Source organism: Rhinolophus sinicus, chromosome 12, assembly GCF_057876585.1.
Source record: "Rhinolophus sinicus isolate RSI-liver-muscle chromosome 12, RSI-T2T, whole genome shotgun sequence".
NCBI lineage: Eukaryota > Metazoa > Chordata > Mammalia > Chiroptera > Rhinolophidae > Rhinolophus > Rhinolophus sinicus.
In genome coordinates, this window is record NC_142512.1 from 50,308,485 (window position 1) to 50,452,663 (window position 144,179).

The window sequence follows — 144,179 nt, forward strand, 5'->3', positions numbered from 1 at the left end:
GTGGAGGTGCTTGATAGGTCTGTTACCTGGATTGTGGTGGTAGCTTCACAGGTGTGTGCACATGTCTGAATCCATCCAACGTACACGTTAAATACGTGTTAGTTTTTGTATGTCAATCATACCTCATTGTTGAAGAAGACCAAACAGACTGCGGGCCTGATTTGGCCCCCAGACTTCAGTTTGCCAGCGAGTGGTGTAGAGTCTGAACTTGCCATTCACAGAGCAGCGTGCAAAGAAGCCACTGAGGACCTTTTAACTTGCACAGCGGAATCCGGCATCTGTGAGCACTGGGTCCCCTGGCGGAGCACCGGGCATGGATGTGTTAGGGACGCACCTGCCACTCAGGAGGAAAACCTTACCGTCTTTCAAGGTTTGCCCAACCCCTGGTGCAGAGAACATCTGATTTTCAGAATGATGTAAATCCCAGCCTCGCCTGCCAGTAAATTCATGTACATCATGTTACCATCAGGTTTCTATTAAACATTTACATTAAGTACTGGATTGGAAGATTAAATTGTTTGCATACATTGCAGCCACAGAAGGAAGGGCCCCACCACTCTCCCTGCCAATGAGTCGCACAACATTAGACAGCGACCTACCCAAAAGCTGGGGGAGACGCTCATGTTCGGTCCTCGGTGAAGCTGGGCAGCCTTGGTCCACTCTGCCTCTGTCCTTCACTCCTGGGCAAGCTGTGAGTTCACTGCCGCACCCCCCAGAAGAGGCTCAATTGATGACGGCAAGGAGAGCAGTTCGCTGCAAGCTGAATACTCAGAATGAGTCTCTTTTTCCTAACACTGGTATTTTCCTACCCACAAAATCATTCACATTTTTGTTAGTTTGATTCAAATCAGCCCAGTGATAATGCTGGCTGTGGTGGGGTTGGGAGCTGCATTTGGTTGTGGAGCTTAAATATTCTGCAAGAGATGGAGCTGGGGAGAGACCCGAAGGGAGTTCTGAGTTGGGTTCCTAAGGAACGCTGTTGTCTGCTGACGGCAGTTCAGACCCAGAGAGACTGGACGTAAGAGGAACTCAGGTTTGCAGCCTCTCCCAGGCCAGTTCTCCCTGCCACAAACAAGGAGTTGCCCACGACACTCTAACAAGCAAATGGTCTGCAGAACAAATGTTTTTGTGGGGGGTGGAATCATGGATGCCAAACGCAATTGCTGGAGAAGAGTGATGTTGTTAAAGCGTATGATTCATTAAGTCTCGTCTGAGTGTCAGATGTTCAGCATTCGATGCCATTGCCTCCAATTTAAATCATTTTTAAAGAAGTGCCGGAAAAGGTGCTGAAAGGCACCTCACTCTGTTCCCTCGCTTGAAAAACACTGTCTGCTATGCGCTGTGGTGAAACTTTGCATTTTGGCTAGACACCCTGTGTGGGGCTATGCTGGAGCTTGGACTCCTTTTTTTTTTTTTTTTTTAAAGTTTGTACAATCACCCAAAGGCAGGAAGAGAATGTGGTATTTCCACAAGCCGGAGAGTCCCTCCTGATGGCACCAGTGAAATGAAGAGAGCATGCAAGTGGGAAGCCGTCCGCGGCAATGGGAAAGCCCGTCACAACCCAAGCTGCCGGTCTCCGGTCTCCGTGAAGCAAGTGATCGCCTCCTCCGAAGACCTGAGGGCGTGTACTGGTCTGTCAGGAATCCTCGTCTTCCAGAATTCTTTTCAGGGCCCCTGGAAGGTCTGGAGCTGCTGGTCATGGTTTATAATCACGAATTAGGAGCAAGGCGAATGTTCTTATCACACCTGGGTTCCTGTCAGTATCCGGTGACCTCATGGAGGCTCTATACATGTGGGTGCCTTTGTTCCCCTCCCCCACCCGTCTCTGAAGGGTGTCACTGTCACTCCCTCCTCCCACAAAATGGGACAATTCCTGTCACATGGACTAACCTTGAGAAGATGCCGCTAAGTGAAATACGCCAGTCACAAAAAGACAAATACAATGGATGCCACTCCCTGGAGGTTGCTAGAGAAGTCAGTCCTAGAGACCAAAAGTAGAATGGTGGTTGAGAGAGGCTGGGGGAGGCAATAGGAGTTAGTGTTTAACGGGGACAGAGTCTGTTTTGCAAGATGGAAAGAGTTCTGGAGTGGATGGGGGGCATGGTTGCACAACAGTGTGAGTGTACTTAATGCCATTGAACTGTACACTTAAAAATGGTTAAGATGGTAAATTTTATGTGTATTTGACACAATTTAAAAGGATGATGCAGGTCAGAAAGTGGTTAGGAAAGTCCCAGCTGCAACTCTTGAGTTCTTCCCCAAGTAAGTGTGAATTAGCGCCCATGAATGAAGCGTGGCTTTCGGGGGTTGCTACCTGAGATCTGGGCCTCCATAGTCACAAGCATTTTTGGACAGGGGTGTTATAAATGTTATCGGAAGCACAATCCTCACAGATAGCTTTCCTGTTCCTCAGGCTGTTGCCGACCCAGGCCTTTAGCAGTAGGCTACACGATGTTTAAGATGTAGCCGAAAAGATGGTTATGTTTGCTGCGATTCACAGAGGACACAGCCAGTAGTTGACTGGGCTGGCGTTTGGCTAGGGAGCAAGCAGACTCAGGCAGATAAAAACCACCCAGGCCATTTGAAATATAAGTGCACCAAGAAATAGTAATGATGCATAATTTGTTTAGCAAGGTATAGATTTCCAAATAGTTTCACAAATGTGAACCACACAGTTTTCACCACGAACCCATGACTAATCGCCACCATTGAGGGTTTGTGATGTGTCAGTTGTCATCTTTATCTCGTGCATTATTTTAGCTTCAGCCTTAGATTAAAAGGTTTAGAGGGGCCAAGATCCTTTGGGCTGGTAAGTGGAGGAGACATGATTCTAAAACAGAATTGTTTGTTTGTAGTAGTAGTAGCGTTCTTTTAGTCCCAAATTCTATACTTTGCCTTTTCCCCTAATATCATCAAAAAGGAAAGGAAAGAGGCATAGAATCCTAGGAGTCTCTAGGTGATGGGTGGATTTTAGGCCTTCAAATAAATTGGAAAAGCATCTCATTGATTCCCATCTCTCCAAGGCTTTGGGAAGTATCCTTTTGGCAAGAAATCACAGCCAAAATCAAGGCCCTCAAATTAAGCACTCATGGTATAAAATCCTAAGACTTTCTTCTTAGTCCCAGTTTATCATTTTTTTGAGCAGAAATAAGTAACAATAAAAAACACACACACAATATAAAACCTAGCACCAATTTTCTCACCATCGGATGGCCAATCACCGTGGTGGCTAATTCTTTAGGTCAACTATTGTGTCATCATCTGAAAATGCAAACTTGATGTACCCCCGACTCCTCTCTTGCTTATCCTGAATGCACACGTCCACCCAAACTTATCTTTCCTACAAAGTGACTGCAGACAGATCTCCCCAAATCACAGACTCACTAAACTGGAAGGAGCCTAAAAACAGACCCCTGCAGGTCTGTTCTTAATCCTTTCCAGACAAATGAGATACGATTTCAAAAGATCCTCAGGAAACGAAAGTCCCCTTCTCTCTACTCTGGTGACCAGTTTTCAAGCTTTCCTCCTATGATCACAAAAACCTTCATTATCATTACTCTCAAGTTCATCCTACTGCAATTTCACCTTCTTAAAAAAAAAAAATGTGTCCAACTCTGCAAAAAGCTCTCAAACATAAAAGTGAATTTGTAAACAAATAGATTGAATTGTCGTGGGTAACTTACAAAATAATACCATAGTCTACAAAGGAACATAGCGTAGAGTTTTTTAATGATGACTCATCCTAATGTATTTAAAACATGATTTGATATAGGAATATTTGCGATACAGAAAACTCCGCAGACACACAATTATGGAGTAAGGTTAAAGACCTTCCTGCACATAGGAATGTATTTAGACAATGCTTTCTTGGTGTCAGTTTCATCTATCACATGCTCTCATAAGCAGATAACATTTCCTAGTTACATCCACCGTGGCTGGACTTTGCTGGTCTGTATGTCGGCATTTGCCTCTGTCTATGAATGAGTCCGTTTCAGGTGCAGCTATGTGTCTGTGCAGGGGTAGCAAGATAAGCTTAGCAATTGTGTGATTTGTTTCTGCTTAGGCAGTAAGTTACTAATCTCCTGATTGGAACCAGATTTGTATGAATTAGGAGTTGAAATTGGAACAGTCACTGCTGTGTGCAGGATGTAAAGTGAATAAAATGAATGGGGTATTAACCTTCAACCACTGAATATTAATCAGCTTTTCATAAGAAAGAAAACACAGAGCTTGCCACACTAAATATTTTCAACGCTTATTGACAGGATATGATTTCTTTTCTCCGTTGGTCCTGTTACTTCCAGTCAGGGACCTGAACACCAGACAATAGTCAACTTGACCCAGACTAATGTATGATTTGAAAAAACCCCAGGTAGCAGGGGTGCGTCGGACTCTGTGAATGTGTAGGACCCGATGAAATGATACGCCGTTATCAAAAGCAAGGCTGTCTTCCAGTCACTCTTGCAAACATGGGCCAAACTAAGCCCAAAGGGAATTCACAGAAAGAACGTGGACAGGAAACTTGGATGACCACAAAATGAACATGTAAAAGGGATACATTTCCCGTTGCCCTGGACAGGACGTGCGATTGGGGAATGATGCTGTTTGGATATTTGGATGAGACCTGTATCTACCTCAAAGATGGTTTAAAAAAGTAAAAGGATAGTGTAGTAATGGAATCTGGGTGAAAACAAAACTTGTAATAGTTCTTTTTTTCCTATGCTTTATTGCAAGTGGTTTTGTTCGAGAATGCAAAGTCTTATATTTATGTCTATGATAACATAGCATATTTATATCAATTCCTGCATTTATCCATATCTATCTAGATTTACAGTGTAGATGTAGCCATAGTTGTACATGGACAAATAGAATTATACCAGGGGTGCCAAAAAAATGTATGCACATGACTTGTAGTCATCTTTTTGTTATAGGTATATATTATTACAACTTTAATACAGTTTTTGCCTTTCTTAAAATGTGTATACATTTTTTGGCACCCTCTGTATGTATCTGTATATGTTATATCACCAAAGAAGGCAATGGATTCTTATTTCCTGAAGGTATTTTGAAACAGCATATATTGTACTTAAACATTCTATATCTATATCAATAAAACTACATAGCACTACAAAGAGTTTACTTCATGGGGCTAGGCTCAAGTGGCAATTGGGCCCAATTTGAAAAACTAAGGAGGGTTGAGAAGGGGAAGGGACGGAGTTCTTCCATACCCAGCTCATGCAAGTCTCCTCAAATATTTTCTCTAATTCTCTAATATTTTTTTCATTGATGTTTCAAAGCTATACTTCAAATGAGGGCAGCGTGTGTTTCTATGATACCGTATTATTTATGGATCAGTAGGTACCTCTCAACCTCAGACTTAGCAGAACAGTGTTAAGTAAATGATTTTCCTCCTTGGCGATCTCTCTTCTTTTGTTTTCTTCAGTAAGTGACCCTTTCTCTGTGACCATCTAGCTTAGATCTTCACTGCCCTCATATGTTCTCAGCCAAAAATTACTAACCCTTCATCCCTAACACCAAAGTAATCGCCCATGTAATATGCCACTTAGCATTTTTTTTTTTTAATCACCTTACTCCCTTTGGCTGGCAGCAGTACTGGAAATCCACCCCTTACCTGAATTCCATAAAGGTGCTGATGACTGATAATAGCTTAACATGGTGCCCTGTAGAACAGTTAACGTGAGACAGAATTCTAAAGGCGCTTCTTCCCCACCCCCATGGCTCCCAGCCCTCGGTTATTCAGTCAAACACTAATCGAGGTACTGGTGTGAAGGGACTCTGCAGAGAAAACTAGGGTTACTGGTCAGCTAACCTTAAAGAAGGGCGAATAGCCCAGATTATCCAGGTGAGTAAAATGTAATCACACGAACCCTTAAAAGAGGAGGAAGGCAGACCAGTCAGAAGGGATGCAGCAGAACTAAGCATGAGAAAGGAGGCCGAAGGGGAGGTCAGAACTGGAATTTTGACTTCACCTGCTGCTCCTGGCTTTGGAGAAGGTGGAAGGGAGCCACGAGCCAAGGAATGCTGCAAACGCCCTACCGACAACCAGCAAGGAAAGAGTCCTCCGTCCTACTCCAAATGCCAGGAACTGAGTGGGACCACTGCATGAACTTAAATGGGATTCTTCCCCCGAGCCTCCGCTAAGCAGTGCAGCGCTGCCAACACCTTGATTTTAGCCTAGTGAGTGAGACCCGTGTTGGACTTTTGACCTCCAGAAACCATGAGGTATTCATTTGTGTTGCTTTAAACCACTAAGGTTATGGTAACTTGTTATGGCAGCAACAGAAAACGAATGCAGGCCACCACTGGAGTCCTGAGAGAAAATTGTATTCATCCCCATGAATAAATCTCAAGTGAGCTCCAGAATAGCCTGGGGGGGGGGGGGGATCAGCACTGGGGGGAGAAAAAGATGGCTGCAGATAGGGCATCCCCGAATCTCATGTCTCGTCTCCCTGTATTTACAGTTGCCTTCAAGAAATCCCCGCTCTTCACCCCAGTCTCCTGGCTAGAGTGTGGTGAACTCTTTTATAATGAAATGAGGGCAAGAAGAGGAACTATGCAAGGGTGACCTAGAGGTGACAGATATCATTGACCCCCTCAGTGGTTTTCCTACACATTTGGTCCCAGCATCTTAGCCAGTCCAGTTCCCCCGCAAGATCTCTGACCCTCGAAGAAATAAAATGGCGTTGCTAAGATCAGACCTCCGGCCAGCAGTATATCAGACACTTGAGTTCTTATGCTACATGTCCCATGTTATTTCCCTGAATCCCTACTTATGATGAAAACTGGCTGAAATGAAGAGAACATGCTTAATAAATAGGCCACAAGAAAGTATGTGGATGTGGTGTTACTGTATTTCCCCGAAAAGAAGCCCTAGCATGATTTTTCAGGAGGACATCCCCTGAACATAAGCCCTAATGTGTCTTTTGGGGCAAAACTTAGTATAAGACCCGGTCTTATTTTCGGGGAAACACGGTAGTCCACGGAGAAGGAATATAGGCATTTACCTGGTTCACCTGTAGCGAGCCCCAGCGACGTCATCAAAAGGCAGTGCTGGTCGTCTGACTCACTGATAACTTCTCAGACCAAAACAATGACGAAATAAAACTAAAAACAAATAAAAACAAAGGTACTCAGGTATTTGCAACAAAGAAGGTTTAGGTTCAGATGACCTAAACTGGTGCTTCCATAATTCTCTGTTGTACTTTTCCAAAGAGTTCATGACCACTTCTCAACATCAGATAGCCCTGGTACTAACAAGCCTGAGTGTGCCTTCGCAGATAACATCGATTTGTAATCCTGGAAGGAAATAGGATGAGTCAGCATGCGTGTTGAGAATGGAATCCAGAAGCTCAGGGTGCAAATGCCCAGATATTGAAGGAAGCCTTATTTGGGGGATGTGAGAGTCCCCACCCATCTGCATTCCCTTGGCAATGCCAGCACCCTCCCTTAGGTCTCCTGGGTTTCTCCCTTTCTGTCGTTCTCATCCAACAGCCAAAATCTCAAAACTCCCAAAATCCAGAGGCAAATAACTATTGCAGTCGGCTAGGTTTCAGAACCAGGCCACAGATCCATGTCTGTTCCAAGTCACCTCATCAGAACATCTAGAGCCGGAGGAAGATTCTGGCACTTTCTTCTGGAGGAGCTTATGAACATCCTGGCTGAGAGCTACCCAGCACACAAAGGGAAACCTGAAAAGCGGTGGAATGGTTTACACAATGTCTTGGATGAGATCATAAAGAAATGGAATGCCCCTCCCTCCACAGTTTGGAATGAGATCGATAAAGAAGCAAATGATCTGGAAAGCACGCTTCAAATTCAATGGGTGTGAAATGTCCACCTTAAGCATTTCTGTGACTATGGAAGTTTTAGCCTAAGAATTGCAGCTCAGTCTAACAGCCCTTAAATCTCCTGAGCTTAAGATAAATCCTTCAACTGATAAAAAAAAAAAAAAAAAAAAAAAAAAAAAAAAAACACAAAGGTATAGCCTCACTGGAGATCCATAGGGAAGAGAGAATGAACTTGGATAAAGATGGAGTGACATCAGACACATCTCCGACTTGCTTCCCCCTACACTGTCCAATTCTAAAATCATCACTCTTTATAAGTTAGAAAGAGCTGCTAATGGAGGAGGAGGCAGAGAAAGAAGGGTGTCTTGATACTTATCTAGTTATTTTTGGCCACAGGAGGCCACACAAGGCTCCTGGGATGCCACCATGTAATAGCCTCCGGTCTTCTCTACATTCTCACTTGATATTCTTTGGAAGCCAAGAGTAAGAACAAAGGCCCGAGCATTGACCTTGGCAGGCCCAGACCTCTGGCCTTCAGCTCTCCACAGCACACCACACAAGATCAATCTCCAACACTTAGCCATCCTTCTTTCCGTCTCAAAGACACACAGGCACATGAGTTGACGTGACTAGAGGTACAAGTGTAGCCTGTTGTCCCCTACACTACCTCCTTTCTGAGTCACTTTCAGAGCAACATTTTTCAGTGGCTCTACAAGACTGTAGAAAGCTGCCAGCATTTAATAAAAATATGTATTTCCTCAAACTGGGAAGTTTTCCTAGAAGTCCAGAAAGATTGTGGAGTAGTCATGTTCTGTCCTTGGAAGCACCAGGGCTTAGAAAGGAAAGAAGGGGGTGAAGGTCAGGACACCTCTCCTTCTGCTGTGCAGTCCTCTTTCAGAAGGCGAGATCTAGGATGATTAAAATACTGTTTTTGCAGCTGTCACACAAATGCTATTTAAAATTCCCATTCTGTATCCCAGGATTTAATGCAAATTGTCCACATAACAGAGGGTCAAAATGATAATTTAGGTGCAATTAGCCAGATGTGTTGGAATGAAATTTCTCCCACCCCACCCCCAAATTATCTGAATAATTTACACATACATAATCACCTTAGTCCAGTGGGAAAATAGTATGCCCTTGTTTATTTCACCCAAATACCTAGACTTTCCAGCAGTGTTCCATCAAAAGAAGTGCAAAGTCCAGGGAAGCAAATAAGATAACTCTGTGAGGCCAAGCTGTCGCTCTTTTAAATGCAGACAGAATTAATTTGTTTTCATTAACTCCTTATCAAGTTACCTGACTTTGATTCCCAGCCCCAAATGTATTTTAAAAGGGGGGTGGTGATGGTGGTAGATTTTCAGGAAATAGCAAGTTCTTTTTCTACTGAGATAAAAATCATTTGGCAAGCCAGGGTGAAATATTTCTACTTTGCAGTAGAGAGAGAAAGAAAAAAAAAATTTTTTTAGAAGATGCTAATGAACCACAAAAGAAAAAGAAGGAAGTATATATTTTTTTAAAATGAGACCTCACTTTTGAAAACAGCTCAGTTTGCAGCCAATTTTTGAAGACATGTCAGTTATTCCTTCGGGAGCTGTGTCAGAGCTAAACCAGGCTTTAGGATGACGGGAATAAAGAAGTGAGCAATTCAGGTGACTTTCGTGACAGGGCCCAGCTTCACCAGAACTGACCTTTCAGATGCTTCCTTTCGTCTCTAAAAACGATGGAGCTGTAAGAGCCAGTGCTGTCAGGCAAAGGGAGGGCCCTTGGGACCTGGGTGGCAGACTGCTTTGTGGGGTAACTGTGTGAAGGTGAATGGTGTCAGGAAAGTAGTCCGTTCTTACAGCTGTGCACTTGAAGGCGGGGGGATGTCCTGTAGGCCAGTGAAAGAGAATGGAACCCACAGGTGGCGCTCAAAGTTGACGTGTCCTCTTCATTGGGAGGATTCAGAACCCTTTGGCCCCCAAGGTACCCGTGCTCACTCCACTCTCCAGGATTCCAATGCTACTATGACAAGAGACAGTCAACAGGCAGGAGTGCAAAAGAAGTGAGAGAAAGGGAAGCTCAGAGCGAGGGTGACCCCCCCCCCGCCAAGCAGGGAACCAGAGTCACACCAGGAACAGCCAGGCCACCTTGGCTCTGCTCTGAGATGAAGACATCAGGTGTTGAGGTGATCTATAGAACTGCCCAAGAAGCAGCCCGGAGGTTGTCAGTGAAAGAGGTCCTCAGACCAGCTCCTACTCCAGTGACAGAAATGTCCTCATCAGTCGGGACTGAGGTGGGAGGCAGAAAGAAAGGAGCAAGAATCACGGCGTCTGACTGTGGAACCCTACTGTTTGCACTCCTCCAAATCCAGAGGGGCTTTCTTCCGCCTTTTCTCAGCAGGAGTGAGACATCTGGGGGCCCCACACACTGCAAACATGACTCTGCTCCTTATCCCACTCTGTCTGTCTGTCTGTCTGTCTGTCTATTTGCCTATGAAAAGTCATGATCGTCAGGCTGTTGTCCGGCATGGGTTTCCCCCTTTCATGCACGTGGCACTGTCAGCACTCCTTACCTCCTTCAAGTCAGATATGCCATGAGATTTGCTTTGGTCAATGGAATGTGACCATAGGAGAAATAAGACACTTTCAGGAGGAAGACAGGTTTTCAGAGCCAGTGCACAACCGCCCGTGCTGTGTCTTCCCCGTGCCACCGAATCCAGGCTATTCCACTGCTGGCCTGCTTCCCTGAGTGAAGACAAAATGAGGCAGAACCACCCCAGCCCCAGCCACAGCCCCCGCTCGCTGACCCACGGTGAATGTGTAGTACAAATAAATAATATGCCTCTGTTATTTTCAGCCACTGCGATTTGCAGATTGTTTGTTCTTGAAGATACAAAAATAGAACAACGAAGTCTAAAAGATTTCTGATCACTTCCTAAATGACTCCTTTGATAATCTGGCATTGCCATGAAACAACCAAATTCTTCCACAAATTTCTCTCTTTTTGCTTATGGCATTACAGTGGTGTGTTAAGCATGGACCTTGTCTGCCTATTGGGAAATCTAACCCTCCTCGCCGTAGAAACTCAGCCCTGGGGTAAAGTGCTTTTAAATATTGTCCTAAGTCCCCTCCGCTGTCATTTGTCAGCCATGTGTCCTTGGAAAATTGACTCAAACTCTCCAAATCTCAGTTTTCTTAGTTATAAAATTATTTCAATGTATTGTGCCATGGCGGCAGGGGCAGAGGGAGTATACAACTTGCAGGGACTCCCCCCATGCTTCTCCTGCAGCAGAAATGTCACTTGACCCTCCCAAAGAAGGGCTCTCCTTCCATACAGTGGGGCTGACAATGCCTGCCTACCCACCAGGGGTCAGGATTAAATAAATCAGCCTTCAGCTCTTTGCAGGTATGTACAGTCAATACATAGTAGTTGGTATAACCGTTGGCATCACCGTGTTAATAAATTGCATAGGACCTGATATGCAGTCAACAAATCTTAGCTGTTCCCCTTGCCTTTGGTGGCAGGCCCCTCGGTGTTCAGGACTGGGGACATCCATATAGTCTTATCAATAGTTAATTGGCAGGGTGGCCAGCAACCTACTAAGAAGAGAAAAGGCCTTCAAAAAAAGAGTCTCTACTTTACATCCGTTTATGGCAAGACATGTCTGGATCCTTAAGATGCCAGGTTTTTTTCATTCTGCAAACACATGGCTTCTATTAGTTGACTGATACTGACACATCCGAGGCTTCCAAAGTACTCGGGGCCTCTGATGAGTGAAAGGTTTGCATGCCCAACAAGGGAAAGACAGGCTCTGCAGGCATGAAAAGGCGGCCAGGGGTGGGGCAGCAGAGGTGTTGAGTTTAGGTAGGAGACCAAATCTGGCTCTGTTTTTAATGACCATCCTGTCCACACCTGAAAATAAACTAGCCACACCTGGTGAGATTTCTCATGCTCCGGAGCTCGGATGCGATGTCAGTGTGCATGCAGAGCCCCCATTAATCAGAGTGAGTGTTGTGGGTGCGTGCTGAACAGACCGGAGAATGGGGAATCATTTGCACAGTGTGCACACACCACACCGTCTCTGCTGAGCTTTCTAATCCAACGCAAAGCCAAGCCCCAGTGTTCTCCTTTTATTTTGTGTTCTAAGGACATTGTTGTTTGGTTGGCTTCTCAGAAACAGGCCTGAATTCTAATTAGTTTGCAGTTAGAGGCCGCATAATGGTAACTCAATCCTCGCCTAAACTTTATCATCTGTTTCCCATCTTCAGAGCTGCACGGTCACTTTTGTGGTGCTCAACAGTATGCGAGAGACCTCATTGGTGTTTTCTGTCTCGTAGCAACAAGTGCTATTTGAAAGGGGGGAAAAGGCGGGGGCATCGCTGACCTGAGAAGTTTGGGACAATTCTTTGCTCTAAATTTCATCCCCAAGGGGATAAGTCCACGGAAATAAGGCTTTGTGTTCTTGATTCCAGAAGAGACATACTGAGTTGGGCTGTCCTGGTATCTCTCAAAAAGTTTGCGGTTTCAGACTGTGCAGCAAGGGTGAGCAGATAAAAGTGTCATGAAGCATAATGACACTTTTGCCCAATTCTTGGAAGCTGACGACGTGTTTTCATATATACCAAATCATTGGATTCTTTCAACAGCCCTGCGAGTCAGGTGAACAGTTACTATTAGCCCATTTTACAGGGGAGGAAAGTAAGACTGAAGGTCAGCCCCCCTTGATTTGCATCACAGCTTTACCTGATGAACTCTTAAACCCTGGGCTAGTTTCTCCATCTCTCTGTGTCTGTGTGTCTTCACCTGTAAAATGCGGGGAAACAAGTCATTCTTCATGGGTTGCTGTTAGGTTTAATGAGCTAATACATGTATAAGTCTAAAAGTGCTTGAAGATCATTTGTGGCGAAGGAAGTGTTTAATATATGTCAGCCACTGTGATTACGAGGAAAGGTATAAAGTGGAAAATTTGGGACCCAAGAGCCTCTCCCACTGAGAATATCCGTGGGAAGAAGATTTGGGCTGAGATGAAATACACATCACCATAGCACAGAGCGAATAACAGCAAAATGCCCTTGTTCATATAGCTGTTCAATTCCCATCCCAGCTACACGCCACACTCTGTCCTGGAATGTCCTCAGAAGGATAGAGGACACAAGTTCCTCATGGTCACCAGGAAGATTCTGGCCAATCCTGACAGCTGACCGTCATATATTCCCCTCTTGTTTTCCAAAAGCACATGCAAAATGTAAGGGGGTGGGGGGAGATAAAATTTGATTCCCCCCCAATCCACTGAATAATGGCTGAAATAAACTTTTCTTATGTGCCAGACACCACGTTGCACATATTTTTCTCATAAATAGGGTGACCAGTTCTCAGGACTAACAAATTACCTGAAACCTGGGTGTTCAGTGCTAAAGCTGGGAGAGGCCCAGGCAAACGAGGACAGCCAGTCACACTACACGCAGTAGGTACTTTATCCATCCCGTTTTGCAAAAGAAAGAGCCGAAGGCCAAGGAGTCCCACGTTCACACAGACAGCCTGGCTAACTGAGGTTTTTAAACCTTTGCTTTTAAACTATTACATAGACACTAGCTAAAAAGAGCCTCTTCCTATGGGGCAAAGTTGCAGCGTATCAGCAAATGAGTGAAATTAGCTGTTGGGCTCCTTATTAGACAGGGCTTACCGTTCTCCTAGACTGTGTTTCTCTGTTGTTGATGCTGTTTTCTTTCTGTTCTACTGTTGTGATACTTCCAAATGATTTGGGTCATAATCTAAAATGTTAATTCACAGACATTGAGGAAGGGATTTCCTTATTTTGATGTATACTGAAAACTTTTAGAAAACGTACATCCTGGAGAGAATTCAGCTGCACGTCCATTAAGGTTAAGAACAAGACAAGATAAGCACTATCACTACAACCGTTGAACATTATTTTAGAAGTCATGTTTAAGGTTATAAGACAGGAAAAATGTGACACACAGAGTTTGAAAGAAAATTGTTATTTTTATCTTTTTTTAATTAAAGTATAGTTGACATGCAGCGTTATATTAGTTGCAGGTGTATAACATAGCGATTCAACATGTATATTCTTTACAATTGCATCACAGTAAGACTAGTATATCTAGTATTACAATAATGTTGACTGTTTTCCCTCTGCTGTACATTATATCCCTATGACTTATTATATATATATATATATATATATATATATATATGTATGTATATGTGTGTGTGTGTGTATATATATATATATATATATATATATATATATAATAAAATATAATATATATATATAAAACTGGAAGGTTGTACCTCTTCACCTTTTTCAACCATTCCCCCACCCCCCTCCCCTCTGGCAACCATCAGTTTGTTCTCTGTGTCTGTGAGTCTGGTTCTGCTTTGTTTTATTTGTTCGTTTACTTTTTTTTTAGATTCCACATGTACGTGTAATCACACAGTATTTGTCTTTCTCCACCTGACTTTTTTCAGTTAACCTAGTACCTTCTAGGTCCATCCATGTTGTTGCAAATGGCAAGATTTCATTCTTTTTTATGGCTGAGTAATACTTCATTTTACGCACACACACACACACACACACACACACACACACACACACAGAGAACAACTTCATTATCCCCTCATCCATGGACACCTAGGTTGTTTCCATATCTTGGAGATTGTAAATAACACTGCAGTGGATATAGCGGTGCATATGTCTTTTCGAATTCGTGTTTTGGATTTCCCCAGATAAAGACCCAGAAGCGGAATTTCTGGTTCATGTGGTAGTTGTATCTTTTTATTTTTTTTTAAGGAACCTCCATACTATTTTCCATAGTGGCTGCACCCATTTACGTTCCCACCAACAGTGCACAAGGGTTCCCTTTTCTCCACATCTTGACCGACACTTGTTGTTTGTTGACTTTTTAATAGTAGCCCTTCTGACAGGTGTAAGGTGCTATCTTATTGTTGTTTGGATTTGGATTTATTTCCCTCATGGTTAGTGATGTTAAGCATCTTTTCATATGTCTGTTGGCCATGTGTATGTCTTTGGAGAAATATCTGTTCAGGTACTCTGCCCGTTTTTTAATTAGCTTGTTTATCTTTTTTTTTTTATGTTGAATTGTATGAAGTCTTTATATATTTTGGATATTAATCCCTTATTGGATATATCATTTGCAAACATCTTCTCCCATTCAGTAGGTTGTCTTTTCATTTTGTTGATGGTTTCTTCACTGTGCAAAACCTTTTTAGTTTGATATAACCCCAATTGTTTATTTTTTCTTTTGTTGCTCTTGCCCAGGGAGACATATCAAAAAAAAAAAAAAAAAAAAAAAAAAAAAAAAAATTGCTGAGAGCAATATCAAAGACTTTACTGCTTACGTTTTCTTCTAGAAGTTTTATGGTTTCAGGTCTTTCATTTAAATATTTAATCTATTTTGAGTTTAGTTTTATATATGGTGTAAAGAAGTGGTCCAGTGTTATTTTTTGCATGTTTCTGTCCAGTTTTTCCAATACCACTTATTGAAGAGACTGTCTTTTCCCCACTGTATATTTCTGCCTCCTTTGTCATAGATTAGTTGACCACATAAGTGTGGGTTAATTTCTGGGCTCTATTCTCTTCCATTGATCTGTGTGTCTGTTTTTGTGCCAGTACCATGCTATTTTGATTATGATAGCCTTGTAGTATAATTTGATGTCAGGTATTGTGATATCTCCAACTTTGTTCTTCTTTCTCAAGATTGCTTTGGCTATTTGGGGCCTTTTCTGGTTCCATATCAATTGTGGGATTATTTGTTCTAGTTCTGTGGTTAATTCACAGACTTTTCGTTTTGAACCAGTGTCATCCTAACTCCGAGAGAGTCAAGACTAGATTCTCTAAGAGACGAATTCTGTTATATTGTTTTTCTATTTCCCCCTCAAAAGAGATCTTAGCCAGCGATGGCTTTCTGTGAATTACAGTTTCAAAGACCACCAGTGACTCTCAAAAGGCATTATTTTACCTCCGATTTATGTACTTCCCAAAAGTATTTCAAGCCCACATGTCACCCACTCTACTGCATCTGTAAAACAGAGTCACACAGTGGGATCCATGGGTTGTGTGAACCATCCTCTCAAGTTATCATGAGGCCCAGAAAGAAAGGTTCCACCTGGACAAGGATTCTTCCCATTTCCCAAATAATGAATGGATTTACTTAATCAAGGGCTTATTACATCTCAAAAGAGACCAGTGATCATAGCTGCAAGATGAACATTGCATAAATTTTAGGGCTACTTGGGGACACCCTAAAATGCCAAAGCAAAATTGGCTTTCTTGATTTGCTAGGAGAATAGGGCCAATTGGGAGTTTAGGCCAATTGTTTTTCATGAGTCATTTTGTCTGTGGATATGCCTCACAAATTAAAACACACATAATAAAATAAATTTTTTTGTCTCTAGGCGTGAGATGATTCAAGTTTCAAATTTGATCATTTGAAAATCACAAAAGTGTTGGATGAGAGCCAGGCTGTTTTGGGGATTTCATTTTCCTTTTTAAAATTCTAGGAGTTGCTGAGCTTATAAAGAATCCCTGATTCAAATAAAAACTGAGAGTATTTGGAGAGAGTCATTCTCTTTGATATCAGATGTATTTTAGTCTATAATTTTCCACTCTGGCTTATGTGGATGTCTAGGCTTGATTCCATCAACTCATTTAATCTCTGATTTCATTTTTAAAACATGTTTTCTGTTTATTTTCATCCAAACTGAGTGCAATCTGTGCTTTCTAGCTCTTCTAACAATCCCAACTTTCTAAATTTCATATCACAGTGCCTGTGTGGCATGGTAAATCTGTGCTTGTCTTGACAGGTTGGAAACTACATATTCACAGTGAAAAAATTAAGTTCCTACTCCCAAAGACAACCATTTACCAAACTATAATTTAAAAACTGATCATCACGTTAGTTTACTAGCGTTTACTAGGAGGGAAGAGAAGTTATGACAAATAAGCACAGAACTACAAGTTTAAAAATTAATGGGGAAAGTTTCCCCCAAAACATTAAATTTTCATGTACAAGCTAGTTGCTGAATTAGAGAAAAGGTTAGCATTCAATACAGGCTCATTGGAAAACAACCAAAAAAAAAAGACCAACCAAAACAAGACACTTAAACCAGATTCACTTAGTGTTACTTCCTTCTGTTTCTGAAAGCTGAGAAGACTGATTCAGCTTCAGCGAAAGCCTGACAAACAACTATTGGACCACAGAGACCAACATTTTAATATCACATACGCACCAATCCAATAAGCAGATGACGACACTGAGGACTAGCTTGTGTTACTACTCACGGTCCTTGTTTATAATAATTTGGTCATGAATTTATAAAGTTAGATTCCACTTCATTGTATACATCATTGCACCAAAAAGACTTCCAACTTCCAATAAATAAATAAAAATAAATTATTTTTATGGTCACAAACATTTGCTTCCCAAAACATTTGCAAGATGCTGTTTATCAATTTCTCAATATATATTTAGGATTTGTCCTTTCTGAGTTGTCCTTAACACAGAAAATCAGGCCTGAAAGAAGTATTAATTTTCTACCCCCACCATACACACACACACACACACACACACACACACACAGCAATAAGTACAGTCTACCACATACCATGAATCAGACTCACTTAAGTTCACTGTTCATAGGGAATAAAGTCTTAAGAAACAACCCGAAAGGCTCAGATAAAGGCAATACATTTGGTTACTCATTTGTTTTTATTTCCAGCTCCTCATCAGCTATATAACTTGGGTCTTTTAAAAAAGAATTTATTTGTAAATAGGAGTAATGAGTTGGCAGTTGGATTCAGGTCTGGCCATTTTACCTGAGCAATGAAAAATAAATGACATGGAAGCCTTCAAAACTTTGTAACACCCCCTTTGGCAATCCTCTTGCTTCCTCCTGACGTTTTCTAATTACAGAGTAATGCTGGAAGTATTCTTCATTTGTAGATTAATTAGTTGATGCCTAAGCAGTTCTTTGAACATAAATGGCTACATGTAAATCTAAGTATAATTATTCATCCTCAAGCTAATGGTCCTTTAACTAGTGTTTTCTTCTTGTTTAATGGTCCATAAAGAAGAGGGCAATTTGGGGAAGGGGCTTCTACCATTGCTATAAGAGAGGTTTAGGACTGTAGATCTAATTAGAAAGAAAAAACAATGTTCAGTGTTCAAATAAAGGTTCTAAGATTGAAACTAAACTGGGAATTGACTCTCTCCTCTCCTGGTAACTGGGGGCCACGGGGGATATGAAAATGAAGCATACCTTTTGGCATCATTTGCATATTTCCAGAGTCAGCAGTCATTGTTTAAATGAGGCTAATCTTTTATGGCAAAATCAAAGACCTACCTGAAGTGCCACTTATAGAGCAGAAAAGATGTTCACTCTGGGGTGTGTTTGAACATGTCATGAAGGTTCTTCTGCCCTCTTAGTAAAATTGGATACCAAGTTTTTTAAATAGGAAATTATGTCCAGGTTGAAAGTCATTAGATGAAGCTAAGTGTTTTGCAAAACACCTGTATTAGAGCTTCTTACATGGTTTTCTAATTAGTTTTCTGTGTTTTCATTCTCCTACTAGATCATACACCCACAGCCAGGTACGTTGTCTTTTTCATTATTCCGTTTTCTGCCTTATCCAGCCAACTGTCAAGATTCATTAAGTGAGTAAATCAATGAAGAAATAATAACTAGAAATATACACACATAACTAAGATGAGCAAATACATTTCTGGGTATAAGAATTATTTCTATGAACTTAAAAAAAAAGCCTATGTCAAAGAAATCATGACCGGTTCTGTTACCAGAAGTCCCAGCTCTGAGGCTGGGTCAACATAAACATCACAAAGAGATGGTCCAGATAACATTCTCAGGTAACCTGACAAGCAGCTTTATTGGTCTATCTACTCGATATTTGCATCGAATGGCTTCTTTAAGTCACAGTTTCATCAGTTATGAAATGGGGCAGTTGTGACAATGAAATGGAATGGCCATAAATCTAACAGAAAGTAATTATTCAGCGTCAGCTATATTAACATCAGTTAATTTTTCTTTTAACAGGAACTTCGATTCAAGGAAGAAGAAAAATAAAACTTGCTGGAAAGATGTGTAACCTTCCCCTCCATGGACCAGAATTTACTTTGCTGACAGATAATTCAGGTAGCACAATAACAATTTTGGATATTTCATGACAGTAAGAAGCACACCCCACACCTAAGCTTTGGGGCAATGCTGTAAAATTAAAAATTCAAAAAAGTTTTTGTTTTTTTTTAAATAAAAGCAAAAGCAGTTATGAAGATATACAAGTCATGCTAGCTTTTTCTCAAAAGAAGAAAAAAATTTAAATACAAAGAATTTAACATAGTGAAAATAAACTATAGTTGAAGGGAATATAATAATTATGCTATTTGAAATTTGACTGAAACAAAGAGTCATTTAAATAATAAGTGGGAGATAAGTATCTGAGAGTATTTGGAAGTCTACCCTGTTTTTCAGAAGGATGTTTTTCATGTTCCCTTCAGAACCTCTGGAAGAATTTCTAAATCCAATTTCCTGAAAAATTTCCACATCACATCAGACAACACGGAAGCCTCAGACATGCCTTACCCAGGAGGCTGGCAGCAACATGCATTTGACCAGATCATGAAACGTGTCTCAAGAAGGTCTGTTGGAAAGGTTCTTGCAAAGGATGGGCACACGGAATCTCTGCTGGCATTGAACCCACAGGTAAGACATGATACGCAACACACCTTCTCCCTGCGCTCTTGTGACAAGGGTTCTGCCTGGCTTAGCTGCCAGCTCATCTTATATCTTGGCCAACTTTTACAGTGTATGAAAGATCTTGGTCTCTGCATCTGAAGCCATGTAAGAGAGTAGAAGACAATAGATCTAAATCTGAGTAAAATATCAGTTTTTAGAAGGCCTGAATCTGTTTAGAAACAAGGCAAGAGAAAAACAGACAGAAAAAAAAAAAAAAAAAGGGAAGCCTCCACTTAATATTATATTTGCTCAATCAGAAGACAGGTGTCACCTAACATTTTTCCTTGGCACCTTTTCTGAAGACGAATGCTTTCTGTATTTGCTTGACACTAACGAATGCTTTCTGTATTTGCTTGACACTACGAGGGTTAAGGGGGGGGGGGGGGGGAATCCAAAAACAGAACAAAATCTTTATCACTGATGATTTCTTTTATTCTCAAGTTTCTTTCCTGTATTTAGAAAACCAGGAAAATAAAAACAATACACAACAAGCACACAAACCTAAACAAGAGATGCTAGATTCTGTGACATTTACCACATTGCAGCTCCACTGGTGAAACAAGATAAAACACATGAGCGCCCATTTGCAGAAGTTATGGGCATTATGACATGTAAGGAAATTTCCTTTTAACATAGGAAGCCAAGTGAAATAGGGTGAAAACCTACGCAGATCATGCACCAATAATTAAAATACAAATGTATTTCATGAAGACTCCCCCAGACAGCTGCCCCCACTGTCCTCCTCCCCCTTTTATTGGAATCTCTGAAACTACTTTGCTTGGGGGAGAACGTAGATTTTAGTAGAGTGGGAAAAATGCCAAACATCCATGGCAACTTACAGTTTTTCCACTTTCTTTACATGTTCAATTGAGACCTTCATAAAATTATAAATGAAAGGACATATTATGAGCACTTTCTTTGAAGGAAAAAAAAAAGGGGGTCTTGCCTGGAAGTAAAATTTTTGGAGTTTATATCCTTCGCTTAGAACACTTGGGAGCTTTCTCTGCCAACAACAAGACCCCTAAAAGAGCTTGCCTTTACCTTCAGAATTCAAAAAGGGGGAACCATCAATCGTTTCCCTGATTGTGGGGGAGACAGTGAGCGCCAGGTTGGTCCCTCAGGGGCTGAGGTCAGCGGGTCCTGGCGCCTTCTTTCCACCTCCCTCCCACCCCGCCTTCTCCCCTCCCCCCACCAGAGACTCGCTCCTGTTTACATTGGGGAGACTTGCAACTTCTGTTTCTCAACGTCTAAAAGAAGGTTAAAAGCTTATTAAAAGGCTCTTAAGATTTTTTTGGACACCAAATGCCTCTTAACAGAACAATATTTTGATGAGTTCAGTGTAAATGAATCAGAAACCTGTGTATTAAATTTCCCTTGACATACACATCAGTTTAAAAAATGAATGGAAAAAGTGCCTGGGGCTCAAAGTGTTTGGGGTTTTCACAAACCCAAAATGCTTGAACACGAAGAGTGGAAATCCATTTGCATCAGCCAGGTTTGCTAATTCCCATCCCACCCTCCCCACTTGCCCCAGAACCCTAGTGATAATGGAGGGAGAAGCATATCTGGACATGACCTGTGACTGGCTGGCTGGGGACATGTCGCATTCCTGGTCATCATGCTTGGGTCACAGCAGAAGCCAAAGGCTGGCTGACACTGTGGAGATACCCAACCGCTATTCACGGAGGCTGACCCTAAAAGCTGTCTTTTTTCTAAGATGTAGGAAACTAAATAAACAATCACAGAAGACCATAAATCACTGACAAAGACATTTAGATCTAAAACAGCCCGAGAAGGCAGAATGTGCCACAATTTGTCCTTCAAAGATTAACTCAGTCCTGAGTCCTATTACTGTAGATCCCATAACTTCTGAGGCTCAATGGCAAAGGGTCAAAACTTGAGAGCCGGTAGAGTTGTGTTGTGTGTGTATATGTGTTTTAATGCTGATTCTGGGCCCAAGGAAACACCCCCAGGGACAGAAATAACCCAAAGTTTTGCAACCACACTTGATCCCTAAAATGATCGTTCTTCTGATTTTTGAAATTAGTTTTCCATTTCTGTGTGTTCCAGTTTGTGAATGGAGGACCACACTAGGTGAGCACCTGACAGGAAGACTGAGCCAAGTGAAGAAGATTTGGATGCTGTCCTCGTGTGTCCCGTAAGTGACCTGACCATTTTGGGACGTGTGTCACAGATAGTATAGTGTGAGCCATTGCTGATTCTTTGGTGAAACACGCTATGTGTCCTGTGTGTGAGTCACAAGCCCAATCATCAGGTGGCCTGTCTTAGGCATCTTTGTCCCCAGGACTAATCTCAGTGCCCAGCAAGGAGGGACCATGGATGTGGGCTCCTGCCCGACTAATCCCCACGTTAGCACTCGCGCTGCTAAAGCAAAAGCTTTCCATGAACCAGAGGAGCGGCCTCCACATAAGAGCTGCTACTATGATTTTCCAAATTCACGCCCACCATCCCCTGCAGGAGGCCTTGCAGCTCCCATGTTTCAGAGCACACCTGCCATGACCTCTAGCTCAGGAAGAGTGGAGATGCAAGACAGCGTTCTTTGGGTGGATTTGTGCCTTGCTCGTCTTTTGTCAAAGAAGCACTCCCTCTGAAGCTTGGCAGGGCCTTGCGGGTGGGAAAGGGATCTTCAGAGAAACACACCTTTTAAAGACAGCATTCAACCTTATGCCACTCAAAGCATATACTGGATATATGTTTGTTGAGTGACTGAGTGAGTGAGCAAACAAGAGCTCTTTCCACAGTGAAGTCGCGCAGAAAAAGGAAAAGTTACAAGACATAAAACAGGCATAAAACAAACTCCCTCCACCTCACATAGCTGTCCCCTCGCCACAGACAAAAGGTCCGTCCTCTCCACATAAAATTTTATTAGGGTTCCATAGGAAAGAGAAGCCATATAGCAGTGAAACGCCCCACAGAGAGCACAGGAAAGATTCCTTTGTCTTTTCTGTACCTTTCTAGTAGACACCAGTTTTTGAAAGCTCCACCGCTTTTTCACAGAAAATAGAAAAAAGAGTAATGCAACAATAGTAACAGCTTTATGGGAACTGGCAGACACAAAAAGGCTCAAAAAAATATGGAGGTGCAAGGACGCCTGATAACAAGTCATATTTCCTCTCAGTGAGATGTGGGAACTGGAGAAATGTTACCAACAGGGAATGGGACAGACGTCAGAAAGGACCAGTTCCAGCACATTCTCTGACACTCCTTTCCCAGGCAAAGTTCAAGGACGAGGACTTGGGGAACTAGATAGGTATCCCTGCCCCCGTGTGATGCCCTTTCGTCCTAAGTGTTGAAAGCACCTCAGTTCCCCCTGGCTGGGCCTCTCTTGGTCCAGGTGAGAACTCAGGGTGAGGATGCTCGGCTGCCCTCTAAGGTTTGCCCAGGTCGGTGAAGGAGCTAGAAAGAGAAGCAGTCACTGGTGTCACCAACTGTCCCTTGATCGTGTGCAAGTTTGGGGGCCCATAGTTTACCCCGGAAAAAGCTCTGATGCTTGTTCTGATGTTTTCTCCCAAGCCCTACATCATCCTGTGTTCAGGGGATACAAACTCATTGTAGTGCTAGTTAAGACCCACCCTCCCACTAGGGGAACTTCTATGCAGGTGAAAAGCCAGCAGAATAAAAGTTAGGCTTCAAGGCATACAAGAAGACCCACTGCTCAGCCCTCCTCTGGACTAATTGTAGCTGAGGGATTCTGACTGTACTTGACTTTGCTCGTTGGCTCAGAGGAAGAGGCACAGAAATGAGGTCTAGAAGTTCAGTTGGTGTCTGGCATCTTTTGGGACTTGGGCCTAACTCCCCCCCCCATCTTCCTCCCCTCCTGCCGTGGGGGACCTGATGTGAGAATGCACAGATTTGCTTCCCTTTCCCTTTGAAATGGACTCTGTGCCTACAGGGCTAAAGAAAACAGCCCTTTTGGAATCTGATTTGCCTCCTGCCCCCACCCCAGGGCTGTTAATCTCCGACTCCGCTGCCACAGCTTTGCTGCAGTTCAGAGTCGGTGTGGTGTCGTGGGGGCGAATGGCAGGGGTTCTTTCTTCTTTGGGTTTGATACATCCTTCCTTCCGCCGTTCCTTGCAATCAAGCGCTAGGAGAAGGAGGGAAGCAGGCGGGAGGGAGAGCAGGAGGCTTCCGGAAATCTCTTTCCTCCGTTGCCGTCACAGGTTGCCCCATAATGACCCTGGAGACAAGCACCTGCCCCCAGTGAAGGAATTGGTTACTGTCCCGGAGCCCTCCCAGGCATGCCCCCTGTTCACTTCCTCTTCTTCCTGCCCCCGGCCTCTACCCCTCCAGCCTCCTGTGGCTTCACAGCCAAGTTCCCCATCTCAGGAAGAATGAGAGGGAGCCCAGTACGAGTGAGCTTTCAACACTTCACTCCACGCTGCCTGGCCCCTAATCACACAGGCTCCGGCAGTTGCCTTCTGGGTATCGCTTGGGAATCTAGAAGCATCAGGGTGGTTTCGAAGATAGTATGTAGCATATTCTTTCTTGTGCCGAGGTGCTAGAGGAAAGGACATTTCCATGTATATTTTTAAACTAACTTAGAATTGGTTTTAACGTACAGCCCCTTTCCCTGGGGTCCAACTAGGATGTAAAGCCTAAACTTGGGGCTTCTTCAGCTTTTTATTACAGCGGGAGGGGGGACTCACTCACTCACCTACCCTCCCACCCACGCACTTACTCACTCACTCACTCACTCACTCACTCACTCACTTACTCACTGGTTTTGCCCTCACTAGGCACCTTGTTTTCTCTGATCTGGGCAGACTGAAAACAAAGGCTAATGATCTTCCTCAATTCTCCACTGACACACACACCCTTACCTGCAGCCTGTGGCTGAGTGAGACCCCAGGCAAAGGCACTGGTATTTAGAAAAAGTTTGTACGTTTGTTCCATGTGGTTTCTTTTATTGGAAGAATCATTATGCACACCTGTGGCAGTTAGGGTCTTTTATTAGAGTACTTACGGTGCTTATGATTTTCATGGAATCAACTCCCTCATTGCCAATTAATTGCACATTGTTGCAGGGTCATCGATAATATCCCTAAGCCTGGCCAGTTGTTTCACCGATGTGCGTCCTCGGAGGTCTGGGGCGCAAATGTATGGATGGCCCAGCATAACCACTACTTCTGTTGGAGATAAACAACTCAAGAGACATGTCCCACAAAGAACAGACCACGGTTAGAGGCAGGCATAATTGTCATCACTGAGTTAGCATGGTTCTCTCGGCCAGGGGCTAATCTAAGCCAGACCTCACGTTGTGTCAGGCCATGAGGCCACAACAATTGCAATTAAAGGGAAAAAAGATAAATCACCCTTGCTTCCCAAATGTTTGTTTTTAACATAGCAGGTCCTTAGTGATAATATGAGATACGAAGTCATCTGGAGTAAGCAAGAAAGGTAGTTCGGGTGAGTCATCTTGGAAAGGCTAACGGAGTTTTAGTGTATCTGCAGGGCCAAGCCTGCATGCTCTCCCTCTCTCTCTGACATCAGCCACATCCGTCTGTCCATCCCACCTCTGTTGCCACCTCTTGATGCCACCCCAGATCTTAAGTCACACACAGTCCCACTGTGTTTGCTCGTTCAACTCCAAGTGACTTCCCTTACTTGGTCAAACCTGCCCTCCAAATGCCCCCGACAGGACACGGTCCTTGGAGGCTCCAAGTTTGGTCTCTTCTTCTCTTTTTAGGTTGTCCTAACGTCTGCCAGGCCTCAGGCCTCCAGACTGCACCCTAACCCTGAGCCTGCACACAAAGGCAGAAACCAAGTCTAGGACCCAAAACACACGTGCTGTCTCACTGGTAGAATTATGAGTGAATTTCCCCCCTAGAATGAACTTGCATTAATTGTGCATTCAAAAATGTATTTATTCATTTTTTTAAGTTCACTTTCAAAATTCAATACACAGACACACCAGACTTCGCTTCTCCTGACTTTTAAATTCTTTTCCTAGTCCACAACCCTGGATTCCTTGGAACAGTTTGACTTTGAATTTGCCACTTAGGTGATTGGAATCAAAATGGGTAGCAGAGATCCATTGTGTTTCTACAGGTCCAGTCATATTCCAGTGTCGCCAGTGATTTCTTTCTGTGGGGAATGGGCAACGTATTTCGCACAGTTTTCTTTTTGTTAGGGGCTTCTGCCTTGATAGAACGTACACCTTTTCCTGGCTTGGACCTTATAACCCCTCTGGTCGTAGCACAATACATTGTGAAAACCTTGGCCAAGCATTGGGCTCTACTGGAATTTCACCTCTTTAAATTCTGGAATGAGTAGATTATCAGCAAGACTGTGGACAACTTTTGATCATACAGAGCAACTCATTGTAATAGGATTTTTTGTGTGTTAATGTAATGATTTAATAAAGACATTTGGCACATAAGTAAGACTCGTAGACCAAGCATTTTTAACAACGAGAGGATTAAGATCAGCCTATAGGGCATATTAGTAAAAGTGTCTTTTCTAGCTTTGGTAAAACTCTTCCATCTGTTTAGAGATAAATTCATTATTCTTAACTAAAAACCCTCCTGAAATAGATGTGGTGAAAAAGTGCTGCCCCTGTTATGAGACTTTCCAAACAAGCTTAAAATTGCTTAGAAACAAAAGGCAGGAGGAAAAAAGAAAGGGCCACGTCTCCAGATAATGAGGTCCTGCCTTTGTGTTTTATCTGCAAAACAGCACAGTTTGAAAAGTCTGGATCCCATTTCATTTGAACTGAACATAAATGCAGTGCCTGGAATTCTCCCAAATGAATAAGTTCTTTGCTGATAATTTTTAAGTGAAGAAAGATCAACAGGATAGGGGCATGAGGGAGGGTTATGGGCTCCGGGGTGTGTGTGTGTGCGTGTGTGTGCGCTTACGTGTGTGTGCGCTTACGTGTGTGCGCGCTCACGTGTGTGTGTGTGTGTGTGTGTGTGTGTATGTATGTATGCACGCATGGAGTATGTGTGGGGATACTAGAATATAAATGAAAGAACACAAAACATTCTCATGAGTCCGTGGGTATGGGAAGCAGAAAACAAGAGGGGTGGGTATTTTTGTATTTAGCTGGACAATTGGGAGAGTTCTGGACACAATGTTTTTTCCTTTTACTTTTTGGTGTGCCATGCTGATTTCTCTCTCTCTCTCTCTCTCTCTCTCTCTCTCTCTCTCTCTCTCTCTCTCTCTCTCTCTTTCTCTCTCTCTCTTTCTCAAAACTCCAATAGATTTATTTCCCCTAAAAGAGCCCCTGCTGACTGTTGCTCTTGTTAAATCCTGTACTTTTCCTAACCCATCCTGAGGACAGCAACATGACAAACCTCCTTCCTTACATCAGCTTCTAATCTTCTTTCTCTGTTTCTATAGGCTGGTCTTCCTCCCCTGGATGGGGGCCCAAAATGACGCCAATTTATGGCAGGTCAGAGAATACACCATGGACCATTTCTCTCTTTAACTTTCCCCCATTTTGTGAGGTCCCTCTGAGTACCGTCTGCAGCTTCTGTAGTGATGGAGAGAACCGAAAGCTGTAGGGTCATCACATTCATTCTCGGGGTCAAGGTTACCAAAGGAGGAACTGAATGATTTGTTTACGTAAATCTCTCCATCAGCTTCCAGAAGTCTGGCAAGGAACACGCTTCTCTTTCGGGCTGTATGTTCTCATTGAGCGTCTTTGTTTGGAAAATGGAGGAAAAAGAAAAAGCCAGTGAGTCTCCTCCTTCTCTGACCACTGGAAGAAAGGGAGAGAAAAAAAGGGGGGAAAATTAACAAGGAGAGGACACTCCTCCTTCCTGCCCCTCTCCCCATCCACAGGCAAAATCTAATAACGATGATTAAATTACATGTCTTTTCCTCCCATTGAAATCTACTGCATACTATTCAAATATTAGAACTCAGGAAATAAGGCAGGACAAGGTCCCTCATGAAACCTTAGAAGGCAGCACTGGGGTCTGAGCTGGAGGTCTGCCTGGCTGGGCGGCTCTAATTAAGAAATCACCCTGCTGAGCAGAACTTAATCTAAATAAAATATAAAAAGGAATTCAGTGAAAACCATTACCTCCTCCCCGCACACCTCATGTCCAGAGTCTCCATCCCCCTCGGTCCTAGGTTCTCTCCCCGCCAGGAGTGGGGAGTTCTGTGTTGTGTGTGCCCACAGCACAATCAAGTAGAAAGACGAAGAGGCAGCTGGGGCTCGTGCCGGCCTCTTGCTGTTGGGCCAGACTTTCTCGGGGCCAGGGGCAGATTTAGTCACGGTTGTGTTGGTTTGGAAGGGGCAAGAGGATAGGATTTGGTCAAGGATGGATGATAGACTTGGACACCTGGCCAGCCCCTCCATCCGTAACTCAGTAATCTGCCAACCCATCACCTCGCTGTAGGGCGGCCGAGTTCCTGCCCAGCCATCAGCTGCCTTTGGTGGAGTGGCCACTTTACAGCCAAGACCAAACGTGTGGAGCTTGGTTATGTCCAATACCCTTGTACTAGTTCGTACTTCAAACTGTGTACATCCAGGTCCTGGGTTGTCCCTCTGATGGTGGGTGACGTTTGTTCAGCCGTATCTCCATCTCCGCCTCATACTAGAAACCTGTTTTGTGTTTTCACTCTTGACCCCTGCTGGTGTGTTCCTGTCTTTTACACCTTTGTAGCTTTGTACAGGCTGCCATGTCTGCCCATAACTGATTCTTAAACTACTGAAAACCTGTCAAAAGGGATGAACCCCCTCCCTAGGGAAAAAAAATCCACATATGCATATAAACACAGGTTTGGACAATTTCAGGGAGTACCTGAACCCTCTAAGGCAGGGGTGTCCAAACTGCGGCCTGCAGGCCAACTGCGGCCCATGATCCATCGTTAATTAGCCCGCAGCAAATTCCAAAAATATATTTAGTTTACTTAAATAAACGAGGGGAGGCAATACGTACTTCACCTCGAGTGAGTGGCCCGGCTGTTTGTGTATTTTACCGCATATGGCCCTTGGTGAAAACCGTTGAAAAAAGTTTGGAGACCCCTGCTCTAAGGAGTCCATGATCACCAGTTGAAGAACCCTTGAAAGATTGTCCTTTCCCTCTTTTCTTCTCTGACAAAGACTCAAAGATTCTCTCCTGTGACTGAACTTGAGTCAGGCTCTTGACCCCTGTGTCTGACTAGATCCAACCTTGGGCTCTGTCTTTGGACCATTTAGTCAAGTTTTAGCAAGAATCCTGCTGGAGCAGTTTTTGCAAAAACTCCCCACTGTTGACATCTGATCAAATTCTTTATCTCACACCCCAGATATCTTATCACCCTGGCCAGCCTGCAGCAAAAGTCCTGTCAAGTTGTGTCAGCCAGAATCCCCCTACCCTTGATGTTTCCTTGTAGTAATTTTCCACTGACTGACCCCCACCCTGCTCCTTGGCTATAAATTCCCACACATACTTGTTGCATTCAGAGTTGAGCCTTATTTCTCTCCCTCACTACAAAACACCATTGGAATAGTCTCTCTTAAATAAACTCTTCTTTGCTTTTACCATCTTGAACAAGTGCCACGGATAAGTTTTCCCTTAACTCCTTCCATTTTAGGAAAACCCTTACTTACCCTTAAGGAGAACTCCAAAAGCCTTGACCAGCCAGAAACAAGAACGGAGAACTCCCGCTCTGTGCTCCTGGTAACTCTGTCTGTAAGTCTCATCTGTCACATATCACAATGCAGTAATTATTTGTTTGCATGTCAATCTTCCTCTAGACCAGTGGTGGGCCAGTTTTCTCTTAAAGGGCCAGGTCATACATATTTTCGGCTTTGTGGGCCACACGGTATCTGGAGCATCTATTCAACATTGCTTCTGTAGCAAAAGAGACCGTAGACAAATGTAAATCAGTGGGCGTGGTTGTGTCCCCATAAAGCTTTATAGGCACTGCAATTTGAATTTTGTATCATTTTCATGTGTCACAAAATATCCTTCTTCTTTTGTGTTTTCAAACATTAAAAAAAAAAAACCTAAAAAGCATCCTTATCTCAGGAGCTATACAAAAACCGAGATGGGAGGAGAAGATTTAACCCACAGGACACAGCCTGCTGGCCCCTGGTCTAGACTCCAAGGTAAATCTTATTCATTTTTGAGTTTCATTATCTAGTTTCGCCAAAGCAATTCCTCTTTGAGTTTCGCTAGCTAGTATTCACTGATACATAAAATGAGTAAATAAACAACTAAACAAACAGTTGACTACAAAAATTTCCTTGAGACAGACACCGAATAGAAAGACTGTAAATGTGACTTTCGGGACATTCTAAGGGTCCATGTTTCTTCATGATTAGGGACATGATATCTTAAGTGAGCTCCCAAAGCTCCAATCACAAATCCTGCAAGTCTGGGATTATTCTGCACGTCACGAATAGATGCCAAAATCATCTAAAGCAGCCCGGTATCCACAGATTCAGAAAATACCCCCTGTTAAAGATAAGATTTCTTACACCACTTTCTGTTTTGTCCGAATCATGACCCTTTCTTTAACAATCCCTTCACCTTTGTGTGGTACTCAGCTTCTGACACAGTGACCACCCCCCTCCCCGGCATTCAATGCCTGTGTAATCCTCTCTTTTTGAGTGTGAACTCTACCTAATGATTCACTTCACATCAATGGAAGGCACAAAAGTGATGGGCTGTCACTTCCAAATGAGTTTATGTAAGATGGTGACTTTGGTGTTATCAGCAGACTCTCTGCTGCCTTCTCAGCTTGCACACCTTGACGGCAAGTCGCCCTGTTGGAGAGGCCCATGAGGCAAGGAACTGAGGGGTGTCTCCAGCCAATCGCTGGTGAGCAGCTGACACCCTCTCTCAGTCCAACCACCATCAAGGAGTTGAATCCTTCCAATACGCACATGGGTGAACTTAGAAGTGAATCTCTCTCTAGTTGAGGATCCAGATAAGACACCCCCCACACCCCGAGAGCCTGGACCAACACTTTGATTCGTTGTGTGAGAAAACTTACAGCAGAGGGCCCAGCTAAGCCACGCCCAGATTCCTGACTTACAGAAACTGTGCGATGACACATTTGAACTATCTTAAGCCACTACATTTTGGGAGCAATTTGGAACACAGAGATTCATAACTAATACATCTACCTATGTGACAATTGGATGTATATTTGCTCATTTTTCCCCACCAAAATGTTCAATTTCTCTAGGGTAGAGCTTAGTCCTGTCATACTCATCTTGTACCATAATACACGTTTGACGAACGTTTGTTAAATTAACTTGTATTTTGAGTTTCATTGAATTCAGTTAATTTAAGTAACAGCAATAACACAGAAATACGCATCCGTGGTAGGACAAAGCCGAAAACTGCTTAGGGCAGAAAGTTTTTGACAACTGTGAGGGGAAAAAAGTATTTGAATTTGTAGCTATGGTACCCAGCTTATATTTCAAAGACTTTCTGGGGGTTTTCATGTATCTTCCAAAGACTTTGGAGTTGATGCCTCCATAGTACACCAATGAGATCCCTGTCCTCGTGGACCCAGCCACACCAGTTTGCCCATTTGTTGGTCATTCTCATTATTGAAGCGATTCTCCTCCCTCCCCTTCCTTCACATTTCACCTGGGCAGTGGGCAGTGCTATCGGGAGAGAGGAGAAGATGGAAGTAGAGAGAACAGTGAAAAGGCCGGGGAACAGTGGAGAAGAGGAAAGAAAACAGAGCCGAGGAAAGAGAAGAGCTGGTCAGAACACCCAAGCCAGAGGCAGAGAAATGGTTCAAAAGAAAATGTCTGATTTCCCTCTCTCTAGTCATAAATATTTTGACAAGGGGCTTGGCTTTTATCAAAAAGGGGGGAAAAAGAAAAGCAGAGGTTGTCTTCCCGAGGACCCAGCACTCTTGGAATTCTATGACCTAATTCTGTGTAAGGTTGCAGCGTACAGCTTGCCACTCTTGTCTGAGTCCCATGGCATCCAGACCTCTGTTTTCTCAGCAGCACATGCCACACCACTATCAGAGGTCAGGAAAAAAGAGCAGGGGATGTGAGGGAACAGTCTGGACGCTGTGCTTAGAACACATCTTTTTCAGTCACTGTAGATTTTCATTTGCTATCTTACTGTTTCCTTATCTTAGCAGCTAAGTCAACTTTTCATTGCTTTTGTAGACATTATATAATATCTTCTTCCCCCTGCCCCAGTCGCCAGCTGTTAGTTGGCCAGTCTCATCCCAGAATGGGTAGGGGGTGGGGTCAGCTGGAGCTCAATTAACCTTCATGCTGACATTTGAGGGAACCAATTCCCAGCCATTGAACAAACCTCAAGTTTCTGCAATTATCATAGAACCAAATAGATCTCAAGAAAGAAACCTGAGAGTGTTCAAAGGTCAAAACAATTCGAATTAATTACTTTAAGCCTAAATGTTCTCATCTGTAAAGTGGGGACAATAATACGTGCCTCATAGGGTTATTTTGGAGGTTAAATATACGTAAAAACCTCAGTCTACTGCAAGATTACTCAACCTTAATATTTCAAGTGGGATAATTCGTTGTTGTTGGGGCACGTCCTGTGCATTGTAGGAAGTTTAGCAGCACCGCTAGCTTCCACTCACTAGATGCTAGTAGCACCACCACGCCCCACCCCTCTACTGTGACAATCAAAAATGCCTCCAGGCATTTCAAATGTCCCCAGTGGGGCAAAATCACCCCTGGTTGCAAACCACTATTGTAGCGTTTAGCATCTAGTTACTGTTCCATAAATATTAGATGCTATTTTTATTATCATTAAAATTCTTAGTGACAGCAGCATGACCCTGCTGTGGTGAAAGATCATCTCTCTGACTGAATCCTTTAGTAGTTGCTCTATGTCTGCATCTTTCTGAGAGAAAGGACCAAAAAGGGTGAGGTCATTAACTTGACAACAAACCAACAGGACACCTACTGCCTCCTGTGACGTCTTCTTTCGTGTTCTGTGCCAAAAACTAGGTACAGTCTTTAGCCTCACTGCTTGTGAGACACTACAGATTCTTCTGTTGGCATCAGTCTTCCAGCCGCAGGCACTGCTGGTAGGGATGACTCTTGAAGTTGCCCTTGGCAATTTCCAAGGGTCTCACGCCCGTACCTGAGAAAGGAAAGAAAGAGATGTTGAAGAAGAACGCTTAACAGAAGTTATTCCCTTTGCAGTTTTTGGTGGTTTCGCGCTTGTGTGGGTTTACAAGTGGGTTTTTTGCCCAAATTGTTCCTGCATATTCTAACAGGTATTTTGATACCACGCTGATTTGAAGGTACAGATGTTTTTCATGGCATGTCTTGTGGTGAGTGGACAAACTGAGAGGTGAATGCTGGTGACTGAATGGAGTGCAGTATTCCTCAAAGTTTTTATCCAAATAAATGCTAATGGCAGAGAAAAGTTAAAAGAAACAAAAAAGATTTCTCAGGGTCTGGGAGCAGCCAGCTGAAACTATGAAATGTCTCTCCACCTTCTGTTTTTGTCTTTAATGCTTGTGCACATTTTATTTTCTCTGCTGAAATACTCTTTTTCATTTGTTTGAAGGTAAAATTTGTAAATGGACTAAGTTGAGCCTTATTTATCCCGCGACTCTTCCTTCTCTCTCTTTAAAGCACACACAATGCGCTTGCAAAAGGAATCTGATGGACCTCCATGAAAATTAATTTTAACTGAAGAAGAGAATCAGCCTAGCCAAGCACTCACATTTTACATTTATCCCTTCTTTATTCTTTCCCTTCCTCCTAATACTGCTTTGCTCTTCCCATCATGATAAGTGACTCTCTTTCTGTCCCGTTCCCATCACCCACCAGGCCATGCCAACTTCCTTACTCCCCCTCTCCATCCTGCTCAAACCTTTCTCCTTCTTGGGGCCCCTTCTCTCTGTGACCTTACAATTCTTCCAAACCTATCTTGAATCCAAGCCACCTATGAGGGTTTCTCGGATGAATTATACTCCATGACAGCCGCCCTTCCTGCGTGTTCAACATACCTTGTCAATTAAAGACCTCAACACAGAGAAAGGCTTTTAAAAAATTAACTTTGCTGTCAAGCTTTCTTCCCTCTTATTTTGAATGTGTACAATTTTTAACCTAAGGATGGCTGTGAAAGTGTGATGTCTGTTTGGGTCTTGACAGATGTATTTGCATTTCACAAATCACGAATTTCCTAGTAAATAACAGACTCCATATTTACATTTACAATAAAAATATAAACAAGAGATTGTGATACGGACAGGGTAGTGGCAAATCCTGCTTATCTATGAAATGCAGTTAACATATCAGCTGGACCTATTTCCAAAACGCAGGGTGACCCTTCTGTTATTTAAAGATGTGAAAAATACTGGAGACTTGAGAAAAAAGGCCATGGAAATTGCCATTGATGATTCATTAATGATCAATGATCGATTTCAGATACTTGTGGCAGCAAACAAAGCAGTTCACCGGTACAAACTGGGAAAAATGAAGATGAGAACTCCATCTATTGAAATTATTTCCAACCTTTCCTCAAATAACCATATTTCAGAGGCTTTGAAAAAAATTGGTATTTCAGCAAATGACACTTCAATTCTAATTGTTTACATTGAAGATAGAGAAAAACTAATAGATCAAGAAGATTTAATATCTCAGGTAGAAAGTCATCAAGTTTCTCTGAAAAATCTTCCTGAAATAACAAATATTACAGAACTCAAAAAGATACATAAACTATCTTCACAAGAAGAAAGTATTGGGACATTATTGGGTAGTGTCATCGTAGAATGTCAACAAAAGACGTTTTGTGAAATGACAGAAATATTAAAAATTTGCATCATTTATAAATAAATATATATATATATATATATATATATATATATATATATATATATATAACTTATATTCCCACTTAATGGCTTAATTGTAAGCTCCTTAAGGGTAGGAAAATTATCTGCTTTTTATTATGTTTTCCTCTTAGCATTTAAATCAGAAATTTAGACATTTAAGACCTTCAAGAATATATAAGTTGAGTGAACCTAAGAATGAATGACTGATTATGTTTTTCTAATTCATTTCTATGAGCTTTAGTTGATGTGCGTATTTGGGCAAAAGCACATCATTATGGTATATGGTCAGCATCGTGCTTACACAATCTTTGTTGCCTCGTCCTTGTTGTCTAGTTCTAGGCATGGTCATCGAGTCTCTCTCGTTTACACTTCACCTCATCCCTGTCCTTCAGAGCTCCAAGCATAGGGTTTTGCCTATAGTAGGTACTTGAGAGATGTATGGAATGCCATTTGCTGCATAATAGAAAGAGCATAGGCAACAGATTTTAGAGAAAAGGTAATCAGTTAAAGTGAATCATAGCACCTTGCCTCCCCAATACGGTGAAGGTTAGATAAAATGTTTGTAGGGTGAGGGAAAACCATCTGGACGAAGAATGGTGAGTGAGTCTGGAGATTAGGATACCAGGACCTAGACCAGCTCTGCAAATACTGCCACCTCTCCTTACTTTCCAGGGTGCTGGCTTAATGTCTTCTGGACTAGGAACTGGATGGAGGATGGTATTTTTTTCTAGATACTTGGGCTTTCTTGACTCCTGTCTCTCAGGCAAGGGGAAGGTCTGCCTGTAATGAGGATCCTGTGACCTTCTGGGGTGTCACGCAGTTAATTAAAAATCATAACTTGTATTAATAATGAGTGTGGTCACAGGCCAGTCAATGCCTGTGGATTTTTCACTTATAGATGCTGTCGGGACTTTCAAAATGAAAACAAGCCAGCAGTCACAATTAGAAGCAGTAACATCAACCGAGGGCAGAATGCATCGATTGATAGAAGAAATAGTGGGAACTGGGATCACGAGGGCAACCTCGTCATCCATAGAAACTGGCATTATGCCTTCGCCTAGACCAAGTCAAATACCAGGGCCTGGGGCTCTTGCCCAGCTCTCACTGCCAACCAGGAAGTTCGAAAGCAACACTTAGAGCTTGTAGGCTGGACGTTACCCTGACAGGAACCAAAGTTCACATGAGGCGTTGTTTCATGGACCCTCTGGGCCCACTCTTAATAGTCTCGTGTGATTTGCTTGTGACGTCCTAAAGTCCAATATAAGTCAACAGGACACCACATTTAACAGTTTCTGTCTTCTGACCAAGTAAAGATACATGTGGTCCTCCAGTTACCAGAACCCATCCAGGTAGGACAGAAAGACAGCAGCTTGTGAGCGAGGGATTTGTTACTCCGTTTGACTAAAGAGTAGTGAGAATTAATCACCTGTATCTGAGCAGGACTCTGTTCCAAACATGTGATAAATGAGAAATCTGCAAGGGGACCTCTCAACTTCAGGTATATTTTTTCCAGCAAGAGTGAAGCAGAGCTGCACTGAGATGGGGGAGTACTCAGAAGAAAAGTTCTTCGATTAGTGAGCCTTAGTATAAAGGAAAGTTTGGCACAGGAGTTGTTCCAGGATGACCTTGTCTGGTGGCCATAGTCAAGCTGGCACTGACCCTGGCACCTGTCAAGCAGGTCCAGTGACACAACATGGGGGTGTTGTAATGGTCACACAGCATAAGGTGTGTAAAATGACAGGTCACGTGCCTGGTACACTGTAAGCATTTAGCCAATGCTTGACCCAGGAGAAAGACCAATACCCAACCACCCACCCAATGTCACACCTACCCTGGGACTCAGATTCCACTATTGGCTGCCATGGAGCAGTGCTGACCGAGAGAGCCCAGCCTGCAGAGGGTCAGTGGAACTTGCCTGCAAGCCTATCTGCATCTACAGCTCACGGAGGGTGATGGACTCCGTGTTCCCCAAGTGAGTCTGAGTGATGCAAGGAATGCTCCCCTGTGAAACTTTTCATTAGCTGTGGTGTGCTCGCTGCATCATCCCACTACTGAAGTGGCTTCCCTCCCTTACAGTAACTGTCCACTAGGTAGCTTGTGGCCGGTGGGCAAAGACACAGAAGGCAGTTGGAGTCAGCCTCCTGAGATGCCAAGAGGAGACCTTTTTCTCAGGTTTCTGGGTGGGTTTGGAAGCCAACACCCTTGAAAGGGAAGCAGAGGCTGCCTGCCGCAGGCATGTGGGACACAAGGCCCACACAGTGTTTGTGAACAGTCAGTATCGCTCCCTGACGAGAAAGGGGCATTCACTGTGGGCAGAGGCGCTCCGCGGGAGTGGCTGGAGCTGGGGCTCCCGGGCAGGCCTCGGGCTGGCTTTGCAGCCAAATTTCTTTTTCCACCATCTCTAGAATTGAGTAGGTGCCAATAGAGCTAAAAGCTTTCAGAGACACCCATAGACACAGATAGTGAGCCCCCCACTCCCCCTGGCCCCCGTCTTTTCCGTGGAACTTAGCAGCAGCTACCAGGGGCGTCATCATAGAGCGTTAATTTTTTCCCTTGCCTGGCTTCCCACATTCTGTGACCACCTCGTTCTATGCCAGGGAAAATATTGAGAGCCTAGGTAAACGAAGGGGAACCCAACATTCGCCAGTCTGGCCTTAAAATAGCCGGTGGAACGCCCCCATCCCAGAGAGTACACAGGCGGTGACTGTTAACCAGTGTGCTCAGAGCACCCGCCCACCCCACCCCAACAGCTCACCCCGATTCCCATGAAAGCCTATCTCAGAGAGAGGACAAAGAAGGAGCCAGACTTTGCTGCCTCATTCCCTTTGCACCGCCCCCCCCAACCCCGTGACTTAGGTGAATATTAATGAGCACAAAGTGAGCTGATGCAAACCAGTGCACACCACTGCGCAGGGGTGGGGACCAGGGAGATGTATGTCTGGGGTGGGGGGCAGGGTTGGGCAGAGCAATTGGGGAGAGTCAAGAGGAAGAGTGTTCCTGGAGGAGAGGGGAGACCTCAGGAGTTACGGGACACACCCCAGGCTGGGTACCGGGGCAGAAAGAAAAACGTCCCCACGCTGACTGCTGGATAGCCTGTGACATTGCTGTACAAGTTGCTGCTATGTCACAGGCGGTGTATTCTGGATGAAGTGCATGCAGTGGGGTGAGGGGGCCAAGAGGAAGAAGTAGAGAAGAGAAGGAAGGAGGGAAGAAATAACCTGGGGTGGAGATTAGGCAGAATGTGTAGTGTATACTGCACCAGCATACGTTTTTCAATGTTTTCTCAGTGCTCTCGACGTAAAGTTGCCAGATTTAATGTAAAAATGCAAGATAGCCAGTTAAATTGGAATTTCAGATCAACAACAAGTACACATTTCAGGATAAATGCAATATTTGGATATACTTATATTTTTTGAATTTTTTTTATCAGAAATGTAATGTCCACTTCAATTTGTTTTAATAAACAACAATTTTTAGTATAACTATGTCCTGTGCAAAATTTAAGACGTAATAATACTAAAAATTTTCAGTGTTTATCTGGAATTCAAATGTAAATGGGTGTTCTGTATGTTATGGGCAATTCTATCGCCATGTCTTGCCCCCTCAACTAGAATGAAAACCCTCAAGGTCAGAGATGGTTTCTGCCGTATCCTCTTTGCAAAACCTAGTGTTTTTCATTCCATGTGCTACCTTGCCTCGTGATACAGCACAGAAAGGCATGATAACAGCAATGAGTGTGCACATTCTGTTCTCTGACTGCCCTGTGTTACTCCACTTAGTATTACTCGTGGGATCTTGAGCAAGTCACTTAGCCACTGTTTCCCCAATTTTCTCATCTGCTAAATGGGACAATGAGAGTTGCCTACATTAGCTCTTACCAGAAAACAATATAGGTAAAGCATTTGCTGTATCCTAGGCTCAAGGAAAGTATTCAATAAATGTTAGCTATTATTATCCCTATTAGTAGTAGTAGTCGATACTTGATAAATAAGGAGTGTGATAGAAAGAAAGTAGTTTCCGCGCATTAGAGACCTGCCTGAGCTCCTGAGCTGACCACTGGGCTTCCTCAACCAGCGCTGTGACCTTGAGGGAGACTTGATCTTTCTGAGTTTCTTTTCCTTGGGTTTCCAAGATTTCTTCCAATTCTAAAACCCCATCATTTAAATAGATTGAATGGATAAGAACCAAATGGAATAAAAAACAGGTCAATAGAAACATGGAAGGGGTTAGAAAGTAGACGCGCAATGGGGGAAGTTTCACTAGACAAGTGAAAAACACCATCCCCAAATGCAAGACTCTGGCCTTCTCCATTCTCTGATCTTGGGAAGGCTGTGTTTTCAGAGACTAACACAAAAGACAGCCTACAGGAGAGCTGAGCTTCTGCCTCAACTTGGATTTGCTCCCAAAGGAGCGTATTGTAAGGCCCAGTGGGAGTGCCTTCCCTGGAAGCAGCCAACCCAGTAGCGGTGAATAAATCCATGGCAGCTCGGTGCCAACACATCAGAGAAGCCATGGCCCCCACCACCCATGAAGCCTTTTGTGGCCGAGACTGAGTCTTTGGGGATTTGCAGCATTTCCAGATAATTGCACATCTCACGAGTGACCTTTATAGCTGTTTTTCACCACCTCTGGGGAATTATCACTTACCGACAGAGAAAATATTTTTCCCTCTCATATCATTCTGAGCAAAGAGTATGGGCACCAAGAGGCCAGGGGATAGACATTCACAGTCATGGTTTCCTCCCAGGTGGCTCTTTCCTATATCAGGTATTAGAGCTGATGAAGGGTTCAGGGGCCTTTGGGGAATGATGCAAAAAAGAGAAGGTACAGTCCCCTACCCAAGAACATTCACAATCCACCTGACAGGCAAAATCATTCTTCAATATAGCAGTGACTTGAGAAGCTGAGATAACAGCCTACTGGTGTCAATAAATGTAAGGCAGATGGAACGTGCTGGTGCTAAAATGACCAAGAATGAGCCACGTGGGTCTAACCACGATGGGAGCTTTCAGTGGGTAAGTGCGTAGTCGGGGAAGGATAAAGAACGTCCTGTGCAAAGATGGGAAGCTTTCAAGGCATGCCAGGAAATGGTCGTGGACAGGAGCCTAGTTAAGCGCGAGGCAGGAGACCGGGAAAGTCTTCAGCATGTAGGCTGGGCTCTAGACTCCTTAAATTAGCTCACAGGCCAGGTTGCACCTAAATAATTGGGTTCCCTATAGTTTTTCCTGTTGTGCTGAGATTTAAAGAGATCAAAGCAGAAGCACTGAATGGGCAACCCATTTAAAACTATTTCTTCCACCAACATGAAATCCAGTCCACTGAATCCTTTTGACTGTACATTACTGGGGGAGTTTAAATTGGTTCACTGTCTATAGAAGGCAATTTGGCAATAGCTCGAGGAATCACAAATCACATTCTCTTTAAGTAGCAATTCGACTTCCAGGAATTTATCCTGCAGGAATACTTGAACGTGAACCAGGTTATTTATTTCAGCTTTGTTGACAAGTCAAAAACATTGAAGCAACCTAAATGGCCATCACAAAGGAACTAGTTAAATCAATTTTGCTAGTAACACATCCATAGAATAAATGCAAATTAGTAATGAATATGGAAGTTCTTTACATACTGATATGGAACAATCTTGAAAATATGTTTAAAACAAAATCAAGGCACAGTAAAGCCTGTAAAGTATGTCGCCGTATTGTTAAAAATGAAAGGGGCCTCAAAGAGGTAGAACATAACTCCCCACTCACTGAGTATGGGATGAATTTAGTGACTTTATTCCAAAGAGTCCACATGGAAGGGAGGGAAAGTAACTTTGCAGTGGAGAAACCTGGCAAACCCTACCTCAGCCAGGTGGTCAAGCATCACATCCTCAGTAAAAAGGCATGTGGATACCATACGCCCGTGATACAAAGATGAGAATGGCACTTCAGCTCTGAGGTCTTTCTCCCTAAACCCCAGAACCCCTGGGTGGTCATTAGAAAACGCATCAGCCAGACTCATATTGACAAACATTCTACAAAGTACTGGACCGGCCCTCCTCCAACTGTTATGGTCAACCAAAGAACGGAAGTCTGATAAACTGTCACAGACTAGAGAAAGCTAAGGGGACATGGTGACTGCATGTAAGGTGGTGTTCTGGAGGAGACCATGGAACAGAGAGGGGACATTGGGTCAAAGCTAGTAAAATCTGATAAACTACGGAATTTAGTTAATAGCAATGCACCGATGTTGGTTTGTTCACTGTGACAAATATACCGTAACAACACAAGATGTTAACAAAAGGAGAAACCGGGTGATGGCCTATGTAGGAACTCTGCAGTATCTTTGCAACTTTTCTTTAAATTTAAAACTTTTCCAGAATACAACATTGGTTAAAAATTAAGAAGATGCAGAGATGATATAAGTCCTCACATGTGCATAAAACATCTGGGGAAGAATAGGCAATAAAGTAGTCATTTCAGTTGCCTCCACAGAAGGACCTGGGTTACTGGAAGGAAAGATTTTTTTACTATGTTCACATTTCTATTTTGAATTATAAATCATGCAAATTTGCCACCTCTTTAAAAATAATCAAATTTACATTTTACAAAAATGAAACAGAATTTTTAATCCAAGTTAAGTTTGTTTCTAAAAAAAACACACTTAGTTTTGAAATGCACTCTTTTTGAGTAATGCATTAAAACATGGCTCCCAAAGGATTCATTAACTTGGATTAATTTCTCATATTAATAAGTTGGATGGCCCAAAAGTACAAGGCTTCAAGGAGAACGATTTTGGGTTATGGAAGTTTTGAGGGAAAGGAGAATATTGGGAAATGGTCTCTATATATGGTATTGCCCAAGAATATACTGAACACCCAGGTGACAGAATGAAGGTACATGGTACCAGAGAGATTATGGGAAGAGGAGAGAGAGAGAGAGACGATGCCCAGAGGAGGAGACTGCATGCCACAAAGAGTAACTTTGCTGACACGAAAGAGAAATGACTTAGTTCTCCCTCTGCTTCCCAGTAGACTATGTCCTATATCATCCCAGTGCTGAAACAAGCCTTTCTCTGCCTTTGGCCCTTAACCAAGAGAAATGTACTAAACGGTTGGACTTCTGAAAGGTAGTCTGGACCATGAGGGAGCTGACTCTGGAGTCATTCTTTCCTGCCCTGACCCATCACCCTCTATTTCAGCCACTACTTGGCAAAAACCAACAGGGAGGTGACAGTGAAGTACGTTTACACTGGACTCTGTGAAGGCTCTTGAGGCAATGCCATGAGCCTGAGAGAAAGGGCACAGGAGTAACAGGTCACTGAGCCAGCCAGGGGCGAGGAGCCAGAAGGACACCCACCGAGAGAGGCAGGGAAACGGTTAATAATTCAAGGTGACAAATTAAGCCAGCTACTCAGGGGCTCCAGTTTGGCTGATTGTGAAGTCTAAACAGAGCTGTCGGAAACTGGGAAGGCGCTGTCACTTTTACTGTATTTTTCCACACGTATTTTTATATATTTTTTTTGATTTGGAAATGTTTGTGGGGAGCTGGAAAACGCAGGCCTGGAGAACTCCTGGGGTTTGAGAGGGGAGAAAATGTGTCTCTGCTTGGACCTCAATCTAATTCAGATCAGCAGCTCCCCAAGGGCGTCAGCCATGGGTGGCAGTGAGGTTGCCTGGCCTTGCCACCCTCCCTGTCCCCCACACCCAGCCCTGTGGAAACACCCTCACCTTCTCTCGTTTTCACTGCCCTGCGGTGCCAGCATGCAGCCTCCTGCCAAATTACACTAACAGCGTGCCCCGTCCACCAGCCACACCAGCCTCCTTGTTACTAAACTCAGCAGCTGCTTAACAGGGAGCAGATGGAGAGAGACGTGAAACACCCCTGAAGTGGGCACCGGGGGATCCTGGGCCGAGAGGCAGGGGAGAATTAAAATACTTGCACTTACCCCTGTTGATATGTTGGCAAGGACCCTGCTTTCACGATGCCTAACACACAAACCACCACACCATGGAAATTCACGAAAAGGAAATGGTAGGTCAGGGCGTTGAACATGACCGTGGGCCCCTCTTCGGGGACAGTGTTTAAGAAATGAGCACGCACCATGACAGATGGACACGGAGCTTACCTGCCCCTTGGGTCTTACAACCCTTGAGCTTCACATTCGGACCTGCTAGACCTGCGTACTTACTGAGCACTTACTTCCTAAATGAGTCTCATCACAACGGGACATTTCAATAACACTTTCTGTGTCAGACGGCATGTCCTCATCATAGACTAATCTTGCAGATTAGTTTAACTCCTCGTAGAGCTGACAACTTGATTTCTGACGTTAAAGATAAACATGTTTGCCACCCCCCTTACACGCACACACACACACACACACACACACACACACGCACACACACAAAATGTACACTAATGGTTCAATCTATAGGAACATCACCGCTTGGCATCTGTACTTCAAGTCTTGGTTTAATATCATCCATTCTAAAGAAAACAACAGTTTTGTTGAGTGAAGTTTAGACAAAAGAAAAATGGATAAAATGCAGTGCACACATGAGCAGGAATGCATATGCACACGTGCACACACACACTTGCATACATGCACGTATACCCACTCTTCTCTGTGTCTTCCAGCAAACATCGCAGTTGCTCTGCGGTCCCCCAAAGGGCACTGAATATGATAACCCCAAAGCAGCTGCTGCTCAGGGGGCTTAGCTAGTCAAATGTTTCCCTCTAATTTGGCCCAAACCAGGTTCCTTCACGATGGCTTGGGGCAAATGCCCAGTGGGTCACCCATTGCAGACGGTATCCACACAGTTGCAGGGCCTGACCTAGCTCATGGAAGAGCGCAGAAACACAATTCTGCTATTGTTCCCAGACTTGGAGATTGAGGGAGGGGGAACATGCACACACAAAAAAACTCCCTCGAAAGATTAGTGCAATTATTAGCCAACAGTAATGGCTATAAGCCAGCCTACTCTCAAACCCTCCTGAGCACCAAGCCACCTCAGAGTCTCTTAAAGCCCCAAACACAAGACTGTGTGTTCTCCTGCATCTTGCCATGTTGTTTGCTGGGTCAGCATGTAATGCACCCTTACCCACAAGGCTAAAAAGCAGAGAGGGGAACAGTGCACAATGCATGTGTCTGAGCCCTGGGTCCCCATGCCCAGTAAGCCTGTAAAAGGCTGATGTCCAGGCCCAAACGTCACTGAGGCCTGCTTCATCCGACCTTATTTGGGCAAAATGCTTTTTAAAACAGGTTTGCAGATGGTGACTTGTGGTTAGTGTTAATTGTAGAATTCTCCAGAGATGAGGTGCTTTGTCCCCCTTTCACTGTGTGTGAATAACAGTCTATAACCCCTGTGTCACCACTCTGCTGGCCATCCCAGCCCCTCATCTGCAGTTACGGGTATGTATGTGGAACAGAAATTAAATTCTGTTCTATGACTTGGTACACGCACCCTTACACTGCATGCATATTTCACACCATAGTGTCAAAGAAAATAAAGTGCTAATGTTCACCTACCCCATATATATTAATATATATGATATATATTAATATATATAATAATATATATGTTATATTAATATATATATTTAACATATATATAATACATATTGGTTAAATGCATATGATGGTAAATATACAAAGAAGGAAAGTTGAAGGATTAAAAGGTTGGTGATACATTTGCGTAGCACCAAAGCAATCAATTGATTGACTACATTTAAGTTACTGATAAATTAAATGAGACATTAAAAAAATTTGTCAGTTGAGCCAGAAGACAGCTAGTCCAATAACTATGTGAATATTCTACTCGAGAGAGTACAAATGTGTGTAAACAAATACCGAGGTGAACGTTACCTGCAGGTCAAAGAACTAGTGAATCATTCCTTTACCATCAAACAGTTCCTGAATCCCTACTATGTTCCTGGCACAGGTTAAAGCTAGAAGTTTGGTAGATTTCTCTTGGAGCAGTCCTATTAAAAGCCCTTTTTACTTCCAGAGGAATCGGTGCTGCTAGGAAAACAGGCACGGGGGGGGAAAATAAAAAGCCTGAAAGCTAAGAAAATTAAAGAGGACGTTTTTTATGTGGTGGCAAATCAGGGATGCCTTCGAGCACCTACTGTTTATGATCGAGAAGACCCACGTGTGTTAAACTTTGTGAAATACATTTATGAGGTATTAAATAAAACCCCGCTCCTACGAATTACTACCCAGCCCCTGCAGCACTCAGACTCATTTCTCCTGCATCAGGCTGTCAGGAAAGCCTGCGTCGAAAGGTCTGGAGCCAGAGTCTTAATTAGCAATCACAGTGACTCCAGTATGATTATTTTATACTCACACACACACACACACACACACACACACACACACCCGAACAGAACAAGCACTAACCCACCGTTTGTACACCACATCCACGGTGTGTGTTCTCATACATACGCTCTCATAGTGCTGTGCTAATACACATACACACACACACACACACACACACAGGCTTTCTCAACTAGGAATTTTAAGGTTTTAATTAAACTTCAGGAAGACTTCCTTTACAACAATTGGAAGATAACCGAAACCCCGATTAATTAGTGTCTCTACTCGCAAAATGGAGGTTAAAATAAATAATCATGAACGGGTCATTTGGAAAGTACCTGAAATCCTGAGGCTAAAAGTGGTGTATAAACACACGAGAGCCCGATCTTGTAGAATGTACACACTGAACTACCCCTGGGTGTTTTTTATTCGCTGATGAAAAGACTGATGCAAAGACACAGCTGGCAGAATGCGCTTCTTCTTAGGATGCCTGCAACTAAGCACCTGACGTAAGTCCACGTCCATAAGCAATCCAGGCGTGTCGAGGGTTTGGAAGCAAATCTCTGTGAAGTATGCCTTTCACATCTAGTCGTGCCTGCCCACACACAGGCACGAACCCATGCAAACCTGCTACTCTCCTCGCTGCAACACTGATATCATTTCATTCTGGTCTATTACTAGATTATATCCCCAGTAATGGTGATGGCTATCCAGTCAAAAAAAGAACAAATAGTAGAGCAAAGAATAGTGAGGCTCTGATGAAGCACAGAGCCCCAAAACCCTGGGGTCCCCCCTTTCATCTTTAGTTACTTGTCAACCCTGAGGCCCGGCCTATTGGAGCCAAGCTCGCCAGCACCTGCGCATGGATGAACGTTCTAGACAAGACACTGAGGACTGACTCACAGGAAGAAACCAGATCCACAGCTGGTGCCCACTGCGCCCACACCTAAGCCTCTTCTCTTTGAAACCAGACATGGTCAACCATGCCCTTCTGGTGAATCTTGCAAGTTGAAAGCAAAGGAGAGTTAGAGGGGAGGTGAAGGCAGAAGATAGGAGCCCGGCCAAGAACAGGAAGATGCGTGGCAAGACAGCTTGCCTCTTGGGAGAAGAATCGTTCACACTGCCCATCCACCCGTCACTGATTATCCCCCCAAATCAAGGGAGCCCACCCTTTTCATTCCTGCACATCAGCCCACCTCCTTGGCGGAGTTTGGCCTGCTGCTCCCACAGTGGGCGGCCAGACAGGACTCTGCAGGAAGCCCACAGGTCACCACCAGGGCCTAAACTGTGACAACAGGAGAAGGAATAAGAATCAGAACTGCAACATCTGTCAGAGGTGGGGGTGGGGGGATAAAAAAAAGTCAGATTCGACTGACAAACAGGTTTTTAACCCAGGCAAGTACTCACCTGGATCTGGCATGAGGGTTGACAAAGAAAGTCAGGTCAAAATCCAAAATCCGAATGAGCGAATCCAAGGCTCTCTACCCTGCCCTCTTTTCCTCTGTCCCTGGGTCATCAGGTGTGAATTAGCTGACCAAGGATACGGCCCTGATAAATTCCGCCAGGTTATAAAAAGGGGCAAAGGGGTCTAGCCTAATCCCGCCACTATTCCTCAGTCTCGAACCAGCTTTGGACTCCGCAGGCCCAGCGGTGGTGTGCAGAATGCTTGCTCCCGACATTCACTGAGCCCACAGAAGACCTCAATCCGATCTTTTATAGTGCTTTGTTTATTACCTGTGTGCCCTTATTTCATAAGGGAACTGAGAAAGAGAGAGAGAGGGAGCAGGAATGATGAAGATGTCTATTAGTAGCAATCCAAAGACAGCTTTTCTTAAGCTTCATTCATAGCAGCAAATGTGGCCAAACAACCCAGCAATTGTTCTCTCAAATGTCACCTTTCTGTATGGGCCACTGTGCCGATAAAACTCGGCTCTCGCGTTTTTGCTCCCCCTGGCCATCCCCCCCACACTAAAAAAAAATTGCTGTGTGATCCTCCAAATATCTCCAGAGAAACTGAACCTACAAGGAAAGCTTTTCTTCTTCTCCCTGCCCCCCCTCCCCGTTTTTTCTTTCTTCTTCACGCAGCTTGAACAATTTGGCTCTGTTCTGGGTGCATTCCTGTGGCCCATTCTCTTTCAGTCCCCTGCGCAGGGCAGAGGACGGTGGACCAGGAGAACACAGGCCTACATTCAGACCCAGGACGGCACTTGGGGCTGGAAGGGGGGGGTGGGGGTGGGGAGAAAGGCGAACCAAATGTACCTATGATTGTTACGCCACCAACTTAATACCTGGGCAGAGAGACAAAGGCTCTTTAGAAAAAGGCCAGGCTACAGGGTAACCCATTCCCTCACCCTCCAGGAGTTCAAAAGATAACAGGAGCTGAAAATGAGGCTCTAACATAATTAAAGTTTTCCAAGTCACTGCAGGAGCTATTACAAATGATGACAGAGAACTTCACTGCTAGCCCCTGTCAATGAACAATCTGTGCTCCTACGTGCAGAGTGTGTGTGTGTGTGTGTGTGTGTGTGTGTGTGTGTACGTGCACGCTCACGGAAGCGCACACAGCCCTCCATTCCTGATACTGTCAGAGCCCTCCACCTTTCACACGAGCAGAGGTGGTTTAACCATTGCACGGAAAGTCCCCGATTTAAAGGGACTCTGCAAAATGAGGAAGCCCTCTCAACATGAACTCTATTTTACTCTTAACCAAGGGTAAGTGGGCATTTAACCTTTTTTTTTTTAATCAGTGTGTTTATTTCTGCTCGGGGTCCAAAAATTGCACTTGCCCGTGGGAGTGGGTGGAGGTCTCAGAATAAGTTCTATTGATCAAGGAAGGGGGACTACTGCCATCTAAACAAATCACAGTGCGTTTTGAGGACCTCTCCTGGAAGCGGGGCGGGTGCCACGTGCCTATAGTCAGACATCAGAGGCCAGCGTGGACACCACACGTCACGGTTCCTAGCTCCATGGTCCGTGGCCAAAGACTTTGTGAAGAGAAGGAACTTGTAGCCAGAAAACTGGAGAACAGCACCAGAGAGAGGCAGGCCGAGGAGGTCACTGAGAAAGAAGAACGGGACAAATTGGCACTTGAACCCCAAGCAATATTTTTTCTGTCTTGTAATTAAAAAACAAACAAACAAAAAACAACACATAGAAAACTGCTCTAAATCACTGCTTCGATTATGTCTTTTTCAAACAGACTGTAAGCTCCATGAGAACAGGGACGGGCTCACTGGGTCCCCAGCCTCGAGTACCTGTAAGTACTAAATGATTCTTGTTGAGCATTGAAAATTTCCAGGTTCACAAGGAAGAGAAAAACAAACGCACAGCGGTGGCTGGAACCAGCTCGTACCCCTCACAGGGGCCGATTGTTACATTTACGAGAGTTTTGCGAGCCAGTTGTTAAACACGGCCCCTCTTAAAAGTTAAATTCTATAAACTTACAATTAAATAAGTTATACTAGAAACAAAGGTAAATAAGCTTATCACTTCCTTACTATTTTATAGTGTTTTGACTATTATCCCTGCTTTTGAGGTTATTTACATTTATTGTGTCTATATAATGAAATATTGTACAACGGTGACAGCTGCCCATCTCTCCGCGACTCTGGGTGCGATGATGTCGCGTTTATAGCTTAGCTTGACGTTGGACGTGGAAATCTAAAAAATCCTACACGTCAGGGTTTCATTTATGGTTTTGTAATTGTCTAGACTTCAGAGAGTGATGAACAAAGTGCTAATAATGCAGATTAAACATAAAAGTATATGACTTCTATAGTCGTTATATTGTGCGCAGCCAAAAAAAAAAATATCTATCTATCTATCTATCTATCTATCTATCTATCTATCTATCTATCTATCTTAAGGAAATATTCTTCCAGTATTCAAAAACTATTCTTTGATTCAGTGAGGAAATTACTTATATCACTAAGAACTGAGGTTCCAACGTATATCTTCATTGTATCATCTAACCCCTTAACCAGACTGAAAACATCAACCAGCATCTGTCCTCTCATCAACTGCAAAAGAACAGTCAGCAGAATGTTTATCGAGAATAAATTCGCTGCCTAGGATTTCCAATAAAGGGTATTGCATATTTTATAATTACCTGCAAATTAGTGCTACACATCCTTTTTGTCAAGATTTATCAACTTATGCGTGTCTAAACATGAATACTTTTTTACAGAGCTGGTTGTTAAACATTTATCAGCACACCCCTGTCCAATACCAGCATAACTGCGCGTAACGAAAGTGGGTAATTTTAATGATTTATAGGATGACAAGTAGAAGTATATGTGTGGGGGGGCGGGGGGTTCATCACTTAGGTTTGGTTTAATAGAGGCAGACCAGAAAACATGGAAAGAAGGCTACTGGTAGCAAAATGACATGATGGGACCTAAGCCTGGGTTTCATCGGGGCCACCAAGGGCATGACCCATCGCAGGACAGGCAAAGGAGGCAGGAGTTCACCCTTGATTGTTCCCGTTTCCAAAAGGTCTTCTGCACAAACTCTATCCTGTGAGTCCCAGAAGGAGGGCCTTGTGATAGAGACCAGATGGAGGGTGTTTTCACTTTGTGGACGAGCCCATTAAGGCTCAAAAGGCTTGTGTGTTTGCCCAAAGTCGCGTGACTGAGCGTGGCTCAGATAAGACCAGAATCTAGGTCTTCTGATTCCCAGTCCTGTGTTCCTCAAGGGAGGATCAAAATGCCCTGTAATGCGGGGTCTCTGGTCCTGCTCCCCACACAAGAACACAGGACATGGTGAGGCCAAAAAGGAACACCCACGGAGCCATAGATAGGGGAGTCATACCACTATAGTCTCACTGACGGCTGGGTTGGAGACATAGGGAGCAGGAGCCACACGATCTGCAATCCGCCATCCGCTTCTCTGCCAACCGACCAATCCCTTGCTAATTGCAATGTGCCATCTGCTTCTCTGCCGACCAACCAACGAAGCCCCTAGTGTAGCCATGGCAATTATATCAGTGGCCAATGGCTAACTGGTAACAGCTGATGGCCAACCAGTCACAGCTGATGGCCATCGTACCCGAGCCAGCACCTTTCCACGTGAGGCCGAGAGCCTGGAAACTGCTCTCTGGGGCTCTGTCCCCACATACCCCCTTCGGGGCAGCTCCTCTGGAAAGTTCCATCTTTCTTAGATGGGAGTGTGAGCAAGGAGGTGGTGCAGTGGGAAAAGAAGGCACTGGGGAATCTGAAAGTCCCGTTGTCAGCCTCAGTCACACTCACTAGCTCTGTCTCCTTGGGCAGTGAGGCTAGAGTCCACATTTTGATCTGTTGGTCACTTGCAGCCTCTGGGCAGCCACCACCAGGCCAGAGAACCAACACAGCAGACAGCTACGCAGAGTCCACGGCCCATAGCTCCACTGATTGGAACACTGGTTTTCAGACTTTATCTTTTTTTAGAATAACAGAAACCTTTTTATTTTTTTAAGCAAAATCCTACATGAAACAGCAAAATATAATTCAGACAAAAAGGCCAGTTTCTGTCGTTGAATTATGATAGAGGGCGGGGGGCTGGCCAATTACAGTTACAACGGCAGTCTGCTCATGGGGACCCGTAAAGTGCTCCCCAGAAACCCTAGTGTCCTTGAACTGCTTTTTAACAATCCACATTAGCATTTCACGTTAATGAGGGCAGTGTGTGTGTCTGCGTGCGTGTGTGTGGGTGTGTGTGCGTGTGCACTGGGGGCAGAGGTTCCCATGTGCTACCCTGTGGGTCTCCTCCAGAAGCTCAGCCAGATACCTTGGCATCTGCTGCCACTGGTCACAGTGCACAAAATGAAAGACTGGAGGCCCCTCAGTAGAACTGGGAAGCAGGAACTAAAGCTCCAAGCGTACATCACACCATAGAAAAGCAGGCAGGTGAATCTTTAATCCTCGTAACGGCTGGTGGGCTTGTTAAATGCCAGCACAGCTCTGAGCACTTCAAGTGGAGCATCACTTTAAACGGTTCACAGCCTCCCTTGGAGATCGGCACTCCCATCATCTGGACTTCGTAGATAAATTGATGCTTAAAGAAGTTAAGTAACATCCTCGAGCTTTTACTGCTCGTAAGTGGTGAGGTTGACTCAGGGCTGGCTTCCTGGGCATGCAGGGGCCACGCTTGGGTTTAATGTTCTGCAGCCTTCGTCTGACAATTCTTAATAATTTTATCTTTGAATTTGTGTTTTGTAAAGTTAGATGGAGCGCGTCCAGGGGCTTGGGGCCTCTGCTCACACGTGGTCCTGCCTCTCTGGGATGGGTCCCCAGCCACACGCTTCCCATCCCTCAGGCTCCCAGTCTGGCCGTCCTCTCCTTTGCCACCCCTGCCCCTGACCACGGCCCACCCTGGGGCAGCACCTGGGTCCTGCAGACAAGCAAAAGCTCGTGTTCTGTCATTACTCCCCACAGCCAGCAGGAGCCTGGCCCAGGCACAAGAGAGACAGGGCCAAGTACAGGCCCCAGCCGTTCCCCTCTGGGGGAGCGAGGAGGCCTCTCACCCACCACCCACCCCAGATTCTGAGCACGTCCTGGAACGAAGGTTGCCGTCTCTTCAAGGTCATATGTCCACTGTGGGTCTGGGCTGTGGGCCCGTGACTTCCCTGCTCCCGGTCAAGGCCTCGCATTTTCATTTTGCAGTGGACCCCACATGTCACGCAGCTGGACCTGGCTAAGATTCAAACCCAGACACCTCAAGTCAAGACATGGAGCTATTGGTCACTGTGTAGAACGCCTCCCTCTTCTGTCCACGAGGGCCAGCACCTTTTTCCTACTCCCTTCGCTGTTCAGCCAGCTTCTCGTTCCGGCATGGATGGACTGCTCCTTTGCCGGCAGCCATGTAACAAGTGTGGCTAGTAACCACAAAGCCCCGGGTTTGTCCTGTGCTCATCCCCCGGGAAGAGGGACTCCCCTTCCCGGGGTATATCTGCCCCCAGGTGTTCTCTTCAGGTTTCATTAACCATTCCAGGAGCACTAATGAGGGAGGATAGGGTTCCCCCAGCTTGTGAAAAGGACTGTAATGTTCGAAGTTCTCCAGTGAAAGAGAAAGCGCAGGCAAGAAGCCAGCCAGAGTTCCTAGAGGCAGCCTTTCCCCCTGGTGACCCAGCTTCCTAGAACCATAAGAGACATTTCCATTCCTTCTTGGGACGATCAGCATATCGGTTCCCGAAGGGCAGGAGCTCTGGCCGTCTTGCTTGCTGCTGGCACAGGACAGAGCCTTCCGATAGCCGATGCTTCATAAATATGTAGGGAATTGATGCTAATGGGTGAATTATCATATCTATGAACTCTGTCGCTGGCATTTGTATTGTCTTTCGCACTCCGATGTTTAGAATTAGGAGTGTGGAGGGCAATCCCCCTCCTCTCGCTTGTCCCTTCCTTTCTTCCCCTTGTCTCAGTCTCTGCAATAACCAAGAGCAAACAGGCCAGGGCCCTTACCTCCCTTAACAAAGCCAAACAGGTGTGAGAGATTAGCTCCCTGGCCGGAGCCTCTGTCCAATGAAACAATGTCAAACTCCCCCCTAATAGAGTCCAGAGCTGTAAGCAATTCCCCTTGTTATTAAGCAGGAAAGAAAACAGCCCGGCTCCTTCCCAATTAGCTCGGAGGACCCTCCGATGAGCCGAATTTAAACCAGAGACCTGCCATGATCTGGCTTCCAGCGCAGACAGGGCCTGCCCTCCCCAGCGAGTGGAAACTCACTGGCCCAGGTTCCCAGCCATCTTGGCACGAGGGTGCAGACAGCCCCCAAGCCCCCACCCCAATATCCATGGGCTGTCTCTGCCTCTGATTCAAACCATCTTTGCGACTCCCTGCCAGATCCCTTACTTTGATTTTCCATATGTAGCCTCGGTCTCCTTTGCCAGGTTAGTGTTTATAGGGATGGGCTTTTTGACAGTTTTGCTGTCAGTGAGAGAGGGGATGGGATCCCTCCCCTGAACATGAATCACTTTCTTGTCATCCAGAAAAGGAGAAAGATCAACATCCTGAAGGAATAACAACAAAATGGAAACCCCAAGGGATCTCTCAGTGGGAATGTCTCTCCTTTCCTTCCCAGCCCGCACCGCTAGCCTCAAACTGGTAGGTGACGGAGCAGAAAACAGACTCTGGGGTGCTTCCGAAAATGGTCCCTAGCTGTGTGACCTGGTGTTTACACACGGGGTTGGAGGTACTGAGACCACTGAAGGCATCTCCCCCTTCCCCCACCCCGCCTTAGACAGTGAGGGGAAGCTGTGCATCTCACCTGAATAGGGGATGGTTAAGCCGTGTCCATAATAAGCTCCGAGTAAAGGTTATGATAGCGAGGCACTCTCCTAAGGCTTTACAGCATGACTTTAATTCTCAGAAGAACTGTATGAATTCTGTAAACTAAGTATTTAAAAAATGATTTGTCCAAAGCACACAGCTAGCTACTGGTAGAACTAGCATTTGGGCCCAGCATCCAAATCCAGAACTGAGGTTGACTTTAGTGCTGTTGGCCAAATATTCCTTTTCCCTCCTCAGCTCCCCCTTCTGGGCACGAGGTGGGATTACATTTCCTGGGCTCTGCTGTTCAGTGGGGCTTCATGACCAACACTGGCCACCGAGTTGTGGACAAAGGTGATGTGTAGCACATCCAGGCTGAGCCATTGCAGTCTCCCCAGAAAGTACTGTTCCCTCTGCCACACTCTGTCAATATTCTAGAAAGTTCTGTCAGCCTGGGTCCCAGAATAAGGATGACAATGACAAGGGATCAATACCCTCACTTTCTGGTGATCGTGTGAATTACCAGTGTGAATAAGGAAATAAACTTTGCAGCTTAAATGCATTACGATTTGGGAGTTATTACTATGAAAGTGAGGAAAGTGGTTAGTTTTGGAGGGGGAGTAAGGACAGCGAATGTGAAGGGACTTCTGGGGTGCTTGTCTAAGCTCCATTTCCTAACTTGAGTTCCGATGACAAGGACGTTAGCTTTACAATAATATGGTAAATCATCGTTTTATGTGGACTTCTGTATCCTCATTTCATTTTATACTAAAAGGTTAAAAAAGATGTGGGGGCTGTTTGTTACCACACCATAACAGCCCTGACTGATACACCTTCGCAGCCCCTGTGATGAAGTGCTTTCTCATGTCTTAGCAACCCCCTTTCTGCTTAGGTGTCAACAAATTTCTGTCTTCTGAGATGACAACTGAAACCTTTTGTTTGTTTGTTTTCTGGTAAGTCTTGTCATGAAAAGAACATAGTAGAAACATGAAACGTAACATGAAATACATTAGCTGGGGCGGAAAGGCTCCAGAGGGTCCTCATCCAGAATTTCCTTACGGATTATGGCTGCATTCCGAAAGGCAAGACATGGTCGACTCTGAAATAGAGACTCCAAATAGGGGACATCACCTGAACCTTCTCTCTGACTCTGTGTCTCTCGGCTCCAGCACCCTCGACACAGCTTCTTGTGGTTCCTTGAGCCGCTGGTGCAGGCATTCTCAGTAACTGCACCCACTGAGGGAGGCAAATGGAACAGGGAACATTTCGGCAGCAGCATTCACCCAAAGGACAGGAAGATCCCGATGGTCTTCAGTTTGTCTCCTTTGGCAACTGCCTGAGAGCTATTCAGAGGAATCTTCTAGCTCATCTAGAGGTAAGCCAGGGTACAGCGTGCAGAAGGAACCTGTAATGCCTTTCCCCTGCCATGACCCCAGCTCAAGCAAGGAAGCCTGGCTCTTGCAACACCTGGGAGCTTGAAAAACTAAGGAAGCACTAAAAACTGTGCCAAAACAGCTCCCCACACTCCAGCCCATGTTAGCCGTAGACAAGCAGGATGCTTTTCCCCAAAAGCCACTGTGGTGTCCTGCAATCCCTTTCCCTTCTATGCGATACCTCCCTCCCCCCCCCCCCCAATAAAGCCATCACTGTGTGGGGAAATAACAGGGACTACCAGTGAGGGGAAAAAAGACGTTTTTGGTTTGATTTTGGTTTTGTTTTGTTTATGTAGTTACTGATCTCATGTGCAAAAGCTCTCTGCAGGTTCAGCTATATTTTAGAACTCTTGTCCTCTTGAAAACCTATTCCCAAACCAAACCCCAGATTCTGACCACCCACCTGCAGGCAAACTGCTGAGTATTCACTCCACATTCAGCCCTGCCAGGGCCCCCTGTCAGCACTCGGAGGCTGTTGACCAACAACTATTTCCCAAGCCTGGCGCTTGCTGATCTAACCTCATTAAGCCAACGCAAGAAGTCTGTGAGATTGATTTATCCCATATAATCAACCCAGGCTATTAGTCACCAGGGCAGCCTGGCACATGATCTTGTCCTTTCTGTAAGAGGTGGCAAACCAGCAACATAATAAACCGCCCTGCAATCTGGAGAGAGATAAATTGCTAATCTGTGGCTGTCATACCATAAATGAATTTTCATGACCGTCTATATTGACGCTAAACTTCAAGGTCCTATAACTATAATCCACTGATATTTTATTGTCATCTGCTAAGAGCAGAAAACATTATTATCACCTTAATACCAAGGTCCAGTTGGGTGTGAGCCCTCCTGCTGTAAAGTACAGGTGGCAGCAGATGGACACACAAGGGAAGGCAGTTATTCCCTCCCCCCGCCCACCATACCTGAAAACACATGCAAGACAAGCTCACACCAGGCATGAGTCATTTAAAGAACCATCCAGTCGGGCCACCTTTTCCAGGCACAGGAGTCTGCCCTTTCTCTTTCAATGGCCTTTCTCTCTTTGTACCTTATATCTTAGCTATTTGCAAGCAATTAGACAACCTCCTGGTAAAGGGTGCAGACGTGGGAGGCAAAATTCTTCCACTTGAATTCTGGTTCTTCTTATTCTTAGTGGTGTGACCTTGAGCAATTATGCCTCAGTTTCCTCCTCTGTAAAATGGCAGAGTAAGAGTATCTACTGGCCTCACAGTGGTCCTTCTGAGGACTGAGTCAATTCATGGCAAGCACTTAGAAGGATCCCTGTACAGAGAAAGCATTCAGTGCAGCCCACGTGTTATATTATTACAACATGCGTGAAAGTGTGGGTGGTTGCCATGGCTTGCCTTCTAGACTGTAAGTCACCTGTTAGTAGAAAACTGATTTCAGACATCTTTTGATATTTTTAGATATTTAGACTGAACTCTGAAGGCAAATCCTGGAATGTACCCATCATTACGCCCCACGGGCCCAGCAGCGTGCCTGGTGTGTAGTGGGTACTTAGTTACAATGTTCAGAGGACTTACACATTGTAAATATCAGAAATTCCTGTGGCATGAACAAATGAACGGTCAGAACTGATTTGTATTTGCTTTTCCTTTAAGGGGTCATGGGCTCTGTTTAATAGGTGGTGGTGGTGAACACATGGAGCCTTAGGGAGGAAAACAGTGCTCCCCCGAGCATGAAGGGATGTAGTGACAGGACGTGGAATTGGGACAGGAAGAATGTCCTGTTCACTTAAAAAGAGGCTACAGTCTGCCCCTGGTTGCGTATCCTGTGGTGCACGTGTTCGATGCTGGGGACCATTTTTCAGAGAGGCCCCGACAAACCGCTGTGTTTTAAGAGAGGTGATAAGAATGCTAAAGGTTCCTGAAAGCATGTGGTATATGGTAAGCTGAGTGACACAGAAGAGAAGACTCCTTTGGAAGCAGGAAAACTGTGTTCCAGGCACTGCAGGATTTGGCACGGCGTTCTCAGTCACCCTCTAGGTACAGGGGTCACGCATACGATGTGATCTTCCTGCCTCCAACATGGCCTCGGCCCCCAAATTCCTGGTTCTCCTGGTTCGGTCGCGAATTATACTGCTAACGCCTGTACATTTTTCACTTTAATGGCTCCTCTTCTCAGCGGAATAAAGTTCGGAGCCCTTGCCCTGCCTTTCAGGGTCCATACAGACCTGCTCCAGCCCAGTGCTGTCTGGTTCAGGCGTGCCCTGGAATAGATGAGTCTAGTTTGGGGATGGGTGACCCAGTGTTCTCTTCTGCCACTTTCTCAGCCTCATGACATCTGACCCTACTTCTCCAGGCTCAGTTCTGAGGTCACATCATCTGCAAAGCCTTCTCCCACCTTCCCTAGCAAAACTAAACCCTCTCCCACCTGTGTCCCCCAGGAACTTGGCGCATATAGGACTCTGTCACCATTTCCATTGCTCCCCTCCGAACCCCTTAAAGGCAAGTCCTGGGATGTACCCAACTTTATGTCTCCCGGGCCTCGCAGCGTGCCTGGCACGTAGTAGGTATGGAACAGGAACAGACATGGAAAGACTACAGATTGGAAGCAATGCCCTATTCAGTAAGACAAAGATGTTTTAATTATGAGAATAAGCCCCAAATTGGACTATGCTAGACAGGTACAAAGACCTGTGATTCCCACGCAGAGATGTTGTCAGAAGGGTTCCCACATTCAGCGGAAGGTTGGACCAAAGGACCCTGAAGAGCTTGTATCAGTCTCGACTTGAGGTTCAAGCAGGTCGGGAGCAACTTCAGCCCCTGCCCTGCTGCCATGTCACTGGAGAAAGAGACAGATGGAAGTTGTGGTCCTGAGACTTGTCATCCCACGGTGGCGTTTCTCCACGAAATGGATGGTTTTCACCTGTGGGAAATGAAATAAATATGAAAGTTTTTAACTCTAGAACAAAAGAGATCACCTAGCAGTGATTATAAGCTGGAATGTCTAAGACTTGTCTCCAAAAAGATTTAAAGCAATAAACGTGCTTGCTACGCACCAAAAAAAAAAGCCTTTACACCCTATGTTCTCGTGACTCAAAGTGGGAACAGGCGGGGGCAAAACGTGGCCTTCCCAAAGTGTCAGCATTGTGATAAGTCATGTTTAAACTTTACCCAAAGTGAAATAAAGTGTCAACAGAAACTGCTGCCCAAACTCTCTGATCAGGTCAGGCAAACAACCAATCGAAAAAAATCAATCAAACGTGAAAGGTGGACCAAAGGGATGGGAATACCCGACCCTGCGATTCCCATAGGAGCCAGCTCCATTTCACACGTTTCCTGCCAGCTGGTGCTTCTCCTCATGGCCATGAAGCAGCCGGAAGTAGGCCACAGGGTGTTGTTTAGTGAGCCGGCTTGGCCGAGAGCCGGCTAAAAGCTCGGTGACACTGGCCGGCGAGGAAAGGATGCCTGGAACGGTGGGCTCACAGCAGCCCCAGCCCCAGTTCTTTGGGACAAGAGGTGGCCAGGACCCCAAAGAGGAGTGGAAAATTTGACCTTGATCGGAGAATACTGAAAATGCCCAAGGAGGTTGGCTCTCATGGAAGGAAGAGAGAGGAGAAATTTCTAGGTCAATATGACAGAATGACAGCAGTGTTCTTCCCATGCAGTTGGAAACAGACTTCATCTCCCAGGGGAGAGGGTTCAGTAGGAACCAGCCAGGGGCTCAAGGCCCCAGCCAGGCAGGCTAGTGTTTAGGACAGGGTTTCCATGGCAAGGAGGGAGTGAAGCATAAGCCAGGGATTTGGGGAGCAAAGGTTCAGTCTTATGAACTAAATAAACCGTGGAATAAAGTGGGTTTGGTGGACAGGAAAGTGGGTCTCACCACCCACAGGGAACCTAATTCTAGACCCATAGAGCAGATGGAACTCCTAATGTACACCCCATCTTGTCAAGATTGGTTCAGGAAACGGTGGGGCTGACCCTCCGGTGGTTTCAGCAGGATAAAGCTGGAAGGGGGCGAGGGTTTGACACCACAAGCTGCTCACAAGCTGCCCATTCGGTGGCGATCGCCTCCAAAGCTCACCCTCCTCCCCACTCTCCTATATTTTAACTTGAGCTAAGACTAGGACTGAGGATAATGCAGCTTCACAAACCCACCAAGAACCAGCCTCAAATAACAGTACCCGATGGGAAAGAAAAATTGGTACAAACGCTCTGAAAAGGAACCTGAAGTCACCCGGTGACCCATATCGACAAACACGTATGTGCTTTAACAAAATGGCTACAATTCTAGCCTCTTACTCTGAAGGGCAAAAAAAAAACAAAAAACAAGCATTAAAGACAGAGGAGTAGGTGGAGGGGGAGGAGGAGAGTTGAAAAGGACAATATCTCGAATGTTTATTACTGTTCTATTAGGAACCCTACATGGATCCCCGCATTTCATCTTCACAAAATCGACGAGATTGGGCAACGATGCCCATTGTAGTGTTGTTTATAATGATGAAAAATTGAAAACAGCCTTCTTGTATAACTGCTGAGAATATCGTTATGCTGTGCCCACGTGATGCTTTCCCACCAGACCCTTAAACACTGTTTATGAAGAATTCTGTGCTCCTAGGGGACAGTGCCCAACGTGTAAGGGCCATGGAAATACACAGCATTGTATATGCAATAGAATCACCAAAATCCTTATGTATTTTACTTGTTTATATGTGTGTTGGTGTGTGTGACATAGCGTGTTTCCCCGAAAATAAGACCTAGCTGGACCATCAGCTCTAATGCGTCTTTTGGAGCAAAAATTAATAGAAGACCCGGTCTTAGGAGCATAATTACTTTAGCAATCAGACAGGCAAAATATGTCATGGAAATAGGTTATTTACCATAGGCTTTTAATACTAATACCTGAAGACATATTACCCCTCCTCTAAAAAGACCATCATCCAAGGAATTGTAGTGGCCGTATTTGTCAAACAAGGACACATCACAGACACCCGGGCAACAGCTAAAATGCATCCATACTGCTTGCTGCCATCAGCCTTGGACTATACCTTATGCTCTCATAACAAGCAACATCACAAAGAGTGTGGCCCCAACATCAGTGAATACATATTCAGTGTGTTTCTGGTCTGAAAATAACATGAGCTGCTGTAACATTCTTTACTGATATGGAGACTACTTTGAGACTGACGTAGAAAATGATTAAAACCATATATATTTTATTCCCACATTTTTTAAAGAAAATAAATGGTAAGTTGTAGTTTACAGCATGTTTTATCAATCGATGGCAGAGCTAACATCGTAATCCTAAGATAAAGAGTATCATAAACATTCTAATAAGACCATACGGTGGGGGAACTTGATCGGGCCAAGCCTTTGAAGGGTGGTTTTCTTTCTCCAAAACACAGTCATAAAAGGTGTGGGAAGGCCTCAGGAGATGAAAACAGCCTGGACAGGACCCAGTAGTTCATCACTGAGTCCCAGCCTTTTTCGTGGGGAATTAACGGAAGTGGGTGCGGAGGCTCTTGAGTGTCATTTGACTTTCTTTTGTCCAATCGGGACGATGCCACCTTCCTTTCCCCTGCTCAACTCTGGAGCCAGAGAAGCAGCCCACCAGTGCCCTCATCTGTAGCCAGGGATTCTACCTCAGAAAGGGCTGGAGAAGTGCAAAGAAGGCACACATGAAGGCAAGTCATACTGAATGCCAGGGGGCTTCACTGGTTTGCAGGTTTAGCAGCTATAAATCATGGCTATTCCAAGACAGACCAGATGGGATACTTTTTCATTACATTCCAGAGTTTAGAGTTAAGCAGATAAGGTGATGTTAGCCGGTGACCTCCATCCTCTTAAACATTCAGGTGTATTTCCAAGAAAGGTTATATAATATCTTGGTCAGCATGTACCATCAATAAGGTAGCTATTAAGAGTAAATAGCTGCCTACACACAACAATTTGAAGAGGAATCAAAGAGACCCGTAGCTAAAAAGGTTGTCTTCCTTCAGGTGTTATCACACTTGAGGCTCCATCAGCTGGAGTTCGCACCTGCCTGTGTCCATTCTGCAGACTTGATGAGGTACCTTATAGCTAAAGAACATAAAACTCAAAACTGGAAGGAACATAAAGACCACCCACTGTAAACATAAAGACATTTTTACAATGAATTAGGGAAGGTCGTGGAGCTGAGTTGTCAGCAGCAGAGCAAGACCAGAACCCAGGGCAGAGGAGAACGGGCAGCTCACAGCTCAAAATGAACCCATCAAATTTATGGCAATAAGGGAAAAAGTAAGTGTCAAAGCAAAGAAAAGCCTCAAACCATAACAGCCAGTCCTGCTTGGGAGGCTCTAGCTCTCTCTGGGGTAACAAGAACACTCTCAAGAATAGTTTTAAAATATCTGTAACCTGAAAAAAGAAACGTATTCCGCAGATCACTTTTTGAAGCTCCCACATAGTATTCAGAATGGCAAGGCTTTGGTGGCAGTAAAAGTGCTAGACAGGCTGTTGGAACAGGGGAGGCAGGGTTGATTTTTAAGCCAATGAGTTGTCCCCACTTCCCCGATTTTCCCCCCCGCCCCGCACCATCCCCTGCTGTCATTTATCAAGACTGGCCAGATCCTGTGGAATTCCACTCATTCTTCATCAGAGCTTTGACCCCCTGCAACCAAACAAGCAAGGTGCATTCTGGGAGAGTGCTCATACCAAGGCCTGGGGGGTGAAGAGGAGGAACCAATCGATGCTCTAGGACTTTCCCACACTCAGCAGAATCAATTTCATCGGTGTTTGGACACTGGGTGTCAAGGCTGGTCAGGTGGAAGCCAAAGGTTCTGTGGGGGTGGGGGGCTGCCAGAAGGCTGCTGCCGTGGCTTCAAACACAGGACAGCGTCCTAGAAGCCGCTGGCTAATGGCCAGCTCCCAGCACCTGCGGATCACACGCTGCCTATCCAGAGGCTGAGGGTCCCTCCCTCTCTCTCAAATGGGGGGAAGAAAGACCCCAAACAAAGGTTCCAGCGTGCCCTCTGGACACCTTGGAAAGCCACAGGGAAGTGTGCTCACAGGAAAAGGCAGAGTCCCAGGGCTGCGGACCCGCCCTCAGGAGTCCATCACGTGGCCGCCTCCTCTCAACTCTCTGAGAGCCAGCCGATTCTCCCAACAGTGTGCTGCCTGAGTCTTCTGCATTTTCTCCCCCTTTGGTTGCTCTCTGGGATAGGCATGATGAGTGCTGTCATCAGAGGCGAGCAGAAGGTGAAACCCAAGCCGGGGAGGCTGCTGCCTGGGCGCATGTGGGAGCAGAGATGGAGGCTGCCCTCATGCAGACCCTAAGCTTCTCATGCTCCCCCTCCCACTTTCTCATAGACACCGGGCTGTCCCACACGTCTGCATTCCCCTGCTTTGACACTTACTTTTTTCCTTATTGCCATCAATTTGATGGGTTCATTTTGAGCTGTGAGCTGCCTGTTCTCCTCTGCCCTGGGTTCTGGTCTTGCTCTGCTGCTGACAACTCAGCTCCACGACCTTCCCTAATTCATTGTAAAAATGTCTTTATGTTTACAGTTCCTGCTGATGCTTCCCTCCTCGCCACCCACTGAGTGCCCCTCCTTCTGTCAGCACTCAGGTCCCCTGTCCTCTCTGGAGCTGTCCCTCGTGCACCTAGTTAAGTGACCTCTCCCTCAACTCCGTTCCCACTCTGTCCAAGAAAAAGTGACTCTATTGCTCTATCACACACACCGACTAATTTCACCTGAGTCATTTTCCGATTCCGTCATGGTGGCCAGTGTCTGCTCGGCACTCCATAATTATTTGATGAGCATATGAATCTCATCATAAATCTGTAGGTTTATATTATCCAGATTTTTCTCTACTCCTTATAATCCCAGAAACCTGAGCCGTCAGTGGGTGCAGATGCTTCTCGAGACCAACACGCTGATTGTGCCCCATGAAAATGACATTGGTGGGGTCCTCCAGAGAGTCTGTCAATTTCCTCTCTGCGGCTCAGCCCAGCCCTGAGTGCTGTGGAGTTTCCAGTCCCCACATGGCGGGACCAGGGGCACTGGCACCACCGCCCACAACTCTGATTGCTGCAACCTCCTTCTTCCCTCACCAACCCTGCTCTCCGCCCCAAGCAACACATTGTGCAAATAAGAAAAGAGCCCAAGAAACCTGGAGTTCCAGATGTCAGCCCTACCACCATGAGCTGCAGACTTCATACTCAATCAGCCACTTCCTAATCCCCAGTGTCCCTAGAGGTGACCCATGTATCCTCTGGTAATCTGAAAGCATCCTCTCTACCTGTGTGAGGCGGTAAGCTATTGTCTCCCAGCTCTGAGACCTCCTGTACCCTGCTTAGGATGCTAAGTCCACTCTGCAAATGATAGTCCGTCTTCGCCAGCTGCTGCTTAATGGGTTCTGGCATGGAGGGGCACAGGAGAGAGACTGAAAGCAGGTGATGGGAGAATGCACTCCCCTCTTCTTTTTACTTGCTGTTCTTACCAGTGCCACCGAGCAGCCGCACTCCATCCCTCCCCACAGCAACAGCTGGGTCAGCCTCCATCTCCCAGAGCCAGCCTCCAAGAGCTTTCGCAGAGGCACACGCCCCAGCAAGGCAACACGCCTCCTTCCTCAGAAATCTGAATTCTGGCTCCATAGGCCCTTCCTCCAAGCTCTTCAGAGGCCACCACAGCCATACAGAACCTCCTCAGAGGCTTGGGCCGTGGCTCCTCAGGGCCCTTCCCTGATCTCTTAGGTTCCATGGCTTGTGTCTCTTCTTCCCTCAGCCTTAATGGGGCAGCGATGTCCACCATGTGACTTCATTGTTCCCACTTTACTGTTTCAGCCTTCCAACACTTACATAACCAATCCCCTCTGTCAACTTCCCTCTGTTGAAATAGCTAATGTGGTTTCTGTGTTCCTGCCTGTACCCCTAACCAATACAACATCCAAAGAGTCTTTCTGCTTATTGTCTAGGAAGAAATCAGCCCTGAGAAATCAACCCAATATATTCTTAGCTCAAAATGGTATACAAGGGTATTATACAAGGATATAATTACAAGGAATTATACAAGGGTATAATTTCACTATAGGTTTGATGCTAGTTGACTAAATGACCTCAAACAAGTCACATAACCTTCTCAGTCTTCAGACCATAAATGGAAGCAGATACGCTCAGTTCATTCCCCTGGCCCCAAAATGCAGCAGCTATAGAGATTACCATGTTTCCCCGAAAATAAAACCTAACCAGAAAATAAGCCCTAGCATAATTTTTCAGGAGGATATCCCCTGAACATAAGCCCTAATGAATCTTTTGGAGCAAAAATTAATATAAGACCTGGTCTTCTTTTTGGGGAAACATGGTGGGTGGAAGAGCTCTGAGACCTATGTTAGAGAGGCACCATCATCTATACAAAAGTATTTTGAATTTCAACAGGCTGTAAAGACAATTCCTCGTTTTGATCTCAATAAGCCCTGCAAGACAGCTCCTCTCACCTGTATCAACCACACAGAAACTACTCCAGATTTGCTGCTTTGTGAAAGACACACCTTGATGGGAAGAGGTTGAAATCTCTCATTTCCTTTATCGATAAGAGCACAATCACCCATTTCAAAATAAGATTTATTTTGGATGTTGCAGTGCCAGGTTGACCATCCTCCATCCTGAGAGAAGTGTTGGGGGAGGGGTGTCAGTTTTGAAGACAGGAAAAGAAGCAGAGGGGAGGGGAGGAGTGGGGTATGGATTGGAATAATGTATTTCTTTCATGGTTGGGGTCATGCCAAGCTGCTACGATCCTGTTAAGAACGGCTAGATCTGCAAGAAACTTGAGGGATTAGTTGGAAAGTGGGGGTGGGGGAAAGAGGCGGCACCATCAGTTGCCTACAATTGGCCTCAAACAGGTTTCCCCATTGTCCTGCCAACTGGTTTTGCAATAAATTGGAGGAAATTTGGCGAGATGTACAACCAGGGTATGGACAGTGTATTGGAACCAAAATAAACAACTGAAAACTTGGCAGTTTCTCATTGGATATTTCAGAAGTGGCTTGTGAGACACCAAGTTGTGACTCACTTGGTCCAAGTTTACTTAACAAAAATTAAAATGAGGCCAATGATGACAAGTTTTGTTCTTAACATTTGAGAGTCCAACACTAAATAGGAAACTCATTTATGAAACACACAAAGAATTAGAGACAGAAATAGAATCAGGTCATATTTTAAGATGATTTACATATAGTCAACACATTGAAATCAAAGAATTTGGTCCAGAAAATTCCACCTATAGAAAATATCCAGGCCTTCTAGGAACTGGGGCATTTTTTTTTTTTTCTGGAAACATATCCCTGAGACCCAGCCAATGCTATATTTTCTTGAATTAGTATCTGTGAATGAACAGAGTTTCTTAACAATTTGTGTATCAAGAACCCCTGTGAAAATTTGTGGAAGCCTCTGATCTCAGAATTGTATGTTTAAATGCATAGCTTGAACTACATAGGATTATGTTTAAAAAATACATTGAAATGCAGTTATCCAAATATTTAGAAAACAAAATTGTTGTATGTGATATAATGTTTCTTTAGTAACACATCTGATAACAATTTCTGATGGTGGGTTTAGTACCATAATTTTGAAGGAATGATGAGCACAGGTAATATTTTGAGGTATTTACAACACTGCAGCGTGATATGAAAATATCTGTCATTTCTACTAGTGACAAAGTCTCAGGTGTGGCCAATAATTTTGCATACGTTCATAATTTTAAAAATGTAAATTTCAATTAGAGGTTAGAAAAAATAAAGATGTAATTTTTTTCTCATCCTTCTTCAAGGACCCCTTGAATTCTAGCTACAGTTCACTGTCATAGACAGTGAAACTAAGGATCTGTGGCCAAATCTTAGACATTTATATTAATATAATTTCCAAATCATTATTTTCCCTATTTCCCCAAAGGATTGACTCTGTCCATCCTAAACAAATGGATTTTGGCTAAGGTAAATCAGGTAATACCACATCCTTACTAAAAATTCTCACGGGTTCTCTTTCATCTACATTGTGTTCTGGCCTTCACATCATATTTATATAAGTCAGCGCCACAACAGGAAGTAGACAGCCCATTTGGAAAAGGAGAATTTGAGAAGGGTTTATCTACAAAGGAAGTAGTTAGGGGTGTGGGTATAGAGGAATCACAAAAGACACTGCATGTGTAGACCCAAAGGGACGAGGAGAGGCAGAAGTTACCTGGTCTTTAAAGGATGAGCTGGCCAACGTTAGGCAGCCAGTGACCTTCAGCTGGGAGAAGCAGCCAACCCAAGGTGATTCATCATGGGAGGAAACAATGGAGCAAATACTCTGACCGCCCTTTTATTCTCCCTTCTTCCAATCTCCTGCCAGGGATCTTCACTGGGTGAATCCACTGGAAGCTGGAGGGCAAGGGAACCCATTGATGTCCTTCCATGGGTACCGTGGACAAGGGTGGAGAGTGATCTGGAGGGACAAACCGAAGAAATCCAACACGGTATTACAGACATTTCAAGCTCTAGTCCATCCTCCTCCTGCCTTCTTCTCTCCCACCCCTCATTCACAGGTACCCTCCATAGTGGACGTCCCTAAGCTTTCCAAACATGCCAAGTCCTTTGAGTTGTCCATACTTTTAACATAGTCTAGACTGGTATGCCATTGGCCTCTTTCTCTAGTTGAGTTCCTGGCCGAGTACTTTCTAAGCCTTCAGGATCAAGGTCAAATGTCATCTCCTCTCGGAAACCCTCTCCACTATTCCAAGGCAATTTCAGTCAGTGTTACCGCTGCGGTTCCCCAGAATGTCGCATCACTCCAACATTTCCCAAAGTACTCCCCTAAGAACTTGAGTCCTGGCTGGTGTTATTAGGTGGAACATGAAATGCTGGTTCACAGGGGATCAGCAGTCCCTGGAATACATCTTGAGAGGTGACACTCTGCTCCACTCAGCAGTTATCAAAGTCCTTTCGATTCTGGATAGGAAATTCCCAGAAGGAGGGGACAGATTGTTCAGAAGAATGATCCAGCTAGCAGTGAAAGTAGAAGAAAAATAGAAAGTGTTTGTGCCCTTATTAATCATACATGCTGCGTAAATACACAAAGAACAAGCGTCTTTCTCTCAACCACAACCCTGTCCTCGGAGAACACACACAGAGGAATACACGGATTCGAACAAGAAAATGCCAGCTCTGCGTAACTTGAATCAAAGCAGGACGCTTAAGCCAACCAGTTTCTGAGGACTGAAAAGGTCCCAGATCACATGGGACAGAAACAGGAACCAGAGAAATGAGGACAAAACCTGTTGGTTCTGTCAGCTGTTACTAACTAGGCAATATTTTCGTTTTCTAAGAATTACTTTTGGAAACACAACCTTTTCATGTTGTCCCTATACTTTCTCTTTTTCTTCTGATTAAAAAAAAAAAAAAAAACAGTGATAGTTTTTAAAAATTTTAGACAGTCTTGGTCTAAAGAAAGATTAAAAAAAAAAAAAATGTCTCCTCACACTCCCCAAGTTCCATCAGGAAGAAGGAGCTGCACCACCGTGGGCTGAGTGTGACCACCTTAAAGTGTCACCAGGAGGGAGGCAGAATGTAAGGGGTAGAAAGTCGGAGGCCCTTGACTTTTCCGCCTCTTCCCCACTAGACTTGTATCTATCAATACCTGCCTTTTTTATGCCACATCAATTGAGAAGGGGTTTGTTTGTGATGGTTCCTAGCCCTGTGGGTTCTCAGCCTACAGAAGTGACCGACCTCAAAGCTGCAGCACGCCTGACCCATCTGCGCCCCTCACTGACGCCATTTTTCAAACACTTGTTTGTCTGTGAAGAATCGCTTGTTGATAATTGAACTAGAAATGTTCATGATAACACATGGATGTTTTCTTTAGCTCCTTTGGTGGGTGTTATAGATACTGTGCCTTCATGGCAAGGCTGTGAGGGGAAAGTTTTAAATCAGAGGTGATTTTCAGGAAGTGTGTCCCAGCAGCAATCTGGAAGCGTGACATTCAGACCTGTCACATCCAGTTAAGATCTCCATCAGTGGCTGGTCTGGTGTTGGCAAGGTCCTAAGAGTGACCTGCGTGACCTCCTTGCTCAACTACAAAGGTAAATTAATCTCTTCCAAATGCAGTTCTTTACATTTGGCTATTAGGGCCTGAGTAGTCCAGATGGCTGGGTTAATTGAAATGAAAACCATTTTTCTTGTAATCAACCTATAGTTTCAAGTCAAGCAGCCCAGCAATGACTTAACCTTTTTTCTACTCCGGCTCATAAAAAGATCTTCAGAGGGCCGAGCATGTGTGCATTTCCTTGTTCATAGAAGATAACCCAGAGGTAATGTGCAGTGATGAAAATCCTCTGGGGACACGGGTCATTCAGCTCTTACGAGCGTGTCCTGACATCTCTGTACCTTGAATATTTTATTTGTACAGCACACTTAGCGGACGTGACTTCTGAGCTTGGGAAGCAATGTGACTAGAGAAGAACCTCAACCAAGCTGAGCGTCACTCTCCCCTTAGTGACAACCACCACCACCACCCCAGCGCACCCCCAGTTGCTCCCAGAACGCCTTGCTTCCTTTCTCTACCTATTTGTGCCCTGCCAACTTACCATACTTGAATACAAGGAGCTACAAAAAAAATCCAGATCTAGGTCTTTCGGACCCTTCATCAATCTTTTTAGTTATGGAAATGCCTGGAAACTCCAATATATCAACCTCAAGAATGGATTGGGTGTGTGGGTGTGTGTATGTGGGCACATGAGTGTGTACACGCTTTTCAAATTGCTTTATTCGTAGGGGATAGCTACTATAGTTACAAAATGTACAATCAACGTTTTGTCCACTACAGCAGCCTTTTACTTAGGACCAAAAAAGATATAAAAACTACATCTCACCCATGTTTATTTTTCTTCTTAATTAATATTGCAAAATGTATCAACGGAACGTTTTTGGCTGCAAGTAACGAAACACTCAGTTAAAAGTGGTTTAAATAGTAAAGATAGATCAGTAAGTCGAGGTAGGTGCCTCCAGGAAGGGCTAATTCAGCAGCTCAAGAACTGGTCTCTCTCAGAGTCTCTTGGTTTTTCCTAATGGTTGCAATTTGTCTATAGCAGCTTCAAGCCTTACTTTCTACATAGCAACACTCAAGGCAAAAAGGAAAGGCCTATTTCAATGAATCTTTTCATGCAATGTTTTCCAAGAGCCTCTGGCAGATTGCATTCAAATGCCAAGTTTAGGATGCCGACCTCTAAGCCAATCACTGGCAAAGAGAAGTTCAAGAGCTTCGTGATTGGCTTAGATCACTCAAGTTCCCTCCTTTAGCATCTTCCTGGACCACCGACACATTGTTTCCCTAAACCTCAACTAAATCAGGATTCTGTTAGGAAGACATAGCAGGGACTAGCCACTGAGTAGGTAACCAGCATTTGCCTGGTTACAGCTATTTTTTTTCATTGCTCAAATATATCTGTTTGAATACAAAGTATATAAACTTTCTTAGCTGAATAACAGATTACATTGTTACCTATAATTGGAACAGAGATCTACTGTCTATATGACAGGTACGCGAAGTCCTTTATTATAACTTAACATGGATTTACAGCAAATTTCCAATGATTTCTGGCTTCTCTTTTGTTTCACTTTATCAGGGGTATTAAAATCCTAACATTCTTAACCAAGTTGATTTTCACCGCAAGGATCCCTCTTATCTTGGTAGCCATGACAGGGAACTGCCAACCAAAAATGTCAATAAATACCATAAAGGGACTAAAAACCCAATCACTTGTCATCACTTCTGTTTTTACCATTGATATATCTAGCAGCAATAAAACAAGCATTGCTGAGATGGAAATGGATAGAACTACACTCAGTTTATAACATAGCAAAAGGTTTTGTGTGTGTGCAAGCCTGTGCATGGGAGCAAGTGTGTGTGAGTGTGTATGAGTGAGCGTGGTATTTGTCCTAAACTACCCAAGCCAACAACACACTTCAATATGGCTTGTGGATATGGTTCTTGATTTAGACAAAGCTGCACAAGTCACCAGCAGCGCCCCTGAACTTAAGGAATAGGTTAGATGATTCCACAGGGACCACGCAATGTGTGTAGTCAGCCACATATGGCCTTACTCTGACACTGGATCAACACAACTTTACAGAAAGGGGGGAAAGCAAATACATTTAGAGAAAATAACTCTAGAGTCAGAGAAAGCTTCATGCAGCTGAAATCACACCTGTAAAGTGAATGTACCCAGCTTTTATGCTCCTTTGTCCCCTGAGAGACCGCCTTCTATGTGCATCCCCCACTCCCCAGCCCCCAGTGATTCTATGTCAACTCCCAGAGAACCAAAACTTCTTTTCCAGATGTGCAATGAGCATCTCAACCTCCCTTCCCCCGCCCCCATCAAAGCTTACCTATCTTGTGTCTTGTTCCAAGGTGACTCTGCTTGAGGAAATGCCAGTTAGTCCTAAAGGTGCAATTAAGTGACAGTGTGTGCTTTGAGATGATACTTTCGCACTGGGGCAACTGTGTGGGGGGCATTCCTGAAAGGGATAACACCCCGGGAAGTGTGGAGGCATCTTAGCATCGGCGGTAGGACAGGGAGAGCCTTCCCAGATCAGACCAGGTGACAGCCTCTGACTCAGTGTAGGCTTCTAGCCAGTTCTGACCATGAGGACAGAGGTTTGGTCACAAGGCTCTCTTGGGCCCACGTCTATCCACTTTTAAAATAGACAAGTGACCCAGCCCTCAGAACCTGAAATGCAAAAGGCTCAGAGTAAATCCCAGACTCTGCAATTCACTCTTTCCCCACAGGCCAAACAAGAACTAATTTTAAACAAACCACCGTGACCAAGCTTGGGGGAAAGGCCCGGAACACTGAGCAAACGGAGCCGGCAAAACTGCATACCCCACCCAAATTGTTTACTTCTCCGAACCGTGCAGGGGTGTGGGACGCCGTCCATTCCACCCCAAAATTCCCTTTTCAGGTTGGGATTAGGAAATCTTTCCCCACACCGGTCCCCTCCGAGCCAGAACCTCCTGGCTTCATCCTTTGGGTTGTTTGTTTGTTTTCATTAAGAACTCAAGTCTGGATTCCTGTTATAGATGAGCTGAAAAAGAATCCTGCTAAAAATTGTCTACGTGCGTGTTTAAGTCACGGGTTTCCATGCCCGTCAGGGTTCTCCAAAGACACAGAAACAGAAAGGGACATTTTATACACAAATGTAAATATACACTTATATATATTATATATACACTTATTTTACATATATATCAGATGTGGGTTGATTCTGCAGTCTGGAAGCAGAATTTTTTCTTTTCTGGAAAACCTTCGTTTTGCTTCCTTCAGCTGATTGAATGAGTCCTACCCACATTATCCTGGTACTTTCCTTTACTTAAAGCGAACAGACTGTAACTGTTAACCACACTTACAAAATACTTTCTCGGCAACATTTAGATCAATGTTTCACTGAGTAGCTCGGTTCTGCAGGTTCAGCCAGTTGACACATAAATCCCAATGGTTTTGTTGGCAGCTGAGTCTTCGTGAAGTTCTTGTATCATGAGAAGTTTTGGGGCTGTCCAAACCTTTTAGCTATGTCAAGCCACAGACTTTGTGGACCTGGAATACATGGGTACAGTTTTAGCCCAGGCCAGGCAGTACCACCCCTGGAATGGGGTCCTCAGTGTCTAAATAAATAACAAACCAAATCTCAACTTGCATGCTTATGATGTTAGGCAACTTGCTAAGCAATTTAGCAGCATCATTTGACTGAAGTTATTTCACTGAGATGAAGGCTCTCATTCTTCCTTTCCAAATGAGGAAAATCCAGGGATCAGAGAGGTTAAGTCATTTGTCCGAGATCACACAGTGCTTTCAAGGGAGGAGCGAATGTGAACCTGATGGCTCTAAACCCTGAGGCCTGTCCTGTGTCCTATAGATCAGTATCTCTAAGGCTAGAACTGAATGGGTTAGGACTTTCTTCCTTCTTCCTCCTCTGCTGCCCTCGCTTCTTTCCCTGCTTTCATCCCGTTGACCTTTGTACAATTGCTCTGGCCATAGCCCTGAGCTTGGAAGTTGGCAGTTGGAGGGGGAATAGGAATAATAGGGAGGGGTGGGCAGAGCTGAGGTGTTGAGAGTTTTCAACTAACAACTAATCAGGGAAAAGCAGGAAGAGAAGTTTTGAGTTGCAAAACGTGTTTTTGCCAAAACTGAAAAGTTGGCTCTGAACAGAGTTAAAATGTTACCTTCGGCCAAAGATGTCCCGGGAGCATCTACCTTCACTTGCAGTGACACTTGCCCGGATCACATTTTTGATGTACACGTTCTCTGAGTCCCAGGCTGGAAGGGGGATGCTGCTCAAATCCATCCCTGCCTTCAAGCAAAAATGTTCATCACACTCTAGAGCTCCCCCGACATAGTCCCCTGCCCAGTCCATGACACTTCGTACGTCTTTGCAGGGTTTGTCCTCACCCAACCTTTGGTAGGACCCTCAAATCCACTGCATTGTGCAACGTTCAACATCAGAGACCTGAAAATGCCGCTCCCTAGAAAGGCTATTGGAAACAGAGCCTGCAGCAATACAGCCCAGAACGGTTGTATTTCACACACATCAGGCAGCTTCTGTCACAACTTTTTCCTCCCAGTAAATCAACACAAATAAAAACTGGCCGATGCTCTTGGTCTACCAGCCCGAAGAACAAAACCGCGAAATGGAAACTGCCCAATTCTAATTGGATTCAGAAGAACCGGGGAATCAGTGCACGCCCACGGAGCCAACGGTACTGTGGGTCGTCTATCCCCACCACACCACCCCCGCCTCAGCAAGTGCGTTCAAATCGCTCCCAGAGCCCTGTCTTGGTGAGTGGCATTCTCATGGTTACATTGCATGGAAACTCTTATACACCGTAGGAAGAATTCACTTCCCAAAATAACTGGTACATCTCCATGAGGCCTGCCTTTTCTCTTTCTCCTTCATGTCACTCAAGGTCCTACGCAAATGCCCCCTTCTTCGACTGATCGATCGTTCCTGGTCACCCACTCTAAAATGGCAGCCACTACCACCCTACAATCACTACCCTCTAGACCCTCTGTATTTCTTTTCCTGGCATCGTATCGTACATGTGTTTGTTTCCTTGTGATCTGTCTCCCCTGCTAGAATGTCTCCCCTCATAATGTCTCTTTGAGGACAGAGACATCAATTTAATCATAGCTATGTTTCTAGCATCTAGAACAGTCTCTATCACCTAGGAGGGGCTTGATAAATATTTGTTGAATGAACGAACGGGGGGGAGGTGGGGGGAAACTGGTCCAAGGGCTAGTCACCTGCAAGGCCATGCCGAGAATGAGCAGTCTTGGGGTTTGGTGTGTGAAATTTCTCTTAGTAGAGAGCTACCCTGAAAATTCGAGACCTTCAGCAGTTTGTTTTCAAATCCCTGTGTTATGATTAGACTGTTGTCAGGGAGTATCTGACTTGGCTGGTCAGAAAACCAGTTGTGGGACATTTCTACTTGTCGCGTGGACATAAACACCTTCGAAGAGGTGTACATTCGTAGGAATATTGAGATACAGAGTTGAAGATCAGATCACCCGGATCCAAGTCCTGGATCGGGCACTTCCCAGGCGAGTAGCCTTGGCGTATTGATTTTAACATCTCCATTTTTTAGTTCCCTTGTCTGTAAAACAGGGACGATACAACTTGGACCTACTTCAAAGGCTCTTGTGGGAGGAAATAAAGGAGGGAAGGGATGCAGGCAGAGCCCCCCAATCATCAGATGCCCACGTTGTCCGCACACATTTCAGAAAAATGGCTCAATGGTTCATTCCTACATATCATGATGTAGTTGCTGCCATGTTGTGCAGAAACACCAACTCTGCTCTCTGACCACACCTGACTGCCCCAGGGAACGGTGGATGAGTCAAAGACAGCTACATATGGACTGGACATGAAGAAGGCTAACTGTCTCTGGGTCCCATGGTTTCTAAGTTCGGCCTGTTACCTCCGTCCATGTAGCATAGTGGCAATATAAGCCCCATCAACTCCTCTCTTTCAGGAAATATGACGACTAGGCGAACAAGACAAGATGGTCTCAGTTCTCCATGAGGGTTGATTCACCTTCCAGTCCTGGGAGACACGGTGATGGAAGACATAGTATCCCTTTCTTTCCCAAACCCACACCAACCCTGCAAGACACCCCCATTACTGAAGGCAACCTGTGCGTGTGGGGTGGGGGAGGGTTCTTTGCAGAGCCTGAGCCAAAGTCTCAGACCCAATCTCCAAATGTTTTAACGAATTTTAGTAATGAGACAACCACAAATGTAAAAAGGCGGAAATGCCCGGAACAAACGTGTCTGTCATCATGTCCTCCCAATGCACATCACTGATTTTTAGGGATCAGGAAGGCATCACAGTGATGCTCGTGATGCCATTGTGTCTGGAAGACGACTGAAGCTCACAGCTAGAAAGCAAACATGTTGCTGTACAAGCCTGCAGCTCCATAGGTTTACTTAACACGTTGCGTACGGCGGGGTTTAAATCCCTCGTGAAGATTCTCGTGATCCGTATGCAATGTGTTAATCCCAGTATAGTGCCCTCGCCCTGTGAATAGTGGCATATATGGAAAAGAAATCTGTAATTGAATCAATCTTTTAGTGACCAGCTTTCAAATCATGGTACCAGAGAGGCTGAGCCATTTAAATCAAAGACAATGCCACATATGCTGCCCCTTGTATTCCTTCCCCCTCTTCCTTTGGCCAAAACATGGGAGTGGGTCATCGTCCAGCGGGCTGCCCCTTCAAAACTGGATGTCAAAGTGTTCACACCCAGGTTCCAGATGTCCTGCTGAAACAGCTGGGAGTGGAATTTGACTCCCAGGGAAAGGACTGAAGACACGATTGAGTCACGGGCTTCCAGTGTTTGCTCTGACTCCTTACAGGGGAGTTAGAAGTGGAGCTGTGAAGTTTCCCAAGCTCCATCCAGGTGACAAAGGGCAGCCCTGCAAACAGCGGTCCTTCCCCTTCAGAGGACCTGACACAAATGAAGCAGCGAGGAAGGAATTTTCTGGCCCTGCGCTCCCTGGCACACTCATTCTCCAGGGTCACCTGTTCCAATCCGTCGGCCTTCACAGCTGAGCTCAAGAAATCTGTATCTGGTGATCTGACTGAGTTGGACAATTGAATCAGAAAATGGCAACAAGCCCTCGCAATGTTAAAACGAGTCCAGGCCTGGGCACCTCCCTTCCTGCCTCCCACACTGGCCTGCCGTCTCCGGAGTGGACCCGTGAGGAGCTGGTCTCATTGACCTCCGAGAAGAGATAAGTCAAGGAGAGACATCGGCAGTCAAGTCCGGGGTGTCCACTTTTTAAAATGTCCATTCACCTGCCACTTAGCTGTACATCCTGCTGTGGTGGTGATGGAGCCCACTTTTCGGGACCTAAGTGCCAGCAGAAGACAAGAAAACGTTTCTATTTTGTCATTAAGTACAAAGCTGCCATGGTTCTTTTCAACCCTCTCTTTCCCCATGAGCAGGTGACTTATAGCTGAGGTGGAAACGCACTCAGGGCCTCACATCAGCGTCTACAACCAAGCGGCTTCAGCGCAACATTCTTCCAATGTGCAGTTCCAGGCGGGGACTAGACTAATCCGGGGGGATATCACTTTGTAAGTTATGTAAATGTCTAACCACTATGCTGTACGCCTGAAACTAATGTAAAATAATATTGAAGGTCAACTGAAATTGACAAAAACAAAAACAAAAAAACAACAGCATTAACAGCCAATAGGCTGAATGCCCGCAAGCTCAGCCCCTCCCTTTTCAATGTCCCATAAATGAAAAAAGGACTGAAAGCCAGGAAGGGAGCACACGCTCTCATTGGATTAGGGCAGGGCCCACCCACGGCTGTGGTTAGCTCATCTCCCCGACCCCAAAGAGGAAAATGGCATCACCCTTCAGAAGAACCCCTGGACTATTGCAGTAGATCGGGAAGAATTCCACTGCCTTCCCACTGTGAGTGGGGGAGGAGAGAGACGGAGGCTGTAGGTCTGCAGTGTGGGACGTGCTCTATCCCAGCGGCCGTTCCCCTTCTGCGACGCAGTGGGGTCATGTCCGTCTCCAGCTCCCCAGCCTCCATTGGTTTGGGGTAAATTCCAAGGTCCCTAACACGGCGTGCAAGGCCTTTTCTGCTCTGGCCCCAGCCTGTGTCCCCAGCGTTCCCTCTCAGCCACCCCACACCCTTGCTGGCCCTCCCCTGTGGAGTGCCAGCCGTCTCACTGACGCAGTTCCCAGAACCTGCCATGGCGTCTCTTGATACCTGCCTTTTGCCTATGCTGTTCCCTCTGTCTGGAACTGATTTTCTCCACCTTTCCTTTCTCTGGCGAACTTCTCCGAAACTAAAAAGCATATGACAGAAAATAAACACTACCAGCCCTCCGCCCGCGGCGTGTTTGCATTGTATGACTATTTCGTCTCTCTGAAAACTCCAAGGGCCACAGCATGTGCAGAGCACACATCACGCCACGCCATGTGGTAAACAACTGTCACCAGTAAATGTTAGATACAGTGTATATGGGCTTACACCAGTTTGTTAAACAGAGGAACATCAATTGCTCCAATCTTAAGATTTATTTCTTTAAAGTGACCCATTTAGAATTGGTAGGTCACCCTTTTTGAAATCAGATATACCTGGTTTTGAGTATTAGCTCTGCCACTTACTAGCATTGTGATCTTGGGCAAATCATCAGCCCCTTTCTGCCTCAGTCTCCTCAGCTGTAAAGTGAGGATTACCCTCGCACCTGCCTGATAGAGTTGTTGTGAGGGTCAAATGACATAATAGGAATGAAGTGCTTAATGCTATTTACCAGGTGCAATGGGCTGCATGTTCCTATGTCCCCAAAATTGCTATGTTGAAATCCTAACCCCCAATGTAATGGTGTTAGGAGACGGGGCCTTTGGGAGGAGATTAGGTCATGGTCATGAGGGTGGAGCCCTCATTAGTAAGATTAGTGCCCTGATAAGAGACACCCCAAAGAAATCCCTAACCCCTTCGGCCATGTGAGGTTACGCTGAGAAGAAAGCCGTCTAGGATGAGGCCAGCCCTCACCAGACAGAGTCTGCCAGGGCCTTGACGTTCGACGCCAGCCTCCAGAACTGTCGGAAATAAATTTCTGTTGTTTATAAGCCACCCCGACCATGGCATTTTTGTGACAGCAGCGCGAGCTGACAAAGACACCGGGCATACAGTAGTTTCCAATCAACTCAGTAACAAACACGGTCACCATCTCCGTTCTCGTCGTCATCGTCATCGTCATCAGGCTGTTAACACGGCCCTGCTGCATCTCACGATGGTGGCTCCTGGTGCTTAGACACTTGCCACGTTGGTACCATTTGGCAGCCCCTGAAGCCCCTCGGGCGTTAGCCACACCTACATCACTCTGATGAGCAGCGACCTGCCACCTTCAGCTACAGGACTCTTCTCACGTGGTTCTACCCTGGAGCGTGAAAGTCACTGAGACATTCATGGGGGTCTGACCAATAGCACATGTAAGAGGGAGGCAGGGCAGATGTCGTTCGTCTCCTAATTTTAAATACGAGGAAACTGAGGCTTTTCAAGGGGAGCCGCCCAAGCTCACACAAGTAAATTGTGCGCCCTGCCTTCCGGTTATCCATCCCCATGTCCCCACCACTCACCCCCTGAGCAGCAGCCCCTCACCTATATCCTTTCCCTTCCCAGAGGCGCCACCAGGCTCCTTCACACAGTTTAGTTTTCCCTTCTCCCAACAATGGCCGTCTGTAAGAGGCCCTGGGCGCCTGGAATTTGAAATTGTTTTTCTTCCCTCCCTTCCTGAGGACCAGATTGTTCCCGAGCTCCGAGCCGCCCGGCCAGTGCAGGCCTGACTGGCTGGCACCTAGGGTTTGCATGAAGGACGCGGGTTTGTTTTTGCAGGATTGCTCATGACCGATAGAGTGCTGGCGTTGGCTTCCTCGTGAAAGGTGCATGGCAGTTAGGCATGTGTTTGCAGGGAAGTAAACTTCAAGAGTAAACAGAAAATATATACACTCCACATCCTGCCAGCCCAGCCCCAGCCTCCCCCGTCCTGACAGGTGATCCATTCTGACTTCCTCTCGGAGACACACACCCAGCAGACTGCAAGCCCTGAAGCATGGCTGGTGGGGTGGAGCGGGGCACACACCTGGATTCTCCAATTTCCAGTGGGGTGGGCTTGACAAAGTTACTCGGCCCCTGTGCCACAGGCTCCGCCTCTGAACACCTGTCCGCACTATATTGGTTCTTCCAACACACTAAAGCCTTTCCCACCTCAGGGCCTTTGAATGTACTCTTGGCTCTGCCTGGGATGCTGTCCCCCTCCTCTCCCTCGCTCCCTCTCGTGAATGGCACCCCTCATCTTTCAGGTTTCAGCTTAAATGCTAACCACTCCAAAAGCCTTGCCCCAGCTACTTCTGTATGTAAAAGATGTCGTCCTCCCCCGACCCACCCCACTTATTCTCTATCTTCAGCATTCATTCGCTGTCTTCACATGTTTGTCACAATGTCTAGTCATTTTGATTTGCTCTGTCTTCTTGTTCCAACTTGAAGCTCTTTTTGAGGGCTGCTGTCTGCTGTGCCAGCACTATGCCTGGAATTCAATGGGGACTCAATCAATATCTGTTTAACTGGTGAACACATGTCCTTGCTTTGTCCAGGCGTGATTAGCTCAAGGGAAATATCAATAACAGTCACCAGAACCAGAATCCCTGATCCTATGGGCAGTTTTATCTTCAACTGCATGATAAATATCAGTGGCAGAAAGATGCATAACCCAGAAGGCCAAGGAAACTAAGGCTCTTGTTGCTAAAAGGACATCAAACTATATGCTGGGGCCAGTACACGACACGAATTGTGTTGCGTTTTTCCCACAGCCACCTTGGAGCCTTTTCTACCTGCATAAGTGTCTTTATAAAAATATCTAACTCACTGAAGAGTCTAACAGCAGACCTGATGAAGTTAATATATAGAAATCCACAACTGAGTTCCATTCACGCAATACAGACTTGTGAAGGACCTGGGATTACAAATAAATGAATGATGCATTCTATGCTGGAGAGCTAGCAGTCTTTCCTGCCATTGGTAGTTGCCCTGCACATGAGCTCAGTTGAAGAAGGGGGATTAGCGTAGAAAAATTACAAGGTTTGCGAACTGGAGGGATCCATTTGATTATTAAGTAGAGCCCCCCTTATTCCAAATGTTTTTGTAATTGAAATATATTTGCCACATAACATTGTGTAAATTTGAGCTGTACATGTATATTTGATACATGTTTATATTGTCATATGAGAACACCTCTATCACGTCACGTAGTTCCGTGTTTCCCGAAAATAAGACCCAGCTGGACAATCAGCTCTAATGAGTCTTTTGGAGCAAAAATTAATATAAGACCCAGGCTTATTTTACTATAAGACCGGGTATATTATAATATAACATAATATAATATAATATAATATAATGTAATGTAATGTAATATAATATAATAATATAATATAATATTCCAGGTCTATATTAATTTTTGCTCCAAAAGATGCATTAGAGCTGATTGTCCGCTAATATCTAAGCACATTCAAAGATCATAATAATTATCTATATTCACTAGAATCAGTATTAGCTCTCCAGGACTTACTTATCTACAAGTTGCAAGTTTATACCCTTAAAAAACACTTCTCTTATCCCACCTCCACCCCCACACCACCCCCTCCCCCCCATAACCACCATTTTACTCTCTGTTTTGACGCGTTTGGCTTTTTAAGATTCCACCTATAGTGATATCATACAGTATCTGCCTTATCTCACTGAGCCTAATGTCCTCAGGGGCCATCCATGTTGCCCAAATGGCAGGATTTCCTTCTTTCGTATGGCTGAATAACATTCCTCTGTGTGTGTGTGTGTGTGTGTGTGTGTGTGTGTGTGTGTGTGTACACCCATCGTCTCTCTCCATCTAGCCATTGACAGGCACTTAGGTTGTTTTTATACCTTGGTTATTGTGAATTGTGCTGCAGAGAACATGGGAGTGCTGATGCTCCTTCAATATCCGATTCCTATTTAATTGGGGAGAACCCCCTTAATTTCAGATGCAGAAAATGAGGCCCAGTGAGGCTCCTGTCACAGAGCGGGGGGTCAAGGAGTCAGCAGCCCAGGCAATCAGTCTTTCTACTACATCATCCAGGTCATTTTAGGAGGAGGCGGGGCAAGACGTCAGCACCAGAACGAGCAAGCAGGATGTGGCAGGGGCCATAGCAGTAGAACTAGGCTAGGAGTGGAGAGACGTGACAGGAAAGGCTTGGAGGTGAACTGAGGGGTGACCCGTGGCTGGTTTCCTCACAGAACATCCTTATTTGGGGCATGTTGACTGGCTGAGCGGCACTTGAGTCATCCTTCTCGAGGCTAGAAACCAAGTCAAATAGAGGAGCTCACTCACCACTCCTCTCGCCTTGGTCTTCGTGGGCGCCCACCAAATATTTGTTGATCTGCTTTAACGCTGATGCCAGACCTATAAGTGTGCAATGGGGGATTCTGCGTGTGCCACCCCCATAGAGTGCGCTATTTATGTTGGGAAGGGTCAGGGCAGGAAAAAATAAATCACCCCTTTACAGATAGCAGACATTGCTCCTACTGAATCAAAATGCTCTTGTTGACATGGAAACAAGAAACAGTTGAGCTGGAAGAACGTGGCAGAGGATGAAATGTAGCATGGAGGTATGACCTGCACCCCCCTCTGCTGGTTACAACCCCGCCCCCTGTGGCACCACGGGTGTGGTCCCCTTCCTCTCTCTGAAATAAGAGCCTCCCTAGAGAAATGTGGATTCCAGGTCTACGTTTTAATAGCTGCACAACCTGGGATGTGACTTTTACCCCTTTGAGCCACAGGCCCCTCATCTGCTAACACAGGTAAAGCCCTCTGCGTGATGCACAGCCAAGAGCAGGTATCCGGCAAATAGAAGTAGCCCAGAGAGAGAGGGCAGGCTGCACGGAGAGGCAGAGAACAACCCTTGGTGTTCTGGTGGCAGCAGGATGGAGGTTTGGGGGCAGAGTGTGTAGTAAGGAATTCTCCAATCCTGGGGCGAGCCTGGAAGCTTCCAGAGAAGAGGAAGGAATGGTGTGAAACTAAGAGCACGGTTCAGAACACGTGGTGGGCTCAAAGTCCCTGTAAGGTGAGAGCGGCTTGGGTGAGTTGTATTCCCTCTTTTGGACCTCAGCACCCTCAAGTAAAAATAAGAAAGTTTTAGCATTGATCTCTGAAGGTCCTTCGAGCTTTTTGGTTCAATGGTTTTAAGTACTATCCTGGCAGGAAGTAAGGGCCGGGGCAGGAGATGTTTCTCCCTCACTGTCTTTCCCATCTTAGAGCAGAAGCCACGCAGAGAAAGAACCTCATCAGGACTTCCTGGATCTAGCGATTCCCAGGACAGTCACAAAGAGAGGACAGTAAAGGACATACACTCTTTTCAGCCTGGAGGGTCTCCACTAACCCCAAGTTCCAGTTGTGTTTGGGGGAAATTGCGTGGGACAAGTGTTCAAAGGTAACAGTCGAATCTATATCCAAGGGCTCTGAGATTGGTCATGCCGTCCATTCAAATCATCTGTGCTTTGCACCACACTTGACTAAAAAGTGAACTCCTGTTCCTAGCGTTTTTTCCCTTGGCTGCCCTTTCAGGGTGAAGGGAGGGAAGCTAAGGGGATGAAGGAGGAATTCCAAGGGGAAGTCCATCCTACCAAACAGCTGTCTCAGTTACATCCTGACCTCTGGTCGTCGTGTGACCTGGGACGTGCTTGCGGTCGATTTAGTCCCCCGAAACTCAAACACCTTCAAGATAAGCCAGGGACTGCTGGGACTTCGGTGGTCACGGCCCAACGAGCCTGAGAGCCTCCCAGGTTGGAAAAGCAAAGGGCACATGTATTCCTTGGCTTGGGAAGGCTGCCACTGTTATTCCCGTCCAAATTACTGGGCTCTGTGGCAGCCAGGTGTATGAGCTGCCTGGGGCTGCCATCACACAGGACCACAAGTGGGGTGGGTTAAAACAACAAATGTATTGTCTCCCAGTTGTGGAGGCCAGAAGTCTGAAATCATGGTATCAGCAGGGCCGTGCTCCCCGTGAAGACACTAGGAAAGGACTTGTTCACGTCATCCTCCCGGCTTCTGGTAGCTTCAGGGCTTCGTGCCTTGGCTCACAGACGCAGCGGTCCGATCCTACCGTCTCATGGTGTCCTCCCTGTCTGCCTCCCATATGTATCTGTGACTAAAGTTTCCCTTTTTCACAGGGCACTAGTCATTTGGATTGGGCCCCAACCCCCTATTCCAGGGTGACCTCATCTTAACTAATTACATCTGTCATGACCTTATTTCCAAATGAGGTACTGGGGGTTAGGACTTCAACCTCTTTTTTTTCAGGGGGGGACACAATTCAACCCATAACACTAGCCTTCTCTCATTTATTATCAAGAGGTCAAGATTTGAAAGTAACATTCCCAAAAGATTACAGACCATGCCCATTGATTCCTTGTTCCCAATACTCCTTCCCCAGAAATGCTACATTCAGCCGGACACCAGTACAGGCAGCTCCAGCAGATAACTAACTGGCCTGTAATCTCTCTCTGCCTTCACCCAGCCCATGTATTATTCCTATTACTCCCCCATGAGCTTCCAGACACTAGTAATGCACTCCAGTCCCCAAGTAACACACACTTGAATGGCTCTGCAGCAAAGCTGTTTATGTAACTAATGAGCCCTGATTACGGTTCATTTAAGTAGAAGTAAAATTTTTATTCGATTCAATGACGGAGGGCTTCCTGAGAGAAGGGGTTACAGAAGATTGAGAACAAAGACAAGCACCCAGGAAAAGCCATGTATACGAACAGATCTCAACACTGAAACAAATATCATACCAAGGCATTACCCAATTCCCCAAGCCCCAAAAAGGAACATTCAAGCTAGACTATTTTTGCAGGGGGAAACACACCCAAAACAACATTTCATTGATTTCCGCTTCAGGAACGGAAAGTTGGGGGGGGGGGGGGAGAAGACAGGGGAAGAGAGGGGGAATGGGGGGGGGGAGAAAGGGGGAGGGGGTCATTCAAAAAGGCTCCCTTGCTGGTGTCTTCTAACATATTATTTCTACGTTAGTATTATCAGGCTAGTTACCCAAAGACAGACGCCGAACAAGAAACTGATCACATTTCCCAATCTTATTTGCAAACAAGCGTTCATTTCCTGCTTATCAAGGCGCAGTGCGGGTACTTTGTCCATTTAAATCATTGTCGTAAGCCAGTGATGCAAACCACGGGACAAGGCCCCCTCCAGCCCGAGCCTGGACGCTCAATGTCATTGAACTCAAGGAGCAGGTAATTAGTATTGAAAGGTGTGATTGCAGCCCTGTTGGCCAGGTAATCAGCCCCTGATTTCTCTTCAGGATTCTAGACCAGTTGGAAATCTTAGCCCAAGAGGAGGCTGGAGGGAATTATCCTGGAAGTGTAGTATCCCTTTTCAAATATAAACACTGGACAATTATCCCAGCCAGTTAGCCCTTCCTCGCTCAGCACACTGTGTCCCGGGCAGTGCGCAGAGGGGAGCTAGCTCTTCCCAGGCAGGCCTGCCTCCCAGGCTTGGCTCCCCAGGGTTCTTCCATCAGCTCACATCTTCCAAGACTGTCGCAACCTTGGGGTGTCTCTGCAGACCAAGCCTCTTCATCCCGGTGCTTGTTTTGCAAACATTTGGCTGCGACGTGAAAACCTGCCTCAACCTGAGGCCTGAGCTCCGTCTTGGCTGAGATGGAAAGGCTTCCCAAGAAGGCCTGGTCTCCTTTCCCACTCAGATCTGATGGCTTGAGGGTGACAAACTGGAATGTGTCTTTCTGCTATCCCTTCAAAATGGGATGCCAGGTCTCAGTTCTCAGAAGCCAACACCAACTTGGACCGAAAGCTTGGCAACGTATTTAAATAGGCACTCACATAGAAACGAAATGTTTGGGCATTTTGATAAAGTGCCCAAGCACAGCTCCCGCCTCCTTTCGCCCCTGGGTGGCCCCTCCTCCACGGACAGGGACGCCATCTGACAGGGAAGATATGCGTGGAAATGCAGTTGTCTCGATACCAAAGGATGCTTTCTCCATCTTCTTTACTGGGCTTTGCTTTAACCAAACTCACAACGGCTAACATAGTTAGACAGCAAAATAAACATGCGTGTGCATATAGTACTGACCCTGTGAAGGCCTTGCAGCCAGCTACCTGCCCCTGGTCTGGGAGGGAGAGGCCAGCAAGTAAAGAAAGTCTGCATACAAGACTCCATGTATTATCAACATACGTGTTCAGGCTTCGCCACCCTCACAGCAGACACATAACTGTGTTGTGTAATGTGGTGATCTGTATCATTTGGAGAAAAGAGACTTTTCGTTCCTTAGAACTTGTCTTCCACCTAAGGCATATGTCCTCTGTGTCAGGCCAAGCCCCTGAATCAGGGGCCCTGCTCCCAGAAAAGGTGCTCAGAGCTTCGGGTCACTGCTCCTCCTTCCTGCCTCTAGAAAATGATGAGATTACAGCATCACGATAGAGGATGATTTAAAGCACACTTTAAAACACACCTTCTCGCAACCGTAGCTCACAGCCGACTGACTGCACTGAACAAGTTGAAACTTGTCACACCGTTACTAAGGTGCCACGCGTGGCTTCCCGTATTGAAGATCCCTGCCTCTCCACTGGATGGCACTCGGCAGCAGCGTGCACCGTAGTTTTTGATCACACATCATACGTCGTTATTAGCAGCCGCGGCCACTACTACTGCCCTATTAAGTATGAAGGGTGGTACCCCCAAACTGAGGGTTCACCTGAAGAGCTGTTTTCTCTATTGCAGGCAAAGACCCTTCCGCAGAGCACTGCCCTGAGTCCTCAGATTTTAAATTCAGAACACCGGATGTGATAAGGACGTGGGGAACGTGCAGATGCCATAACTGGGTACTTCTACCCCCTATCAGACAAACAGAATTCAGACACAGTCACTTGTGCAAGTAATAGCTTTTACTGGCTGGATCATCTTTCTGTAAAAGGTGATTGATGGGAATCTATCAAATCTAAACTCTGTCTGTATGCTCTGCTGTAAACATGGTTGTGGACATTGTGGAAGTATTTCCAGACTGGTTCATCCCTCGTCTGTTCAGCTCAAAGATATTTTCCGTGGTGGCTGCCATATAAAGTTCTAAATCCTGAAAGTTCCAGAGCTGGTGCCCCATGGAGGATTCTCTCTTCTCTGTTTCTAGGGTAAGGCATAGGATTCCTTAAAGGGAACAGGACTGCCACCTTTCAGCCCAAAAAGCTCTTGATGGCTTCCAACGCTTCTCTCACCCTAAGTTCCTTTGGACTCACTCTAAGCAGGCTCCTCCATAAGGGACTATGTCAGAGCTCTCTAAGGTAAGTCCCCCAGCCTTGGGAAAGGCACAAGAAAGAAAGAATGGATGCTAAATGTTGATGAAGAACCGCCTTTGAGTAAGAAATACAACTGAAGCCCAGAGATGTGGAACAGCTATTCTAAAATCACAAAGCAAGTCAATCAAAAAAGAAGAGAGAGAGAGAGAGAGCTAGGAGTTCTGAATCCAGAGCTTGCTGTGCATTACATCAGTAATAATACCCATTAGCATAAGTCCAGAGACCCTGGAACTGAAAGAAATCCAACTGCAGAACAAGTGCTTTGGAAAAACTTGAAAGCATCCTGATGACATTGTCTTTCTCATAGGGAAAGTTTCGTGATAGGACGCAAATGTCACGATAGGACATCGTTGATGCACCTGATCAAATGTGCACCCAAGATGAAAAAGAAGGCGCATAGTCTGAGTCTTTGTCATTCATAGTTGAAGAAATTAGAGTCTGGGGAGAGTTGGAAGTAGAGTTTGGGTAAGAGATCCCCAGGCCAGGAAAGAGACAAAGATCCAAAGGAGTGGACATGTTCGGAAGGAAATGGACCACTGATAGATACAACAGCAAAACTCTCCCCAAAGTAGAGTTACAAGGGCCTCCAGAGCTGTAACGACACAAATAGGATTCTTGCTAAAATCTAAAGAGAGGGAGAAGGCGAGAGGGGGAAAGCAGGATGAGATAAGGTAGCAGGGTCCATCAGAAGCCCACGTGCATTCGTGAGAATTGTATTTACGAACTTGTTATTGGGGAAAACTACCCTGCCAAAACATCTGCTCACAGGAATCCTTCCTTGGGCCACGGAAGCTCACCGCCAGCAGCTGACATGTCATCGCAGAGAAACAATCGAAGACGGAGAAGAGAAAGTGATGTTTTAGGTGGGCTGGCAGGCTGTGGACTGCCCTGTTTTTTAACATACCCACAGAACTATGTGAAGCCAAAGTGTTCTTTACGCCAGGCCAGACTTTCCTACCCCACCTTGGGGGTCTGCCAGTTTTCGCTGGCTCTCTCTCTCACTGTCAAGCCTTCTTGTGAAATGACTGGTACTTCCTGCTTCCTGTCGCACCCCAGACCCAGACACGCCACCTCTCCCTGGGTATCCGCCCTATGGTTTAATGAAAGGGAGCCAAGGGGCTCTTGAGGACACAGAAGCCCCTGTTCCGATGAGGACAAAAGAACAGGGGCATTTCCCCCCACCCCACCTCCGTGTCTGAGTTTCCTTCCACCTTTCTCTGCTCCCCGCTTCCCTTCCCAGACTTCCTGCCTCCTGCCTCCAATGCAGTACCACATTCCTGCTCCTTTGTGTCCCAGCGTCCTGGCTACAAGGCCATAGGGATGTTCAGAGAGTTCTAGCTCCAAGAAATGCTCATCTCCATAGACCTGTCTACCCACCCCCCACCTGGCCTCCAGAGAAACAGCCCACATTCCTTCAATCCCACAGAGAAAGGGTGTGACTTGCATTACTCAAGGAGGCCTCCGAGCCAGCATCTTATGCCCCCAGAACAATAGATTGTATTTTTCTTGGCCTTCATTCATTTCATTTGGTTTCTCCTTTGATTAGCAGAAAGAACTCCTGTCCCTCCCCCTGCGTTCCTTTTTAATCCACCAGCCTAGTTCTCCGGCTCCTCCTGCAGAACTCCAACCCCCAACCTCAGGAAGGTAAAGTCGTGGATCGTGAACTTGAGTGATGTCAGTGAGCTTGAGAAATGCCATCGGGCTTCTCCCGGGCTTTCACACGTGGGAATCATCTCTGGGGAGTCTGCAGCCCATCTCTGATCTGTTTGTTTTGGATGCTAATCCCAGGACGCTGGCTGAGGTGTTAGTCAGACTGACCTTTCCCGTTTCTCTGAGTCAGTCATCTTAGATCACTAAGTCAGGCGCTAAGTGTTGAAAATTAAAATCAATGTGTGGGGCCCATCAGAGGTATCCAGGAAGGTGGGGACAAAGGGGTGAAAAGCGAAGGTGACACCTCGGTTTGGGTGGAAACAAGCAAACCAAAACCTATCTATCTGCTAGCAAATCCATCCTCATCCAAAAGGATCCTGCTTATTTGGCATAAGGCTCACATTACAAAGCATATTCCATGGACATGACCCCCTCTTGACACATATTACTTCAGAAAGGGCTGGCACATGTTGAAATCTCTCAAGGGTGCTTCTGTCCATCTCTAAACAACCAAATCTCCTGGTATTCAGGGAATTTTCTGTTTGTCTCCTGAGCCCTGGAGGTATGTCAAGCTGCAAGGGATATTCAAGAAGGGTCTTACTTCTCACCAGGCTGGGGTATTTAGGGCCCCCACCATTTCTGCCCCCGGCTTCCCTATGGTGCAAACAGATCTAATGGAATCACAGTGCTAGTAATGCCAGGTGTGGGTTTGGATTGGCTTTTTCAATCCAGCTCTTATCTCAGAGATCAAAGCCCCTAGTAATCCTGAGTCAATGCACCTTAAATATCTGGCAGTTCAGACAAGACAAGGTCCCATTTTTAATATGAGAAATCTGGCTCGTTCAGAAGCAGAGTGTTTAAAAGAAGGTACACAACTATTTACAGGAGCACAGAGGTCTCGTTCTTGGTCTAAGGAACTCCGGATTTAGGATTATTACCTGAAAGATACAGGAAGGTTGTATTGTGTTGACAAAAATGGGCTGTTAGGTTTAACGAAATGTCCTGACCATCTGCGTAAGCTTCATTGCATTAGAGTTTTCAGAACTCTCATATCTCCCCAGCCCACAATAAAACATTCTACTCCCACCCAACTGATTCCAGCATATAGTGCTTAAACATATCAAGCATAGCAGGTCCAATTCTTCCCAAGTATGTGTTGAGCATCAGTTACATGCCAGGCGTTTGCTTAAGTCAGATAATAAAAAAAATACTAAATCTGCTTGTGCAACAAACCATCATATCATAGTCTCCATTAAATGTTTCCAAATCTCAGCAACTTACTCTTCTTTTTTCTACAATCTTGTTTTCAAGAAGAGACAACTTGATTAGGAAAGGAAAGAAATTATCCCTATCTTCTCTGAGAATGCGCCTACGCACACATAGGCATGCACGCCCATATAAAATAATTATTCGCTCAGTAAGATTTTGCACATATATCCTGGATGTAAATACACTAGACCTGTCTAAATCTAAACTCCAAGTATGCACCATTCTTTTTAAGGCTCCACAAAAAAAAAAAAAAAAAAGCGAGACAGAGAGACAGAGAGAGAGAGAGACAGAGAGAGACAGAGAGAGAGACAGAGAGACACAGAGAGAGAGAGAGAGAAGGAAAACTCAACAAGTCAGATCCCTTTCTGCATTGTCAGGTAATTGTTAGCAGAAATCGCCTGTAATAACAAGCCATTTTAAAGGAATGCCAATTCAATTCTATCCTGCTTAAAGAAGACCCAGAGTCCTCCTTTGTTCTAACCTGGGCAGTTTTGAGAAAATAACAATACGTTCTTTCAGAAACTGTGGGGCATCTGAAAGGTAGGGCTCCTGCTCCCCCAGATAAGCGCTGGCAGGAGAGGTGACTGCTATGCAGTGGGAGGCTGGTGTTAGCTCCAGGGTCGTCAGAGGGAGCCAGGCGAGGTGAGGGGGCGGCAGGAAGAAAGTGTCTCGCTTTCAGAAACTTAAAAAGGATTTCCACTCCTGCTTGGTGTGGCCTGCACGGTGGCAGAACCACCAGCCTCCTCGGAAACGTCTCTTCACCCTCCCTGCTGATGGCATGTTTGCAGTCTGGGACTATTTCATGCCTCTGGTTCCTTCCAAGAGTCTGAGGTTTAGGGTTTGGGTGAGCTTGATGGTTAGTCTTCCCCCCCCCCTCCCCTTACCTTTTTATTCAGAGTTTCCAATACACAAAGTGCTTTATAACAGCCATGGAAACCTTCACGGCCATAGAATTAGAAAAGAGCTATGACCAGTGGCAGCCACGCGCGGGAAAGGCCTATGGGAGGGCCCGGTTATGTGGCACGGATGTGTGGCTTTCTCATTTGCTAATCTGGCCCCCAAAGTGGCGTTTCTTTGCACAGACCAGACTGACAAGGGCTTGGGCTAAGAAAGCAGCAGAGCCTGACATGACGGATTCAGGAATGCAGCTGCCCTTGAGCTGGTCAGTTTGGGAAGTTGTACAGCTCCCAGCCAGGCCTCTCTTAGACATTCGTGAAATGTTTGTGGAATGAATGTGTGCTGCTTTTTTAAAGGGCTCTGTGTCATTGTTAGGACGCACTGGATGCTTCCCAGAAGCAGGCGTCCCAGCGTTTGAATTTGTCATTGTTGTCTTCGCCCCTAGACTCCCTGGCTCCCCTGACAGGGAGCTGAGCTCAGGGAATGGCAATAAAATGTGCTGCGAAACAAGCTGACCTTGGTCCTTCTCTTGAAATCTTCTGTCCCCGTGCTGCCATATTCTCTGGAGATTGCCACCAGCAAATGCCTTTACCCCATTTTTCCATTTTTTTCACCAACCAGTTATACAGGAATAATTGCTAGAAACTAAGACTGAGCCCACCTGAGCTGTCATCTGGTTCTTCTGCGGAGAAAACAGCTCCCAAATGATGGGCAGGACACCCACAGGGCCTGGAAATCTGAGTTCCAGGCCTCGCAGCCATCTATCTGCCCCACCTTTCTGTCACCTTCCTCTTTCCTTACACCAGCACACAACCCTCTGTCCATGTGTTAAACAGGATGGAGTTTTCAACACCGGTCTTTGTTGTGCAAGGGAATGTGTTATCATTCAGACCAGGTTTGAACCAGAGGATTCTCATCTTGATTGCTCCAAAAAAAAAGAGAGAAAAGAAAAAATGCCTTTCCCCTACATGGTCCTTCAAACCGGGGGACCAATCAGGAGTCTGGACAGAGGGGGAGAATGGCTCTAAGAGCCCCGAAGGGAGGTGCAGATAACCCATGATGACATCATCGGGTCACGGTGTCAGTCACAGCTTATGCAAAATGCAAGACAACCACTGAGATTCAGAAATTCTCAGCAGCCCCTCTTCTCTCCCAATGCATTCTCTTCCATTGACAACCTTGTTTGGGGACTGTCATTCCCAAATGTGAATTAATATTGCCCCACAAAACACAGAGTCCAAAGGAAATAAGGCAAGGCCAAAAAGAAACAAGACCACGAGTAAATGGCTTCCCTCACTGGGAAATAAAGATGAGGATGACATAGCCCATTTGGTTTTCTTTATTAAATAAGTCTTTACATACTGAGCGGCAAGTATCCAAGAGTTGGTGGCTACTGTTTTCTTGTTTCACTGTTGTTGTTGCAAGTGTGGGTTTTTACTCCTTAACACATAGAGCTGTGAGAGTCTGGACAAGTGAATTAACCACTCTACCTTCCCCTCAGCTTTCTCATCCATTAAATGAGGAAAAGATTAAGAACTATCATGAAAGGTTTTCTGGGGGAGATACAGGGGATACACCCAGGAAAAGCCCCTTGCAGGTTGCCAAGCACATAGGAAGGTTTCGGCAAACATTTCTTCTTATGAATAAATATCCCAATAGAGCAGAAAAGAAAAAAGGACAGGGTGATAATGGAGGGCCCCACACTTCCAAAATGATAAGGACTTCTCTGGGTTTCAGGGGACAGTGATGTCCCATTTCTGCTTTGTAGAACAAAATGATTTTGAAAATCAGGACAGGCTGGATCAAGATGTAAATAAAGAGGCTGCCACATAACCCAGAGAAGGAAGAAATCTCAGCACCCAGGGGAGAAAAATCAGTGTTAGGAAACCAAGTCAAGCAAGGCACCACTCCCACAAACCCAGAGATGTTCTCACGGAAAGGAAATTAAAAGGAGGGAAGACAGGATAGATGTGCACGGTTCAAATCACACTTTGTTCTCTGCTCCTCTGAGACAAAGGCAGCCAAACCCTGATTAGGGGAGAAGGGAGGAGATAAGATCAGAGCCTCACTTCACAAAAGAGTGGAGCCCCAGTCTCCCCGTGTGACCCAAACAAGAGCTGGAGCCCAAGCGAGAACAATGTTGTGGAGGAGTATGGCTTGCTGGACGCACTGGCCTGCGTGCGTGTCTGGGGCCAGCTCTCCCAGGTCACAGCCGCCTGTGGAATTCTGTGTGTGCAGGGCCACGCGGGGGAGGCAGACGCAGCACCCCAGCTCGGCTCGGAGCCCCGGATCTGCCTCTCCCATGGACTATGTGGCCTTGAGCAAGCTGCACGCTATTCTCAGGGCTTCTGTGTCCGCACGTGCAAAGCAAAGAGTGATTTCTTCCCCTCACTGCTTCCTAGGGATGTCTAGGGAATAGAGTTGATGAGTGGATGTAAGGGCACTTCAAAAGCAGAAGCAGGAAACAGTGGTAAGGAATACTCATTAGCAGTGAAATTTTTGTTTTCATCAATAGGTGAGAAGGCACAAGAACAGATGAAGAAGTGTGCTTTAGAGTGATATTTGAAGGGGGGTAGTGAGAGTAAGATACGAACCTCCAGGATCCCTTTATGTGACTGAATGATTCTACAGTGTGTGAAGCCGGGGTTCGGTGGGAACCGTGTGGAGCCGTGACACGTCAGTCCAGGCAATCATTGCTTATGGGGGCAAAGGGACAGAGACCCCCGTGGAGGTGGAAGTGGACACAGTGCCTTGGACGGAGCAGGGAGTACACAGGCCCGAAACAGATTAGGCCGAACCAGAGATTGTCCTCCACAAGCTGGCACCCCACGCCTCCTCCATGGGGTGACTGCCCAGGGACTGGGAGACAGCGCCCATCCTTGACCCCTCACTGCATCACCCCACGTTCTGAGCCACAAGTGTCACCCAGGAGCAGCAAAAAGCTGGCCTTTTGATGTTTTATAAGCAAATGAATACCTGTTGAAATCGAGTCTGTCCACCCCGCCCCATCCACCAGCCAGTGCGATGGTCCCAGAAGCTAGTGTTTCTCTCCTGTTTCTCATTTCCCTCCACCTCCCTCTTCGTCTCTTAGTCCTCTTCCTTCTTCTTCCAAATATATAGCAGTTTGGAATTAGGGGCAGGGGTGCAGATGGCTGGGTTTTTTGTTGTTTTTTGGTGTTTTTTTTTTTTGTTTTTAAATGCCTCTGGCTGGAAAAGAGGTAGGGTGTCAGGTCCAAACTGTATTGCAAGAGTCCCCGAAGTCCCCAGACTCCACACATCCAGATACACGCACTTTCCTTCTCTCTTTCCCTTTAAATCCCCCCACCCCCACCCAGGAAGAGTTGGGGAGGGACTTGTGCTTCTGGGGCTCTTGGGGGGCCATCTGGGAGTGATTAGCCTACAGATTTCAGGTAGCTCCAGCCACACGTGCAGCCCACATGACACCCTAATTCCGTACCCACAGCTCTCCTTCTCCAAACAAACAGCAGCAGCCGTTTGCAGGGAAAAGAAAATGCCTTCCTTAGAGGAGCTGCAGAGGAAAGCCAGGGCATAACTGTCTCCTCTGCATGGACCCCCACCCGTCCCACCCACCCCGCCCACCATTCATTCAACAGCCAGCCACACTGTGGTTCATCCGTGAAAGGGCTGTGCCCTGTGCTTAGAAAAGCAAGCAAGAAAACCAGGAAGAAAAAAATATTTATTATCGTATATTTGGGTAGCAAGGTCTCGGGGTTTTTAAAGGTTCTAATATGTTAATAATGATTTCAGTTTGTGGTTTGATTATTTTCTCAAAACCTGTAAATCCAGGCCAGAAATGTCTAAAGATTGCAATCTGAAAGTTTTATATTCATCACTCCAAATATTCTCCAAAGGCATGTCTCTAATACCCTTTCTTATAGAAAAAAAAAAAAAAGTCAAAGGGTAGGACATTTAGAAGAGAGTTCCAGGACAAGGGCAGAATTCCTTGTAAGTGGCATAGGCAGCCATCAAAAGGACATATTCTGAGGGGAGTCACAAAGACAGCCCATCTAACTAGCGAAGGTATCCCACTGTGTGTCTGATAGCTGTAATCTACCATTAGGTATTCATTGCTTTGGCTAAGTTTTGTTCATTCATTCCTTCACTGAACATTTACTTAGCAGAGTCTATATGGCACATAGATTGGGGATACAAAGAGGATAACACTCTGTCCTTATCCTCAAGGAGATCAGTTTAGTGGTGAGCGTATATGCACAAAGGACAAATGACAACACAAAGAGGCCCGCACGAACAGAACACAGACACGGAAGCAAATGTCTATTCCTAGGGAGACCTCAAGTCTTCATAGAGGGGTTAGCACTTGAATTGGATCTCTATCCCCTAGTACAGTCTAACTTCCTCATAGACTAAGAATAGACTAAGCCTTAATAGTCATTTACTCCATAGTCTGAAGGAGTCTCCCATTCTTTTCAAAGAGAACATCTTTTTTCTTTTATGGGGGAAAGACACCCTTCCCTGACAAGGAAGGAGCAAATGAAGGCAAATCAATAGTTCTTTCCCCCCGCCAGGAAGCATTGCTGAGGCTTTTTCAGAATCAAAGGAGAATCTCATCTTTTCTTTGCACCCATGCTTAGGTCTCAAAGGCAACCTCCCTCCCACGTCCTGGCTTGCTCGAAGAAAAATCAAAGAGCCCCTGACAGCAGTGAAGTTAGGCTGGGGAAGAGGGGCGCTCAGTCAGACACCACCTTTCCTCCCAGTTGCTGAGGGAAACATCTCGACCTTTGAGACTATCTCCATTGTTCCACGAAAGTATATTTAGGGCGCTCTCAGACTCGATTGCACCCTCTGCCTTGTCAGCATAGTCCACTTGGCTGATGATACGAACCCAAGAGTTGCTGAAGCAGGTCTCAGGCCGAGCTGGGCCGAGGAAGGTGGGCCTAATGCCCCACCAATATCACCCCAAAGCCCTGCTTTGCTCAGACCTCAGTTCCTGCAGGAGGGTCAGAACCAAGAGAACCTCCAAATGCTAAGAATATAAAAAGCAATTAGTGACGTTGGCTTTAGGCAGAACCTAAAGGGGAAAGAGAAATCTTGGCACCCCACAAAACTCCACCTCCCTAGGCCGCTTCCGGAACCACAGTGTTCAGCCACTCAGCGTTTGGCCAATGCCACTACTCTCCTCCCCCAGAAGATTTCTTTGCTCCTGGAAAATCATCTGGAAACTGTCATCACCACTGTGCTGGTTGGCAGATGTCCCCCAAAGAGAGAGTGAAGCATACCACACACTACAAGGCATTCCTGGGCTCAGACCAAGAAAGGGCGGGGGTGGGGGAGGGAGATGGCGGCTCGGGCAAAGAGCAGCACAGCATCACCAGGTATAGAACAAGAGAGGGGACTCCCAGGGCCAAGGGTTGGGAAGGAACCCCACACTGGGCCGGGAGCTGCAGACCACTTCTCCCCGGCAACTCTGATGGAACTACGAGGATGGGAGGCAGCTCTGTGACCTCTGTTCTTTCAGAGCAAGAAAGGGACGATGCGTGGCAGAAACAGAGAGAGTCTCAGAACAGTGAGCCCAGAGGGCAAAGCAGGCTGTGGTTGACAAAGGCTGAATTCTGAGGGAAACCAGACATGGAGACAGTAGCAGCAGGGACCCAATCTTGTTCCCTTTGGATATTAGGCACATAGTAAGCCCTCATGTGATATTTGGTTGATGTTGAGCTAACTGGGAGAGAGATGACAAGTGACAGAATGACAAGGAATGATATAGGATGGAGAGGACAGACAGGATATCTCCTCTGTGTGCACTTCCTCTACCCAGAACTCCACTCCATCCTTCAGACCTATGGACCCCTCACACCAACTGACCCAGTTCCTGCACAGCCTCTGAAGTCCATGCCTGGACAGCAAGCACCTGGTCTGCTGTCCATGATACCTCAGTGCATTTAATACAGTAAAAGCTCAAAGGAAAGCTGGATGGGGGCTCCTTCAGGAGAGCCGGGAGCCAGGTATGTTGGGAGAAGTGGACCCTAGAGGAGTGGGGTGAATGCCTGGGTAGACAGTGTCTGAACCAAGGGCACCCACCCTGCTTCCCTTTCCGACTAGAGAGACACCTCAACCCTCAGTCAGACACCACCTTTTCTCCCAAGTACTGAGAGGTACACCTCCACCTTTGACATGTCTTCATTGCTCGAAGACAGTGACCATTTAAGGGCAAGGTGCCTCTGTTTAGGGCGCTCTCAGACGCTATCTGGTTTTTGAAGAATAATAAATTGCCTGATATTTGAATCTATAGTGACCCCACCTCTAAAGTATATGAGGAACTGCTTACTTGCCTCTGCTTTGCATGTGGATATTAAGTCAGATGAGACTAAAAAGACAGCCCTCCTTAGCCAACCGAAATTGACAGTCCTGTGGGCTTGAGGAGCACCCCAAGAGGAAGCAGGTTTCTGCCATCAGTCTATGCCTAGTCCAGGCTGGAGACCTGCCCTCACAGTTCAGCCAACCTGGACGTTGGGGGAGAAGCAGCTTCCAGTCCTATGGTTCGGTGTGAAAGAGAACAATCTGCCTGTTCCCCTTAGATGCAAATGCATTTTGTCCTAAAGTTAGTGGCAGGGACACTGTGAGACTTTTTGGGTCTTAATGACTTAACGGGGGGAGGGGGGGGACCCTGTCCCTCTCTCCTATACCAGGCTAAATTTCACACTCATCAATAAAATAATAAAATAAAATAAAAATGGTGGGGGTGGACAGATAAAAGGCCATTGAAGAGTCCACTTAATATTTTTTACATCCGGGAAGGGGTCTTGGGAGAAGATGTCATAGAGAGAAGGAAAGAAAAACCTGCTTTCTCAAAATCCCTGTTCTGCCTATTCCAAGCTGGGGGAGTACCAGAGACACTTCTCTTCAAACAAACCTGGGACAGAATCCGATACTAGTGCAGCCTGTCTTTCCTGCAAGCTTGCAGACAGCAACGTGCACCAAGAAATTAATTTGAAATAAACAGTGACGAGGCACGAAGCCTTATGGGCCCTGGGTTACTTGCGCCCCAACTTCCCGAAGCCCAAGGGCTGCTGAACCAGGTTTTCTGGTCGACGACCCCCTGCAGTTTTTGTGACATCACAGCTCCGAGAATCCTCCATGGCCAGAACCCCCAGCCTCAAGACTTTACTCTCGGAAAACTCCAAAGTTGGGGGCTGACCTCATGACCTTGGCCCTCCCGGAACCCTGGGGCAGAATGCACTGCCGCGGAGCTCCGACCAGTAGGCAGGAGACCCGGCTGCGCGCTTCTGCCACCCGCTCTGGGCTCAGCTGCTCCAGAGCGGAGCCCAAGCCGAAGCAGAAAGGACGCACGCAGGGCTTGGCCCCCGTAAATCTACAGGTTTGAGGAACCAGGGAGATGCGTTGTGCCCCGGGGACCTCCCGGGTGCTGCTGAGATAGAAAAGGTTTGCGAGAAAAGACAAAAGATACATCGTCTTCAATTCAGTTACCTTCGGAATTGTGTATTAATAGCTGTCTCCCTTTCCGTGCTTTGATAGAGACATTTTCCCGATTACTTAAGATCCGAAATAATCACCCACCCAATAGGACATCTTAGAGGCAGCAGCTGGTTAGAGACCCTTCAGGCTGAGATGAAGCCATCGCTATAGAGTCCACTGTCCACTCGGGAAACCATACAAAAGCCCTGAGCATCTCAGCTCTGTTCTGTCTGCTCCCTCCCTGGTGTGAACACCAGGTAATGAGAAGGGGACGCGGGGAGGGGGAGGTACAGGTGCGAATCCACGACGCGCAGGAAGGTCATGGGGCTGAAGCGAGCCCCCTGGCCGGGTGCAGCGGGGCTGGCGGCAAAGGAGGCATCGCTGCGCGGAGCGCTTCTTTTATTTGTATTTTTAAGTAAGCAAGGCGAAGGCACCTTCAGCTGAAAATGCCTGAAAGATTTTTAAAAGAGGAAAATTGGGGAAGGGGAAGAAGAAAAAACAAAACAAAAAACTTGGCCTAAGAAATTTCCCGCAGGCCGTTCTAGAGACGCGTTGAGGAATCCGCGTGACGCGCAGCTCCCTTGTATGTACCCTGACTAAAGATGGATATTTGGGGGAAAGGATTTAAATTTTTTTTTTAAAGAGCATACTTTCTTTGGAAGCATAGCCCTTTTGGGACTGGAACTCCCCACTCCCACCGGTCCTTTTCCCCTCCGATAGCCAACCGGTAGTCCCAGACAATCCCAGCTGTCCTGTCACTTGTGGCTCCGGGCCGCACCCCTGGGGAGCCCCGCTGGGTTACAGCCACCGCTGCCCCACAACCCTGCTGGGTCACCCGAGAGCCCACTGAAGGTTCACGCCTCTCTCACCGGACATCTCCTGTCCACGTCATCCCTCTCTCTCTCTCAAAATAGAAAAGGGAAGAAAACTGAAAAGCCCCCTCTTGGCCTGCAGTTTTATGGGGGCGCCCTGGATCGTACAGTCCTGGGTAACACATGACAGAGATTCTCCCTACGTAGGACTCCTGATTGGGGACAAATATACATGTAGGACTAGACCGTCACCTGTGTTTTCAAAACGTGTTTCTAGGTCTACAGGCCTGTGAGGGGACAGGCAAACCCTCGGGCAAAATGTCCAAAGGTCACATTTATTCACTGTTCAACAGATATTTATTGCACCTCTACGAAGCTACTGGCACTTTCCTTTTCCTTTTTTCTGCTGCTGTCCAGCTCAGCGTCTGTCCTAGACTCGGCTTACCTGCCGCTCCTTCCAGAGAAGTGGTGTCCGGTGTGAAAATCCACCGGCAAACATGCTCCACGCCCAGTGAAAAGTACCAATTACCGAGGAGCGGCCGGGAGCGCAGGGCGCGGGAACCTGAGGTCCCGCCCGGGGTTGGGGTCTTGTAAAAATAACTGAAGGGAACCGGGTCCCGGGGACTTGGCAGAAAAAAAGGGTCACCCCCGTCTCTGAGCACTTCTATAGAAAACGTTGCCCAGGGCTGAGATCTTTGGGAGACTCCGCAGCTGACTCCAACCAAATTCTTCTAGGACGTGCATCCCTGCTGAAATCGGACTTAGACACGGTCCCCACTTTTGCTTAGGAATTTTGGGGAGGGATGTTGTAGTCCTTAATTCCCCAGGTAAAGGGAACCCCATCCGCCACCCCTCCCACCCCCATCCCGAGTCGGAAACCCCCCTTGCACTGTGCATTAGCACGGCGTGTTTGCACCGCCCCCCCGAGCCCGAGAAACTCGCTCTGCGCCAACAACTCTGGGCTCCTGCCTCCGCGCCCGCGTAGACACGAAGGGAGATTGGCGGCTCTGGCTGGGGAAATTGAGCCCGGCGCCGGCCCCGGACGCCGAAAAAGAAGGAAGGAATCCCAGACCTCAGCTTCCCGAGGTCCCCCTTGGGATCTGCTCGCACCTCCGTGTCTCCGCTCCCGGCGGCAGACCTCGCGGCGCTGGCTCTGGAGCGGGGACCAAATACACGTAGCTGACGCGCGAAGTGCCGTTGGTGCCTGACCCTTTCCTTGACCAGCGCCCTTTCCCTCGCTCAGCCCCACCAGACTGGGGTTCCCGGCGCGTTTAGCTCTTGGCAGAAAGCTCCGGCTAAAACTGGGCCAACAGCCTCAGTTTCCCGATATGGAACTTCAACACTGGGAAAAGGTGCCTTTCCCTCTGGCTCTCTCTGACTCAGGTCCTCAGGTCGGGGACTGCTAGCGTCTTCCTGGGGCAGTGAAGAGAGGTCAGGGGCGACCCGGGAAAGTCACGCAGGAGTGAACTGAGCCCCTGAATGGGGACGGAGGAGTTGGCACCCAGGCCCCTGCAGAAATGCAGGACCGCCCCACTGGCTAACCCATGGTGCCCACGCGTCAGACTCGGCCTGGTCCTGACACGCCAAGCAGAGGGCAACGTTTGGCACCTAGGGGGTGACTGGGGGTTGGGGGGGAGGGTTCCTTCTTCTGGTCTCAGTCTCCACGTTCTGTGCAAAATACGTTCTTCGTGTCAGGCATCTAGAAGTCTCTTTTTTTTCCTGTCCGGCCCTCTATAGACACGGACCTCCCAGTTCTCCTAACCGGGATGCCCAGAGGTGCATCCGCACGACAGGGAATATCGTGTAGGAATTTCTGCAGAGATAAATCTCAGCAGCAAAGCAATTCTGATTGACTGAAACACACCACCATCATCAAAATGTTCCTGCAGTTTCTGTGAGGTAGACGTTTCTAGGCTTTTGGCGCCCCCTCTGGATACAGCTGAAAATTGCAGCCCATTTTTTCAAGTCAACTGTTTATCATAAAATTTCAAAGATACAATAATACAAAATGCTTGCATCAAACGAACAGAAAATATATAAAGCACCGTCGCTTATGGTTAAAAAAGCTATATATTACCTATATCCTATTACATAACTGTATTAAATATATTTACATATGTACGTATCTATCTTGACAAATATTTAGTGAAATATTCCAAAATATCTTAAACTCACAGTCGCCTTCACTGCCTTTATGCCAGTAAACATGGGAATTACAATAAAATGCAGGTAAATACAGACGCCCTGGTTAGAACTTCTGCCCCAAGTTCTGGCCTCTGAGTCTTCTCCTGGGTCAGGTGTCTGCAAATCACAGTTATACTCACAAATGTCCCCCCCAAGGACACAGATCAATCCATACTGCACGGGACTTTTTCTCCCCAAAAAACGATTAAGTTGGTCTTATACTTTCCGAGCATATTCACGCGACCACGACGACAAGACTATTGTATAGAGGTCTCTCAAACGTGTAAACAAACTATAAGGTACCAGAGACGTCCATTGTGAATTGCATTCGATTAGAAAGTAAATACTACTTAACAGGGTCGCAACTTACTACCTTCTGAAGAGTTCCGTTTCCTATAAGAAATGTCGACTTCTTCGGAAGAAAACTAGAGAAAATGAGATTTAAAAAAAAAAATCTTCAAGGAAAAATCTTTTAAATCTTGTTATTTGCAAGATTTGCAAATTAGAAACAAACAAGTCTCTGATATGATGCGGGCCGATTCGCAATAGCAATAATTTAAATCGGGGTGAACATTTTCGAGAGCCAGAAAGGGGGGAGTCGAAAATTAAGACTTTTCCATAGTTGTGAGTATATTTGTGATTCTGAAGACGTGTAACCCGCAGGCGACTAAGGGTTTTCTTCTTCCCCAGAACAGATACCCAACCAAACTCTAAGCATTCGTGTCAACACAAAGATTGTGCTCAAATCACACTTGAAATCATCAGACACCCTCCTCCCCTCCCCCAGAACTCCCAACTGTCTTCGAGTCACAAAAAGGATCGGACTGAAGTCTGGGCGACAGGCTCTCGCCCTTCCAGGTGTTTGTAGAGGAGGACGAGAGCAAGCCAGCAGCGCGACTCCGCCAAAGAGGGCTGTTTTGTCTGCGGCGGTGCCCATTTGTTTGGCCTTTTACAAAACGAATGATCGGCCCCAGCCTGGCGGCCCGGGACGGCCACATTCGCAACGTTCGATCTCTCAAAGCCAGAGCGGTTTGCAAACTCTTTCCAGGGGCAACTCTGCTGACGTTTTGACTCGGCCGAGAGGTGAAGAGCAGAACGTCAAAGCAGTGGCCCTGTCACTAAGGCGTGTCAGCGGTGTGGGAGATTGGGGGGCTGGAGAAGCACTTGTCCCAGTTCAAGGTCGGCGGGGCGCGGGATGGCTTCACGAGCGCGGGACAGTGATGCCGCCACAGCCGCCAGCCTTCGCCCGCACTTAGCTCTGGTTTTTCATTGATTCCCTTTGCAAGAGCGCAGCAGAATCCCGACCCGCCGCACCAGCCCCGGCGAACCAGAGCATGTTAATCTATTTATATGGATTATTACAGAGGAACAGCGGGCGTTGAGTCACCAAAACATTTGCTTCAAAAGACCATTTCTAAGCACTCTCGGAGGAGGCAGTCTCCGTACGGAGCGCGCGTAACCTGGGCTGCGCGTTAAGGAGCAACTGCTTTTCGAATACTGCAAACTCCAGCTAAGTCCCTGGTATCTCGGAGAAAGCAGTGAAAAGAAATGCTTGGAGGTGGGGGTAGATCCTAGTCTCGACACACACACACACACGCACGCACACGCACACGCACACGGAAAGATTCGCGTGGGGACGGCACCAAAATTCTGACATTACGAGAGTACGGCAAACTTACACACTTGGATGTCCCTGGTCCCCCGCCTTCCCCGAAGCACACCCCACCCCCCAGGCCGGCAGTGGGACCAGCGGCAGCGCTCCCCGCCCCGCCCCTCCCCTCCCCTCTTGCTCCTCCCCTCCCCTCCCGTCACCCAGCCCCGTGCCACAATCCTCCTCCCCCCCAAAATCGCATCCAATCAGATGCCTGCCAACCCCTGAAATGCCACGCTGTGATTGGCTGAAGGTCTCTAAGGTGAGGCGGAGTATTTATTAAAGAGCCGCTGGGCTGGGAGTCCGAGAGCAGAGAGCGGAGCTTGAAACTGACTGGGAACTTCCGTGGCTCAGCGACTTGCCAGTTTCACCCCAGGAACTTGTCTTTGCAGGAGAAGAAAAGGGGAACAAACGTCCCCGCTTTAGCTCTTTCTTCCCCTCCTCCTTCTCCTCTTCTTCCTCACCAATTCGCCTTCCCCCCACTTGGAGCGGGCAGCTGCGGGCTGGCCACCCCGTGCCTTCCCAAGTGCTCGCCACCACAGCCGGGTGAGGTGCCAGGCTCCCCGGGAGCCGCTCGCTCCGCGTCCGGGCAGCCGAGGGGAGAGGAGCCCGCGCCTCGAGTCCCCGAGCCGCAGCGGCTTCTCGCCTTTCCCGGCCACCCGCCCCCTGCCCTGGGCCCGCGTATGAATCTCCTGGACCCCTTCATGAAAATGACCGACGAGCAGGAGAAGGGCCTGTCCGGTGCCCCCAGCCCCACCATGTCCGAGGACTCGGCTGGTTCTCCCTGCCCTTCGGGATCCGGCTCTGACACGGAGAACACGCGGCCCCAGGAGAACACGTTCCCCAAGGGCGAGCCAGACCTGAAGAAGGAGAGCGAGGAGGACAAGTTCCCCGTGTGCATCCGCGAGGCCGTCAGCCAGGTGCTCAAGGGCTACGACTGGACGCTGGTGCCCATGCCGGTGCGCGTCAACGGCTCCAGCAAAAACAAGCCGCACGTCAAGCGGCCCATGAACGCCTTCATGGTGTGGGCACAGGCGGCGCGCAGGAAGCTGGCGGACCAGTACCCGCACCTGCACAACGCCGAGCTCAGCAAGACGCTCGGCAAGCTCTGGAGGTAGGGCGGCGCGGCGGGGTGGGCTCCGCGGGGCGTGGGGCGCTGGCCCGGACCTGCTCTCTGTGGCCGGCCTCCCTCCCGGTGGGGGGGAATTATGATCCTGAAACAGGCGGGGTGGGGCCGGAGGGGGTGGGGACGAGGTGTAACTTGGCTCAGAGTTTGACAAACTTGTTGGATTGTTCTAAGGAAGGGGGGGGGGATCTAGGTGGAGGGGAAGGGAGCTAGCCAGAGGATAGGAGACGACGTACAGGGTTCACGGTGGGAGGGGGCAGCCCCCTGACCTCCCGTTGATATGAAGTTCAACCCCAAGATGGGGGCTGGAGTGCGAGGTGAAGTTTGCCTCTCCCTCCCTGTAACTGTGCTCTCTGGCGCAGCCCTCCACCCGCGGAGGTGGGATGGAGGGTGGGGGAGAAACCGCGGCGAGAGGAGTCCCCACGGCTGGAAGGGGAGGGGAGGAGGCAGGCTGCTGGAAATAGGTGGGCGCAGTGTTGCGGAGGGGATGGGGGGAGCGTCAGGAGGCTATCCTAGCAGATTTAAGTAGTTTATAGAAAGTTTTTAAAGGCTGTTGGGGCGGGGGATAACTCCAGTAGCAAAGGCATTTAGAGTGGGAGCCGAGAAAGCTATTTTCAACTGTAGGGTTTCCAAAATAGAAGAGAAGGGGAGAGGGCGGGGCGCGGAGTAACCGCTCAGGTCCGACTAAAAGGACTGAGATTTCTTTTTTCATTTACTTTTTTTTTTTTTTTTTTTTTTTTTTTTAAGAAAAGTTATGAGCTGCGGCAGTGGCTGGAAAGTTGGGAGGAGGGAGGACGAAGGTTGTGTGCCAAGCCGCGGAGAGGTCGGGGTCACGTCCCCCTCCCACCGCCCTGACAGCTCTGAGAATTTCACAGACCCCCCTCCCCATTCTCTTTTTCTCTGTGTCCCCTCCCCCGCCCCCAGACTGCTGAACGAGAGCGAGAAGCGACCCTTCGTGGAGGAGGCGGAGCGGCTGCGCGTGCAGCACAAGAAGGACCACCCGGATTACAAGTACCAGCCCCGGCGAAGGAAGTCGGTGAAGAACGGACAGACGGAGGCGGAGGAGGCCACGGAGCAGACGCACATCTCCCCCAACGCCATCTTCAAGGCGCTGCAGGCCGACTCGCCGCACTCCTCCTCCGGCATGAGTGAGGTGCACTCCCCAGGCGAGCAGTCGGGTGAGTCCCCCCCACGACTCCCCAGCCTAGCCATCCGAGGCCCCGCCTGGCACACCCCCAGACCTCCACCTAGTAGGCTCTGCTTAGGGACTTTGCGCTCCCCGGGGAGGGAAACACCACTTAATCGCCCTCCCCTCCCTGCCCTGGGCCCCACGAAGCCCCTAAATGCGCGCGCGCGCGCGCGCGTGTACACACACACACACACACACACACACACACACACACACACACACACACACACCGTAACCCCTACCTCCTAGCAGATCAATTTTTATTGTGCGCTATAACGCCTTTACAGCTTTACAGGACGTCTCCGTTCTTCGCTTTGCTCCACCACCCCAAAAGCACACATGGGGCTCTTCTACAAGTAGCAGTTTGGTCTTCCGGACCCTCCTGGCCTCAGACCCTCCTCTAACAAAGGAGCCTGCCCAGTGTGTACTGGCGGGTTAATCATTCAGGGTCTCCTCTACAGTGCAGCGTGCCATCCGCGCGGATGCGGGCCTTGTGACACTTTAGCAGGGAGGGAAGGTGGGGTTTCCTAAAACTAGATTAGAGCCTGTGCACAGCCCCTGTTGATTTTCCTTCGCTTCTTTGGCTTTTATTACCTGCAGGGCAATCCCAGGGCCCACCGACGCCACCCACCACCCCCAAAACCGATGTGCAGCCGGGTAAGGCTGACCTGAAGCGAGAGGGGCGCCCCCTGCCGGAGGGGGGCAGACAACCCCCCATAGACTTCCGCGACGTGGATATCGGCGAGCTGAGCAGCGACGTCATCTCCAACATCGAGACCTTCGATGTCAACGAATTTGACCAGTACCTGCCTCCCAATGGCCACCCGGGGGTGCCGGCCACGCACGGCCAGGTCACCTACACTGGCAGCTACGGCATCAGCAGCACAGCGGCCACCCCGGCGGGTGCGGGCCACGTGTGGATGTCCAAGCAGCAGGCGCCGCCGCCGCCGCCCCCGCAGCAGCCCCCGCAGGCCCCGCAGGCCCCGCAGGCGCCCCCGCAGCAGCAGCAGGCGCCCCCGCAGCCGCAGCCCGCGCCCCCGCAGCAGCAGCAGGCGCACACGCTGACCACGCTGAGCAGCGAGCCGGGCCAGTCCCAGCGAACGCACATCAAGACGGAGCAGCTGAGTCCCAGCCACTACAGTGAGCAGCAGCAGCACTCCCCGCAGCAGATCGCTTACAGCCCCTTCAACCTCCCGCACTACAGCCCCTCCTACCCGCCCATCACCCGCTCGCAGTACGACTACACAGACCACCAGAACTCCGGCTCCTACTACAGCCACGCGGCCGGCCAGGGCTCCGGCCTCTACTCCACCTTCACCTACATGAACCCGGCGCAGCGGCCCATGTACACCCCCATCGCCGACACCTCCGGGGTCCCTTCCATCCCGCAGACCCACAGCCCCCAGCACTGGGAACAGCCCGTGTACACACAGCTCACCAGACCTTGAGGAGATCTTACACAGAGGGTGATGATTGGCGTGATGATCATAAAAATTAACCGAAGAAAGAAATAACCAGAACTTCCTTTGGCAATTTTTTTTTTCTTATTCCTTCAAGACATTTAAGCTAAAGGCAACTCATACCCAGATTCCAAGACAGAAACTTTAGCTACCCAAACGCATTACCACGGCGTTGCGAATCAGTGGCCAGGCCACTCTTGGCTAGATGGACCAGCGGAATCGACAAGAAACTGAGCTTGAAAACCTTCGAAGCAAGCGTGGAGGATGATGGGAGAATCGTGTGACCAATTTGCTCAATCTCTCTGCCTGTTTGGACTTTGTAATTATTTTTTAGCAGTAATTAAAGAAAAAAGTCCTCTGTGAGGAGTATTCTCTATTTTAAATATTTTTAGTATGTACTGTGTATGATTCATTACCATTTTGAGGGGATTTATACATATTTTTAGATAAAAAATTAAATGCTCTTATTTTTCCAACAGCTAAACTACTTAGTTGAACAATGTGCCCTAGCTTTTCTTGCGACCAGAGTATTTTTGTACAGATTTGCTTTCTCTTACAAAAAAAAAAAAAATGTGTGTGTTGTATTAACATAGAAAAAACACAAATTTGTGTTATGTGATCAGTTTGGGGAGTTAGCTTTGCTTAATGCCTCAGGCTTTCTGATTCAAAGAGGAGCTGCCTTAGGAAAATAAAGGCCTTATTTTGCAAATATGGAAGTACACGTTAGTCTAGAGAAGCATTTGGTAAGCTTTATCATATATATTTTTTTTAAAACGAGAAAAACACCTTGAGCCTTAAAACCATGCTGCTGAAAAATACTCGCGCTCTTTTAGTGCATTTCCTCCTGTATTTGCTTGTTCATTGCAGTCGTAAGAAAGAAGAAGCAAAAGTCAAGCAAAGGAGACGAAATCTGTTTTGGGGATGTTTCAGCAGCCAGTTAAGTGCCCCAGCACACTGCCCCCTGGTTGCCTGCCCTGCCCCATGTGGAACACAGATGCTAGAATCCTCTCACTTACACTGTCACCTGTGCCTCTCTGAACACCAGCGGTTAACCTTCAAGACATTCCACGTGCTAAAATTATTTATTTTGTAAGGAGAGGTTTTAATTAAAAAAAAAAAAAAAAACTTCCTTTTTTTTTTTTTGTTTTTAAAATTTACCTTCTTTAAAATAGGTTGTTGGAGCCTTCCTCAAAGGGTATGGTCATCTGTTGTTAAATTATGTTCTTAACTGTAACCAGTTTTTTTTTTTATTTATCTCTTTAATCTTTTTTATTATTAAAAGCAAGTTTCTTTGGATTCCTTGTCCTAGATTTGTATAAATGCCTTTTTGTCCGTCTTTTTTTTTTCTTTGTTTTTGTTGAAAACAAACTGGAAACTTGTTTCTCTTTTTGTACAAATGAGAGGTTGCAAATGTAGTGTATCACTGAGTCATTTGCAGTGTTTTCTGCCACAGATCTTTGGGCTGCCTAAGTGTGTGTGTGTGTGTGTGCGTGTGTGTGTAGTGATACAAAACAATGCAAGCGTGTATATTCCCCTGCATGTTCTCTTGGAGAGAGGGAGGAAAGGGGGAGGGGTTCGGCCCACTGACAGACCTTAATTCTTAATTACATCTGTGGCTGGAGAGTTTGAGGATTGCTTTTTAAAAAAGACAGCAAACTTTTTTTTTTTTTATTTAAAAAAAGATATATTAACAGTTTAGAAGTCAGTAGAATAAAATCTTAAAGCACTCTTATAATATGGCATCTTTCAATTTCTGTATAAAAGCAGATCTTTTAAAAAGTATTTCTGTAACTTAAAAAACCTGGCATTTAAATCATATTTTGTCTTTAGGTAAGGTTTGGTTTGTGTTTGTGTTTTGTTTGTTTCCTTGTTTCCCCCCAGACCTTTTGTTCTCTCTGTGAAACTTTCCTTTTTTTTTTCTTTCTTTTTTTGTATATTATTGTTTACAATAAATATACATTGCATTAAAAAGAAAACTGCCCTATGTACTTATTCATCCTGTTCTCTTGTCAAAAGGATGATTTGAAGAATTTGGGCCCAAAAGAAGTTGTTCCATGCCGATCACTGTGTTATTTTTGTTTTTTATGTGCACTTTTGGCAATCCTAAAATCAGCACTGAAGAGAAGACTGAGTCCTCAAAACTCCACGCAGAAAAATCTTGACAAGTGCCACCCCAGTAGGTCACAAAGAGAATTACATGTCAGTAGTGGTCTGCTCAGGCAAAATGTTTGTTGTGGTTTTAACAACCTCATGCTTCAGGGCAAAAGTTGTTCCCTTGTAGAAGTCAGGAGGGAATATTAGACCTGAAATCACTAGCTTGTCAGAAGACAGAATGCCAGAGGGGTTGACTTCAATAGAGCTTGTCTGCATTCAATAGAGCAAACTTTCTGTTACCCAATAATGGGCTGTCCATTTAAAAGGCAAAGGAAACCAAAGTAAAACAGTGTCCGAAGGGGACCAGAGTGACGTCTGTTCTATTAACCCATTAAATAATTCAGAGTTTATCTGCAGGGATCACGGAATGAGATTATTTTTCTGTTCTCTCCAGTTTAACTCACTCTGAGAAGACGCAAAGCTATCGTAGAAGTAATAAGACCTAATCCTGTTTTCCTTGGCCCCAGTTAGATGGGAGTTTCCAGGATCAGAGAACCGTTCAGGTCATTTTTCATTAAACAGATGAAATCACTCCTTCCCTCCCACCCCTACACAGAGACACCCCACCCCCACTCCAGCTGATTGGGGACGTGTCTCCAAGGGGGCTGGTCTCCTTCCTCACCTCTGGCTGGTTTTACTGTTGGGCCTGCATCTTTGAGTCTGAACCAGCATCCAAACTCTCTGGTATTACCTCACATTGTCTGTTTTTGCTTATTAGATTAGTTATCAATTCAAGGCAACATTAGTACTGGGCTTCCTTGGCAAATTCCTTCAACAAACATGGATTGAGGGCCTGTGATGGGCTGAGTGCTGCACAAATACCTCCCTGCCCCCCACCCCCACCCTAGGCGTCAGATTCTGTTGCTTGCTGGTGCCATAAACATCCCATTTGCTTAAGCCCAGAGTCTATCTTCCATTCTTACAAAATCTCTTTATTTTTTTCTCCCTTACCAACTTGCAGAGTCATTTTCAACAGTCTCTGTGATGTTGAACTCTTCTCTGCCTTTATTCGCCCAAATCCCTTTGTCCATTAAAATCAATACACACCATTCCATCCTGACCACCCCTTTCCCAACAAATCTATAATGTTTGCTAGATAATTCTCTCTACTCCTAGAAGTGTCCTCTTTTCCTCAGTATGTGACCTTTGGCAGACCTTCTTAAAGCCAGAATATCCTGTTAAGACATAAACTTGCTAGGTGACCTAGAGCAAGCTGCTTCCTTCCCTGGGCCTCAGTTTCCCCTTCTGTTAAGAATGTTGATAATTCCTCCCTCATCTCATGTATTGTTATTAGGACAGTTTTTAGCATGGAGCAGTCTGAGAATTGACTGGCTCTGAATCTCCTGGTCTATACAGGATTCCTACTGCTTTGGAAGAAAGGCAAATGTTTAGGGTTTTCACAAGCTCTCCAAAGGATTCTGATATGCAGGAAAAATACAAGCCACACCAGAGTGCAGAGAGAGCATCTCTGAATCCGCTCACCATCATCAACCATATCTAGTCCAAGACCGATATCACCAGATTATAAAATATCTTAGAGGAAATTTTAGTCTAAATCCAGAAATGCAGAGCTTATCACCCTGACAACAAGGCATTTATTAGAAGCCTAGGAAACAGTCCTCCAGACCAGAAGAGGCTTGTATTTAGATCCAAGGTTATTTGTTTATTTGCACTATTTTTTTTTTCTATTTTAACAAAAAGGGAATTTTTAACCACAGGGAATAAACAAAAGGGAATTTAAAACTCAGAGCCAGTCTTTTGGGCTATTACTAAAATGGCCCCTTTGGATTAGTTTGAGTGTGTGTTTGACTTTCCCACCTCAACTCCATCCTATCCTTTCTCTTCCCCTGATTTCCAAAATCCAGATTTTTGAGGCATCAGTGTGACACTTTTTAACTTAAATTAATTGATGACCATTACTATAGTCAGAGATGGACTTACTATGACAGTAAAGAAACTAAAGCTTCAGGACTCGTCACTTGCACAGACTCCTATTAAGGCCCTATAATTAATCTTGTACTTTTTAATTTTAAATTTAAGCTCTTTTTCTTGAAGACCCCCCCCGCCCCGAAAATGTTATTCAGACATAAGACAAGATGACATACTGCCATTTGCGACAACATGGATGGATCTTGAGATTATCATGTGAAGCAAAATAAGCCAGACAGAAAAAGTCAAGAACCATATGATTCCATTCATATGTGGGATATAAAACTGAAAGCAACAAACAAACAAGACAAACAAATAAAAACTCATAGACACAACAACAGTTTAGTGGTTGCCAGAGGGTAAGTGGGAAATAAGGGAGGTAGAGAATGGTAAAGGGTGTCAAAAAAATTAATTAAAAAAAGACACAATAGAAAAAAAAATAAAAGCAATTACTTATGTAAAAAAATTAAAAACTGATAAGCGTCAGGTCCCACAACACCTGGGTCCATTGGACAGCAAACCATATGACATCAGAGGCTATAAGCAAGATGCTTTTCTTTCTCTTCTCAACAGTGCCTGGCACTTAGTAGGTGCTTTGTAAATATAACCTTTCATCATGTCTGTGGACCCAAGCAATGTCTCAGAATCCATTATTAGGAATCTCTACCACAGCTTTCTACCACTTGAGCTTACACAATTTTCTTATCCCTCTGAGACGCAAATGATTTTCATTTCTCAAAAGATATTATCTCACGGGTATAATAGAGGTTCAATGAAAGAAAAACCACAAGAAATGTTAATTACCTTTCCTCCCTCATTTCTTCCCTGCCCCTTCCTACTCATTTCTTTTTTCCTTTCTTAGGCCACCTCTCCCCTGCATTTTCTTAGGGGCCCCCATGGATGCTAACAGCTGGAAAAAAAGTTTGCTGAACCCTAACTGGGCTATTTCTTTTCTATCATTCACAAGTTAGCACTCTTTTACTCCTGATAGCTGAAGAACAATTATTTTGAGAACAAGTACAACAAGGGGCAATATCAGATTTGCGTTCATTCAAAACAACCAGGCAAAATTCAGGTAATAAGTACAGTACCTCGAAGCTACTGCTAGACATATCCCTTGAAATTTCAGGATTTTATATTGAACTTAGTCCAGTTTCCATGATTTCAGGTGGCCACATTCCACCGTAGGAAGATTCCTACTCCTCATTCTCATAAACATTTGTGGAACATCTCTTGTAGGTCAGGATTCAGCAGTGAACAAGACAGACGTAGCCCCTGCCCTCATGGGGCTTACATTTTAGGGTAGAGAAGGCAGAAGAAAACAAATAGTCTTCCCTCATGCTTTCTTGTTCACGTGCTATAAAAACAACAACAAAAAAAGACAACTGATTAGGGCCAGTTTGCAGGCTGTTGAAGCCATCCAGGTGAGAGATGACGGCGTCATAGTCTAGGATGGCAATGGGACGGGGTAGTTGACGGGTTAGGGACTGGTTTTGGCGAGAATTTCCTGCACTCTTTTGTTCTCTCCTAATCTCCATCCATTTTTCAGTGATCTGAAATTTATTCTGACCCAGTTTACATGTAAGTAACCCACTCTGTTTTCACCTTAGCCATTCCCTCTTGCCCATGACAATAACCCTCTATCAGTCCCTCTACCTCTTGATGAAACACGGATTCATGTAACTCACAATCCCCTTGTTTACCAGAGACCTCAAGAGAAGGATCCAGTCCCTAGTATCCAAGAGGGCCTCTCTCTTTTTTTCGGGGGGGGGGGGGGATTTTCGTAAGAGTTTATTTGAACCAAGCTGATGACCTAGGCCAGGGAATAAGATCTGAGATGCTCCTCCAAGAGGGTCTCTTAATCTCCAGAGATTTAGTTAATGCCCTGCAGGTTTATGGAATCAGAAATTTGGGATCAGAAATTTGGAAGTTATGATAGGAGGTCGTTATTTTGTGCTCTCATTGCAAAACTCCTTTCTACAACATCTCAGCTGTTGTGTCTCCTCAGTTCTTCTAGAATGCTTACGTGGATTGAGAACTCACTTCTCCTATCATGGAGAACTAACTGCAGAAAAATCATATCTCAGCAGTTTCCTTGAGCCAATGGTGCAAGGTGACCCACTGCTACACCAATATGATGTGAGTCTCGTCTTTGTTCCAAATGACAGCTCTTCAACTATTTGTACAGTGTTCAAGTTTTCTTTTAGTATTTTCCCCGTGCTATGCACTCCAATATATTTTACACCCGATATTGTTCCCAAACCCTTCCGTAACTTGTCATTCTTTTTTGAATGCACTTCACTTACTAGCATTCCCCTCAAATCAGCATGCCCAGAATTATTTCCAGGACACCAATTTTGGTTTGACTAATATGGAATACAAATAAATTCAACTCTTTTGTAACCAGAAGTTGTAGTACTTCTGTTAATTAAAATTAAAATTGTGTTCATTATTGGAGTAGCCAAATCACCAGGTTATGTGATGGTGAGAGATTTCTCACTTATAGTGTAATTGTGCAATTGATTTTGTGAACTTAATTACCAAGTTTTACATTTACCTCTGTCTTGACTGGAGCGTGACATATACAGGCTCAATGGAAGGAAAGAGAGGAAAAGGGATTTACATCATCGAGCCTTTACATTGCCAGGTACTGTGACAGATGTTTTATATACATGATCTCATTTAATCCATTTAATAACCCATAGAGACAGGTGTTATTATTACAGTTTTATTAAGAAGGAAACCAAGGCTCAGAGAGATTAAGCAATTAACCGAGAGTCACATAAACTAGTACCTGGCATAGACAACCACCACTGACTGCCCAACCCCACTATCTGTCACCCCCACGCCCCAACCCAAGTCCTGTTTCCCAAAGAGAATATGAAATAGAATTCATAATGGGAAAAGGAGAATAAATTCTTATGCTGCAAATTTTGTTACAGGGAATCCTTTTAAAGCAAAATATGACCATATGACCTCCCTGACCTTATTCAAAACCTATCCACTTGGAATAAAACCCATCTTCTTTACAAAGGATGCTGTGCCCTACTCCAGGGGTTTGCAAACCACAGCCCATAGATCATATCCTGCCCGTCACCTATTGTTACAAATAAATGTTTATCAGAACACAGTCATGCTCATTAACTTACATATATCACATATGCTGCTTTCCTGCTATGTTAGCAGAATGCAGTCATTGGAACAGAGATCATGGCCTGCAAAGCGTGAAATATTTACTAGCTGGCCTTTTCCGAAAAGTCTTGCTGCCATCTCCCCACACAATCTAGCCCTAGCCTACTTCTGTGACCTTCTCTCTTGCCCTTATCTGCCTTATTCTCTGTGCCCCCCCCCAACTTCTTTTTCATTCTCAAATCTCTCAAGCTCTTTGCCATTTAAGAGCCTTTGTACTTGCTACTTCCCTGACCGAAAGCACCTTTTCATCAGAATTTTCCCTGTCTCCCTTCTATCTTTCAGATCTCAGCTCAAATGTCATCTCTTCCTTGGGATCGCCCTTACTTGACCATCCTAGATTGAGTGGTCCATACTGCCATAATCCAAGTCATTCTCCCACTATCCTGTCTGCTTGTGCAACCACGTCACTTCCTGAAATTATCTTTAGTCATTTGCAGGTTTGTTTCCTCTGACTAAGGCTTTGAACTTGGTCTTATTCCCAATTTATCTCCAGGACCTAGAAAAGTGTTCAACACATAACAGGAGCGTCAATAACTATTGGTGAGTTGATTGATATATTAAGCGGTTTTTACTCCCCCAGATCCTCAGGTGGGAACTGAGTATGAGGGGTTCAGAGGCAAAAAGTTATCAATTACCCTGTAGTTAAATAATCAATTAAGTGAATATTTTGATGAGTATTCCCTATTTCAGGGCAGGACTCCAAAACTAATAAGATAAGGAGCTCACAAGAAAAAGGATGGAAGTCAAGTAATTAAACCAACAATAGTGTTCAGTTAGAGGTGTGCAGAGAATGCTATAAAAATACAGAAGATGGAAGGCAGAGAAAGCGGGCTGGAGAAAGGGGCAGTTGGCTCACTGAGGCACAGAGAAGGGACTATGCAAGACCATGGGATATGAAAGAGGTTCACAGTTTGAGGCAAATACAAGTTGGTTGGGTGTGACTAGGCGTGGATATGGGTAGGTAAATGGCAGAGAATTCATTGAGAGATAAGCAGAGGTGGAATCATCGGGAACTTTAGAAAGATTTTAACAACAGAAATGACAAGAGCAGCTGTGTGCTAAAATGAAGGCATTACTCCCCCTTCACCAATCCAGATGTTTTACTTTGTTGGGAGAACACGGAAGAGTCTCTTCTGTAGTCCACTGCAGAAGAGATTAAAGCCGGAGCAGAGGACAGGGCAGTGGCAATATAGGGGAGAAAAGGGGGTGCTCATGAGATTCTAGGAGGACAAGTGGCAAAATTTGAGAAGTGGTGGGATGTAGATCAAGAAAGAAGAAGGAATTAAGGATGACCTCTGCGCTCTGTCCTTGGTGAGAAGGTGACAGGTGGTGCCATTGAACCAATTGTGGCATGTGGGGAAGTAGTTGAAACTGCTTCTTGGGCACTTGAACGTGCGTGTGGATGAACCTACAGTAGAAAATAAGCATAATGTGTAGATTGTGATCAAATGCAACTTTATTTTGCCTTTACTGTCTCTTTAGACTTTATTCAGGAGCTGGGATCTTCCCTTGGCCCTAAGTGATCACTGGGGGTGGGGCTGAAACTTGGGGGATTGAGAACATGGCCCTTCCCAGCATTCTCAGAAAATAAAATGTCCTCTGGTTATGGAATTATCACATTTTTAAAAACTCATTGAAATGCCCCATCCTAAGTAATAACTAAACTGGCTTCATGTTAAGTCTTTGCTCTTTAACTCATGATGGCTTTCTGGTGGAAACCTGTAGTGGGGAAGAGGGTTTCTCTGCATGGTCCCGCTGCCCCCATTCCCACTAGCTCGCTGCTGCTGTTTCCTGTCTGCCCAACAGAGTCGAAGGGGATAGGACACGCAAGGACGGAGAGGAGGAGAAAGTGAAAAGGACACTTATCTAGATGGCGTCTCACTGTTGGATCCTAGTAGATGGTTGACGCCGGGATCCCTGGGGGGCCAGGCACCTGATTGGAGCTGCCTGTTCTCCCCTGGGGCACTTTCAGGACTCCCCATTTGTGCAGCTGTATCGATTCAGGCAGATACAGTCCTCCTCAGACTGCTCAGTTTCAACTCCTATCGCACTGGTGAGCATGCTCAGAACACCTCCAGCCTCTTCCTGTGAGGTCTCCTTGCCCCGGCAGGTGACTGCCAAGCAGGACCTGACATGATCCCAGACTTGCTCTCTCTCCCAGGGAACCACATTGGGTTAGTGGAAAAACATCGCTTACCTAAGGGAAGTCACCGCTCACACAAGTTACCTGGACTCTTGAGACAGGCACCAGTTCTCCGTGTTTCTTGACTCATTCCAAAGCTGTGTGAACAACCGCTTTTAAAGTGCCATGGGCTGAACTTGGGGTTAGTGGATAACACCACCAGGCCTCCCCAGTGAAGAGAGGGTGGGAACTGTTATGTGGCAACAGCTCTCCAAAAATCATCCTTCATCGATTGCCTTTCTTATTTCTGACTCTGCCCCCCTCCTTTGTTTTATTGAGGTGAAAATTGCGTTTGTTTTTTTTAAAAAAACCTTACCTACATTGAAATGCATAGATCTTAAGTGTATAACTCTATTAATTTTGGTAAATGTGTATATCTGAGCAACCACCACCCCTATGAATGTAGAGAACATAACCATCATCCCAGAAAGTTTCCTCATTCGCTTTTTCGGTCAATCCCCATCTCCCACAAGACAACCACTGGTCCGATTTCTATCACTGCACATTAGATTTGCCTGTTCTTGAACTTCATGTAAATGAAATTAGACAGTCTGTACCCATTTCTATCTGGCTTCTTTTGCTCAACGTAATTTGCGTAAAAGCATCAGTGCTCCAGGTATCAGTAATTTGTTCTTTTCTCTCCTTGAGTAGTATTCCCTCGTATAAAGATACAACAACGTGTTTATCCATTTCCTGCGATGGACGTTTGGATTTTTTCTAATTTGGAACTATTGTGAATAAAGCTGATATAAATCTCTCTTGGGAAAATACCTAGAAATGTTATTGCTGGGTCACAGAATAGATAAATGCTCAACCTTGTAAGAAACTTCCAAGCCATTTTCCAAAGTACATAAATCATGTCACACCCCCACAAAGCCATGTAGGAGAGCCCCAGTTTCTCTGCATCAATACCAACATTTGTTGTCAGGTTTTAAAAATTTGACACCTATTTTTGTGGGTGTGAAATGGTATCTCACGCTTTTACTTTGCATTTCCAATGACCCCTTTTCCTCAATGTAATTCTCTTGCACATTGTTTTGCATTACAGAATTAATGCGACATCAGATCTGACGACCCCCTACACTCTTCTGGAACCCAGATGTTTATTTCCTTTCTTTGGATGGGAAGAGTTTGGATATCCATTTTTCTTATGACTTTTCATTTTTGCAGCTGTCTCTGCACTGTATAAATCCAGCTAGACCCATATAGGGCGTGCCAAGCACGGTGAGGGAGCCAACAGTACTTGTCCCCCAGGTCCAGCTGGAGACAAAGAGAACTGGGAATCCAAGAGTGTCTAATATGAGACTCTCAGCTCCCTGACAGGCAGCTTGGGAGGTGGAAGAAGGCAGGATAATGGAGGGAAATGTTAAAAGCCCAAATAAACATCGGAACTTCTAGGTGGTGCTTATTCAAATTACCCTAAATTATCTGACCTGTGGAGAGCTGACCCACATTTATCTGACCCACATGCAGATAAAGGGCTTTGTAGAAAGATGACATTGGTGGAGCTTTTGCATTTACAGCTTAAAGCCCCTTAAAAGGGTAATATTTACTCCTCCTCTGAGTATCCTTCATCTCTGTAAGTTCAGAAAAAAAGAGCACTTCTCTTGTAGGGTTCCCCAAAACAGAGATAGAGGAAGGAGTCTGGAGACGTATTTCCCCTTACGTTTGAGGCCCCTGCATCCCAGAACGATCATGCACTAACCCCCGGCTCCCCAGTCAACAGCTCTGACTCTCTCCAGAGCCAATTTTGAAAGTCCCTGAAATTTCTGAAGCCTTCACTGAACATGAGCACACATCTGACCTCTGAGTTGATTTCATCACCCAGCTGGCCCCTGTCTGAACCCCTGCCTCCATGGAGAATTCTTGAAATCCATCCTATCCTCCACCTGCAGCTGTTTTCCGGGATTTGAAAAATAATAACAATAATAATAATAATAATAATAAGGCACTTTTAAGTCTCCTCTCTGCCCCTGCTCCTGATTCCTTATCCTCACCAAGACTCTTCTGTGTCCAGTTTTCATCGGTGTTTTCTGGTCATTTCGATTCAGCCCTAACGCAAATGCTTAACTGTTGAAACCAAGCCTACTCCACATGCCAGACAACAAAATGAAGATGGCAGGAAAGTAACTTGAGCCAACAGAGTATCAGAAATCAGCCATGAGTAAGAGCCGATCAATGGACATGAGGCCAAATGAAATTCAGCTGTCCAGCTAGAGGCCAGCACCCATAGCTATTAATCAAAAACGGTCCCGCCGGGCATAGACTGTGGAAAGAACTGTCTTGCTCTGGTGTATTCAGACATATTGCTCAAGAGGTCATAACCATCAGGACAACAAATGTTTCTTCCTCGTCTGCCAGCTGACAGGCTCCATGCTGGAAGCTAATGGTACAGAGGGACCCCACACCTAGTAGGGAAAGACCCCCATTAAAGAAGTCATTTTAATAAATTATGGCGAACTATGTTCCTGGATTAAATATCGTCAAGGGAGTTGTGTGAATCAAGAGTTGATAGTCAGGAGTTCCCTAGCTTCTAAAATTCATCGTCTGAACGTGTATGGCTTTTTAAAGACCACACGAAAAGTGAAAGATTACTTAATAAACAAATAAATTGATTCACTGCAAAAAAAGAATCAATAGCCCGATTTGTATAGCCATCTTCCACTTGACTAGCATTTAGATTGCTCTACGCCGCCAGGTTGCACGTTATTACAACTTCAGTGATTTAACTGAAACTATAATTGCCACTTATCATCGATGGGGGGGAGTTTGACAAAGTCTTCTTTCCCAGAAACGCTTGTCTGTGCTGATGTGCTATTGACACCCTTGCCCCCAGGGGCCACATTTCACTCTTGATTTCTCAGAGCTCCCCGACTCAAAAGTCCCTGGGGAGGACGAGTCCCACAGTTTTTGAAAGGGAGCCAAGGACTACATGTCTTTTCTGACTATTCAGTGTATCACCCTGGTCCAGAGGCGATAAAAATGATGCCGTGTGCTGACCTGCTGTTGGCTGTACCTGCCAAGACCCCAGCACCGACCAGGATTCAACCAAGTTGGTGGAATTTATATGAGATGGAGGAAAGAACGACGGCACAGACAGTTAACTACCAGCAGCAGGGAGGGGGCTTACTTGCAAGTCTTCTTCTCTGCTGTATTAAAAGATAATCCAATCTCCATTTTACAGTCTGGCTCGGTGAGGGACGAGGCGGGGGAGGGGCGAAGGGCAGCTCTGCTGACCGGGGAGTGGGCAACATCCATGCTGAGCACACTATTTGGTGACACTCAACCCGCCTAGGAGCAGAATCTTGACAGACTGCAACCCCCCTCAGGCTGGGACCCACCCCACAAGCTGCTGTTGTCCCACCACAGCTGTTTCCGTTTTTTATTACGATTTTCTCCGCCTTTCATTTTCCAGGCCAAGGGGAAGCTCAGGGGGCCCATCTGTTTCTCTCTTGCCCTGTTCCCTGTTCCCAGAAGCAAAGCAGACACATGCACGCGTGCACACACACTCCACACCAGGCCACCACAAGTCCTTTAGGACAATGAAGAACAGGAACCAGAAGTGCTCATTACCCTCCCATCATCCCTCCAGGGACCCAAAATGAGAGGAGGCCACAGGGAGAGGAGGCGGTGTCCTCAGAAAGCTTTACAGGAGGCGTGTACGGTGAGAGAAGCGTCCGGTACAGCAAGCAAACCTCGGTAAAACAACAGGTTTGCTTCCTAGGAGAACTTTCTGTTTTGTTTTTTGTTTTGACTTAAACGTTCCTGGTAAAACAAAACCAAAAAAAAAAAACAGGCTTCGTGTTTCAAGCCCGCAGTGCATATTCACTCAAGCCCAGAAAACCTAAGAGAAATGACCCCATCAGGCTTAAGAGAAGTTAGCAACTAATTAAAAGAGCAAGCTTCCCCTTAAGATGGAGCGAAATAGCATTGTTGTTAGCAAACATGACACTACAAAAGCCAGCCAGAGTCCCTAAGGCCCCAAGGACAAAACCAGGTCTTGGACAACACTGTCCTATCAAAGTACCAAAACTGGACCTTTTATGACAATTTTTTCCTTCCTAATGTGACGGGAGTAAGCCTTCACTTCCTGTTAGTTCAGTCTCTCTACAGACACCCACCTAGAAAGGGCTGTGGCCATTCGTGCTGAAACTGGTGCATTTTTCTCCTCCCTTCTTCTGTCATCAACGTTTCCTGCAGCACCAATGTTCTTGTTTCCAGATTGTTCAAGAACCTATCGCACTGGATCCTAAAGACCACATGGAGTCAAGCAAAGCTTTAGGTTCTTTTTCAAGCGACTCAGAGCTGGTGTGGCCTATGCCTTTTCTCGTGCTAACGAGATAACTCCCAAGTATTTACTTATATTTTCCTTTGTTGTTGTTTCCAAATTGTTTTATATGGGTTTCTCTCTTTTACAGCAATAGCTTCCAGGCTTCGAAATGACTAGAGTTGTACCTTACTCTGTTTTTCGGTATCACTCATAGGACTCAGCAATTACTACAGTGTTGTACTCTTCACGGAAAGCCCTCAATAAATATCAGTGAAAAGAAGGAAGAATGGAAGGAAGGAAAGAAGGAAGGAAGGAAGGAAGGAAGGAAGGAAGGAAGGAAGGAAGGAAGGAAGGAAACGTAATGACTTCTTATAGAATGAGAGAATGAGCAGTATTCCTTAATTATCTCTGTCTTTGCCCAAGTATTCCTTTGTCTCCTTACTGGTACCTCCTTCCCAAATTATTACCAGGAAGCTAAAGTCTGGATAACCTGGCTTTAGGCCTGGATGCAGACAGGACTCAGCTTTATGATAAATGACAACTGATTGCATATGCTTTTGGACAAATAGATGCTATCCCAGAAGGAAAGAACACAATATTGCCAGAGATGCTAAACTCGGACTGTGTTTACTTTTGATCACCTCTGTTTATAGGGCTGTGAGATCTGCCCACTGGACTTTACTTTTCACCTATGGGATTATTACCCTGAGTTGTGGGGACCCTGAGTTCTTTATTACGCCCCCAGTGGTCTCAACTTGTAAATTTCAAGCCACTACTAACGTGGCCAGACAGATTTTTAAGACTCCTATAGAAAGCATACAATTAACCATCTCCTGTCGGCTGGAAAATCAGCTCAATAGCCATTCAAGTTCATGTCCAAACTCCTTTACATTAAAGAAGGCTTAGAAATGTGCCTCGTGTCTGGGAACTAGAATCTCTCTAAAGCTATGGAGACAGAAAGAAGTCCAAAATGGGGGAGTGGAGCCAGCCATGAGAAGGCAGCGTTGTGCAGAGGGGCACACGTGCATATGAGTTATAAGTCAATCACTGTAGTTACCAGTTGCGTGTTGTTGGTTTTTATTTCCCCCAAGTCATTTTACTGGAGTAGTTATACAAGTAAACCCTACAAGATACCAACCCATACATTTTTTTACTAGCCTGCTCTGTCACTGGAACTTCACACGCAGGTGTGTACGCACCTGGGGCAGGTAGTGGAATAGCCAAATAAATCACATGCTTGTCAGTGGCCGGAAGCACCAGCAGGGACCACAGAGCCTACAGACCCTCTCTGTAGTGAAGCAGAAGGAGATATTGGTGCACAGAACAAGTCTCTCACCCTGGGCATCAGGGCCCTGGCTACCAACTCAGAAAAGAAGCACCATCACCAAGCACCATGAAGAACGCTGCCCACAACAAATGCATGTGTCATCCCAAAGAATGGATGCAACAGGACTCATCACTGCTCAGACTTCGTGAGCCAAGTGGCAGGGAACTAACACTAATAAAAGACAAGCAAGTAAGCCTTCCGTAATCTTGACTCAGTTACATTACTGCCTTGATTTTCTCACCCTTCTCTTTGACCATTGTAGGCGTATTCACACTGAACGACCTATCCTTTCTCCTCCTCCTCCTCCTTCCCCGAATCTCTTGGGTTTGTTTTTTGCTCGTATGTCTCCCTGCATCCGGAATACCCATTCCCTATCTCTGTGTGTTCAAATTCTACCTGGATTTCAAGCGTCATCTCAAATGTTACCTCCTTCACAAATTCATCTGTTATTTCTCCAAATCCCATGTTATGGCTGGTAGACCTTGGGAAGAGTGCTGTTGCCTAAGGAGCAATCGTTCCAGAACAATTCTGATTATACCCATCTCCGATGTTCTATATTATATGCTGTGTTAATAGCGTATTTCACAAGCGCCCTTTGTGTATGGAACACAGTCTAATCTCTCTCACCCAGCCTGGAGAGCTCTTTGTGACCTGGCTTCTCTCTGTATCTCCTGCCTTTCCTTGCTTTGCCTGCTTTGCTGTCTAAGGTGAAGGCCACACCGTACCACATGTCACGCCTCGCTGTTTCTCGTAGCTGTGGCTGTACCTGAACGGCTTCCCTCGGCAGATCTCTTGAGCCCTTCACCTGGGTCCCTCCTACTCATCCTCCAGGCTCTACATGTGTGTGATCTTTGGGAAGCCTTCCCCTCCCCCAGCAAGCTCAGCCTCTTCTCTGTACTCTCACAGCACCTTACTGTCACCCCCTTTCTAGAATTTTCTACATTGTACTGCAATAATCTGATCACCATCCTTTTCTCTTCCATGAGGTTAAGCCTTCTGTGAAGACATTTTATTTAAATTTGCCACCCATTGCCTACCAGAGCACAGCAGAGTACCTTTGTACCTTTTTTTTTTTCTTTGCTGTGAATATAATTGGGGCAATGTGAAATTTTGGTGGAATGCTTTATTTCCTAATCATCAGGATTGCCATTCCTTCGAAAGATTCAGAAGGAAAACAATGCTCCCCGAGGGGTCAGGGTTCCCGCTCACCTGGGACCTGCTCTTGTATCTGGTTCATCCCGGCATGATTGGGTTTGCTGATGGGAACTGTCTTTGTCAATATGGACGGCTATAATAGAACATCATGGACTGGGGGGCTTATAAACAACAGAAATTTACTTCTCATAGTTCTAGCGGCTGGGAAGGCCAAGATCAAAGCTCCAGCAGATTCTGTCTCCGGTGAGAGCCCAATTCCTGGTTTGTGGAAGGCCCTCTTCTCTCTGTGACCTCCTAAGGCAGAAAGGGGCTAGAGAGCTCTCTGGGGTCTCTTTGCTAAGGGCACTAATTCCATTCATGAGGAATTACCCTCATGACCTAATCACCTTCAAAGTTCTCACCGCCTGATACCATCACGTTGGGAGTTAGGATTTGACACATGAATGTTGGAGGGTAGGGTGGCATATCCATTCAGTTTATAACAGACACACATCAACTTCTATGCACCCCGTGCAGGGGATCTTATTATGAGATGATGTCATCAGTGACATATCATTACTTTAACCATATTTGAACCTCAGGATTGTCAAGAACTAGAAAGTAAAATCATCATCATCATTGTCATCATCCAGACAGATTTCTTCCCATTAAGAAGGAATTTTCAACCCTCTGAAAACTAAAACCCACCAGAAGGTTGCTATGATTTCTCTCCTCTTGCCTGGACACGATACCATTTACAGTGAGATCTAGCAATTCAAAGATTTCCAGAGAAAAAAGGAAAAATTACTAAGTCCTGAAATTCCAGGAGAATGCAGAATGGATCTTGAATTTGCACCTTTCAGGGCTAATCTTTTACAATGCTGATTATCGTTTTCTCCCTGGGGTTACGAATCTCTTCTGCAGCCAAATCGACATTGAAAGCCTTTTCCCAAAATGGAGGCTGGGCAGTGTTTGAAGTTGGCCATCCACCTCCTTTCCCTCACTCTCGGGATGGCTGCTCCAGTGGTCACCTTTTCCCTGCCCAAGGCCCCGCTGTGCAGGAATAAGCAGGATGCAGAGCATGACAGGAGTGTGAAGAGATGAAGAGCAGGGGCTGGGGAGGATGAAGAACAAAACACATGTCAAGTCTGGAAACAGTTAAGCCGGGCTTGTCTTTCTGCCCGCCAATGGGAATCAAAGTTATTATTGATACTGTTGTTCAGCTAGATTTGAACTGACACTATGTCGAAGCCTGGTTAATTTATAACAGTGTTTCTAGCAGAGAAAAAAAAAAAATGCATCGTGAATTCCAAACAAAGTTACCAATGAAAGTTTGGAAACCAGTCTATTGTTCTATTGCAAATCACCTGTGTCTTCATTAAGATATTAAGACTGGATTCAATAATGTTGGCTGCTGTCTCAACACCTTCAGTTCTGACTCAGCTTGTCATGAACCCCAAATCCGATTTTATTTCCATGAAAACCCGTACCAATTGATTTTGAAAATAAAAATTTTCAGGGCTATACATTTGTTCCGCTTGAATGTCATTTAGTTTCTTTGGATCCACTGCTACCGACTCTCAGATTAGCTCGCATTTTGATTGGTAAGTTGGTAAATGTTGATCAATATTAGTGATCCCTTCCAGTTTTTGATCATAAACACATTTCATAAGCACGTCTTTTATGACTTCATCTAATTTTTATGGATTAAACTATTGTGCAGGATCCAAACGATCCTCCTCTGGAGAGTTTCCTATCATGTTAACACCCATTTAGGGTTGAGCAGCTAAAACATGGTTATAAGATGAGACTCTCTGAGCACATGTCCCCACATTTTCCATGCCATCCTGCCATGGTGCTACCCAGCTATGGTGCGAGAGTTTCATGAGTTGAGACTATAGTTGATTGTAACTTCCATCATACTTTCTGCTAAAAAACTCACAAAAAGTGCATTTCAATTACCACCTGTTTGATTTACATGTAGTGAAAAAATATCTATTTTAAAACACTCAATTAAATGACAGGATAGAAAAGCAAATATTTATAAAACTGAGGCTGAATTTAAAAAAAAAGGAAAGTGTGGGAAATGCTGTTGAACTGTCCCAAACTCATTCTCTAAGCCAGTGGGCGGGTTGTAAGCTCCGTTAGTGAGATGCCCCATTTCTTTTCCTCAGAGACACTGCGACCAAAGCTAAGCAGGTAACAATCAGCTTTAGATGCAGTCATTTCAACCCTGGCAATCAAATCTTGTTCTGGGAAAGAGAGAACACTGCATACCATGAGACATATTGTAGATAAGCCTTCTAGAACTTGCAGTAACTGTAGCGAAATGATTTGGGCTCCTCATCTGACCTGATACAATGTGACAAAACAGGGACAGTTATATCCCAAGGGCACTATTTGATCATGAGTCATCCAGTCCCACTAAGCCTGCTATCCCCTTGGTGGTAGTGGCTAGGGACAATGGTGGTGGGGCAGGGGCGGGGGTGGGGGGGTAAGGGGGGGTGGGGGGGGTCTGTCAATACAATCAGTCATCTAACTGTCTAAGAGACCCCCTGGGTTACTTTATAAGGGACATGAAAATCGTGGAGGCCAGAGTGGAAGGATGGTGATATGTAACATTTAGTGGGTGCTTAAGTAGTGCCAGGTAGGTTCTAAGCACTTTGCCTCATGGGGAGAGGCACTATGATCCCAGTTTTCCCTGTGAGGACACCGGGCGACACAGAGTTAAGTCACAGGGCCAAAGTCAGATGGCTGGTAAATAGCAGAGATGGGATGTGAACCCAGATAATCTGGCTCCCAACCCTCCCCTTGAATTCTACAGCCTCCCAGAGCACAGTGAGGGAAGCGAGACAACAAAGCTGTGCTGTGCCAAGTTTGAAGTCTTCTTCAGGAGCACAGCTTGCTCCGAAATAGATTTCAAGGTCCTTGAAGAAAGCCCATGCCACTTTAGTCTCTGTCCTTTCCTCCATCTTCCACTCCCCCCCTAAACCTTGGTAGCTTCTGCCCCACCTGCTCCCACAGCGGCTTCTCCCCCAACGCCATTGCTTACGGCGAAGATCCATTTGTTTTCAATTATACGACACACACTCACACCTTCTTCTGGGTCATTTCCCAAGAGGTGGGAGGGAGAAATGTGGGTCTGGGAGGTTGTGGAAAGCATTCCTTCCGCTTTGTAACACCCTTTCCTGCCCACGGAACGCACTGGGACCCCAAGGAGAGGGACTTGGACTCTGTCCTGGGAGGAAGACTGGGACAGGAGAAAAAGAGGGAGGGAAAAGGGGAATCAGGAGGGGAGGACGAGGGAATGGGAATGGAAGAGGGAGAGGAGGCAGGAGAAGGAGGGGAGGAGAGGAGGGAGCGGAGGAGAGAGGAGAAGGTAGAGGTAGGGGAGGAGGAGGGGGGGGAAGGGGGGGGGAAGGGGAGGAGGAAGACGTTGTCTCCTCAAAGGAAGATCCTTTTCCCATGGAAATGCACTCTGGCTGGTGCCCATTAGCATCCCTATGCATAATGAGGGTCCGGCCTATTGTTATGCAAATTAATTCAGATGACAACACTCTCTCCTCGACAACATGCCCCAGCTTGTGGAAGTTTCTCACACTGCCTCAGCCAATACTAACTGGCGGCCTCTACACCATCTTTCATTAATTATTTTTCCCCCTTTCTCTCTTGCAAGGTTTGTTTTCAGCTACAATCCCCTTCACTTCCCAGCTGCTGCTGGTTACTTTTCATTCTGGAGCAGTTGACAACGTCCCGATCAACGCAATAAAATATGAGGGGGGAAAAATGAATAAAAACTAGAGGAAAATCCGCATTTCAGAGCCATAATGAAAAAAAAAAAAAAAAAAAAAAACCTGAGTTTGACTGAACAGAGAGGTGGATTTATTTCCAGGCATCCACGGAGCAGGGTCTCCTTTCTTTAGGTTTCACACTGTGGTCAGACCATCTAAGCACCATCACTTGTCCCCAGTGGGCACCATTCGCCTGCCGGTTGCTCCCCCAATAAAGTGACCTCTGGGAGTTTGACTATGGAGAGGGTGACCTATCCTTGCCATTGTTCGGCCAGCCCACCTCTTACCCCAGGCCACTGACCAAGTATTTCCCACTTGCCCAGTCAGCAGGCTTGGGCAGCACTGCCACAGGCTTAGAGCGGTTCTGGCCCTAAGGGCAGTTCTCTGTCAAAAGAAAGTCAACAGGGGTGGCTTCAGACAAAGCCAAAAGGGGGGAAAACAGAGCTGCAGCTCATGCCTGCTGAGGTGTGGGCTCTTCCCACTTCCTGATCCCCTGATGTCCAGACATTTTGTCCCCAGCCCTGTCTTGTCCTAGGGCCTATCCTGCAGCCTAAAGTTAACAGCTGGCCCTCTCTCCTACTTCTGGATGTCTGCCTTTTTGCTCTATACCAGCAAAGCAGCCTCCATAATTCACAGTTCTGGTGTCTGAGGACCAGTTCAAGTCCTGACTCTGTCTCTTTTCTAGTTGCATGACCTTAGACATGTTATTTACCCTCCGTGTGTTTCCATGCACTCATCTATAAAATGCGGGTAACAATTGTATTCACCTCCTAGGGCTGTTGTGATGATTAAATACATAAGACACATAAAGCACCGAAAACAATGCCAGGGATATTGTAAGCAGTTCCACAAATGTTAGCTACTGCCATTCATTAATTTTCCCAGACTTTACCTTTTTTTTTTGGCTTATCTGGCTAATTCTCCCCTTGCCAATTCAGCCAAGTTCTCTCTCTCCTTTACTGCTTCCAACCCTCCCCTCCGGGCAGCCCTGTCCTGGTTTCTTTTGCGTGTGACAATAAAATGCGTAATAACATGCAGGATTGCTGACACAGAAAGCACGTGACCCAGGGAAAACCCTTGTTTTCTGAAAGTCCTGACCTTTCCACCATACCTCTGAGTAGATGGGGTAAGGAAAGACAGGCGGGGGAAGAGAGGGACCTTCTGGAAATCAACTTGAGCTTAAACATTATCTGAACAACAGACAGGCTTTGTAGCCAGACACAAATTATGTGCAAATCATATGCAAATCTGAATGTAAATACTTTCGTCCCAGGGAGAAAATCCTTGAGGAGACATTCCCATTCCTTCCTCCCCTGCTTCCCAAGCCCCACTTTGTTTTCTGATTGGTTGATTTGGAATTCCTTATGAAGATTCAAAGATGCACGTAATTCTCCAGAGGAATTCATTTCACCTGCTTGTCAGAGGTCAGAGCCTGAAGAAACCTTGGGAACGGACATTCCTGCAGCTAACTGGAGGGAGTTCTCTGGACAAGGTCAAGAGCCAACACAACTACGAACCTCTCAGGGGCCTCGGGCTGGGCTGGGGAAGGCCACTCTCCCGGACCCTTGGGCTGCCCCTTCCTGGAGCTGAGGCACCAAAAACCACCCCTGGCCTAACCCTCACTCCACCAGGTCTTGCTTACACGCTTCATTTCTTTCACCAGATTTGAAAGGAAGCACAAAGTAACTTAGCAGTAGGGATAGGAAGTGGGAGGGGGGGGAAAAAAGAGAAAGCATGACTACTTCATTCATTCATTCAACAAAATGTGATTGGGTCCCTACTGGGCGGCAGACAGGACCCCAACCATTCCTGAGGGAATTTCACCTAAGCTTCTCAGAAGGTAGACGGTTCACACACGAGACAACTCAGGTTCACGGAGCGTACCTTGCTCTAAGTTTCATGTCAGCACAGTTGCTGGAGAAAATCATTTAACTAGAAAATCGTTATAAATTCAGAATCCCCAACCACCATCGGGCCCTCGATATGGCCAGAAACCCTGTGTGTTGCTTTAGTCAGCAAGCTTTGCCATTCCAGGGTAGAAATAGCTACACCATATCTTCTCTTTCCTCAAACCTCTTGCTTTCCCACTCTTTCCTCACTGCAAGTTTGATGATCGTGCCTCATAATACCTCACAGAGAAAACAAGCCTTCCCACCAGACCCACGGATGTATCCACTCATCTTACCCACCCTTTCCTCCTTCCCTAGTGGTCAGGGGAGGACATGTCCCTTCTCCTTCAAAGACCAATGGCTTCAGATCCTCCCCAGGGACCTGGCTCCCTCCGTAAGGCCTCTCTCTGAGACTTTCTAAGTTTCAAATTCCCCTTCACTTTTGGAATTGGCTCTTCAGCATGCCCACAAGTCAATGGACACATTGAGTGGATGACCTCTGCCGTGCCCTTAGAATAGTGCCTGTGACGTAGCGGGTGTGCCCAAGAGTTTGCCATAACGGTTCTATGAAAATCAGTAAGCTCACTAATCTCAGGGAGAAGCATCCAGAAGCATTGAGATCGCTTTCTTGGTCCAAGGGCATCAGTCCCATGTGGTGTTACCTGTCATGTTAAACATTCGCTCTTTGACTTCTCAGGTTCTAAACTAAAATGAACTTGCAGACATGCACAAAAAAGAAATATTCAGGAATTCACAATTTGCAAATGCACATGCCGATTTCCAGTTTCTCACCAGTGCAAATTATGCTGCAATGCGTGTCCTTGCTTCTCTGTCAACGGAAAGCAATCATGGGAACCAGGGTTGTTGGGAGGATAGGAGCTAATTTATCTTAAATGACCAACACAGGTTTTAGTGCAAAGTAGATGCTCGGTACATGGTAATTATTAATTAATTAATTACTACTACTACTAATGAAGAGTAGTAACATTAGTAGAGTCAGGTTTGGGATCAAGGTCTGTGACCCCATTCCTAAAGCCACCTGGTTGGCTGAGGTAACACAATTCTGGGGCAGAAAACGCCCCAGAGGAGACTATGTATTAGAGAAGCATCCATGGCTTCTTCAGAAGGGCACACTGTCTGACCTCCACTGTCATCCTTGTATTGGGGCCGAGGGTGGTCAGCAGTAGTTCTCCTCCAGGGGTGATTTCTCCCACCAGGGGACCTTTGGCAGTGTCTGGGGACATTTTTGGTTGTCACAACTGGGAGGGGGTGTGTGTTACTGGCATCTAGTGAGTAGAGGCCAGGGATGCCGTGAGACACTGTACAGGGCATCCTGCAGAGCAGCCCCCACAACAAAGAAGGACCCAGATCCAAACACCAACAGGGTCGAGGGTGGGAACCCCTGTTGCAGACCGTGGACACAGACAGCCTGAACCCACTTGCCACCCCTCTTCTCAGGAGCTCTGCAGTCACAGGGACGTTACTCAGGCTCTCTAGCCCTCACGTCTCCCTCGGTGACATGGAAATGATGACAATAATACTAAGAGCATGTATCCCATAGGAAAGGATTGTGGGACTTCATAGAAGCAAAGTGCTGAGACCTGCATCTGGCACATAGTAGGGACGATGGAGGACGTCCCTGTTATCCACCTTGACCCATAGCATGGACCATGCCAACCACACGCCCCTTCCAACTTCAGCACTTGGTGCTAAAGTAAAGCCTAGACCTCAGTTCATTTCCACGTAGGATCAATAGAGACAGGAAGTTTCTGGAAAGTTTGAAACTGTAAAAAATAACCACAATGAAAACTCTGTGTGTGTGTGTGTGTGTGTGTGTGTGTGTGTGTGTGTGTATGTGTGTGTTTGGTGAGAGTTTGGAAAATTTTACAATTATGCAATATTGCTCTTATACAGCACACTTTGAGAGCTTAAAATCCCTTAGGAGGATGAGAAATATAGGCACATTATACAAACTTGCAGTACCGGGCATGTTTTTAAAGTAGAAATGGGTGAGGGGCAAGGGGTGGCGAATATTAGGACTCGACAGTGACCGCCGTGAGGAATAACATCAGGGCGTTGGCCACTGTCCATCATGATGTGATGATTCTGGAAGGACGGTCTGTCCCTGTGGTCCCATCCATACACTGTCCCTCAGCCTCACTGCCAGTGCTTTCAAAGCCCTAAGGTTTCCTCTTGGGTTCAGATCCCACCCCTCACAGCTCCTCCCTCTGTACCCTTTCTCTGCATGATGAAAACAGAACAAACACTGGAGTCCCACTGACGGGTGCTGAAATCTCAGCTTCTCCCTTCATAAGCTCTGTGTCCTTGGGTGAGTTACCGAACTTCTCTGGGCCAGGTTTCCTTACCTGTGGGCTTTGTTGTCAGTTAGCTGTCAGATTCCCGCTAAACGAGGTTAGCTCTCCTCTGTTATGGGATAAAGTGTGTTCCCCTCAAAATTCATATGTTGAAATCAAAACTATGAATAATAAAATGGCAATAACTACATAGCTATGAACAATTACTTTCAATGTAAATGGATTAAGAGCGCCAATCAAAAGATAGCGTGGCCGAGTGGATAAGAAAACAAGAGCCTTACATATGCTGCCAGATCACACAGACTGAAAGTAAAGGGATGGGAAAAAGATATTTCATGAAAATGGAAACACACACAAAAATGCTGAGGTAGCAATACTTACACCAGACAAAACAGACTTTAAAACAAAGGTTATAACAAGAGACAGAGAAAGACCCAATAATCTCAGTTCTGGGTATTTATCCGAAGAAACCCAAAGCAGTACTTTGAGGGGACATGTGCATCCATATGTTCATTGCAGCATTGCTTACAATGGCCAAGATGCGGAGGCAGCCTGGGTGCCCACTGATAGAAGAATGGACAAAGAAGAGGTGGTACATATATAGTGGAATGGTGCTCAGCCAGGGAAGGGAATGGGTTCTTGCCAACTGCAGAGGCATGGATGGACCCGGAGGGTGTTGTGCTGAGTGGAGTATGTCAGACCGAGAAAGACAGATGCAATGTGATTTCACTTATATGTGGAATCTAAAGAACAAAACAAACAAACAAACAAACAAAAGTGAAACAAACTCATAGAGATACAGAGGACATTTTGATGGTTGCCAGACGGGAGGAAGGTTTGAAATGGGTGAAAAAGGTGAAGGGATTAAGAAGTACAAATTGGTTGTTACAAAGTAGTCATGGGGATGTAAAGTAAAGCATAGGGAATATAGTCAATAATATGGTAATAACTATGTACAGTGCCAGGTGGGTACTAGACTCATCAGGGGGAATCACTTCTTAGATTATATAAATATCTAACCACTATGCTGTACACCTGAAATCAAAATAAAATAATAATGAATGTCAACTATAATTGAAAAATTAAAAAGGAGTGGGAAAGGTGAAGGGGACTAAGAGGTCCAAATTTCCAGGTATAACATAAATAGGTCATGGAGATGTGATGTAATATACAGCATGGGGAATATAGTCAGTAATATTATGATAGCATAGTACAGTGTCAGATGGCTGCTGGATTCATGGTGGTCACTTCTTTAGGTATATAAATATTGAATAACTATGGTGTACACCTTACACTAATATAAAATTGTATGTTAGCTATGTGCTAATAAAAGTCTTTTAAAAATAATGAAAGCATACTTAGATGAAACATACTTGGCCTATTTCTGTTGTATACAACGCTGCCTGCGTCCTGGCACTATTTCCCTACACTGTTCTTACCACCTGAAAGCAGTGTGCAGCTTGAGGACTTCTGAGCCGTAACCCTCAGTCAGATCTAAGGGGGTCGGAGACAAGGGGAGAGACGTGAGGCTTGGTGTGCCCACTCTGGCCGTTCCTCTTGCCTGAGTCCTGACTCAGCCCAGGGCCTCACAATGGTTCCTACCAGGCTGCAACAAGGACACAGTAAGTCCAGGGGCCAAGGGCATCGAGACGAACACAGCCACTAGCTCTCATGGACTTTACCATTCTCTCAGGTGGAGTGCTTTGTTCTTTCTCTTTCTGCTCTCCTCTTCTTCCTCATTCTCTCTCACACGCTCACGCTCTACCTTTCTCCATCCCTCTCCAAATTTCACATCTTCTTCCCATGTCCTGCTTTGTCTGTGACGTGTCCCTTTCTCTCCCCCGTCTCTATCCCTCCTTGAATCTCTGGTGGAAATAGGTTGGAGTTAAGAAAGGCAACCAGAACTTGGTCTAGAGGCATGCTTTGTTTGGTGGGGATAAACCACCTTGACCTCTCTTTGTAGGTATCCCTCAGCAGAGAGAATTCCCACGGCCTCACTGGATCTAGTAGTGGACTTCAACTGGGTTGCCCTTCCCCCTCCTTCAGGAGTACAATAGTCGGGGAAAGAAGTTTAGATCCTGGAATCATTTCCAAAAGCCATTTCATTACCAAAATGTGCTTTTCCCAATGCCAGTCTTCCACTGTCTCCCTCTTTCTTTATTTCCCCTCCACCAGCACCACCACCACCATTTCACAGGTAGGGAAATGCAGACCAGTGCGTGCATCTCTTGCCCGCCTCTCGCCCTGCCAGGAGCATGGAGAGTCTCGTGAAAACCTACCACAAAGAGAAAGAAAGGACCCGTGGAATCTAGCCCATTTCTTCCCACTCGATGCCTGGTTCTCATTTGGCCCAGTCTCAGATTTCCAGTGGTCCCATTGCCTGCTTTCTCGGACGACCCGAGCCCATTGAATAGTGCTCATTTTCATTGATGCTTCCTTGTGCCATCGACAAAGATGAATGGTTGGCCCCTCTGGCCGCCTTCCATATGACTTCATTTGCAAAGTCCAGGGAAAAGGACTGGGCATCACATCACATCCCCTTATCAATGTGGGGCTGGGCCGGGAAGGCTAACTGGGCAGAAAGAGGGAAGACAGCTCTTCCATCAAATGACTTCTGTTTTTGATTTTGCAGCTTGCACAATACATCTCACCACGCCTGCCAATCGCCCCAGCAGGGGAGTGGGGGGGGGGGCAGTTGGTGGGGGAGAGGAAAGCAAAGGCATCATTCAAGCTGCCTGCCCTTGGCCCGTCATTCCCTGTATGTGCGTGGACTGTGCTTCTCTGTTCTCATAACTCACTTCCCTGAGGTGTCACGGTGTGGAGGGACGAGGCATGCTTCCTCATGGTTTCCTTAATCCCCCCGTGTCAAGTAACATATGCATCACTCCCTTACCCTCAACACAGTTTTGGCAGGTTCTGCACCAACATCTGTTGCCCGAGGTCTGCCCCATACAAGCTTCCCCTTCATCAAATGACAGGGACAGTAGGCAAAGCTCTTCTCTTCCTTCCCCTTCTGCCAGCTCGCAGCTTGGGGTCCCAGGGTCCAGCACTTAGCCGTCAAACAAGCCCTGAACAAGCCGGGAGGCGGAGGCGGCCCCAGGAGTGTATCACCAGAGACATCACCCTCCCCATCCCCCATCCGAACGACGCCCGGGTGACCTCCTCTACAACATCAGTAATTTGTCTTGGAGACCCGCCATACCTACAGCAAGCACAGGAAGGATTAGAACACAACATATGCCGCACAGCAACAGAAACACGCTAAGGTCCTTCCTGAGCCTGAAGGATTATTGAGGGGGAGGAGAGGGAGAGACAGAGAGTGCGAAAGATGAATGTTGAATAAGAGAAACCCCCGTTTACTCATCCAGCACTGAAAGGAAATGGATGCCTCAGAACTCGGGTGTGTTGAGGTCAAATCTGATATGAGCTTTGAATTGCAGCCGCTTTAAAGCCTATTGGTGACAGATGTGGACTTTCGCCAAGGCAACCACAAAGTAGGATCAAAGGAAGTTGAAAAACAACAACTGGGGCTCCCTAACTAAAGATTTTTACTGCCCTTGGAATGCTAGCCCAGTGGCCCCGATCAGGAAGTGGAAGACAGACTGGGAAAGGCAACATTAAAATGATTTGGGGGGGAGGGGGGGAATAAAGACCCAAAAATCAGTCCGATGCCTTGAGATTTGGGTTTTCTCCATTGCAGCAAAGAAACAGTAAACACTAACCAGGGCGCAGAGTGACACTTCGAACCAGCTACTTAGAGAGGAAATCTCTTCACCTTCGTTCGAGGAACACAGATGGTGAGCAATAATTAGTACATTTTAAAGGTGAAAGGGACAGGAAAGTGAATTGGGTTTCAGGTTACTGGCTTTGAAGTCATATTAGTTGAGTTCAAATCCAGGTTTTGCCACTTCATGGCTGTGTGATCCTGGGAAAGTCACTTAACGTCTCTGGGTTTCGTTTTCTTGTCTATACACAGAATTGATAATAATAATAATACCTATTTTAAAGAGTTGCAAGGATTAAAGACGCACATGTAATGTGCTTAAAACACTGCTGGGGCAAGTGTAAAAACTCAATAAATGTTAGCTATTTTGCTATTAATTTATAAGAATAAATTTACATCCTGCAGAATGTTCACCTTGGGGAAGACAAGATCAAAAGCACTGTGTGTGTGTGTGTGTGTGTGTGTGTGTGTTCACAATTCTAGACTCAAAGAGTCCATCATGTGACAGTAATTTGCAAATGAAAATTGCGCTGTACAAACACTTGTGAATTTCAAATTCCTCATTCTTCACATCGAAAATCAGGTTCAGCAGCACATCCCAGGGAGGCTGAAGACAACCAAAATAACAAAACTAACTGCCTTGAGAAGAAAAGCACACCTCAAAAAGGGTGAACACATTTGCTGGTACTTTCCAGATGCAGCCTTGTTCTAAACCGGCTCTTTAGTCAATGAGGATGATTAGAAACATCAATCACTATTTAATTATCTGGCTGCCCTTACTACCAATGGAATATGTCGGCCTCTTCCAAATTGACTCCTCCCTACTTTCACATAATGCAAAGACCTACAATTCTCAGGTCCTTTCAACCCAGCTCCACGTGGCTCAGTTCCCCAGGTGTCAAGCTTAGTTACGCTGGAGTCCTGTGGGAAAGGGCTTACGTTATCACTGCTAATTCTGGGACAAAGTCTCTTTACACAAGAATCCCATCCACCAACAAATGTTTCCAGCTGTGGGAAGGAGAGTCGGGGGGGGGGGGGGTGGCGCCCTTCCACATCACCCACTGGTGATTCCTCTTGGTAGAGCTTCCCACAGAGAAGTTGATACCTACCTCCCCACAGGAACATCTCCGAGGCCAGCTGTGGGAACCCCAGGGGAACAATCTCAGAGTCTGGGACATACCCCACACCATCTCTAACTCCACGACTTAACAGAGATCTTTACAACACGGTACGGGGATAGAATATATTTAAAAGGGAAAATCTCATCTTAGAAAGAAATTAATTAGATGAATGAAATATTGTTCTGGTTTGTAGATCTATTCCAAGAAGGCAATGGAAGATGTCTGGGCAGGTGTGGCCAACAGATTCCATCTCATCTCAGCAACCAACCCTAGTTTGGTGGTACCGTGTTTCCCCAGAAATAAGACGTAGCCGGACCATCAGCTCTAATGCGTCTTTTGGAGCAGAAATTAATATAAGACCCGGTCTTATTTTAATATCATATCAGTCTGTGTCTATAATATAATATAATATAATATAATATAATATAATATAATATAATATAATATAATATAATACCAGTCTTATATTAATTTCTGCTCCAAAAGACGCCTTAGAGCTGATGGTCCGGCTAGGTCTTATTTTCAGGGAAACACAGTAGCTTCCTGAAGCACTCTACTAAGATGGACTGTGAAACCGTAAGCCAGCATGAAGTTGGCTGTGACCGATGAGCAATGGCCGCCGTGTGCGGGAGGACGTTTGCCATTACTGGTTAGCAATGCCTGCAATACGTGGTGGCCGTGGGTATGTGCCTTGGATAATACAAGATAAATTTCTAGTTTTCTGATAGGATCATTCCAAGGAATCTTTGAACAATTTCTTAAAATTCCCGGGCCCTCATTTTCATTTATTTTAGAGTATAAAAGGGAGAGGAGAAGGAAGAATTATTATTATTTTTAATGTTTGAATGAACTGGTGTCTGAAGTCAGTTTTTATTTATACATGTTAATGAGGGTATGGAAACCCTCCTATCCGAACACCAGGTCTCGTCCTAGAGAGTTTAGTAAAAATTGATTTCTATGTCTGTAACAGACTTATTTTTTGCCCTCCCTAAAATAATTATCAATAAGATTAACTATCCAGCCACCTACCTCCATAGGCATTCTTGCATCACCACTTGAATCTGACATCTTACTATTAAAGAGTGAGGTACAGGACCTTATTGGGAAAGCAGGTAAATTCCCAGCAGGTGATGTTTAAGATATGGCTGGGGGGGGGGGGGATAATATTAGTTTACATTGACTGAAATAGATCAAAATACCTCTCTCTATGTCCTGGATAATTCTCTCTCTCTCTCTCTCTCTCTCTCTCTCTCTCTCTCTCTCTCTCTCTCTCTCTCTCTCTCTGGAAGTCTCCTTCTTTATCTTTAAGAGACATGCCACAGGAAAGGAGGAGAACATAACCTTGAACTATAGCCTAGGTGTCCCTCTACAAGGAAATAAGGGAAAAGCGAGAGATTCCAGACACATGAACAAACTCAGAATTTGGAACTAAAGTTAACTTGTAAGATTGGCTTTTGCTCTCCTGATAAAAGGGACAGATATAATGAATACTATTAATTTCTTTCCTCTTCTTGCCTTGAGTGCAGATGTGATGCATGGAGCTACAGAAGATGTTTTGTGACCGGGAGGCAACATCCATGAGGGTGAAAGGCCAACAAGAAAGGAAATGTAGAGAGGTAGGAGGAAGCATGGGTTGGGGGGAGCGGAGGGGGGAGGTCATCAGTGAGTGCTGAACAAGGCTTGAACTACATTTTCCAGACTTCTTTGTGAGTCAATTAAATGCCTTTAATTTTTAAAACACTGTTATTAAAGTTTTATTATTTGCCGCTTAAAGTATTTCTATACAACTCTTTACTACTATAATTTGGTTCTTTTTAGGCATTGTACCCGTAATGATTTCCACAACTGTCTTATGTTGCTTTAAAAAAAAAAAAAAAAAGCATAGAAGAAAACATAGGTACTAAACTTACGGACCTTGGGTTCAAAGAGCATTTTATGAATTTGACTACAAAGGCAAGGGAAGTAAAAGCTAAAATAAATGAATGGGACTATATCAAACTTAAAAGCTTCTGCACAGCAAAATAAACCATTGACAAAATAAAGAGGCAACCAACTGAATGGGAGAAAATATTTGCAAACAGTGCCTCTGAGAAGGGGCTAATATCCAAAATATAAAAGGAACTCATGCAACTCAACAACAAAAAAATAAACAACCCAATTGAAAAATGGGCAGAGGACCAGAAGAGACATTTCTCCAAAGAGGACATACAAATGGCAAATAGACATATGAAAAAATGCTCAACATCACTAATCATCAGAGAAATGCAAATCAAAACAACAATGAGATATCACCTCACCCCAGTCAGAATGGCTATCATCAACAAGACAAATAGTAACAAGTGTTGGAGAGTCTGTGGAGAAAAAGGAACCCTCATACACTGTTGGTGGGTATGCAGACTGGTGCAGCCGTTATGGAAGGCAGTGTGGAGGTTCCTCAAAAAATTCCGAATAGAATTGCCGTATGACCCAGCAATCCCTCTCCTGGGTACCTACCCAAAAAATCTGAAAACATTTATCCATAAAGACAAGTGTGCTCCAATGTTCATTGCAGCTTTATTTACGGTGGCCAAGACATGGAAACAACCAAAATGTCCTTCGACAGATGAATGGATAAAGAAGGTGTGGTTTATATACACAATGGAATATACTCGGCGGTAAGAAAAGATGAAATAGGACCATTTGTGACAACATGGATGGATCTTGAGATTACAATGCTAAGCAAAATAAGTCAGACAGAAAAAGCAGAGAACCATATGATTTCACCAATATGTGGTATATAAACCAAAAACAACAAAAGAACAAGACAAACAAATGAGAAAAAAAACTCATAGACAGACAATAGTTTAGTGTTACCAGAGGGTAAGGGGGGAGAGGGGGTGGGAGATGAAGGTAAGGGGAATCAAATATATGGTGATGGAAGGAGAACTGATTCTGGGTGGTGAACACAATGGGATTTATAGATGATGTAATACAGAATGGTACACCTGAAATCTATGTAACTTTACTAACAATTGTCACCCCAATAAACTTTAATTTAAAAAAAAAAGAATGCTAAGGATATAAATCTAAACTGTCAAGAGGTCACAGAGAAAAAGTGTGGCATGCCAGCTCGCATAAATGAGAGTTTGGGGATGCGTTGATGAGGGTCTATAAAAGAAAGGCAGGTCAGAATTTCAATCTGGTTGACTTTTCTAACATATTCTAAATGATGAGAACACAGCCTGGGCCATCAGTCAGCCCTTTCTAAACAGAGCATTTCCCAAAGCTGTGCCCTAGGTGTCAACACCTTTGAGACTTGAGTCAGAGAGAAAGAGCCCATCTGTACATACAACCTCCACCCACCTTCAGCGTCTCCAGTAAGCAGAGTATGACTGAGTCAGCTCCCAGCACCTGTGTTAATAATTCGGAGAGCACGCAGCCTGCCTTTCCATGAGTACAACTCATAAGAACAACTCAGCAAACAGCTGTGGCTTTAGATTTCAGTGTCCCTGTGTTCATGGGCAGCGTTATTCTGTACCATATCCTTTCTAACACAGCCACCAAAACAGTCACGAAGGGCTCAACGCGGGCTAGGAAGACTGCTTCTTTCCAAACAGCTAGATATTACGCATTTACCTTGAGCAGATAAGCAAAGAATGCTAATGACATCTCTTCACATCCTGATTTATCCGGTTGAAGCCATAGGTAGACCATTCTGACTCCTCTTTCACTGTACGCTCCCAGAAAGAATTGATAGGGAGGGAGGGTAGGATTGAAAAGAGAGGGCAACATTTCTTTAGCCTCTGCTCTGTGCCTGACCCTGTACTAGTAGGTATCTTCCTATGTATGATCTTATTGCAGCCTCACAGGAATCCCAGAAAATAGGAGAAATTGGCCCCATTTTATGGATAAGGAGATAGGGCTTGGAGAGAACAGATGATTTGTCTAAGAGCTATAGCTAAGTGCATACACAGAGATCATTAGCGGTCACCCCTATTTCTAGGGGCGTGCATCTCTACATTTCCCAGTCCTCCTTGCAGTTGGGCTTATCGTGTTACCGAGTTCTGGAGTGTGGACAGAAGCAATGCCCCCCCTCCGATGGCTGCACCCCTAACCCATCTTGCACATCCTCGCTCCTATGACCGCAAGCAACAAGATAAAAGGAGCCAGGATCTTTGAATCCCTACTTGGAGGAGAGCTGGTCATCGTTTTGGATTGTGCAAATTGATATTTTTTAATGTAGTTGTGGCTAAAGCATGATCTATATTACATTGTCTTCTACAAAAGTTCCCATTTCAAAGACAGTCTACTACACACTACCCCATGGAGTAATGAAGGAATCTCTGAAGCAACTGGGCCCAAAGATTACACAGGTCCATCATGTCCAGTGCAACAACCAAGCAACTAAAACTAGCCCACAGTGAGTTCAGAAAGGTGGTAGCCTGTGGACAGGGCAGACGGAGTATGAGCTCCCTAGGACATAATATTCTTGTGTGTCTCCCACTTCATCTGACATAGTACTCAGACATAATAGAATCCAGAAAATACACGTCAAATCAAGCCTAGTCCCATCTCAGGTTGGGTTTGAACTTGGTGTGATAGTCCTTGATAATTTCCTCCTAAGGTTCATGTCTCAGTTTCTTCTTTTGTTCATAGTGTCCGTGGCACAAAACCCGTGGCTCTCCTGAAGTGTTCTTACACACATGAAAGCTGCAAGAGCAGACACTCAGTGGGTCTGAAAGGAAAGGAGCCCAGGAAATCCATGGCATTATTGGTAGAAATGATCTAGAGAACCACATGCGTGGGTCATTTCCATGTGCTCTGACTGGGGACATATTCCAAGCTGGGCTCAGCTCTGAGAAGCCAAACTAGTAATTATCCCGAGAAGATCAACTTCTATTTAGAAGCTGTCAAAGAGAAGTAGGTGGCGAGATGGATTAGTGGACTGGAAAGGGGGCTGGAAGCTGCTGGTGAAAAGCAACAAAGATTTAGAGCAGAGGATTTTGAATCCTTAGACCTCCTTCTCATTATAGAGCATCTTCCATGCTATGTGACTGTTGATAAATATTCATGGGAGGGGGAATGGACCTAATGTAATGCAAATCACATGCAAAGCAACATGTAAATTGGAACCATTATATGAAGTCAATAGGTGAGGTACTATGCATATTAAAAGTACAGGACAACAGCTCCAAAGGCCCATAATACTAGCAGGGGACCCTCCAATCCAAAAGGAATCTGGTGGTCAAAGAGAGAACATTGCTGCCAAAGAATGTCACCAAGCATGAAGCAGGAACAGTGAGGCCCTAATACAGAGAGAAACAGGAATGGGGACGGCTGCCTGGTCCGTTCTCCCATCCTTTTCAATGCTGTATTCAAAAAGAGTTCTCCTTCATCGCCTTCCCATACTGATCGGACCTGATACTGATTGATTGGTCAAATCCACTGAGTGACAGGGAGGCAGTCTGATCCGCTTGTCCATTAGCCACGCTGTTCAGGATGGCTCCTTCAAGCCTTCTAACAAAAGAGCAAGGGACATGGAGACAGCCCGAGAGGCTGGTCACTTTGAACTCACTGGCACCACACACAAGCCTTTTGCATGCTTTTGTATTCCCTGAAAGCTCTCTTCCCGTGAGTGTCACATGCTCGCAGGCCATGCAGGCGTGTTTGGTACAGATTTGCATACATCTGCAGAAGTGCGTCAAGTTTGAAGACAAGCCCACAGACACTCAGATGCATGCTTGTGGCGTCCACCTAAGTCCTCTGGGAGCGGCAGGAGAGTTTGACCATCATAACGGCTCCGGGCCAGAGAAGGTCACAGGCTGTTTCTGATTGGAGCCCTCCACTGTGTTTGCTTTCTATGCCCCCACAGACCTCCTGACAGGACTGGGGGACACGGAAATAAGTCAGGGGTGACCCTTCTGGTGACCCATAGCTTCACCAGCCGGCTCCTGATTGCAACCTTCTGGCTTCAGTAACAGCCTTTAATTCAGGCCTGCTGGCTTCACCGAGGCCAGAGCGGCCGCAGAGCTGGTGGCAGTAAACAAGGCCGTTCTCAGAGGTCCTGTAAGCTCTCTCCACCCGTAAGATAAGCCAAGGTGGTGGGGTGGGGGTGGGGGTGGGACACGCCACAGGAAGGAGAAGAGGTGAGGACAAACAGAGACCAGAAGCCTCTGAAGGATCACAACAGACACTCTCCCTTTGGCTCCTATGCACCCTTCTCTCCCGGGCACTATGCGGCTACCTGAGCTCAGATCTGCTGGTTTCAGTCATTGGATGCAAACCTAATATGAGCACCTACGCCGTCGTAGAAGCCCTGCCTTCACATCCCTACTCCTCTGGCATTAAGCTGTAGAAGCTATTCTCAGTTACCTGGTGAGATAATAAAACAAATGGAGACTCGGGCTCAGCTTTATATACCCACAGCACAGTTTATAAGGGACACACACACACACACACACACAGACCTACCTCTGCATTTGCCACAATCAGAACATCTCCTTACACCAGGGACAGGAGGCTTTTTCAAACAGGACTTGACGTTAGAGAATGGACACGGAAGAGTCAAAGCAATCTCCCTGCTCTCTGCAATCTTATGCATGGGACCACCTCCCCAGTGCAGACAGGGACATCGCATAGCTTCTGAAATTGATAAGTCTTCCCATCGAATTGTCTCCTTTTACAGGCCATCTACTGAGGCCCAGAAAGAAGCGCCCTCATCAGAGTGTGTTGCCCTTCAGAGTCATGGGGATGACAGGACTCAAATTCCACCGGTGGCTCCCTGTGCCTTTTCCACCACACACACTCCCAGAGGGCTGGCCAGTGTCCAGTACCTCCAGCCACTGCTTCCACAAGCCCTCCCCCACAGACCCCTTCTCCCCTATACAGGATTCTTGCAGGTGGATTTACAGCAGGCAGATCCTACATAAATAGCAACGATGACCTAAAGAAAGATCCAAGTAGGAAGCAGAGGTGAAATGCAAGATTCTGGCAGCCAAGCACACTGTGTCTGTTCTAATACTTACTGAAGAGTCTACAAAACTGATTCAGACTCCTGGCTGGACCTCCCCTGGCCAAGAGGCCAGGTCTGACCCAGGTTCTTCTGATAGCCAGGCACCATCCCCTCCCCCAGCCTCTCCAATCCGAATTCAAACATATCCTATCTTTCAGAAAATTTGCTTTTCAACTCCAAGGTCCTTTTAGGTTTAAGGAGTTGCAAGACAAATAGTATAAAAAGATGAAAGTCACTGGGAGGAAGTTGGTGTTGATAAGCCATCTTTATAGGGGTGTATACCTGCTCCCTCCCTCCGGAGGACTCCCCAGAATTACCTTTCCCATCCATTCTGAGGCTCGGCCCCTCCCAGCATTGCACAGGATGTCAGCCTCTCAGTCTAAAGCCCGGCTGCTTGCAGACATATTAAACACATTCTGTCAAGCCTGTGATACAGGCTTAACTTTTGACCTGCTTTCGTTTTTCTTTTCCTTTTGTAGAAGTGGTGGTGAGTTTGACTTTTAATTTTTTTTTTTTTTTTTACTTTTTTTTTTACTTTCCTTGTTTTAAAGCTTCAAAATGAAGCCCATGTCACACTGGAAAAAGTCAACTGCCAAATCATTCTCAGGGTTCCCTTTCCGTGATTGGCATGGGCTTTGGCCTAAATGCTCTTCCAAGCGCACGCCTGGCTTTTAAAACCTGGGCCCTGCTGGCTGTACCTGATTATGTGGAAGCGTTGTGTAGTCAGAGCCTGAGGAGGCAGGCTGCAGACCCACTCTCATGAGGGGCGTCCAAGTAACACCGAGTAGCCCAGAGTGCAAGAACCCTAGTTACCAAGCCCCACAAGATGAAGCCATTTCATTTCTAAGGTATCATCTTCTTCATGAAAAGAATTTTTAAGCTTTTCTAGGCAGTTTATTAGAAAAAGACTTTTCCTTCAGCCCTAGTTTGGAAGGCTGAACTACTGAACATGCTGCTAGGGTAGTTTTCCAACTTCAAGCTCCCCAAGGTATTCATTCATTCATTCATTCATTTATTCAACCAACAAACATGGTGAGCAGATAAACATGCCCCCTGACCTCCTAGAGCTCACAACTTAGTTAAGGTGATATTGTAATAGACAATAACCAAAAGGCAACATAGAGCTTTGTGCCAAGAAAAGAAAGGGTACTAGAAAGAAAGGTACTAAGAGGCAGCAAGGGTCCATTCCCTAGGGACAGGAGGCTCCAAAGGCCATCACAAGGGTTTTGGTGTCCAGCCTGGGAAGAGCGGGAAGCCATACATCCTGCCTCCTCCTTTCTCCTGCTGTCACGCTGGTCCAGAGGGGACAGACCCTTCTGGTGTCAGTTAAGATTTCGTTTCCATGCCCACTGACCGTCTTTGCCCCAAACCACAGAGTACCCTTCATGTGATGCCACCACAACAGCTTCTGAACCTCAAGCCTTGTCCAGAGAAGATAGAGTGGGTGTTTAAAGTCTGAGGATGAGCCATGAGAAGGCTTGAAACAGTCTAGGCTCCCAGCCTGGACGGGAATGGCAGCCCAGCTGGGAAACCAGTGTAAAGGTGATCAAACTGTAAGTTGGCCAGCCTCTCTTGTTCTGTTTGGAAACGTGTCAAGACGGCGCAATATTAGTGTTTAGAAGCCAAGGTGGGTCACTGACCGTCCCATCCTGGCGCTCGCACATGCTCATTCAGGCAAGGCCGTGGGTTAGCCAGCCACTCCCTGCACGTCCTGACACAGGCAGCGGGCCCCTGCCCCATGGAAAAGTGGCTTTGCTGACAGCCACTCGATCCAACTTAACAATTGCACAGGAAGCAAAATAAGCTGCGGCGTCATTAGCAAAATGATGGGAAAATATGTAAGCAATTCAAGTCCCATTAGAGTTCCCTTCAATGAACACGTGAACAGAGTGAAGGGGAAAACGCAAGTGTCTGGCCCCATTGGGCAGTTTTGCAAATGTCTTTCAGGAATCTCTAGACTGTGGCAATCCTTCAGTTTGAACGGGTCTTCAAGAATCCAGCTCAGAAAACTTGTCACCTATCCTCCTTCCTCGTCCAGTTCATCTTTTCCTGCTGGCCTTCAGAATGCAGGACCTGCTTAGAACGGTTCTCACATCAGGTCAGTGGCTGGGCCTCCCAACCTCTCCTCTGTGGTCTTATTTTCACCCATTTTCTGAATTATAGCCTTGTAAAGCATTTGAAGATTTGACCTTATCTAGTATGTGGTTTCATTGGCTGGAATAAAAAAAAAAAAAAAGGGGGGGGGGGGAAGGAAGAAAAACAGGAAACGAACCAAGTTACCTAAATTCAGTCCCTAAATTCCTGACTTTCGGGGTTGAGATCTTCCAGCTTTTGCTGAAAGGAGAATGAATGAATATCATGTAAAACTTTCCCAAAGTCTGAAGTGACTTCTCGTGAAGAACAATGGCCAGAAAAATGAAACAGAGTCCAGGACGTGCCACCAGCCACTGAAAGACAACACATTTTCTATTTTTCCTCTAAAAAAAAAATCCTTCCCCCAGCCCTTCATTCTCTGCCTTTGTTGTTAATACTGCCACCCATCCAGACGGCCAAGCCAGAAAACCACACCCCATCTTGGGCCTTTTCCCTTCTCTCACTTTCCAAGCCTAAAAGTCCTTTCAATTTCACCCCCTAAAATTTTCTGTCACCCCTCTCTATCATCGCCATCTAATTTGGGTCACACTGACTCTTGCCAAAATATTATTATGGTTTCCCCCCAATACAGGCATGGATGGAGCCCTCATTTCATCCAGTGCTCTGTTTCAGTGCCACCAACTCAGAGAGCCTTTCTCTGGCCATTCACTCTAAACCATGATTCCCTAGCCCTCTTTATCCTGACTCAGGTTATTTTTCCTAACAGACCTTATTCACACATCTCATCGTGTCACACATACATACACATATACATCATATAGTTGTATGTCATACAATGTACATTTATATCTCAGATATTTAGTTGTGTATATACATGATAGATTTATTGTTGGCTTTCCCCTTTCAGAAAAGCCCCTTGCTTTGTTCCTTGCTGTATCACAGGACCTCGACTGATGCCTGGTATACAGAAGAAGCCCTGTAAATATTTGCCTAACGAATGAACGAGTAGGTGTCCCTCTTTTCAGTCTCACGTATCCTTCGGTCCATTCCCTGCATTGATGGGACTTACTTTCTGAAAGGCAGATTTGACCCCATTATTTGATGGCTACCAATGCTCCCATGCCTTCCAGTCACCTACGGAATAGGTCTCACTGCTACCTGGGAACTACGGGTGCCACGACCTGGCCCCGCCACTTCTGCAGCCTCGTTTCCCCGGCCCACCTCCAACTCCCAGGCCTCACCCACCCAACACGCCAGCCATGAGCAATGACCATGGGCTTCCCAAACATGCCAGGCTCTTTCTGCCCTCAGTGCCTTCACAGGGGATATTTCCTAAGCCTACAATGGCCCTCCTCCCGTGGATTGCTTAGCGAACTCTGAAAAGCCATCTCTTCTCCACCCCCTGCCCTCCTGCCCCTCCTGTATCTTGCACAATACTTCCGTTCTAAGTGACAGAACCTTTCAGAGTGTCGGGTGTAAGCCTGTTTCTTTGTAGCCTCCCTTGGGCTGCGTAGCAATAGGTACCAACCATATCGTCACCCTAATTGGGTAGACACTCAATGTCTTTAGCATTGGAAAATTCTTCTTTCAAATTAGCATGTCTTACCAAATAAAACAAAGCTTGTGAAAGACATGTAGAAAAAAAGTCTCAAGCC

The 144,179-nt window shown here is 45.8% G+C and overlaps 1 protein-coding gene, 3 long non-coding RNA genes and 1 pseudogene across 7 annotated transcripts; 3 read left to right on the plus strand and 2 right to left on the minus strand.

The window, feature by feature from the left end:
• Nucleotides 1-25,447: 25,447 nt before the first annotated feature.
• Nucleotides 25,448-46,438, minus strand: LOC109451864 (uncharacterized). Of its 2 annotated transcripts, none has more exons than XR_012492123.2 (4): nt 46,050-46,438; nt 32,456-32,635; nt 29,149-29,389; nt 25,448-27,306 (listed from the first exon to the last, which is right to left on the minus strand). It is a non-coding gene; the product is annotated as an uncharacterized LOC109451864 (long non-coding RNA). The 2 variants fall into 2 exon arrangements; XR_012492124.2 differs by having other exon boundaries at nt 29,149-29,392; nt 46,050-46,437.
• Nucleotides 33,727-34,301, plus strand: LOC109451863 (EKC/KEOPS complex subunit TPRKB-like; annotated as a pseudogene).
• A 625-nt stretch (nt 46,439-47,063) lies between the features above and the next one.
• Nucleotides 47,064-65,768, plus strand: LOC141568899 (uncharacterized). Its single transcript, XR_012492194.2, has 3 exons — nt 47,064-47,354; nt 47,842-47,898; nt 65,648-65,768. It is a non-coding gene; the product is annotated as an uncharacterized LOC141568899 (long non-coding RNA).
• LOC109451890 (uncharacterized) lies at nt 56,897-100,698 on the minus strand. Of its 3 annotated transcripts, XR_012492191.2 has the most exons (4): nt 100,665-100,695; nt 66,056-66,297; nt 65,495-65,740; nt 56,897-57,205 (listed from the first exon to the last, which is right to left on the minus strand). It is a non-coding gene; the product is annotated as an uncharacterized LOC109451890 (long non-coding RNA). The 3 variants fall into 3 exon arrangements; XR_016022983.1 differs by having other exon boundaries at nt 65,495-66,243; nt 100,665-100,698; XR_016022982.1 differs by having other exon boundaries at nt 65,495-66,297.
• A 234-nt stretch (nt 100,699-100,932) lies between these two features.
• On the plus strand, nt 100,933-106,387 carry SOX9 (SRY-box transcription factor 9). Its single transcript, XM_074319689.2, has 3 exons — nt 100,933-101,750; nt 102,687-102,940; nt 103,552-106,387. Exons 1-3 carry the CDS (start codon nt 101,320-101,322, stop codon nt 104,397-104,399), a joined length of 1,533 nt encoding a protein of 510 aa, XP_074175790.1. The 5' UTR covers nt 100,933-101,319; the 3' UTR covers nt 104,400-106,387.
• The last annotated feature ends 37,792 nt before the right edge of the window (nt 106,388-144,179 follow it).

Coding starts and splice junctions, on each gene's coding strand:
- SOX9 (XM_074319689.2), top strand. CDS start 101,320: ATGAATCTCCTGGACCCCTTCATGAAAATGACCGACGAGCAGGAGAAG. Junction 101,751..102,686: donor ACGCTCGGCAAGCTCTGGAG/GTAGGGCGGCGC, acceptor CCCCGCCCCCAG/ACTGCTGAACGAGAGCGAGA. Junction 102,941..103,551: donor CTCCCCAGGCGAGCAGTCGG/GTGAGTCCCCCC, acceptor TATTACCTGCAG/GGCAATCCCAGGGCCCACCG.